The sequence below is a fragment of the Pinus tabuliformis genome, chromosome 1_1 (assembly GCF_031772625.1).
Source record: "Pinus tabuliformis cultivar Carrire ecotype Pingquan chromosome 1_1, CPIR1, whole genome shotgun sequence".
In the NCBI taxonomy this organism is placed as follows: Eukaryota; Viridiplantae; Streptophyta; class Pinopsida; order Pinales; family Pinaceae; genus Pinus; species Pinus tabuliformis.
In genome coordinates this window covers 140,013,636-140,157,814 of record NC_142297.1, presented here as the reverse complement: position 1 = coordinate 140,157,814, position 144,179 = coordinate 140,013,636, and the positions used below count along the sequence as shown (strand labels likewise).

The following is a 144,179-nucleotide window of genomic DNA, read 5'->3' as shown; positions in this document are numbered from 1 at the left end:
TCACACTTTGATCGGGTTGGGATGGAGTGCAAGACCCTGAGCTTTGTCTGACATGGCTCAGGCTACGTGGAGTTATGTATTATTCATGATTGTACAAATGTTTCTTCTATACAGATGGTTGAGACCATACCATGGGACTTTATATTTATGATGATCCTTCTATATCGGGTGGTTGCATCCATACCTTGGATCTTAGATTTACAGATGATCCTTCTCATTCGGATGGTTGCACCCATGCCGTGGATCTTTTTCATAGTCCTTACTATATGGATGGTTGTGTCCATACCGTGGATTGATTTTTTGATATCAGATATGTATATGTATATGTGTCCTTGATTTGTAGATCTCCTGATAGTGTTTGTTCTCCTCCTTGCAAAAGATTGTAAATCATCTCAATCATCACTCCCTGTTCTAACTTCATGCTTTAGGGGGCATCTATTACACATTATTTTGTCACACCTCCCAGACTTCCCTATGACATACCCCGAAGTTCCCGAAACATGACCATCATGTAGTGTACTCATTGAGATATGCAGCTCAAATCCTCCCTAAAACACTGATGAAAAATGCCTTGAGCTTCCCCTGAGGAAAAGGGCTCTAAAACCCTAATTTGAGGATCATCGCTCCCCTGACACTGAAAACCATGATGGTCACTAGTTGCATTATACTAGCCCCGCGATGCCAGTGCACTTTTGGCTTGGATACCAACGATGATCCCTAAAAGGCAATTTTCCAAAAGAGGACAAGAATCTTCGTGATCTAGAGGCTTCCAGAACGACGAGCTGGAGGTTGTTCAGCGTGGATGAGGTCGAGTTCTCTCAACTTGGCCCTTTGGTCTTATCCCTATGAGTTACCTCCTTGAGATGAGGGCCTTCTCCTATCTTTGGAGAGATCCTAACTCCCTTTCCCTGCCTATATATTCATCCTCTCCCATTCCCAAATGGTTGGTCTTTGGCTATTTGCACCCTTATGCTGAGATTGTGCCTACATGCTACTCATTTGGCTTGGAGAAGGAGTGCTTGGAAGGCTTGAGCTTGGACTTGGACATTCACTCAAGGATAGCTTATTAACATCAAGGCTTGGTTATATACTCCCTCCTTTATTCTATTAATATATACAACTGTTGGTTCACTTTCCATAAATGTTTGTATTGATGCATCATTTATCTTAATGCTCCTTGATCTGTTAAGTAGGTCACTTTCAATTGTGTTATGTGTACTTGTATGCTTTGTTGTGTCTTGATCTCTTGTATAGGCATTCAAACGCTATGAGCAGTAAGATCAAGCCCGTGGCGCAAGTGATTTGAAGTCTTCAACAAAGGAGGACGTTGTCGCATCCGAACGAGGTAGGCCATCTTCCTCTTCTCATATTTTGATTGTAACTTAGGAAAGTGCCTAGTTGATTGTCACGTAGGTTGCTAGTCCCACTCATTAGGCTAGAGGGATCGCCTTTGTCTGCAAAGAGGATTGCCTAGACAACAACAACACGGCATCAAAGGCACCTTACAAGATGATCACGCCAAAGCTAGTGGAATTGAAGTTGCAATAAAAGGAAATGCTTGACAAGGGATACATCAGGCCAAGTGTATCGCCTCGGGGTGCACCAGTGTTGATTATGAAGAAGAAGGATGGTACTCTCAAGTTATGTATTGATAATAGATAGTTGAACATGGTAATTGTAAAGAACAAATACCTATTGCCAAGGGTTGAGGACTTGTTTGACCAGTTGAAGGGAGCAATGTTGTTCTCGAAGATTGATTTGAGATCAGGATACCATCATGTATGCATCATAGAAGAGGATATTTATAAGACTAATTTTTGGACCAAGTATGGCCATTATGAGTTTGTTTTAGTTCCTTTTTGTTTGACTAATGCTCCAACTACTTTTATGTGCTTAATGAATAATGCGTTGTGTCCTTATCTGGACAAGTTCTTTATTGTATTCATAGATGATATATTGATATATCCTAAAAATGAGGAAGAGCATGTCGAACACTTAGCAACAATATTGAGATTGCTAAGAGAGCATCAGTTGTATGCTAAGCTTAGTAAATGCAGTTTCTTTCAGACAAAGGTAAATTACTTGGGACATGTGATTTCCAAGGAAGGCATAACAGTGGACCGGGAAAATATAAAAGCTATCATGGAATGGGAGGCTCCTAAGAATGTGGATGAGGTAAGGTCATTTATGGGGTTAACAGGTTATTACAGGAGGTTCATCAAGAACTTCTTACAGATTGCTTATCCTATTACATCATTGCAAAGGAAAGGTAAGAAATTTGAATGGACAGAAGAATGTGTAGCGAGTTTCAAGCAATTGAAGCATCCCTTGAAAAATGATCTAGTTCTAAAGATTGCATATCCAACTAAAGAGTTTGTGGTGTGTATAGATGCATGCAAAAGAGGACTTGGTGGAGTCATGATGCAAGAGGGACAAGTGATATGTTATGAATCAAGGAAATTGAATGAGCATGAGCAGAATTATGCTACACATGTTCTCGAGTTGGCAGTGATCATTCATGCATTGAAGATGTGGAGGCACTATATTATTGGCGGGAGGTTTGTATTGATGGGTGATCACAGTGGATTGAGATATTTGTTTGACCAACCAGATCTGAATGCCATACAATATAGATGGTTGACCACAATCATTGAGTTTGAATTTGAGATCAGGTATTGTTTAGTCAATTTAGTGTTTCTAAATTGATGTCATTAATTGTCAACCCGGGGCTCGTAAGCTGATGAAGTGAAGGTGTACTATATGTACTTAAGCAACCTCTTAGATCTTTTTGTCGTTTGGGGGTGTTGTTTGTGGTCAATTTATCTTCCTAAGATGGAATGGAGATTTTATAAACAGATGAGTGAGTGTGTGTGTAAGGTGATTTCTAAATACCTTCTAAACTTGCAAGGAAAAAGCTTGAAAGAAATAACTTGAAATGAAACTGAAAGCAAAGCAGGAAAAAACCACTTTCTAATAGCACTAGTCACTACTCATGCTGCTGCAAAAAGATAAGAAAAACTACTTTAAAGACCAGTTATAATGTTCAACTCTTCCTAACTCTCTGCTTTCAACATATGGAATTATGAGAAACACGATTAAGAAGTAGTGAGAGAGAAGTCTAAAAAGTAATCAAAAATAAGAAAAATCTACTTTAAAGACTTGTTATAATGTTCAGCTCTTCTTAACTCTCTGCTTTCAGCATATGGAATTATGTGAAGCACGATTAGGAAGTAGTTAGAGATTAGTCTAAAAAGTACTCAAAGCAAGCTGTAATTTATTAGTATTATGATCTCTAAAAGATGAACAACTTATGATAAAGAGACCATCAATATGTTAACATACAACTTTGAGAAACTAAACTAGAAATCAGCTATAAAAATAGAGTAAAGGCAGCAACTTATGAATATGACAACTGAAAATACTATTAGAGATAAAGAAAATACACAAGGACACACAATCCCGGGCTAACACCTGCAGAAAACAATATTGATCAGTTTAAAATAAATGCTGGAAATGAAATGACATGAAATCAAATGGTACACTATTATACAGGATGAAAAGAAATAAAAATTGCTGAAGGTAGGAAAATGAAATCAAACACTATGTACACGGGCTGTCATAGATGGGGGCCCTCCATCCACGCAACCAACTAAAAGATCAGCTACGAAAAGGTGAACAGAAACAGTCTTCTTTTTATAAAACCAGCATGTCAAAATACAGTGAAAAGTGCTGTAGAAACAGCCTTCTAAAACAGAGTTTTGATAACAAAATCAGTGCAGCAATTACAATGTTCAAAAAGTTAATCTATAAGCGTTGACACACGCTTTATTTATAAGCGCAGAGGCAAACTACCCTCTGCGTGAACTAAGCAACTACAGCCTAACTTATTAACTACGCAGCAACACGCAGTCTTAACTAATTAACTTGTGCAGCAACACGCAGGCAACTCCGTGCACTTTTGAGGGAAACGATCATCATGGGCAGTAAATCTATGTTTGGATCCTGTCTTTTGCTGTCCTTGTGGCGTGGAGGAAGTGTCAGCTACGGTTCCGTGTCCCAACTGCTCACGGCTCCCATGCCACCGTTTAGAACTTGACCGTTTGACTGAGGGAACACCTGCGTTGACCAAGGGCATACGTGACTGGTTTGGCTTAACCAATAGCATATGATCCATGTGTACATCCATCCCAACATGCCCATGTGGACCATTCCTTGAGAAGACACGTGGAGTATATCAAACAACAAAAAGGCTGCGGAATCTCTGAACAGCTGCGGAATTGCTGAACAGCTGCGGAAACTCTATTCATATGTCAAAAATCTAAACCAACAGTAAAACATAAGCAAAGTTAACCAATTATGCTTAAAGACATCAAATGTAATGATCTGGGTAGGTTTATGCGGAAAATAGAGCAAAAGAGAGGGATAAGTGAGGAAAAGCTGTAGGTAATGATGGATAATCAAGTGCAAGTTAGAGGCTCTACATACCCCCACTACGAGGGTGTTGCATGTCCTCATGCAACGAAAACATTGTTTAATCCACCTGCTGAGATGCCTCTGCTAAGACATCTAGTCTTCTCCTCTTCCTCTGTGTGGCCACATTGACTCTTGGTCTTTTCATCAAACATCTGAATTTTAAATTGATCAAAGCTCTGCTTAGCTTCCTGCATTTCTTCTTGAGCTTTTTGTTTTCCTTTTGCCAAAGGCCCATATGAAGCATGGTATTATCTTGGACCATCTTGTCCACATTGCTCTGTTCCTTCAGTTTTTCATTTTCTTGTTTGATGTGGCGATTTAGTACCTCTAGCTCAAATACTTCTTGCTTCAGTGATTGAACTTGCTGTTCAAGAGGTAGAACAGTGCTTGGACCAGCAGCAGCTTGTTCTAATGTCTCCAAGTAGTTATATACTCTCTGCTGGTCTGGGTCAATCTCTGGTGACCTCTTTGGACTAGGCTCATGCTCAAATTCAGGTTCATGTTCAAATTCAGGCTCATGTTCAAATTCAGGCTCATGCTCAAAAGGACTTTCCTCACGTGGAGGGCTAGTCTCAACCTGCTCAACATGTGGAGAGCTTTTCTCAAAGTCAAGTCTTGTAGCAACCTTTTTAGGTGTGCTCAAGTCAATAAAGAATGACTCTTTGTTCTTTGTGGCCCCCATTTTGCTTTGTAACCTGCTGCTCCTTCTCACGGTGGTGATGCTCTGTTTTTCTTTTTGTTGCTTCTGTTTTTGTTTTTGCATCTTCTTGGAAAGGGCAGCCTCATGAAGTTGGGCCAACCTATGTGCCAATGGCTGAGTGTCCTCTTCACTGGAATTTTCAGGAGTAAGGTAGGTTTCTTGGGCTATGGCTTTTCCTTTATCTTTCTTTTGTTTCTTCCTACTCTCCTTTTTCTTTTGAGCAGCTTCTTGTACAATTTCTTGCAGGGTTTCTGTAATGATTTCTTGGGCTGTTTGATCAATGTCTACAGCAGGCTCAGGGTCAATTTCTTTTTCAGAATGATGGGCAACATTTTCTTCTTCAACAAGGTCTTGGACAGTTTCTTCTTGGACAGCAGTTTCTGGGGTAACCTCTTCTCTTTTTCTTCTACTCTTTCGAGGCACAGAGGCTTCTCCTGCCTCTTCGAAGTGGTTTCTCACAAGAAATCTTTCCCAGGTATCCCTTTTGGCCTTTAACTGTTCTTCAACTAGTATTTTGACAAGCCCATGATTGTATAAATGTGGCTCAATGTTTCTTGGGTTTCTTTGGACTATTGAGCACATTTTTCTAAGGCTTGAGAGTAAAAAGTATGGAAGGTTAATGTCATGCTCTCCTAAGAAATGCATCATAATTTTGGCATGATAAACATATAGAACTCCAAACCTTCCCTCACATGTAAAGAATTTTTGTACTAGTAGAAGCAAAGCTGTCCATTCTTCTTTGACAAGATTAACAGGGATTCCTTTTGTAAAGATGCTAGTGTCCATACCTGGATTCTTCAGAATTTTCTTCCTTTGCTGGTCTTGTACTGATCGGTTTTTGAACCATCTCTCCCCAGTTTGTGGTAGTGAAGTGGCCTGTGCCAAACTGCTCTCGGTGACTGTGAATTTCAGATCTCCTATCTCCACTTGGTTGTCTTTCTCTTTGAAAGAACGTGCAAAAGTCTTTGTGACCTCTCTATGATAACCCTTGAATTTTTGAATGCACTGGAGCCAATTTGCCTTCTGCAAAGCGTCTTTGACTTGGGGATATCCTTCCAGAAATTTGGAGCCCTCTGGCTCTGCCCTCAGAAGTTTACCCATCAACTCTCTGGCTCTGTTTTACGGCTCTGTTTTAATACTCTTGAGGAAGGGTTATACGGTTTCAACAGTGGCTTTAACTCAACAGCTTTACGGCTTCAATAGTGGTTTCCACACAGTAGACTTATGGCTTCAACACAACAGCCGTAATACATTCACAACAGTGGTCAAAGTTTAGCAGAGGAGAGAAACGAAACAGAGTATGGTTACGATGACAGAGTGGTGAATAAGGCAGAGCAGTGGAAAGCAAGGAAAATGCGGAATTGAAACAACTGCGTGAATGAGATAATACATGCGTAGGAGGGTTATGAATGATGGGAAGAAACGGTTAAGTCCTTAGACTTCGGTCATGAGTGTACATTTGGCTGCGGAATCATAATGCAGAGAGCCGTAGTACAATTGTCTACGTCACTTAGGTATGAAAATTTTAATGGAAAGGCAGCCGTGTGTGGGCTTTTAAAATCGTGATGAATGGTGGCTGTTAAGGCTGAGAGATACGGGGATTTCGGTCGAGTAATGGAGAGGATTTGGCAATCATTACATTGAATGGCAAAAAACACAACCCGTAAACTATGCAAAATGTTATAACCATAGGTTTAGAAATTAGATCATACCTTAGGTGTCCGCGTTTTGATTCCTTTTGCTTATCTGACATTAACCTTTCATTGTTTGTTGCTGCTACATGACCTTTTCAATTTTTGCTGATGACCTTTGGACTGCAGATTCCTTCTTTAAACAGACTGTGTTTTTTTATGCAGGTGCAGAAAGTGTATTGGCTGCAGAATTGGGATATTGGCTGCGGAATTGCTCCTCAGCTGCAGAAACTGCAGTAATACCCTTCTGACTGCACAAAACAACTTTAGCTGTGTAAAAATAAATCTGACAATGACTTTATTGGTGGAATGGAATGTAATGGATGGATGAATGGAAAGAAATGAGGTGGAGTGAGAGTGGTTGGATGAATAAGATGGTGAATGAAGTGGATGAAATGGCGAAATGAGATGGAAGAGAGAGAGATTTTTTTTTTTGGAAAACATGAGGTGTCAGGTGACCCTGATTTTCACCTCAGGTTTTCTGCATAAGACTGCCAATCAGAGATTGGTTTTCAGGCTTATACATTTATTCTTTTTTTTTTCTTTTTTTTTTTTTTTTTTTTTTTTTTTTTTTCTTTTTTTTTTCAAAAACCAAAGATTAGGCTGATGGAGGAGAAGAATCCTTCTCCACCAACCTGATTGCAGAATCTTCTTTAAACAACTTGACAAATTCCTCTTTTGAGAGTGGCCTCTGGTAGACTTTCAATCTATGGCCATTCACAATAAGAGGTGTTTGAAGCTCATCAATGGTCTTCACTCGAACTGCTCCATTTTTAAAGACTTCATCAATCTCATATGGCCCAAGCCAATGAGTTTGAAATTTTCCTTTGAAGTCCTTAAATTTTGAATCAAACAATAGTGCCCAATCTCCTTTCTGAAACTTTCTTTCTTTGATGTGTCGATCATGCCATTTAGATCTTTGGTGCTGAACTAGATCGGTCCTTAGAATTGCATCTTGTCTTATTTCATCTAGCTCATTTAGCTGGTCCATTCTGTGTCTTTGGGCTTCCGTGAGGCTCATCCCCAATTGGACTGCCATCTTGAAGGTCTTGATTTGGAACTCAATGGGGAACAGGACTTCCTTCCCATAAACAAGTTCATAGGGAGAATGTCCTGTTGTGTTCCTCCATGTAGTTCTATAGGCCCATAAGGCTTCAGGAAGCCTTTCCGCCCAATCTCTTCTATGAAGATGAACAGTCTTAGTGATAATGCCTTCAAGAACTTTATTGGTAGATTCCACTTGGCCATTTGATTGCGGATGGTATGGAGTAGATGTTCTGTGCTTGATCTTATATTCCTCCATCAGCTTCTCCATCAATTTAGATGTAAATTGGCTTCCTTGATCTGTTACAATTTCTCTTGGGACACCAAAACGAGTAAAAATATCCTCAAAAAGAAATTGAACAACTGAATTTTCAGTGGCAGAAGGCAAAGCTTTTGCTTCTACCCACTTAGTAACATAATCAGTACAAACCAATATATACTTCTTTTGTTTTGATGGCGGATTAATAGGTCCAACGAAATCTAGAGCCCATTTCTCAAAGGGTTCGATGCATACCTGTGGCTGTAGTGGCATTTCATTTGAAGGAGTTGGTCTCCCAACTCTTTGGCAGCTGTCACACCTCCTAACATACTGCTTTGCATCTTTAAAGAGAGAAGGCCAATAATATCCTAGAGAAAGGATTTTATAGGCTGTCCTCTTGTCAGCAAAGTGTCCGCCGCAAGGTTCATCATGACATGCCTTAAGGATGTCAGGCATTTCATCTTCCCGAACACATCTTCTGATTATACAATCTGGCCCTGTTTTGAACAATTCATTAGAAATCCAAGAATAATGTGAACTCTCCTGAATGATTTTCCTTTTCTCATTAGGAAATAAGTGTAGAGGAAGCTTCCCTGTAACTAGATAATTAGCCATATCTGCATACCAAGGAGTCTTGGTGGTTACTGCAAACAAGTATTCATCTGGAAACTTATCTTCTACTGGAGAATCCTCATTAGTGTTTTGGATTCTAGACAAGAAATCAGCTACTGTGTTTTGTTTCCCAGGTCTATCTACAACAGTAATTTTGAATTCTTGTAAAAGTAAAAGCCATCTTGTAACTCTACCATTAGTAACAGGTTTGTTCATTAAATATCTTATGGCAGAGTGATCGGTATGGACAAAAGTTTCATAGCTGGTTATGTAGTGTCTAAATTTATTGATCGCATGTACCACAGCTAAGAACTCTTTTTCTGTAACAGTATAATTTAACTCAGTGGGAGTCAAATTCTTACTTGTGTAATAAATGGCATAAGGGATCAAATCTTTTTGTCCCAAAACAGCTCCTAGAGCTGTATCTGAAGCATCAGTAGAAATGTGGAAGGGGAGTTTCCAATTTGGACCCCTTAAGATGGGTGCTTCAGATATTCTAGTCTTTAAAGTTTCAAAAGCAGTCTGACACTCGGGATCCCATTTGAACTTATAGTCTTTGGTAAGCAATTTGAAAAGAGGAGATGCTATCTTGGTGAAGTTTTCAATAAATCTTCTGTAATATCCAGTAAACCCAAGAAAACTCCTAACATCTTTCTGACAATTTGGAACAGGTAATTTGGAGATGACTTCTACTTTGGATCTATCAACTTTAATTCCATCTCCTGAAATATGATGTCCTAAAACAATTCCTTCAGTAAACATCATAAAACACTTTTCATGACTTAATGAAAGATTTGTTTCCTTACATCTAATTAGTACCTTTTCCAAATTTTCTAATGCTTCTTCAAATGTATTACCATAAACTGTGAAATCATCCATGTAGACCTCTACACAATCATGAATTAGATCTGAAAAGATTCCTAATACAGCCCTTTGAAATGTAGCGGGTGCATTGCACAATCCAAAAGGAAGTACTCGGTAAGCAAAAGTTCCCCAAGGACAAGTAAATGTGGTTTTGTCTTGATCTTCAGGTGCTACCTGAATTTGATTGTAACCACTAAAACCATCCAAGAATGAGAAGAACTTTTTACCTGCTAAAGTATCTAATACTTGATCAATAAAGGGCAAGGGAAAGTGATCCTTTAAGATTGCTTTGTTTAATTCTCTGTAATCAATGCAAACTCTCCATTTACCATTCTTTTTGGGCACTATAACCAAGGGAGAAACCCATTGGCTATCTGAAATAGGGTAGATGAAGTTCACATTGAGTAACTTCTGGAGCTCTTCTTTCACTATCTCCCTAAGATTTGGATTCATCCTTCTTTGAGGTTGTCTGATTGGTCTACTGTTTTCCTCAATATAGATGTGATGAATACAAGTCTTAGGGTCAATACCTTTCATGTCGGTATACTCCCATGCAAAAGCAGTAGAATGTCTTTGCAAGACTTTGGTTAGCTCTTCTTGTTGAGATTTTTCCAAGTTTTTGTTAATGTTTAATGTTTTTCCTGGAAAGATTTCAATGGCGGAACTACCAAATTCTTCCATGGAGAAAAGAGACATTTGTCTAGATGATAGACACTCTATGTCAGAATCCAACTGAAAATGTGTACAGTCATATTCTGAAGATGGTTCAAAATTTTCTAATGTATTCAGAATTTGACTATCTTCACTAATCTCAGAAGTGGTAAAGACAGGTTGTATAGTATCTTCATCATCAACCCATTCATCTTCTCCTATTTCTGTTATTGCCTTTGCTGGAGGTTACAAGTTGAATTTCTTGGTGGAACTACCATCTGATATATACATGTCCCCAGACCTACAACTGATGAAAGCATCAGCTGTGGCCAGCCAAGGTCTTCCTAAAATAAGAGGATGTCCTCCTAGATTGTTCTTGGGAGTTAAAATCATAAAATCAACTGGATATTCCCAAGAATCTAGGGAGACTGGAATGTCTTCCAATACACCATCAAGTTTAATGATTGATCTATCTGCAAGCTGCAGTAAAGTAGGTGTAAAGAGAAGGTTAGGAAGCTTTAACTGATCCATGGTCTGTCTACTCATGATGTTGATCGCGGCTCCTAAGTCAATCAAAGTATTTGGGATTTCAACCCCATTAATATGAGTTTTGACAATAGGGCTACCGGGGTCCACATATTTTTGCATGGTAATCTTACCCATCATAATGTCTGCAATTTTTCCAACCAGATGTATCCTTCTGGTATCTCTGGTTCTTTTTCCTGTTTTCTTTAAACTCAACTCCTTTATTGTCTTTGCTAGAATGGGAATTTCCTTAATGGCTTGTAACAAGGGGATCTTGATACAGACATTCTTCAATTCATCTAGAAAATTATAGTCAGGAAACCAAATTTGCTTTTCCACTCCTTTGTCAATTTGTAATCTTTCAGGAAAAGGAGGTGTAGCTGAAGAGGTAGGTTGCTCAACTATGGGAGTTGTGGGGGTTGATTCTTTTTCTTTTTCTTTTTCTGTTTGAATGTTTGGGCGTTGAAGGGATACTTCAGAACCCTTATTAGCTCTAAGAGATTCTTCCTCAGAAATGCTTGGCTGTTGAACATTTATAGAAGGTTGATCTAGGACTCTACCTGATCTGAGTTGTACTTCGTTAAGAGGAACAATCATATAGGTAGGAAATGGTTGACCTTCCATCATGTAAGCATTTTGAGGGTTCCTATTATTGGGGTTTGGCAATGGCTGAGAGGGAAGTTGATTTGACTTCTGTTGAGATTGGAGCAAGAGTTGAGAATTTTGATTTTGTGGAGGAGGTTGTTGTTGTTGAGGGTATGGCAATGATAGTTGTTGACCTTGATTTGGAAGTTGTGGAGCTTGCTGATTCTGAAAAGATGGAGGATATTGATAGAATTGAGCAAATCTCCCATAAGGATTTTGCATGCTTTGCATCCATGATTGAAAAGGATTTTGTGGTTGAGGCCAAGGTTGTTGCCAAGGATTCCAATTTGGTTGGGGTTGAAAATTCATAGAGTTGTTAAACCCTTGATTCTGTTGCCCCTGCCAAGGTCTCCTTGCAACAAAACAGAGAGATTCAAGTGTGTTTGGATCTTCTTGAAAGACTGCTTTAAGTCCAGGGATTGAAGGACAATCCTTGGTCTCATGAGTTTCTGAGCAAATTACACATGTTTCCACAACTTGTGCCTCTAAGGGACATTCCCTTAAAGCATGTTTCTTCCTACATTTCGGGCAAAAGATGGCCAAAGCCTCGGTTTCTGCTTTCTGTTTATTGTGGATCTTAAGGGTGTCTAATTGTTCACTAAGACTCCCTAAGATATCAGTTTTAAATTCATCAAGCATATTGCCGATTTCAGCCCTACTCACTGATCCGGTTGCAGATTTATTTGCCCTAAGTAGAGAGGGATCTCTAGGCCCTTTTTGAGTTTTTGATTTGCCCCTTGAGAGATGGACACATAATTCTGCTATATCAGAAAGTGGAAGCTGAGATATATCTCCCTTCCCCATCATATTCAGAAGATTTATCCATTCATCTCTAATGGCTTTTAGTAAGAGGGCTTTCAAGGTCTCTTCATCCAAGTTACTCATTTTTGCTCTTTTCAAATTATATTGAAATCTTTCAATCAGATCCTCTAAGTTCTCATCTTCTCCTTGTACCATTTTAAATACCTCATCCTTATGATTGGTGGGCATACAGTAATCTAGGTACCTATCCAAAAATGTCTGTTTCATTTCATCCCAAGACCTAATGGACTGAGTGACTAACCCCATGAACCATTTCAAAGCTTGTCCTTTTAATGTGGAAGGGAACAATTTGAGTTTTTGAGTATCATCTAAATAGTCATAAGTTCTACATAAGACTTCAAACTCAAATAAGAATGTTTCAGGGTCCTCAGTTCTTGTCCCATGGAAATTTGGGAGGACAGATGGCGATATGTTTTTCATGGTAGCACGGGAATCCTCATTAACAATAGGAAACCCAAATGAGTTATCCCCATCTCTATTTCCTCCTCCAAGGGGACCTCTACCTCCTCCATTGTTGTTTCCTCCTCCTCCTCTACCTCTACCTCTACCAAATCCAGGTGCTTCTTCTTCTGCCATAGTAGTTTCCCCAGAGACTTCAGAGTCTTCAGGCTCTTCTACTAAGGGTGTATGAGAAGGATTTCCTCCTTCTTCTTCAGATGTTTCTACTTCTTCAATTATAATTTGCCTCTCTGGAGAAAGAAGGAAAGGATCTCTTTCTAACTCAGACTCGATGGAAGGTATGGGAGAGTCGACTCCTGCTTCTTGAATTCCAGGAACCCTAGGGCTAGGAGTATCAGTTGGAGATAAGGGAGGTGTCTCTTGTCTATCTCTTGAAGTAGATGGACTTGTGAAAATTGAACTTTTTGCTCTAGCTAAAAACCTTCCCCTAGAATCTCTAGCTCTATGCATGTCATTTTTTTTTTTATTTTTTTTTTCTTCAAGTCAAGTTAATAGTTCTTTTTCTGATCTTCCAGGTCACTCTAGGTGCAAGAAGAGAGCATACTCAAGAAACAACTAAATCAATAACTTTCTCTTTTCTGATCCTCCAGATCACTTTGAAGTGCAAGAGGAGAGCATACTTTGATAGGTTATCAACTTCTTTCCTTGAAATTTTATGTTTTTTTTTTTTTCTAAGAATATGGCTACTTAATTTCACTTCCCCGGCAACGGCGCCAAAATGTTTAGTCAATTTAGTGTTTCTAAATTGATGTCATTAATTGTCAACCCGGGGCTCGTAAGCTGATGAAGTGAAGGTGTACTATATGTACTTAAGCAACCTCTTAGATCTTTTTGTCGTTTGGGGGTGTTGTTTGTGGTCAATTTATCTTCCTAAGATGGAATGGAGATTTTATAAACAGATGAGTGAGTGTGTGTGTAAGGTGATTTCTAAATACCTTCTAAACTTGCAAGGAAAAAGCTTGAAAGAAATAACTTGAAATGAAACTGAAAGCAAAGCAGGAAAAAACCACTTTCTAATAGCACTAGTCACTACTCATGCTGCTCCAAAAAGATAAGAAAAACTACTTTAAAGACCAGTTATAATGTTCAACTCTTCCTAACTCTCTGCTTTCAACATATGGAATTATGAGAAACACGATTAAGAAGTAGTGAGAGAGAAGTCTAAAAAGTAATCAAAAATAAGAAAAATCTACTTTAAAGACTAGTTATAATGTTCAGCTCTTCCTAACTCTCTGCTTTCAGCATATGGAATTATGTGAAGCACGATTAGGAAGTAGTTAGAGATTAGTCTAAAAAGTACTCAAAGCAAGCTGTAATTTATTAGTATTCTGATCTCTAAAAGATGAACAACTTATGATAAAGAGACCATCAATATGTTAACATACAACTTTGAGAAACTAAACTAGAAATCAGCTATAAAAATAGAGTAAAGGCAGCAACTTATGAATATGACAACTGAAAATACTATTAGAGATAAAGCAAATACACAAGGACACACAATCCCGGGCTAACACCTGCAGAAAACAATACTGATCAGTTTAAAATAAATGTTGGAAATGAAATGACATGAAATCAAATGGTACACTATTATACAGGATGAAAAGAAATAAAAATTGCTGAAGGTAGGAAAATGAAATCAAACACTATGTACACGGGCTGTCATAGATGGGGGCCCTCCATCCACGCAACCAACTAAAAGATCAGCTATGAAAAGGTGAACAGAAACAGTCTTCTTTTTATAAAACCAGCATGTCAAAATACAGTGAAAAGTGCTGTAGAAACAGCCTTCTAAAACAGAGTTTTGATAACAAAATCAGTGCAGCAATTACAATGTTCAAAAAGTTAATCTATAAGCGTTGACACATGCTTTATTTATAAGCGCAGAGAAAAACTACCCTCTGCGTGAACTAAGCAACTACAGCCTAACTTATTAACTACGCAGCAACACGCAGTCTTAACTAATTAACTTGTGCAGCAACACGCAGGCAACTCCGTGCACTTTTGAGGGAAACGGTCATCATGGGCAGTAAATCTATGTTTGGATCCTGTCTTTTGCTGTCCTTGTGGCGTGGAGGAAGTGCCAGCTACGGTTCCGTGTCCCAACTGCTCACGGCTCCCATGCCACCGTTTAGAACTTGACCGTTTGACCGAGGGAACACCTGCGTTGACCAAGGGCATACGTGACTGGTTTGGCTTAACCAATAGCATACGATCCATGTGTACATCCATCCCAACATGCCCATGTGGACCATTCCTTGAGAAGACACGTGGAGTATATCAAACAACAAAAAGGCTGCGGAATCTCTGAACAGCTGCGGAATTGCTGAACAGCTGCGGAATTGCTGAACAGCTGCGGAAACTCTGTTCATATGTCAAAAATCTAAACCAACAGTAAAACATAAGCAAAGTTAACCAATTATGCTTAAAGACATCAAATGTAATGATCTGGGTAGGTTTATGCGGAAAATAGAGCAAAAGAGAGGGATAAGTGAGGAAAAGTTGTAGGTAATGATGGATAATCAAGTGCAAGTTAGAGGCTCTATAGGTACATTAAAGGGAAAGAGAACAGGGTTGCAGATACTCTTAACAGAAGAGTACATCTAAATCACGTTGCAATTATGAGTTCGCACAAGATAGATCTACATGATCTACCTTACAGGCAGGTCAACAGGATGACAGGTATAGGGAGCTTAGGCATAGGTTAAAGCAAGATATAAGTGATCAAGATGTGGACTATCATCTCATAATGGATGGTTTGGTCAGATTTAGGGATAGGATATATGTGCCGGAAAACAGTGAGCTCAAGAAGATTATATTGAGGGAATTTCATCCTAAGGCATATTCAAGTCACCCAGGATATCAAAAGATATTGAAAACGGTGAAAAAGTTATATTATTGGTTGAATTTGAAGAGGAAAGTGGCAAAGTTTGTGGCTAGATGCTTGGATTGTCAACAGGTAAAAGCATAGTGTAAGCATCCAGGTGGTTTACTACAGTCGATTCGGATTCCATAGTGGAAATGGGAGGTAATTCCCATGCATTTCATTATAGGTTTTCCGAGGACATCTAGACAACATGATTCTATTATGGTTGTGGTTGACAGGTTGACTAAGGTATTGCACTTCATTCCAATGAAGTCTACTTATTCAGCTAATGATGTAGCACAGGTCTACATTAGAGATGTAGTGAGGTTGCATGGAGTAGTGAAGAAGGTTATGTTAGACAGGGATGCTAAGTTCACCTCTCGATTTTGGAAGGAACTATTTGCAACTTTGGGGATAGAGTTGGCCTTCAACATAGCTTATCATCTACAGATAGATGAAGAGATAGAGTGTTGATTTGGGGTATCATCGGATATGACCTAGCCATTAAAATTGGTGGAGAGGCTGAATCACATGAGATATCCAAGACCCAGAAATGGTTTGGGCATATTCTACCCGGTTAAGGAGAAATTAAAATAATTAATATTTTTAATCGAGTTCCTAAGTCTAAACTTAGGAAAAATAAAATATTAATGGGTATTAATATAAAACTAGGTTAAAAGGTTCTAAATGACATGTATCAAGCCAAATCTAATCTTATCCATTGATTAGAGACGTAATCTTGGCCGTTGAAGGACGAATAGGAAAAGTATAAGAGGAGACTTGAGGGTCAGTTGGAGAACACACCAAAGTGATCAATCATTCGATTTTCTAGAATGGCATTTGCCAAGAGAAATCGAATCAGTGATCAGAGTTGAAACGAGGGGAAGTGAGTACGAGACAGAGATGAAGAGATAGTGTTAGAAGTTTAGTGCAGAGTCAGAGAGGCAGACGCTGAGACAAAGGGAGCCACGTAAAGGCAGAAGAGACTACGCAGAGGCCAGAAGGGCCTGCGTCATCCACGCAGAGGCTACAGGAATGACACAGAGGGCCATAGAGGCTGTGCAGAGCCTCAGAGGGCTGGCGCAGAGGGTTTTGGGCTGACGATGAGCTTCAGATTGTGTTGGAGAAGGTTTTGTGGGACAAAATTTCCGAATATTTGCTTCCAAATAGAGAGGTATTACTGTCGGATTATTTTCTCTATCGGGTGAGCTAGTTTGGCACCCAGTTGTACTTAGAAAGACTGCATAACAATATAACCCTTGGAATTGTTGCACCGGTTTTCCCAAGTTGGGTTTTTCCGAGGACGTTTGTCCAAAAATAACGGTGTCACTTGTGTGTTTGTCTATTTCTTTCAGTTATTGATCCGTAGATGATTGAGACTATATTGTATTTATTTCAATATTTATATGAGTGAATAACTTGTAAGTAATTAAACATGTAGGCGAAATAAACCAGAGAATACAAATAAAATTTTTAACGGGTAATACTTAGAAATTTGAACATGGTATCAGAGAGTTGTAGGTCACAGGAGAGCTAAAGGCACCAACTCAATCAGAGCATTTGCAGCAAAAACAATTGTCCCAAGTGACAGAAGTTGTTCCTACCAGAAAGCAGCAGAGAAGGTTTGACACAGAGGGATTAGGTCATCAGTTTGAGCCAAAGAAAGGCCAGCACAGAGGTTGAGGAGGGCAGAAGAGGCTCACGAAGAGCCACGCAGAGAGCAAGAGGGTTGACGCAGTTGAATAGTGGGGAAATTCATCCAGTGTCGAGATTGCGCAAATCCTAGAGGCTCAGTCCTTCAATTGCTGGGGAATAGGAAGCTGTGGGAAGATTAAGGGGAGTGAATATGGTGGGGTGTTGTTGTTGCTGAGACAAAACATAACCTAACGAGGAAAAACCAAGGTAGAGGGAGTCGCCACCTAGGCGGATTTCTAGCCAAGAAATTGAGATCAATGTTGCAGGTGCATATGAGATCGAAGAGGTGTGAATCGATGATTGGAAGGCGGATTTCCAGGAGGTAAATTGAGACTCAGAGGTAGTCTAGCAAAGAACTTCCATGAGGGAAGTAGCGCCTCAGAAGGAGTCAAATAGAGAACTTCCAGATGGAAATAGAGGCTCGGAGGAGTCGAAAAGAAGAGCAGAGAGATCGCCATGAATGGACTAAGGGATCAGGACAAGATGGATGTGGCGTCCAAATTTGTCATCTGGAAGGCCAAGATCTTGTCCATTCTAGATATATATCACATCAAGGCCTTCGCCTTGAGAATCGTGGCTATCCCAGTTGACCCAGCTGACAATGAAAAGTATGAGGAAGCGATGGCCAAGGCGAAATGCATAATCCTTGATGAGGTCAAGGATCATGTGGTCCAACATATTTCCGAGAAGGAGATGACAAAGGAAATGTGGGACACCTTGATGACAATGTACTAGCATACTTTCGTGCAAAGGAAGATGTTACTAGAGAATCAGTTGTGGTCATGCCAAATGCAGAAAGGGGAGCAGATAAATCACTTCCTTGGCAGGTTGAAAGAGATCCGAGACCAACTAACTTCCATAGGAGACATGTCGAATTAGGAGTTGATGGTGAGGACCAATCTAAACACAGTTTCCGAGGAGTGGGAGACATTCATCAAAAGTATTTTGGGCAGAGTGAATCTTCCATATTGGGAAGAATTGTGGGCGGCTCTTCTCTAAGAAGAGATCAAACGGCTGACCAAGACGGAAAGTAGCAATAAAGGAGTCTGGATTAAGAAAGAGGAGGAAGAGGATGCATCTTTGGCATCTGGGGGAAGCAAGAGAATAGGAAGAAAAAGGACCTCTCCAAGATAAAGTGCTTCAACTATGGGGAACTGGGGCATTATGTGAACCAATGTCTAAGGAAGAAGAATAAGGGAGAGGCGTCTGACTCCAAGGCAGCACCAGCAAAGGTGGAAAAGGAGGTATAGGAGGATGATGATTGTGCCATAAGTGCTCATGTACCTCTAGAGAAGAGGTGGGGAGACATCGAGTTGTAGTTAAGAAAACTACAGGCAATGAGGGGCAGGATCCTTGAGATACCCAAACTCTTGGATTATACCTAGCTATAGGAGCCCCAAGTGAGAGTAGCAGGATGGTGGATGTCGGTAGAAATGGATGCGGATGAAGCGGAAGAGAGTGTTAAAAGTGCAGAAGTCCCATGCAATGCAGAGAGGGTTGTAGCAGTGCGAGAGGCGTAGAGGAGGTTGCAGCAGTGCAGGATGGCACAGAGAGGTTTGCAATGTGTGAGAGGTACAAAGTTGTTGTAGCAGCATAGAGACAGTAAAGGGAGCACGAGATAGCGACAGAGAGAGCTTCAACATCGGGAATGTTTCTTGCCTGACAGGGATGTTAGTAGTTGGGTGGATCAGTTACTTACTTCTTAGTAATTGAGTTGCAGTGCAGTAGCAGTAAGAAGTAAGCAGTAGCATGATGCAGCATGATGAGAGGGGGTTGCAGTGCAGATGCAGTGTTGGGAGAAAGGACCAGCAACAGCACGGATGCAGAGGGAGCTGTCGTATGGATGTAGCAGTGGCAGTGGAAGAGCCACGAGAAATGGTACAAGATGCAGCAGTACAGAGGATGTTGGTGTAGGTTTTAATACCGTACAGAAATTACCTGCATACGAATTCTAAAACACATAAAATAAAAAATGCGAGAGCATAACACATAAAACACATATACACAGAGATTTTCCCCTGGATCCCAAAACCGAGACTACCAACTTGATTTTTCATTATGTTCCTTTCAATGTTATAATACATATTTATACATGCCGAAGCATCCAATACCATGGACTGAAAACCATCGTGTCCAAGAACATGTACGAAAATCATGCACAAAACCATAGGTTTGTCCGCCCAACCTAACATAGGTTCCAAAACCAAAATTTTCTGGGGCGCTGCCCTGAACCCCATAGAATGGGGTTACCTGCACCCCTCAAACCCCCTGTGACCCCCCCACTATGCAATCGGTGCAACGAAGGGGGGCTTTTCCCCCCCTCTAACCCCCCGGTTAACTATGTGGGCTAGTCGTGGAAAGAATATAACACAACCCAACAGTTGGGCGGGGAGCCCTAGCATCATCACATGTACTAGTGCCATATGATCAGAGTGATGCTCAATATGGAGTATTACTAGAGCACAATCCTCGCTAAGAGGGAGTGTTGATTTTGGGTAGCATTGTATGTGCTCTAGCCATGCAAATTGGTGGAGAGGCTAAAGCACATGAGATCTCCAAGACCCATAAATGGTTTGGGCAGATTCTACCGAGTTAAGGAGATATTCAAATAATTAATATTTTTAATGGAGTTCTTAAGTCTAAACTTTTAGGAAAAATAAAATATTAATGGGTATTAATATAGAACTGGGTTAGAAGGTTCTAAATGACATGGATCAAGCCAAATCTAATCTTAGTCGTTGATTAGAGATGTAATCTTGGCCATTGAAGGACCAACAAGAAAAGTATAAGAGGAGGCTTGAGGGTCAATTGGAGAACACACCAGAGTGATCAGTCATTCAATTCTTTAGAGCGGGGTTCGCTAAGAGAAATCGAATTAATGATCAGACTTGCGGCGAGGGGCAATGAGCATGAGACAGAGAGGCATAGATAGTGTCGGAAGTCCAGCGCAGAGGTAAAGAGGCAGACGCTGAGCCAGAGGGAGCCACGCAGCGGTAGAAGAGACTACCTAGAGGCTAGAAGGGCCTGCGTCATCCACGCAAAGGCTACAGGAATGACGCAGAGAGCCATAGAGGTTGCGCAGAGCCTCATCGGGCTGACATAGAGGCTAGGAGGGTTGACGTTGAGCTTCAAATTGTACTAGAGAGGGTTTTGTGGGGCAGACTTTCAGAATATCTTCTTCCGAATAGAGAGGTATTACTTTTGGATTATTTTCTCTATCGGGTGAGCCAGTTTGGCACCCAGTTGTACTCAGAAAGACTACATAATAATATAACCCTCAGAATTGTTGCACCGGTTTTCCCAAGTTGGGTTTTTCCGGGGATGTTTGTCCAAAAATAACAGTGTCACTTGTGTGTTTGTCTATTTATTTCAGTTGTTGATCTGTAGATGGTTGAGATTGTATTGTGTTTATTTCCCTATTTATATGAGTAAATAACTTGTAAGTAATTAAACAAGTAGGCGAAATAAACCAGAGAATACAGATAAAATTTCTAATGGGTAATACTTAGAAATTTGAACACAAAGAGGGTCAACAGGATTCTGGAGGACATGTTGAGAATGTATGTGATGCGTCAACAGCGAAAGTGGGAAGAATATCTTCCACTAGTTGAGTAAGATTACAATAATGGTTATCATGAGTCACTTAGGATAGTCCATTTGAGGCACCTATGGGCGGAGTTTTAATACTCCTATTAGTTGGAGTGATCCAATGAACAAGGTATTGATAAGACTAGACATGTTAGCAGAGATGGAATAAGAAATGTAAGTTATCAAGAAGAATATAAAGGTAGCACAGGACAGGCAAAAAAGTTATGCAGATGACCATAGAGCATTTAAGGAGTTTCAAGTTAGGGAACATGTGTTTTTGCACATCAATCCCAAGAAGATCTCTTTGAGGATTGGGTCATGTGCGAAGCTAGCACCTAGGTATTACAGGCCTTTCAAGATCCTTGAGAGGATTGGACCAGAGGCTTACAAACTTGCACTGCCTCTTATAGTGAAAGTCCATGATGTTTTCCATGTGTCATTACTTAAGAAGTATGTTAAAGATGTTAATCATGTGTTTGACTAGTCTATATTGCAGGCGAACCAGAAGGAGAATTCCAGTCGAAACCTCAGTGCATTTTGCAGATAAATATGCTCATGCTCTAGAACATAGAAATCGAACAGGTTAAAGCGAAGTGGAAGCACTTTGGGCCCGATGAAGCTACATGGGAGATGATTGATTAGATGCAAGCTATGTATCCTTCATTATTTGTCAGTTGGCGCAAAGCAATTTTGGTATATGTATATATGTATAAGGATGTAAATAATACCACAAGTTGTGTTATAAAGCTCCAATAAGCAATATGGTTGTCATGTTGGTTTGATTTTCAACATGTTTTTCATTGTCAATACTACAATGAGCTAAGTTATCAAGCTCCATGGGCATTATGTTTTTCTTTTCAGCAATCTTGTTGGTTGTAGGTGTCATTAAACACAGAGGACGATGTTCCCCTAAGGGGGAGGGGTTTGTAACAACCCTGGGTTAAAAATCCATGCAATAAAGTTAATAAAGGCAAAATAATAACCAAGATCATGGGACACATATTCCAATCTGAAAGTTGGGAAAAAACATAGTGATGGGTATCGCTTGTGATTAATAAGTGGCTATGGAAATTGACAAAGACAATGGAAAAGGCTTTGAAAATGTGTGAGGCATTAATTGGCATTTATTTATGAAAATAATGGAAAATAGGAGAAAATGAAAGTGAAAGGTCACAAGTTGCATGTGAAGGAAAATTAATCAAAAATGAAGAAAATAGAGGCCTCAATGACAAAAAGGCTTTTAAGGATCAATTCACATATTTTGCCAGTTTTAGCTTGGAGATCTCTCTTCTACTCTCTCTCTCTCTCATACTCTTGGACACTTCGAGTTTTCTTGGAGCACTCTTAGAGGAGTGTGGCTTACTTGGGATTTGGAGCAAGAAGGCAAAGGAAAAGCAGGAAAGCGAAAGAGGACAATGAGATTAGCAACTATAATGGGTTTTTCTTACAGGTACCGAGTTGCATGTATGATTTCCTTGTTAGTTTTGACATGCACGGCATATGCATGTGGTTATTTGGTTATGACCTGTCATTGGCTTGGAGGATTTCCTGGATTGACAGTGGTTTTGCCTAGCCTTGCCATTTCCTGGATAGCCATGGTGTTGTGAGTTTTATCTTTTGTTTTCTGGTTGGTGCTCATGTTCCTTATGGTTGTGGGTTAAGTTATTGGTTCTTGGAGCCTTGTTTGGAAAAACACTCTGGAAGCCCTATAAAGCTTGGGTTAAGCTACCAGTCCTGGAAGCCTTGGTTGGAAAATGCTCTGGAGCCCTTGATGGGTTGAGTTACGAGTCCTAGAAGCCTTGTTTAGACAAACGCTCTAGAGTTGACAACAGTTGTGGGTTGAGTTACTAGTCCTCGAAGCTGGGTTGGAATAAACGCTCTAGAGCCCTGGACAACTCGGATGGAGATTGATATGGTGATGGTTAGTGATATCCGACCGTGAGGTGGAATCACTAGTTGAGGGTTGAGGTGGTTTTGCCTCTAGAAGCCCTAGTTTGGATTTGATTCGTTTATTCGATGAGATCCCACATTCATGCTTGGCCTATGGCATGGGGTTGATTGGCTGAAAGAAAGATTTGGATAAGCCCAATCTATGGTCAAGCCATACATGGAAGTTCCTAACTTGGTTGGATTTGCATATGTTAATAAGAGCTCTTTTCCTCTTATGTTCTAAGTGTAAATGCACTTGTTATTATGTAGCTATGATGGTTGTTCTATTATTGTTGTTTATATACTTATATGATGGTTACAAGTATGGTTTTATGACAATCTTGAATTATAGCTCTCATCATGTTTTGGTTAGTAGATGAAATGTTAATGAATAAATGACCTAATAGATGATAATGCAACTAATGTCAGAGGGCATTAGACCTTCTTGATGAATCTTAGATAAGTATGAGCTCCCTATGTTCAGATGTGTTTTTATGACATGTACATTACATGTTCATGATGTGTTTGATGAAATGGCTATCATGGTTAGGGTAAGCCAGGTCAGGTCCTTATTCAAGTTTTGCATTAGAGGCCTTATCTTCTTGTTATTTATCATTTTTGAGAATTTCATCAAGTTTTGGGCAGAGGCCTAAGAGCTAGCCCTGAAAAAGTGGCTCGTAATTCGGGGTTGTTGGCGTAGAACTGTTTGAAAAAGAATACAGTCGCATGGAGGCTTTGTTGTGGGAGCGATTGGAGGGTTACAGTTGCATGGAGGGCTTGTCATGGGAGTGACTCGGGGTCTAGTTTAGTTAAAAAGCAAGTTAACTCAAGGTTTGGGTACCTAGAGTGGTTGGTTAGTCCCTGGGGGTCCTGTAGCTCCTGAAGAAGGTCAGTTGGTTTTGGTTTGTCGATACCACTTCCTTAACTGTACTTGGGGAGTTGAATCATATCATAGTAACTATTTGTCACATATTTACCCCAGTGGAATGGTTAGATTGGGTAAGTGTGGGAAGAGGGTGTTACATCATTAATCATTCAATCCACTAGTTTAAAATCCTTGCTTGCATTGTAAATAAAAGAAGGAATACATATAACATAAAGTAGAATTCAAGTGTACTTCATGTTTTTTAGATATCAAGTGCCTTCATTGATGTCCAAGGTGAATTTCCTTACTAGTCAACTTGGTTATACAAGTTAGCGCGTTATTTTTAGATAAACAAATTCTAGCAGAGTTAGTACAAAATACAAAATTCCAACTAACTATAATTAGAACTAGACCTAGAATTTTGCACTAACTCTACTAGAATTTGTTTATCTAAAATGATGCGCTAACTTGTATATATAGCCAAGAAATTAGTGCAAAAGAAGGGTTTATTGTTGAGTTATTGTTCCTCCAAGCTCTTGATTGACGACCACATAAAACATTGAATCAATTATGATTATTCCATCCCAAAGGGAGAATAAATAAAAATATTGTGTGGTAGTGTTCCCTGCCAAATTTGGTCATCTTAAACATACATAAATTCAACCAAAAAAAAAACATGTCGATACACAAATCTATATATAAGTAGTTCTATAAGATATTAGGGTTTCAACTGCCTTGAGGGTAGCCAACTTGAATAGCTAGAAAAACTTTGAAGTTACTTACAAAGGATGGTTTTTCCCATTAATATATTTGTTGAGAGCCTGCCTTGCAAGTGGAAGCATTGAAAGAAAGAAGAAAGAAATTATTTTAACGTCCACCAGGCTAAAGATAACCTATGGGACATATTGCTTCTTCATCTTCTTGATGTATTCGACCCTTTTTCTGTGAAGCTTCAAAATAAATGCTCCTAGCTTCTCGACAAACCCCTTGCTAAATAGATTATCCCAAGAGCTCGCTGCCAGCATATATGCATAAATTTCCATGTTGTCTTTGAAGGCCTCGCATTATAAAATGAAATGTTTTTTTTTTTCCACTTTTCCGGAAGAACAAAAAATGCATACTCTTTCCTCCCACACTTCCTTTGGCCTTTTCCAATGCCCTGTTTCACAACGAAGTTGATGAGAATTAGTCCTTAACTGAGCAATAAGACTTTTGGCTCTCCAAGAGATATTGGCCTCTATGTATGCTTTTGTTTGATGACTATGAGTGGGATTAAACACTTCAATATAGTATTGTTTCTTTCTTCCTAACTCCTTATCCCAAGTACGCTTGTGGAACTCTTCCATAACAAAAGCTTTTATCTCTTTGTTGTTTATGGGACACGCGTTCAATCAAATACCCCATTCACTAAACCATTTGTTATTTTGTTGCATCCAAGTTTTTTGCTCTTGCACAATCTATCATTAAAGACAACCTTAGGCCATCTACCCTAGGCCATATAAGATACATTTTAAAGTTTAGTAATAGTAGAGACCTTGCTAGTGTTCGACCCATAATTCTAGCCATATTTTTTGCTTCTCTTTGGATATGTAGAGTATACCAACAACAAAACCTTGGAACCTTCTCAAATAATAATCACGAGCTTATATGAAGAATTTTAGATATGAACTTGTAAAATAAAACTATCAATATATTCGAATAACTCTTGGAGATTGCAGTAAACCTAAGGATGGTGATCATTATGTATTCACTCGATTGATACTAGTAGATCCAAATATATATTTTCCTTTCAAGAATATCACAATACATAAATGACATCCCGACAGTGGCATTGTGTTAGAGAGGCTATATTTGAATTTGTGACGGGATTCATTTTTCTCTTAGTGTCATTGAGTGTTGTTTTGTTGTGTTACGTGGTTTGTGAGGAGAAAGTTAGTAGATGCCCATTTTTCCTTCTAAATCATAGTGCCACACCTATTTACTTAGCTTGCAATATGGGAGTTCACGCCTTCTCACATTTGGACATGTCATGAGCAACAATTTCCCATGGAATTTAGGTGAGGAATGGAATTATTTAATTTTAGTAGATAGAGCATCGAAAACAATGCCCTCTCTCACAAACTTTTGGTTTTTCATTATTAGTCCTTGCCTAAAGGCCATGGCACCATACAATTGTTGGGATGAGTTAGCCACTGACTTCAGATTAATACTTTCTTTGATTTTTATTTTTTTGTTTGCAATGTTAAATATAGGAGAATTTATATAGTATTTTTATTAGAAAATAAAAATAAACATCTATTTTTTAAAATATGATTAGCTCTTAATTTTCAACCTTTATTGTCACAATGACAACATGCAATTAACATTTTTTATGAATATTTATTGACACTCACAAATATTTATTATGTAATTAACAGTTACAAATATTTATTTCATCGCCAAATGAGTAACACCTAGGTCAAGAAATTCAACAAAACGTGTCAACCTATCTCCTCCCTTAAGGCACCCAAGTAAAATCATAATAAAATCATGTGTATGCATACACGTGATCCACAATTCTTGCAATTTGCATAAGTCTTGAAAGTCCTGTATTAAACATTGAAATAATAAAAATATGTACTTAAGCAAATATATGGGTATTTGGACCCATAAGATATGGATTTGAATTCTAATTTCAATTTGCTCTTCACTGGACTACCTCCATCAGTAATTACTGATATGAATGACCTGGCATGATCTTATTTCTTGGCAGGGGTGTTGGGGTCATTCTTTAGGAGACTAATTCCAAACAAGAGCCTCCATTTCATGTAATCTTCCTATGTCCATCACTAATTATCTAAGGTATTTTTTCAAACCATTTATTTGTATTAAGGCTATCAATGTGCTCTATAGCTTTTAAGACATATATTTGCACTAAGACAAGTAATGTGTTGTGTAGTTTAGATGGTAAATTATATAATAGACTAATTGTAGTTAGCATTCCATGTGGACGATATATTCCCTTTGAAGTTTTAAAAAAGAATTTGCTGGCATGGAACAAAGGAAAAATCTCCATAGGAAGATCTCTGACTGTTGGAAAACTTAGTTCCATCAAGATTAGAAATATTTCAATGGGTTTCTAAGAGCTTGGGCATAGGAGTTTGTTTGTAGAGGGCACATGCTTCTGGTGTTAATGGGTTGAACATCAAATGAACCGAGCAATTAGGACTTCAATGCACGTTCCCAAGAGTGGTCATGAAGCAATTATATATATGTATAAATATATATATATGCAAAAGAGGTGAAAGAAACAACTGAAATTCCTTTGGAATGCCATTTTGAAGAAGAAATAATGGAGTTGTTGTTCCACAAATACAAAGAAACAATTGGAAATAGATGGATCAAGCCCATGAAATATTAAGAGAATGGAGAAGACCTGATTATACTGTTGGAGCATAAGTGAAAAAGATAATAAATGGAGAGAAGCAATCTTCTGTCTAATGCATTTCATTTTTAATGGGTTTTAAAGGTAACTCTTCATTGTTGTATCTAGTGTGATCAATTTATGATTACAACCTATCCCTTTATAGTTTGAACTACTAGGGATAAGTTATATATAATTAAGGTTGTGTCTTAAAAATATACCTTTCATCTCCTTAAACATATGTTACAACTTGTTAAAATAAAAGATTCTTGTGAGATTTTTATGATGAGTACGACTATGTTAAAGCAAGTATGGTAGTCTTCCTTTCCCATCTTGCTAAGACAATTTAGATTCCCATGAGATTTTACAACGAGTATAATTAGATGTACACTTTAGGTTAGTTTTAGATATACTTACTTCAAAACAACCATTTGAACAATGACAACTTTAACATTCATCAAATATAACAATAATGGTATTTTGCATATTCGAGGACATAATGGCATCGAGTTGGATACGTATTTAATCTTGGGTTGCATTATCCATTGTAAGTAAACTAACTATAGTACATTCGCAAACTAAAATATAATCCCTAACCATGCCTTTTGCTTTCTTCTTATCTACATAAACTTTGGCCATTGGACGACCTATGAAAGTGATAGACAGTGGCCAACAGATAATCTCCTATGAGATTTCACCAAATAATCTCCAAAATGATATGCATCTGAGATCACAATGCCACTAACTTCGACATAGATCTTAATATACAATATATTTTTAAAGAGAGCTAGAAAGTCGACATGTATGTAAGGTGATAGTGACAATAACTTCGACTCATATATTGATAAATTATTAATTGGTAAATGTTACATGGATTTGGGAGGAAATAGGTCTTTTACTTTAAACAAAGTATATTAGGTGTTAGTTATAAGAGAAAAGTTAGTATACATACATGGTGTCCATGAAATTTTGATGTAAAACTCCAAAACACAACCCATATCATGGTTGTGTAAAAATATTGCATGTTGCCAATCATAGAAGAGGTCGAAACATTATATGATTAAGATTTATTCTTTGGTAATTTTACTACAATTTGTCTATAAAACAATTGTTGGAATTAACATTTTTGTTATTAGATTTGCATTTAAAATAAATATGGTGTCCTTGAAAATCCTTATCATTTACTTTTTTGGTAAGCTACGCATTTATATTATATTCCTATTAACCAAAAAAATATAGGTTCTTGTTTATTCCTATTAACTCCATAAGTCTTGTGCTACCAAGATTACTACTACCTTGCCTATGTATATATCTAGCCTAATTGGTAGGTTCCTTGCTCAATAAAAAACAAAAAAAACTTGAATCTAAACATGTTAGTCTAGGGGTGAGTCCACTTGAACAACATATGAATTGTTTGCATCTTCTTTAGAGTCTAGGAAGTCTAGGTTGTCAATATTTTAGCCCACAACGGCACCTCGTTATCTAATTTTTTTACTTACAAATGAAGAGCATCGACACATAATACAATTTCTTACTTAGCTTCACTTCTCTTCAAAAACACTTTTCCCATGATATTATTTATTTGCTAGGAAAATTCAACTATCTGGAGATACTTGTTGTAGTGACCCATGTTGATGTTGGTTTCAAGGACCCATCCTCCCACATTTTTTTCATTCCCTCGTCCTAGATGAATTGATTCTTCACCTTCGCTTTCATTTATGACATTAGTCTCATTCCTTGCTACTTGCGGGGTTTGTTCCCAACATATTGTTGCCACGTTTTATTGGGTCTGAGTTCATGAGTGACTCCTACTTCCATGACAACCTCAACAATTTTGACTAGCTCCAATATGAGGAATGGTAGGTGGCAGACACACATTGTGAGTGGAGAGGTGGTGTGAGCAGGGGGAAAGGAGCCAAGGAGGATTAAAAGAGTACAAAATTTTGTAGAGAAGGGTACAAAGTGAATGTTGGAAACCAACGAAGATAGTCAAGACTCTGGATGTCCTTGAGGGAAGAGGCCAAGAAGGTGGATTGAAGCTTCTGTAGGGGAGGGAGCAACACAAGGTTAACAAACAAACCAAATTTTCATTTAAATGGTTACAAAGTAAATTTAGGGAGCTTCCCAAGACAAACAACCATGTAGGGGAACATGAGGAAATAGACCAAGATGGCATGCTAACTCTCCCATACCAGAAAGAGAGAATCCATGAAGAAAACTAAAACATGAAAATTAACTAAAGAGGGCCTATAAAACCTACTTGCCCAAAATTGTGAGAGTGGTAGTTGGTGTGCTAAGGTAACATAATCCTTTATGCAAGCGGAGCCAACAACTTTATTGTGCACCATTATGGATGGGCATGGAAATTATCATGACGTGTTATTCAAAATAATCTAGAAGGAAACAACCAAATTAAAGGCATTCAACTTTCTACAATCCCCATTAAATTCAATTTGTTTTTTTACAGGAATGAGAAATATTTGTATTAACTTTGTGCCTGGACGTAGCAAAGTACACGAGGAAAATTTACAATCAACTCCCAATTGTTGGTTCTTCAAATAGATACATGAGAGAAGATTCAAAATTGACATCTGTGAAACTACTACAGACATACATACTATTGATCAAACTGTAACAATAAATTTTACAATATTTACCAAACAAAAATATAATTTTGTAGAAGGAGGGCAATACTTTGACGGAGGATCAAGAGACATGATATTTGAATGAGTTACAGAGGCACCGCTAGATTAGTAGTTTTGATCATCAGTGTTCCATTGAGTTTGAGACACTGCTAGTTGGTTTCTAATGGTTCCAACTTCGTCTTCCATACTGCTCACTTAAACTTTCAAATTTTGCAATTCCATTGTTAGGAAAAGGATGGTATCATATTGTTGTTGGATTGTGTGACAAAGGTGTAGAATATGGGATTTAATGTCAATCGGAGGATGCCAGCATCTAGGACAACTATTATCCCCTCAAAAAGGGACAAAGGGAGGATATATGTGATCCATAGAAAGCGACTTAAGATGCAAACCACAAACTAGCAAAGAAACTTAGTGCTAATTCAATGGACGAGAAGAAGATCCCCGGACTAAGGGTGATGTGGGAGGAGGGTTATGGAGATCAGGGTGCCAAAAACCCGATCGACACAGGGATAGGAAGGACCTCCCACAATAGAGAGATTGAGATAATGCACCAATTTTGTGTAAATAAAATGTCTAAATTGAAGAGAAGTACCTTTGAATTTTTGAAAGAGCCAGTATTTCCAAATGAATTTCACAAGGCCTCTCGTTAGCACTGCAACCGTGGCTCCAAGGGTGAAAAAATGAAGAAACACTAAGTAATGAAGGGTCTCTAAAATCAACACAAAGTTCAACTGTGTTGCCCTTAAGGGATAGAGAGTCATAAGAGATTGCAAGATGACCAACCGACTTCAAGTTCTCCACCAAATCAATTCCAGGAACTTCGACACTCAAACTCAAAACATATGCCCCCATTCCAATCTAGGAAAATTTCATCAATCCTAGGAAAGCGTCTAGTACACCCCTATTCTAGAGACTTGTTAACGATGTTGGACCCGTAAACATTCAGGGGATCTCCCCAGTTTGAAGTCCAAACTAGACCTCACATCGTTTGGAGTAGGAGTCCCATATGATACGATGGCCCGATTGCCATTATCTAAAAGATATGCCTTAGCACTTGCTTGTCAGCACATGAGAGTGGTATACTTAGTCTTCAAACAACGAGGTTCATTTGCCTAGTGAGTGCTTAGTGTAACTTGTGTCTAAGTTCTTTCACTGTAGAGGGAGAGGGTGAGAGTGAGTCTCAATGATCCAGGTCGATGTTGGTGGCCACCCACCTATCCCACTTAGACCCCCACAACTGTCTCTTTCAGTTTTTCAGTTTCCCTATTTGTAGCACAATTTAGTATTTTTAGCAGTTTTTCGGGTCCTGAACTTCCAGAGCCGTTTTGAGGCCCTAAACAACGTTTTTTGGGAAATCTGGGAGCAAGAAAGGTACATGGACCGATGTTGCTCTTCCCAAAGTTGTAGTTCTCAGATTGATCTTTCTAACAAGATATTGTGCGTTTCAAATGGAGATCGTATACCAAAGTTACAACCCCAGGAAGTTGATGTACCAATTTACCCAAATGGGGCCCACAATTTGGTGTTTCATCTTCTAGGGTTAGGCTTTTGGATGTTGAGGGTTTCCATTGTTTCTCAACAATAAATATGCCTTCGAGCCTCATTGTAACACAGTTCAGAGGCATGTAGCCGTCACATATCTTCTCAGAGATAAGCTACCATCGCCCTAGCTAGTTTATTTCCATTTCTATTTGTAAGCATATTTCAGTGTTTTACATTAATGAAATGAAGTATTATTTCCGCAACATCTCTGTATTCATGGTTATGTCTGTACTTTCTTGTGTTCCTGTTTAAATCCGGATCACTCAAGTTGAAAGGGAACAGTCCAAACTCAATTAGAAACACACAACACAATAGGATCTGTGCAGCTTCTGGCGGAGTAGTCCACATGGATGTGCCAGTCGCAAACACAAAGTGAACAGATAACACATACAACACCCAACGGAGTAGTCCACACGAGTGCAACGGTCGGTATAACAAGTTTACAAGAATGAATAATGTCCGGCAGAGTAATCCACACAGGCGAGAAACCAATAACAACTAATACAACACATTTCCAACAACATATGCACTAAAACAACTGAAATAGTTCAACTATCTTAATATAGGTTAAATCAACATGCATTACAAGCATCCAAAGAATAGCCTTACAAACGAATACAATACGTGTGTGAAAACATGTTGGCTTGTTAACAGGCTTTTGAGTTAAGCAAAAGTTCCAAGACACATTCGTACAACATACATCACTAGCCCCAGTAGTGCAGTGTTGGAGCCATTGCTCGCTCCTGAAAGAAAATATTACAGACTCTCAAGACTATGTGGAAGGAGCTAATGTGAAAAGTCTTTTGCATTTACAAATGAGGGGTATGTATAGCCAAGGGTGAAACTGGCCCTTGTGACTCTTCGACTTCCCTCATGGTTGTTCGACTTACATGACTATTCGACTCCATTTGTGGGTCTCTTGGACTTCCACATTACATTACATTGATTACACAAGTATGACCCAAATAGCGATGTGGCCGAGGTGACTCATGACCCAACTCGACGTGACACTGTTGGGATGCACATCCTAGTTGTGTTGTTCGTGTTGAGTTGTTGTGTTGCTAAGTGATGAGTGTGCTCGTGGTGTACCATAGCTTCACCTTTGCATGGAAAAGGTGTGGAGTCCTCAATGGTCTTGGTTTTCACTGCATGTGTCTCCTTCGCTTTCTACTTGGTATGATTCGTGTGTTCTTCCAACCGCGAGTGAGTCTTCTAGCATGCACTCCTTGTTCATCACATTTGTGGTCACACCATGTCTCATTTGTGTACATGTTTCTCCAATCACTCGTGATGAGATGGCATCAAATCTAGAAATCCCCTAGTCTACCATGTTGCATAGTATTTTGTTTCCAGGTGCAGGTGACCGGGAGAAAGGACAAGGCTATGAAACAACACAGAGTGCATGTCAGGCCGAGATGTGAGGCTCCGAGACACTGTCAGGAAAAACTGCGCATAGGTCAATAAGAGGCTAGTTTGAGAAATCCGGGACAACATGTGACATCTGCGGGATCTGGCTCAGCTGGGAGGTAGAATTGCACAGGAAGTCAGTGTGGGTAGCAAGAGGCACTAGCAGTAAAAATTGTGCAAATTTCCAAAGGAGGTCGGGATCGGGCTGCGAGAGCTTACTGATCACAAATGAGTAGATCTGGGAGGCAGTCAAGCAAGACATGTTTTCGTAGTTTCCAGGCTGAGCGGGGTGTCGAGCAACAGGTGGACTGTCCATGAAAAAAGTGCATTTTTCAGGAGCAATGGAGAGCATTTCAATAGGGGGACTGCCTAACAAAATTGCACAATTTCCAGGGATAGTGTAGTGACAGGTAGCGGGTGCCTGTCCCTCATGTCTGTGCAATTTCTTCAGTGTAGGCAGGCAGGCTAGACAGCTTCTGCGCAGTTTTGGATATGAGTGCAACCCCGGGTCAGTGCTCCAGTCAAATTCTCTAGTTTACCAGCGGGAGGCTTGATAGATAGGCTTGTAGAGCGCAGACTAAGATGGCTTCATGGGCAACTTCTGCATTGGTCTAGGTGACACTTAGACAAGCTGATTGCAGAATTGCACAGTGTAGACTGCTTAGAGGGCATCCTCAAGCTCTGCACAGTTATGGGCAACAATGCTTGGTCACTGAGAGTTAAGACTGTGCAGTGCAGCTCAGTGGAGGTCCGGCTAATGGAGGGTGGTTTGATCGACAGATCTTCAGAAAAATTGTCTCAAGTGTGTGAGCGAGTGAACTCGTGTATACATGACCTTGCAAACATGCACTCATCATGACTCGACGACAAGGCATCTCAAACCAACAAGACACATGCCTTAGTGTGACTGTCTAAAGGTTAAGAGCAACAAGTGCGACGCTTGAGATAAATCATTGAATGATCGTGACGACACTTGCGCAACATTGTTTACAACCTCGTGTGTGAGTGCAATAGATGTTTACATAGAGAACACAACTCAACACACAAAGACAAACCTTCAACATCACCAGAACAAGGTCGCAAGCATGAAATAACAATCAACACGTTGAAGACGACAGTTGGTCAAACAAGCGTAAAGGAGTCTAGACATGTAGAGGAAATACATGAAATTACTTTTTTGTGTTTGCACATGTGCATGTTACTGAAGACAAGATGATATGACAATGACAAGCAGTCCTGCAAACTCAAATAAGAGGTGTACTTCGAAAGGTGTTCTTTAATTACCATACTTAACCTCAAGATGATCATGCATCTAACGGAGTTTTCACGCGGTCATGGTCTTTTTCCATGACTTGGTTTCTTGGTCCTTCTCCTCAACTCCTTGGGAGTGGTCTCAGCATGTCACCTTGTCCTGTATTCACTGAGAGATAAATCAGTGCAGTTTCAGTGGGCAGTGACTACTACTAGGATGAGGCCATGGGAGGCCCATCTATGTAGTTTCTGCATGTAAGACAGATAGGGAAGCTTAGAAAACACTGCGCAATTTTGAGGCACATGACACTGTTGCGGGATGGTGTCCTGTGAGGACACCTTTACGCAATTTCTGAGTGCATTGTAGCCTGGGAAGCTGAGAGGCAATACAGTTTCTAGATGTAAGGCACTGTTGCAGGATGGGTTCCAGGAGGACACATCTGTGTAGTTTCAAGTTGCAAGGCAGACTGAGCACCTAAGGGAGAATATTGCGCAATTTCTGATGACAGTGGGTTCCGATTGAGGAAAGGACACTGGAGGAAACCACTGCCCAATTTTGGATGCCAAGGGAGGCTAGGGTCTGTGCACACTGTGCATTTCCAGCAAGAAAGGGAAAAATCTTGAGGGGTTCATAAGCAAAGTGCACAGTTCCAGGAAAATGGATGAGGCTAAGTTGCTTGGGAAATTGGCTAAGTGTGAGATTAGTGAAACATATGTAAACATTGATAAGAATCAACTATGATCACACATGAACACATAACGATACAATGTAGACCATCCAAAATGTATAAAACATACTATGCTTGATGAAACAACCTTCGTGAAAAGAGTGCATGAAGTGAGTGTGAAACATGTCTATGTGATGATGACAAACAACAATCCCTATGCCCAAAGATGACACATGCTGCATAAATATGAGAACATGAACAACTCTTAAGATCAAGGAGGGGAAACTTGAGATCATTAGCTTACCAACAAGTGACCAAGGACAATCGATCGCAGTATCCAAGGTAGGCTCCGAAATTTGCATGCGAGCCAAAATTTTGGAGAGTGGTTGTAGCCGCTAGAACAAGACTCCAGCTGCTCTCTGGAGCAATAATATAACTCCTTCACGCATTAACCAAACAAATTATTTCACACCAAATGAAATTAACCAGACTCTCATGCAAGTTGCAAGTTCGAGAGCCCTGGATGCTTTTCGCCATGCTACCTCTTTGCATTTTAAGATGAATTCATAGAGGTTAACATGTTGCAGTGATCTCATCCTAATTGAATTCGATTAAACACCACCAACTTGATGAATTTTGATGGCACAAGGGTAATCACTGATTGGTATAGTCTGAAAGTTGGAGGAGCCACATGCAGAGATTCAATGGACATGGCGGGTGCATGGCTAACATTCCTAACATTTTCTGCCTTGACCACAACGTCAAGAGATATACACATTATTTCCACCTTTAAAATCCCATCCTATAATAAACATAGGCTTTGAAAAGCTTTGATATGAAACACTGAATTAATGTCCCCGTAGATATTCTTTCAATGCCACTAATTAAGTTGGGATATAGAAACATGAGAGAGTACCTTATGGGAACATATTCCATCCTAACAAACCATTATTGACAAACTGACCAACCTCCATCCGATAGGCCATTTTATCCTACACATTTGCTTCCTTGTTTTGAATCCTTAGGACGTGTAAGAAGGACTTATGAGGAAAAGTTTCCAGTAAGTTGAGGTTTCTGCTGAAAAAAATACTTAGTTAATTGTTTTAGGGGTGATCTATTGTAAAGGTGTTAAATGGTAAGAAGGGAGTCTCCTCGATAGTTATCTTAGAGGGGTTCCTTTCTTTTGCTAGTTGAAGCCCATACATTTCTGGCATGTTGTTTGTCTTTATGTCGAGACGTCAAGAGTACCTAATTTCATGATTTCCTTTGGGATTTAAAAGTGTAACAACCTCCTCCCAAACTTACCCAAGTTAATCGATCCATTGGGGTAAATATGTGATGAAGAGTTACTATGATATGACTCAATCTCCCAAGTACAATTAAGGAACTAGAATCATTCAACCAAAACTTTACTGACCACCCTCTGGAACTACAGGGCCCCCAAGAGCTAACCGACCTCTCCAGGTGCCCAACCCTTGAGTTAAATTGAATTTTTAATGATTTGGACTCTGAGTCGCTCCCATGACAAGGCAAGCCAATGACTGTAACCCTCCAATTGCTCCCATGAGCCTGCTTCCCAGTGACTTTAGACTAAATTGCTCAGTTCTGTGCCAGTGAGCCCGAGATCTAAGCCACTTTTTAGGCTAGGATCCAGACCTTTGCCCAAAACTTAATGAAACTCTCATAAATGATAAATAACAAGGAGACAAGGCCTCTAATGCAAAACTTGAACAAGAACTTAACCTGACCCACCTTAACCATGACAAACATTTCGTCAAACATATTGTGAACATGTAATCTATAGGTCATAATTACATATCTGAACATAGGGATCTCATACTTATATGAGAATAGTCAAGAAGGTCTAATGACTTCTCTCAATATGATCTGAAAATGGGACACTAAAGGCTTCTTGTTAGCTTACAAGAACCTCTCCCACTTCCAAAGCTTAAATATTCCCAAGATCTAGTGATTAGCCAATTACGAATTAAAAAGTGCTTGAAAATAGGTGTATGCTTGTGTTTGGTTTTAAACTGTTTATGTGTTTTAAGTTTATTTGCTTGAACTGATATAAAACATATAATAGCAAATAAAGCAGCAGATACAATGCAATAACAAGCAATTTCACATAACAACAATATAATATGGAGTTCACCCAAAACTCTCGGGCTACGTCTCTTTGAGCTCTAGTCAACTCAACTAGGCTCTTTGGGATTATGGCTTAAATTCTTTTACAAGCTCCACGCTCAACTCCAGTGGTTTACACTGAACCTATGGGCTTAGAATGCCATCTTACCCCTCTGGTTGTCCTCACTCTGCAGATAGATCTAGGCTTCTCTAGACTTGACTCCTTCAATTAGCGCTTTGAGCGATCTTGCTCTAGCTTGCGCCAACTCCCTCAGAATCCTCTTAACCGTCTCTTGAATGCCTTCATCTATCTTCAACACGCTTTGGACACCAGCAACAGCTTGATCATTTCGACCCTTTGTTGTTTTGCAGCTTCACTACGGCTCCATGGCTCTTAGAAGTCTACTGTGAGCTCTCTGGCTCTGGCTCTGGCTCTTAGCTCTGGCTCTAGCTCTTGGCTCTGGCTCTGGTTCTTCGCTCTGGCTTTGGCTCTCTCTGAGCTTCTCTCGGCCTTTGCGTGCCTCTGTAGTTCACTTGACCTCCAAGCGACTCTCGACAACCTTCCAGCGACCTTTTTCAGTCCTCCAGCTCTCTCGGCAACCCTCAACTACCTTAAGCACTTATACTCTCTATAGTTTTTATCATGCATCGGTTACAGTCCTCCATCATTAAAGAACTCGACTGTTTCCTCACAAGAATCCGTTTACAAATGGAAAAGAACAGGCGGGCAGGAAAACCCAGTCGTTTTTCCTTCCTCTGGCCATGTCAGCCAAATAACGGAAATACACAGGAAATGCATGCAAAACACATCATGGGCCTTTAGCTCGGACTTCAAATATTATGGAATCAGCCCTATAAACCTATCAGGTCTGTCCAAATATCGCTTATCGCTATTGCATGGCATAATGGCCAAAAAAACCCAATACACGGATAATACACAGAAAATATGAAAATCTGGATTTCAAAACTTATGAAATCATGTCCATAATTCGAATTAGGTCCGCCTTTGTATTTGTGTATCACAAGTCGCAATCGCAATGTGCATTGGCCTTGGTATCATGGATTCGTCAACCATCGATTTCTATTGGCCCCATGGCTATATCGCAATCGGCATATCGCATATCGCTATCACAACGGCCCTGAGGGTCTTCCCTTTGCTCATGCTGATCCGCCAATCCGATCCTAACTGTTGATCAGCGACTGCTAATCCAACAACTGACACTTTGTTTCGGACGCGTAACTTGCGCGGGGATTAACCACCCAAAAAAGTGGTTTCCTCTCTCCTCCTCCATGCCACACGTCAGCCAATGTATGGATTCGGGCAGAGCCCGTCCAATACCGCTTACTACCTGAGGCCCGCTTGAAATACCGCTTACTGCCCCTTCCTTTTAGAACTCAAAAGGTTTGCCTATTTGGTTTATAAATCCGTCGGGTCCGCTGAAGGCCTTTGCGCCTGTTTTAAGTCCTTTCCCTTTGTTTATTGCGATGCGATAAAGAATTGCGATGTGATGGGTTCTAAGGGTTTTTATGTTAAAAAACACATTTTCCCTTAAGTCCCATTTATATAAGAATTTGCCTCCTTTTCAAAGGACAAAGGCAAACTTATTTTTGCGATAACTTCTTCATCCGAAGTCCATTTTAGCCCATTCAAGTTGCAGTAGATTCAAAATGAAAAGATCTACGCAATGGGGCTATTTCCAAGAGCATCCTTGGACTTTCATTTTCCTTTGTGAGGAACACTTTAGACTTAGAAGTCTATCTTAGATCCATTTTGGATCACACCTTCCCACTAAAAGAACTTTTGGTCTCCAAAAGACTGATATACTGATCTGAATAGTAAATGAGAGTACCTCACCCTCTTCTTTCAGCCTCCATACACTTGCCTTGCATAGTGCCTCTGAACCAAAGTCTCTGACCACTTTCCTTCCTTGATGTGCTAGTCCTCCTGGGAAGCGCTGTCTTCCTCCTTGATTTCATGCAGAACTCCTGCTGAGATGGTCACAAAAGGTAGTTTGAACTTCTCTTCCTTTATCATTGATCCAAGGTGGCTCAAACAAATGTGAAGTTACATCTGTTTCACAAAATTTTCATTTATACCTGTTTGAAAAACTGTCAATAACAACTGTTAACAACAACAGAAATACAGACAACAACTGGATGGATTAAACTCCTGCCTCAACAAAAGAAATAGCTTTTCACATCTTGTGAATACCTCCATGTCTTACATCTACATACAAATGATGGACTAGATAACAAGCCCACAAAACATGCCTTTAAAACAAATGACCCTTCAAGTCAAGTATGTAGAAAAAGACCTTTAGGACTCTTTTTCAAAAGATAACCACTTCATCATCATCTCCATCTTGGAGACCAAGTTAACTTCTCCCAATTCAAAATTGCATTACATGCATGTCAAAGAAATCAACCCTTAAAGTTAATCACACACACATGCTCAAAAACAAGGAAATCATCAACATCCCTGTGTTCATGCACATCAAGCTCATGCATGCATTCCATCTTTCAACTTTGGCTTAAGCACACTGTACTTTCGAAGTTGAAATGAAATATAATGTTGCAGCAACAAAGTGAGTCTCCTACACAAATTCTCCATTCACCTTCTTGGTAAAATCCTGCAACTTGCATTCCATTAACAAAGAAATGAAAATAGATGCATCAAATAGACGTGCAATCTTAATTGGATAAGAACTCTAACCATTTCTTACCAATCCATTTCAAAGGTGCTACCTTTGTCTGCACATCAACATCATCATCTGAATCATCTTGAAACACATCATCCATGGAAACTTCCTTTCCATTTCTGCCATCTTCTCTTTCCACCTTCTTCAGCTTTCGTGGAAACATTGTTGGATTCAGAGTCCAACACTTTTCAGCAAGATGCCCTTGCTTATGGCAGTAAGTGCAACACATGTGCATCCTCTTGACAGCATGATTTGCCTTGTCCAATGGACCTTTGGCTTCTTACTTCCTTTCCTTCAAAAGTTTCTTGCATGTGGCTATCCTCTTCCAACATCTAGAAACATGATGGTTATCCAAACCACAAAAGGAACATGCAATTTTTTTCCAATGCTTATATGGAAATTTACCATGCTGAACAAAATCAAAAGGATTATGATTAGAACTAGATTTATACCTTTCTCTTTCACCTTTATTGCCTTCATGAGGAGGTGAATTAAATGAAGAAGTGGCTCCCTTTGGAACACCATCAATTTATTCAAGGCTTTTAGAGTTTCCACAACTCTCTGGTTCAAGTGTGTGCTTTTGAACACCTGTATCCTACAAATGATGTTTCAAGCTATTGCATTCCTCCTAAATACAATCTTCACACTCTTGAGGTAGAAGACCTGAAATGGAACTCCTTCTTGGGACTATTTCAATTGTCTTCATGGCAGCTTTGGAACTTCCTCCATAAGACTGTCCATAGCCAAGACCCAAATACTTAAGCCTTTCCTCAACCATTATTGGCTCAACAATAGCTTGTGCGTGTTTACCCAATCCTTTTCCCTCATAGCCCATCTTGGACATTAACTTGGAACCTATGCCTCTGGTATGCTTTTCAAAAGAACCAAGACAAGCATTCTTAGAATAATTTAAAGACAAATAGGAATTGTTTACCTCTTCTTCAAGCTGATACTTGACTAAGGCTTCTTTGGCAACAAAGAGCTGTGACTCCAACTCATGCATCCTTTTCAGGTTCATATTTGCAATATGAAGTTGCCTCTCCATTTCCTGCAATTTGTTAGAAACCAACTGCTTCTCTTCCTCCACGGAATTCAACTGCTCTCTAAGTATGTTGCTCTTCCTTCCATCCTCATACATTTCTCTCACCATATCCATCATGGTGGACAAGTCTTGCTTCATGTCTTCATCAAAGACTCTTGTGAAGAAATAAGAATTTGAGGACCCACTTGTAGAAGTTGTCATCATGCCAATAAACAAAAGAACTTCAAACAAGATTAATAAAGAACTTATTTAGCAACCTTTTGCAACAAACCTATTGTGCTTCAAGGATTGCTTTGAGGTCCTTTGGGATAAGAAGAATGCCTTCAGCCCTTCTTCCTTCTTGTCTTTCCTAGACTGAGCTATCAATAGCTTTCCCTTCACCTTTGCAAACTCAAACAATAGTTAGTCTGCAAACAAGCATACATCAATCAGACAATCAATCCTTGACTGCCCAAACACCTTTCAACCAAGCAATCTTTGCTTGGTCAATCAAGCATTCTGATCTGATACCACTTGCTCTGGTATAACCAGCTTTGATATCACCTTCTTGAAGGTGGGGTTAACCAATCTTAGGCTCTGATACCACCTGATATGAAAATGGGGCTCTAAAGGCTTCTTGTCAGCTTACAAGAACCTCTCCCACTTCCAAAGCTTAAAGATTCCCAAGATCTAGTGATTAGCCAATTACGGAATTAAAAAGTGCTTGAAAATAGGCGTATGCTTGTGTTTGGTTTTAATTTTTTATGTGTTTTAAGTTTATTTGCTTGAACTGATATAAAACAAATAACAACAAATAAAGCAGCAGATACAATGCAATAACAAGCAATTACACATAACAACAATATAATATGGAGTTCACCCAAAACTCTTGGGCTACGTCTCTTTGAGCTCTAGTCAACTCAACTAGGCTCTCTGGGATTATGGCTTAAATTATTTTACAAGCTCCACGCTCAACTCCAGTGGTTTACACTGAACCTATGGGCTTAGAATGCCATCTTACCCCTCTCGCTGTCCTCACTTTGCAGAGAGATCTAGGCTTCTCTGGACTTGACTCCTTCAATCGCCGCTCTGAGCGATCTTGCTCTAGCTTGCACCAATTCCCTCATAATCCTCTTAACCATCTCTAGAATGCCTTCTTCTATCTTCAGAACACTCTGGACACCAACAACAGCTTGATCATTTCGACCCTTTGTTGTTCTGCAACTTCACTACAGCTCCATGGCTCTTAGAAGTTTGTTGTGAGCTCTCTAGCTCTGGCTCTGGCTCTGGCTCTTGCTCTTGGCTCTGGCTCTGGCTCTTGGCTTTGGCTCTTGTCTCTGGCTCTGGCTCTCTATGAGCTTCTTTCGGCCTCTGTGTGCCTCTGTAGTTCACTTGACCTCAAAGCGACTCTCGACAACCTTCCAGTGACCTTTTTCAGTTCTCCAGCTCTCTCGGCAACCTTCAGCTACCTTCAGCACTTGTGCTCTCTGTGTTTTTATCATGCATCGGTTACAATCCTCCATCATTGAAGAACCTGATTGTTTCTTCATAAGAATCCATTTACAAATGGAAAAGAACAAGCGGGCAGGAAAACCCGGTCGTTTTGCTTCCTCTGGCCGTGTCAGCGAAATAACGGAAATACACAGGAAACGCATGCAAAACACATCATGGGCCTTTAGCCCAGACTTCAAATATTATGGAATCATCCCTATAAACCTATCGAGTCCATCCAAATATCGCTTATCGCTATCGCATGGCATAATGGCCAAAAAAACCCAATACACGGATAATACACAGAAAATCCGAAAATCCGGATTTCAAAACTTATGAAATCGCGTCCATAATTCGTATCGAGTCTGCCTTTTTATCGGCATATCGCAAGTCGCAATCACAATGTGCATTGACCCTGGTATCAGGGGTTTGCCGATATCGCTGATCGCTATCGGCCTCGTCGCTATATCGCAATCGACATATCACATATTGTTATTGCAACGGGCCCAGGGGTCTTCCCTTTGGTCGTGCCGATTCGCCGATCAAATCCTAACCGTTGATCCGCGACCGCTAATCCAACGACTAACAGTCTGTTTCGGGTGCGTAACTTGCGCAGGGATTAACTGCTCGAAAAAAGCGGTTTCCTTTCTCCTTCGTCGTGCCACTCGTCAGCGAATGTATGGATTTAGGCGGAGCCCGTCCAATACCACTTACTGCCCCTTCCTTTCGGAACTCAAAAGGTTTGCCTATTTGGTTTATAAATCAGTCGGGTCCGCTGAAGGCCTTTGCGTCTGTTTTAAGTCCTTTCCCTTTGTTTATTGCGATGCGATAAAGAATTGCGATGCAATGGGTTATAAGGGTTTTTATGTTAAAAAACACATTTTCCCTTAAGTCCCATTTATATAAGAATTTGCCTCCTTTTCAAAGGACAAAGACAAACTTCTTTTTGCGATAACTTCTTCATCTGAAATCCATTTTATCCCATTCAAGTTGCAGTAGATTCAAAATGAAAACATATACGCAATGGGGCTATTTCCAAGAGCATCCTTGGACTTTCATTTTTCTCTGTGAGGAACACTTTAGACTTAGAAGTCTATCTTAGATCCATTTTGGATCACAATAGCAACATTATCATCTATTAGGCCATACATTCATTAACCATTCATTTACTAATCAAAACATGAAAAGGGCCATAACTAAAGTCTGCCACAAAACCATGCTTATAACCAACATATAACTAGAATAATAACAATGATAGAACGACCATCAAAGCCACATAATAACAAGTATAAATACTCATGAAATACAAGAGGAGAAGAGAGCTCTTATTAACATATGCAAAAGCCAACCAAGTCAGGGACTTCCACGTACCACCTGACCATAGATTGGGTTGAACCAAATATTTCGTTTCCAATCATAAATGTGGGAATCACAACAAAACAACTAGGGCTTCCTCAAGCTTTACTGCACATCCCACCATAACCATCAAGGGATTTATAGGCCTGAAAACCTCATCTATACAACCAGGCTTTAATGTGTGTCTCGCCATTATCGGGCAAGGGATTCCTAGGCCCAAACAAAGAAAACATTCACTACAAACTTTACCACAATCTCGCCATTACCGATCAAGGGATTACTAGGCTCAACAAGCTTGGATGCCTTCGGATTTCTTCACCAATACCTTGAGGAATTTTCCTGTCTCCACCCTCAGGCTTTATCGTGTGTCCCGCCATTACCGATCAAGGGATTCCCATGCCATCGGGAATTTTCTTGAGACCACGTCACCCAGTTCCAAAACCATTTGACAATCCAGCGGATCCAAATGAAAGAACCCCATCACACCATGGTTGTTATAAAATGGCAAGGCAAGGCTGAAACAACTATCACACCTAGAAAAACCCATGCCAATGACAACAGGAGAACCAAATACACAATGCATATACCATGCATTCCAAAACTAGCAAGGAAATCATACATGCAACTTGATAACTGCAAGTAATCTTGTTGTAGCCCCTTGATCCAACTCTTCCTTGCTTTATCTTTGCTTCCCTTTGTTTCCTTGTCCTTCCTTTGCCTTCCTTTATCCAATGCTAGAGTGCCCTAAGAATGCTCTAAGTTTGCAAGAGTATGAGAGACAGAATAGAGAGAGAGCTCCAAAACTGAACTAACAAAAGTTGTGAATTGATCCTAATAAGCCCTCTTATTAATGAGGCCTCTATTTTCTTCACTTTCCTCTAATTTTCCTTCAATTTTCTCCTCATATGTAACGTGTGACCTTTCACCTTCCTTCTCTTATTTCCATTATTTTCATAAATAAAAATGCCAAATAATGCATTTTTTCCTTTTCAAAGCCTTTGCCAATTTTCCGTTAGCCATAATAAACCAAATGAACACCCATTAAGATGTTTTTTCCCAACATTCAACTTGGAATACGTGTCCCATGACCTTGGTCTTATTTTGCTTTTATTAACTTTATTACATGAACTTTTAACCCCCAGTTGTTACAAACTCCTCCCCCTTAGGGGAACATCGTCATTATTGTTTTATGACACCTACAACCAGCAAGACTGCTAAAAAGTAAAACAAACTACCCATAGAGCTTTATAACTTAGCTCAATGTAGTATTTACAATTATTAACTTGTTGAAAAGCAAACCAAAATGACAAACATAACAACATGACACCTGTACCACAGCTTTATAACACAACTCATTGTGATATTTACAATAACAACCATACATACATATGTAAATATACCAAACTCATTTTCCTTCACTGACAAATAATGAAGGATACATAGTCTGCATCTGATCAACCATATCCCATGTAGCTTCATTAGGCCCAAAGCGCTTCCATTGCACTTTAACTTATTTGATTGCTCGATTTTGGAGCATGAGTTGTTTTTGTTGCAAAATGCACTAAGGATCCAACTAGAATTCTCCTTCTGGCTCCACTTGCAATACAGACCAATCAATAACATTATCAACATATTTTACATATCTCTTAAGCAATGAAACATGGAAAACATCACAAACTTTCACTGTCATAGGTAGTGCAATTTTCTAGGCCACTGGTCCAACCCTCTTAAGGATCTTGAAAGGCTCGTAATACCGAAGTTCCAACTTCACACATGACCCAATCCTCAAGGAGCTCTTCTCGGGCTTGATGCGCAATTACAAATGTTCCCTAACCTGAAATCCTTAAATGCCCTGTGTTGGTCTGCATAACTTTTCTAGCTATCCTGTGCTACCTTTAGATTTTGCTTAGTAACCTACATTTCCTATTCCATCTCTACCAACATGTCTGGTCCTATCAACACCCTATTCACTGGATCACTCTAACTGATGGGAGTATTACAACTCTATCTATAAAGTGCCTCAAACCGACTCATCCTTTGTGACTCCTGATATCCATTGTTATATGCAAACTCCACCAGTGGAAGATACTCTTCCCACTTCTGTTTTTTATGCATAACATACATTATCAACATGTCCTCCAAAATCCTATTGACCCTCTCTGTCTGTCCATTTGCCTGCGAATGATAAGTTGTATTGAATGTCAACTTTGTACCCAAACTTGTAAATAACTCTTTCCAAAACCTGGAAGTGAACTTAACATCTCCATCTGACACAATATTCTTTGGAACACTATGTAACCTCACTATATATCTGATGAAGATTTGTGCTACATCTCTAGCTGAATAAATAGACCTCACTGGAATGAAGTGTTCTACCTTTTTCAACCTGTCAACCACAACCATAATAGGATCATGTTGTCTAGATGTCCTCAACAAACCTGAATTAAATCCTTGGAATTTCCATTATGGAATCATAATCGACTATAGTAGACCACCTGGATGCTTGCACTCTGCTTTTACCTATTGACAATCCAAACATCTAGCCACAAACTCTGCCACTTCGTTCTTCATATTCGGCCAATAGTAGAACTTCTTCACCATTTCCAATGTCTTATGATATCCCAGATGACTTTAATACAATTTAACATGAAATTCCCTTAAGATAAGCTTATTGAGTTCACAGTTTTATGACACATAGATCTTATCCCTAAATTTGACCAAACCATCCGCTGTGAGATGATAGTCCACATCCTGATCACTTGTACCATGCTGCTATAACCTGTGCCTAAGCTCCCTATACCTATCATCCTATTGTCTTGCTTGTAAGATCCGATCATGTAAATTTGTCCCATAAGAACTCATAATTTCTATATGATTTACCTATACTCTTATGTTAAGAGCATCTGCAACCCTGTTCTCTTTTCCTTTAATGTACCTAATCTCGAAGTCAAACTCACTAATCGTGGCCAACCACCTAGCTTGCCTAACATTCATATTAGGTTGGTCAAAAAATTATCTCAACCCACTGTGGTCACTCATCAAAATGAACCTCCTGCTAAGAAGACAGTGCCTCCACATCTTCATTGCATGGATGATCACTGCCAACTCAAGATCACATGTCACATAGTTCTGCTCATGTTCATTTAATTTCCTTGATTCGTAAGATACCACTTGTCCCTCTTGCATCAAGACTCCACCAAGTCCTCTCTTGCAATCATTTGTACACACCACAAACGCTTTATCCGGATATACAATCTTGAGAATTGGAGGATTGGTCAACAACTGCTCAAAACTTGCTGCACATTACTCTGTCCACTCAATTTTCTTTCCTTTCCTCTGCAATGATGTAATAGGATAGAAAATATGTGAGAATTTCTTGATGAACCTCATGTAGTAACCTGCTAACCCCATGAATGATCTCACCCCATCGACATTCCTAGGAGTTGCCCATTCCATAATAACTCTTATCTTTTCCAGATCCACTGCTATGCCTTCCTTGGAAACAACATGTCCCATGTAATGCACCTATGTCTGAAAAAAACTGCATTTACTAAGCTTGGCATACAACTAATTCTCTCTTAGCAATTTCAACGTTGTTGCTAAGTGTTCGACATGCTCTTCCTCATTCTTAGAATATATCAATGTATCATCAATGAATACAATAACAAACTTGTCCAGATAAGGACACAACACACTATTTATCAAGCACATGAAAGTAGTTGGAGCATTAGCCAAACCAAAAGGAACTACAACAAACTCATAGTTCCCATACCTAGTCCGAAAAGCATTCTTGTAGATGTCCTCTTCTTTAATGTGTACATGATGATATCCTAATCTCAAATCAATCTTTGAGAACATTGTTGCTCCCTTCAACTGGTCAAACAAGTCATCAATCCTCGACAACAAATACTTATTCTTGATGGTTACCTTGTTCAAATGCCTGCAATCAATACACAACCTAAGAGTACCATCCTTCTTCTTCACAAACAACATTGGTGCACCCCACTGCGATACACTTGACCTTATGCATCCTTTGTTAAGAATTTCCTTCAACTGCAACTTCAATTCCACTAACTCTAAAGTGCTCATCCTGTATGGTGCCTTTGATGCTGGTGCTGCCCGTGGTACCAACTCAATAGAAAAGTCCACTTCTCGATGAGGCAGAAACTCTGAAATCTCTATTGGGAATACATCCTGAAACTGCTGCAAAACCATATACTTCTTGAAGACTTATGTATCCTCAACATCACTAGAAATATGTATTGTAAATAACACACACCCTTTATTACGACTGCGCTTTGCCTGCATAACTGTAACCATTCTAACTGATGTAACCTTCTTCTTACCCTGCAAGATTCTTTGTTCTCCATTGACATCCAAGCACTCAATGGCCTTGTCATAGCAATCTACTTTGCTCGTGTGAAGGTACAACCAATCCATACCCAGAAGAACACTGTATGACCCAATGGAAGCACATTCAAATGCGCTAACGTAGGCATACCATTCAACTCATATGCACAAGCTCTTACCCAATGATGAACTATTTTCTTAGTACTTGTAGCCAACTGCATTAACCAAGACTTTGCATGAACTTCTTTTATCAAACCACACTTATCCACTAGGTCAAGGCTAACATAACTATAATTATATCTAAGGTCAATCAAAATAGAAACAACTTGATCACAAAGCTTACCGTCCATCTCGATAATAGATGCTTGTTGATTTGCCTGCCTATTATCTAATGCTACATAGATATGAGGAATGCTCTGCCCAACATCCCCAACCATCTACGCTCCTTGTGCACTGTATGTCTGAGGTCTACCACCCTAATATGGTCAATCCTTCTTGAGATCCTCCTTGCCACATATCCAACATTGCAACTGTCTCTTACCCTCACTTTTATTCTGCTACCCTCCAAGTTGTGACCCATGTCCCTTTCCAACTACATTGAACTTTATGTAAGGAACAACATTCTCTTTCTCACCCGCATCTTGAGGTCTTGTTTGCTTTAGTAGCCATTTAACTTTAGTGTTATCTTTCCCTTTCTAATCTTGCTGAGATTATGTCTTATGCTTCGATTGCTCATAACAGTGATTCAACTTTCCAATTACTTCTTCAAGCGACCGAGGCTCATCATACTCAATCCGATCTTTAAATGCTAATGGTAATTCACTGACAAATCTTTGAACTCTGGCCTTCTCATCCTTAAGATACGATTATACCTCAACAACTCCAGAAAATTAGTCGTATACTCCTCATCTATCATCGATCCCATCTTTAGCTCATAAAACTCCTTAACTTTACTGTCATAGTAACTTTTGACAAGTACTTTTTCCTGAAAAGTCCCTTGAAATCATGCCAACTCAACTCCTTTGTCCTGATGTCTCTGATCCGCTTCACATCTTCCCACCATATGTCTGCTTTCCCTTTGAGGTTGGAAATAACTATTGTGGCCTTCATGTTTTTTGTGTAGCCGTGCAACTCAAAGAATTTCTTCATTCCAAGCAACCATGCCTCTACATCCTCCGACTTCTTCAGCTCTCGATCAAATGTAGGTGGCATGGCTTTCTTAAACTCATAAGAAAAATATTCCATGTCATTCCTTCTGTAAGAATGATAGCGATGATGACCATCGTACTTGTCCAAACCAAAACTAGAATAAATCCCATGTCCACTGCCTCTCTTATCAGGTGTATCCAAGAATCTGTCCTCCCTGATGGTATCATCCCTGTTTGACCTGTGCCCATCATGAGATCTGCTACCATAAGCTCCATTAGTCTTGTCCTCCTATCCATGACTGATCCTAAGTGGTCCCTGTCTCTGCAAATCTGACAAACTCTGAAGGATAACTGCATTGACCTCTACTTGTTTCTCATGTGCCCTCACCAGTGTCTCTTATGACTGAATGATTCTTATCTGCTTTACAACTTTTTATTTTTGCCTTCAAACTTCTCAAATTATCTGCTATGTGAGGGGAGTACTCATCATCATGTTGCTCATTTGATTTGTAGGGAGAGTCTCGTGAACTATAATCCACCATTTTTCTATTCATCTTTGATCCTATTCTTTTGACAAGTATACCGTGGCAGATAACCAAACATAAACATAACCAACATACTTTAGCACGGTCCCGGGGAGGACATCTCATCTGCAAGGTCAACCAGATTAGCACGATACATGTATAATCATAATCATAACAATATATCGACATCATCTCAATCATCATCCAATTACCATGCACGATGTCACAATTGTAACACCGATTCGACACGTGCTAGTCAGAGCCACTATAATGCATGCATGAAAACATATAGACACTGACATGCATTCATGACAAACACATCCCAACAACAACATCATCAACTTCTACATGACAACACAACTATAACAACGACTATCACCATGCATACATAACAAGCACATATACAACTTTCATGCATGCATGACAACCATATTCCACCCATCCAGTCCAAGTGTTGAACCATGCTCTGACAGCTCTTTGTAACACCCTCCTCCCACACTTACCCAAGTTAACCGGTCCACCATGGTAAATATATGATGAAACATTACTATGATATGACTCAACCTCCTACGTACAATTAAGGAAATGGAATCGTTCAACCAAAATTTTACTGACCACTGTGAGGAACTATGGGACCCACAGGAGCTAACCAACCCTCCAAGTGCCCAACCCCTGAGTTAACTTGACTTTTTAATGATCTGGATCCTCAATCACTCCTATGACAAGGCAAGTAAACAACTTTAACCCCTTTAGTCACTCCCACGAGCCTACTTCCCAACGACTATAGACTAAATTGCTCAGTTCTGTGCCAACGACCCCGAGATTTGAGCCACTTTTTCAGACTAGGATCCATATCTCTCCCTATACCTCAATGAAACTCTCAGAAATGACAAATAACAAAAAGACAAGACCTCTAATGCAAAAATTGAACCATGACTTAACCTGACCCATCCTAACTATGACAAACATTTCATCAAACATATCATGAACATGTAATCTACGGGTCATAATTACATATTTGAGCATAGGGATCTCATACTTAAATGAGAATTGTTAAGAAGGTCTAATGTCTTCTCTCAATAGTTGCATTATCATCTATTAGGTCATACATTCATTAACCATTCATTTACTAATCAAAACATGATGAGAGTCATAACTAATGTCTGTCATAAAACCCTGGTTATAACCAACATATAACCAAAATAATAACAATGATAGAACAACCATCAAAGCCACATAATAACAAGTATAAATACTCATGAAATACAAGAGGAAAAGAGAGTTCTTATTAACATATGCAAAAGTCAACCAAGTCAGGGAGTTCCACGTACCATCTGACCATAGATTGGGCCGAACCAAACCTTTATTTTAGCCAATCACCCCTGTGCCATATTCCAAGCATGAATGTGGGACTCACAACAAAACAACCAAAGCTTCTTCAGGCTTTACTGCACATCCCACCATTACAGGTTAAGGGATTTCTAGGCCCGAAACCCTCATCTATACAACCAAGCTTTAGTGTGTATCTTGTCATTACCAGTTAAGGGATTCCTAGGCCCAAACAAAGAAAACATATGCTACAGGATTTACTGCAATCCCACCAACCGATGAAGGGATTACTAGGCCTAAACAAGCTTGGATGCCTCCAGATTTCTTCACCAATACCTTGAGTAATTTTCCTGTCTCCACCCTCAGGATTTACCGTATATCCCGCCATTACCAGTCAAGGGATTCTTAAGCCCTTGGGAATTTTCCTGAGACCACCTCACTTGGTTCCAAAACCATCCGACAATCCAGCTCAACCAAATGAAAGGAACCCATCACACCATGACTATCCGGAAATGGTAAGACAATGCTGAAACCACCATCACACCTGGAAAAACCCATGCCAATGACAATAAAATAACCAAATACACACATGCATGTACCATGCATGCCAAAAATCTAGCAAGGAAATCATACATACAACTCGATACTTGCAAGTAATCCCGCTGTAGCCGCTTGATCCAACTCTTCTTTGCTTGATCTTTGCTTCCTCGTCCTTCCTTTGCCTTCCTTTCTCCAACAGTAGAGTGCTACAAGAATGCTTTAAGTGTGCAAGAGTATGAGAGAGAGAATAGGGAGAGAACTCCAAACCTGAACTAACAAAAGTTGCGAACTGATCCTCATAAGCCTTTTTATTAATGAAACCTCTATTTTCTTCAATTTCCTCTAATTTTCCTTCAATCTCCTCCTCATATGCAACCTGTGACCTTTCACCTTCCTTTTCTCATATTTTCTATTATTTTCATAAATAAAAATGCCAATTATGCCTCTTTGCCTTTTCAAAGCCTTTACCATTAGGATGTTTTGCCCAACATTCAGCTTGGAATATGTGTCCCATGCCTATTATTAACTTTATTACATGAACTTTTAACTCGGACCGTTACAAAAAGAATCCCTCCACCTCTTGCTATTCAGTTGAATTCAAAATATATTGTATGTAAAATGAAATGTAATTTGACACCACCTATAGCTTTAAATAATGTGCTCCTTATTATTATAAGGATTTGAGGTCATAAACATATAAAACTAGCTAAATAACACCCCATCACAGAATAAAAATCCATGTTACATTACAATGGTAAAATATCAATAATTAAAAATTAAAAATTTAATAATTCATAACTAAATATTAAATAAAAATATGAAAATTCCGCGTCATAACATATTTGAACTTGGCTCAATTAATAATTATATTTACCACAAAATCATATATGTATGTATAAATCACAGTGACACACATTTACCATCACACAAAATTATTTTTTTCCTCTAACCATGCAGACAGCAATGGACAAATCCCCGTCCACACTTATTTTTAAAATAAAGTAACTCTTCACGAAACCATTTACGCCTCAGCTCACCCGCGCTGTACAAATACCTTGCTCACACCATCTACTTTTGTATAAATACAAGGAAAATAACATGAAATTTTGTACATATCTATTTTTATTTGCTTGGGTGGCCTTTGAACCAACGAAAGCCAAACATTCCCTCACTGCTTAGTGGTGGAAAACTTCAACCGGGTGAGCTCTCCCACCGACTCCACTGTATTTCGCTAGTCCAACTGTCGTTGGATTCCTTAACCACGGTTAACAGTGGTAAGGAATTTTTTCATTTTCCGGGGAGAAGAGCAAAACGAGCAGCCATGTTCTGCATTTGCATGTGCGCTTCCATTTCGCTCTATCGCGGCTTTGTCCAGCGAGGATACTTATGATATCTCCAAAGCCCCAGAGGCAAATCAAAGATATTGACACTGATCAGGTCAGGGTTTTGATCCCGCCGCGTCCTGTGAAACAGAGGACCAAAACAATACAGGTAATCGGATCGACTTCATCGAATTAAGCGCCCGGGGACTTCGAAAACGAGATCCGACCTTTAAGATGGCTATTTTTTGATACACAGGATGAATGCACCATGTTATTCGATTTACAGCGAAGAAAAATAATTGCAATTTTCTCAGTCTCTGAAAAATTCGGGGTTAGCGAACATGGAAGTGGATTCGAACGCAGGAGCAGAAGTCGTTCAGGAAGAGGCAGCCGTTCCGGCTCCTCCTGGGCCTCCCGTACAAGCGGCGAACCTCCCCCCGCCGGTCGGACCTAGGGCTGCCCCGTCATACCGGGTAGTTAATTCGATTATAGAGAACAAAGATGACGGACCGGGCCCTAGGTGTGGTCACACTTTGACGGCTGTTGCCTCGGTCGGCTCAGAAGGAACACCGGGCTATATTGGCCCTAGGTTGATTTTGTTCGGCGGTGCGACTGCGCTTGAAGGAAATTCAGCTGCTGCTGCTCCTCCGCCTTCATCTGGTGGAAGTGCAGGGATCAGTACGCTTTTTCCTTGCTTTTCTCTTTCTCTATGTCTGGCTTTTTGCTTAATATTTGAAATTCGCTTTTCCGTGTTTAATTGTTGCAGTTTTCCCTGAAATTCCGCACAAGTAATCAAAGCTTCGTTCATGTTAGAAGTATTGCATTGATTCGCATTTCTGCATTTTTTAAAATATTTCTTTTTTAGATTTTCCCAGAAGTAATTAAAGCTTTGTTGATGTTAGAAGTGTTGTATTGATTTGCATTTCTGCGTTTTATTGTTTCAGTTTTCTTTAAATTTACGCAGAAGTAATTAAAGTTTTGTCGATGTTAGAAATGTTACATTGATTTTCATTACTGCGTTTTTTTGTTTCTGTTTTGTTAAATTTTTGCATAAGCAATTAAATCTTTGTCAGACGTTAGAAATGTTGCATTAATTTGCATTTCTACGTTTAATTCTTTCATTTATCTTTAAATTTCCGCTGTAGTAATTAAGCTTTGTCAATGTTATAGAAAGTGCTGCATTGATTTCGATTTGTTTATTTTACTGTTTTAGTTTACTTTAAATTTTCGCTTAAGTGATTAAAGTTGTGCCTCGGTTCTATGTTAGAAATGGCGCATTCATTATGTCATGCCATCCTGAACTGTGTTTTTTCAGCAACCAATTGGGAAACTAAAGGTTTTGTGTTTTGTATGGAGATCTATGATTGATAGCTTCAAAATCACTTGAACTGTTTTCTCCTGGAAAAAAAATCGGAATTTTATTCAATACGAAAAGAGATTGCATTCTGTAGATGCTTGGTGCATTGCATAAGAGATCGTAAGAGAGCATACATGTCTAAACATCCCTATACTGCCCTTATAGATTTACCATACAAAAGGGTCTATGGATATGCTCAGACTTTACCCTATACAGATCAACGGGCAGATCCACCACATTAGCTAGGAAAAATACATCAGCAACTGTCCAAAAATTTCCAAAATATTGACCCCCAGTTGGATCACTGATAGGACAAAAGAGCCAGAGTTACGTACTACCCAGACCTTTGGCAAGTTCTGCCATCTCCAAGAGCCGATAAATGAATCAAGACAGAACTAATAATTGTCCTTGTAAAGACCAGATATTGCAGCTCAAACAAAAAATAGAAATGATGTGATCCTGCAGAATGTGTCTTTGATTTCCTCCAAGAGCACAGCTCAGCAGCCAATTGAGAGCCTCTGTTGAGAGTTTGTCAGCATCAGTGTCGAGCTCTCTGGAAACATGAACAAATTAGATTTGATAAAAAACAGATGGATTCCTCACTTCCTTAAAGACAAGGCTTAGAAACAGGTTAGATAATCTATTATTCCCAGTCATTCAATTGATTAGCACCCAAAAATCCCCCAAAACCTGAACTTGGGATACACCTTTTTAAGCAGCCAGGTTAAAAAAAGAATTCAAGGCAAGGAGTTCAACGTAATTGTTAGAGCTTCCTCCTAAAGCAGCTTTAAAATGAATGAAGTGGTTCTCACTTAAATAGAAAATGCTACCTGCCTCGCAGAAAGGGGGGGTGGTTTGACTGGCACCTTCCAAGTGTTGAATGGTGTTGTCATTGATGTCAACATCAGTTATTGAACGCTCTTAATATTTGTCTGGATTACATCAGTTGGAAGCTCCAAAGGATGAAGCCCTTGAAAACCCTAGAAGCCCTGCACTTGTTTGAATTTTTGAGGACGAAATTCAGTTGGATTGCTCCTAAGATCACCATCAGTTGGATGCTCCTCGTTGATCTGATTCCAGTGGTATATGGCATGCCACGAGAGCCCTCACGGGTTGAGAGATATGATTGTTTGAAGATGAAGCACCCACCCTGTGGTGAAAAGCCCCAACAATGGATGATGTGGCAGTCTATCATTGGCCAAACATCTTCTCAAAAATTAAATTAAGGTGTATTATGGCACAAGGGTGTTTCTGGAAGGTTTGAAAGCCTATTTTGAAATTAAAAGCACACGAGGGTTTTTGTCTATATCCCAAAAGGCAGACAGCCTCATCTATTGGCTCCAATTTTAAAATTCAAATCTTTAAAATAAGGTTTTTCCTCCTAAGTCAGTTGCCCTAATTTGTGTCCTCTATAAACTAAAAAAATGCACCATATCTCACCTTCTTAGTATGAATTGAACACATCTAATTAAGTTCCTGCTCTGAAATTTTTGGCCTTGTGGAGTATTGCTAGATCAGACAAGAAGCCTTGTTTGGAAGTTTTTGACTGCAATTTTCTTAATGGATCCAGCCTCTCTTAGGGCATGGTTCTGTGCACTTTGGCCCTGAGGAACAAGAAGTTTTGGTTGGGTTTATGACTATGATTTCTGGGCATAAGGGTTACGTTTGTCAGATTTTTGCAGGTGAAATCACACTATGATGAAGAATTAACTTTGGTCATATCCAGTAAAAATATTACCAGTGCGCAGTTCTTTATGGTCTACTTGGCCTCCTTTTGAAAGACGTCTGAATTTTTCTAAGGCTGGTTTGTGTAGGAGGTTCGACTCTCAAGAATCTCATATTCTCGGCCCTTCAAACAATCTGAAGCACAGAACGATGATCTAAATGAACTAGTCTTGTGATAAATTTGCGGCCTGGTTAGGTTATCTCTGCAGATTGCAACTGAAGACATCCTCATAATGAGGTAAAGGTCTATTGATTATTAGCTGAGCAGGGAATGATAAGCTATAAACAAAGAACCAAAAGTAGACCTTATCATTATATCTTGAGATAGTCGCTTAAAGGAGACTTTGAAGCAGCCGCTGTGTGTATTGTTTGCAAATTTCATTATGCATTCCATGATTCGGCCTTGGTTCAGAGTAAGAAGAAATATTGAGAGCGTTCTCCATACATTTACCTGCGGCCTTTTATTCTAGAACACATCTATTGACAATACATTTCGAGCTACCTTGTATCACATAGAGACTCATTTTGATTGCAGACCTGTGTAGTATTCTCTGTATAAAAATTGGCATTTACTGTGACATTTCGGTGCTAATACTTGCAGCCTCACCTAGACTTCATCTGCGGCCTCTTTGATTCATCGCAGTGGCTGAAGTATTTAAGACCAGATGTGTTGAAGTCAATTTGTTTGATGTCCTAATCAAGTTTGCTGGCATCTGAAGTGAAGAATTGAAATACTATTAGCCCTCCATCTCTGAGATTCGTTGAAATACTTACTGTGGCTCAAATCTGAAGGGTATGCTCAGAGATCCTATTCTAGACTATTGCAGTAGGCACTGTAAGAAGATATCTACAGGCAGAGACATCAACATATTATTGGCAGCAGACAGAAGGCATCTAATCATCCAGACTTGTCTACAAAGCAACATTTGTTTAACAGTATGGTTGTTCACCTTGATGCAGATCTAAAGGAAATTTTGTGAAGATTGAAGCAGCAGGCTTGTGATATAGTCTGGTGGCATCTTGAATCCCGACAAGGAGACCTATGCACTAGTCCGTTTGAAATACAACTGAAATATTGTTGGCCATGTATGACTAAGTGTAGCATGTGTAGATGTTTGTAATACCATGAGGATAGATCTATGTAGATACATGTGAGCTAAGGCATGATTGGTCTAGACTCTAGCCTTTGCAATGAGAAGGATTTGATGAATGTATTGTTGCTGATGAGCAGTGATACATTGATGATCAGAGTAAGGTTGACTGCTAGGTATTGAAGGAACATAAATTTTTGTCATATATGCAACAGTTGATGTCTATTACCATAAGCCCTCTATATGCTATATCATATATCGCAGTTCATGCCGTGTGCTTCGCTGAGGAAGGTACCAACTTAAATGTAAATGATGCATCTGAGAATTGGCATGGCGCTGAGTAGACAGTGTGCTAATGCTTTGGGCAGATTCTTGACCATAGCCAGAAGCCTGTTTTGCTTGACCTGAGTACCATCAATTTAAGAATATATTGTTGTAAATACACTCATGCTGATAGGTTGTAACATATCACAGAATATTGATGATTCGTATATTATTGTTAGAAGGACTAGGGTTTGTATGCTGCTGTTGGAAACACTGTTGATCTGTATACCACAGGAGGCATTGAGCAGATTTGCTGCCATCAGGGTTTTGCAGAGAGACATCATGATTCTGTGATAGATAGCATTCGTTGATTTAGATGATGCTAAGTATTGACACTATTAATGCATTTTGGCAAGCTAGGGTTTGTGTTTAGTTGCAATCAATGGTATATATTGAGGATTATCTTTCAGGTTGACTTGCAGAAGGAAAGACTTGAGCAGAGACTTCACGATGAGTTGAGCCAAGCATAATACTTCGATGATATGCATTGCAGAGACGAGCAATGGAGCAACTAGGGATTTGTCATGTTGATGAGCAGAAAGAGATGATGCAGCTATTGATGTTTTATTATGACAAAGAACTTGGTAGGGTTTGATGTGCAGACTGAGGAGAGGAAGATTTGATTGACGGAGATTGTTTTGCAGTTTCCTTTATATTGATATCGAGCACAGGTGGATCCAGTGTGAAAATTGTGAAACATGGCCCGCCGGTTGATTAGGGTGGCAATGTGGTGCTAAGGTAGGTTGGAGCTTGCACAGGGCATTGGAGCGGCCTTCCAGTTGCAGCTGGTAAATAGGGTGTTGGAGCACTATTTTAAAATTCGGCCGAGTCAGATCCGACTCGGCCGAGTTGATCTGAGCCACTAAAAAATTTTATGACCCGACCGAAATACCAGTTAGGGAGGCCTAGTCATGACTGACTCGACTGAGTTATTGCATGACGACCGTTTTCGCATCTACTCGGCCGAGTCATTAAATCCGGCCAGTTACCCAAAAAAAAAACGATTTTTCTCATTTTTTTTAACCTATAAACATTTAGCTTATTGTTGGGGACTCCAAGGTGTTTTCTAAATTGGTTAAGTGCTATTTGGGGTCCATTCCCCTCTCCCAAACCCTATTTAACCCACTCAAATGCTCTCATTTTCTCACAACCATCTCATGCATTTGAGTGAGAACTTCAGTGAGAGTTAGTGAGCAGTTCTTGAGTTTGTTTTTGGAGCAGCAGTGAGGAGTCTTGGGCAAGCATTGTAGCTGGAGTGAGGAGCTTCTTGGGCAGCCATTTGGAGCAGCATTGAGGAGTTGATTCTTGGAGCAAGCTTGAGGCGACAGTTTGTGCCCGGAGGTATTTTTTTCACTTCTACAAATCTGTTTTTGCTTATTAAATTTTAGGTGCATATCTAGAAAGCCCAGAGAGTGTTTTTTGTGAAAGAAATGAACATTAAATCAATGTTTTTTTTTTAGATTGTTTGCTTTCATTTCCTAGTCAAAAAATGGCACCTAGAGCGAGAGATCCTACTTGGGCATATGTTGAAATGGTTGATAGTGAAATGCATTGCAAATTTTGCCAAAGGAAAATTAAGGAAGGCCTTGGGGGCATTAATGGGTTGAGACAACACTTGGCGGGGATTAGAGGCCAAATTACTCCATGTACCTCACCAGAAATTGGGGAGATTAGGAAGCAATTGTTAGCCAGCGTTGAGAAGTTTAAAGAAGATAAGGCTAGGCAAAGAGAGTTAGAGGCTGAAATTGGGAGGAAGAGGGAGATACAAAAAATGATGGCTACCAACCCCATTATGATTTTGAGGGTTCTTCCTCTATCCCTCATACTGATGCATCCAACCCTTTCCGATATGTTCCTCCCTCTTTTGGTTTTGTTCAAGATAAGGGAAAGGGTAGAATGAAAAAGGGTGATATGACTATCAAAAGTTATTTCACTCCCTCCTCTCCATTAGATGCACATGGTCCTAAGCTAGTAAAAGTCAAATGCATCCCACTTTAGATGACCATTGGAAGAAAGAATTGAGGGAGACTGCTTGTGAGTACATAGCTAGATGGTGGTATGACGCTGATATCCCCTTCAATGCTTCCCGTTCACCATATTATGAGCCTATGTTTGATGCCATACATGCTGCTGGAAAAGGCTTCAAAGGCGCTACTATGCATGAGCTAAGGGGGTATCGTTTGCAGAAAGAAATTGACTCCATTAATGAGTATTTGAAAGATTTCAAGGACTCATGGGCAAGAACAGGATGTACCATCATGTCAGATGGATGGATTGATCAAAGAAATCGTACCATCATAAACTTTTTTGTCTTCTGCCCACGGGGAACCATGTTTTTAAAATCAGTTGATGCATCTGATAAGGTAAAAGATGGGCAATTGTTGTTTCAGCTATTGAATCAGGTTGTTGAGGAGGTGCGGGTGGCTAATGTTGTTCAAGTCATCACAGATAATGCCTCTAACTATGTTCTTGGTTAATTTTGTGCCAGTCAAATTCTCTGTATCGGATAGCCAATAAGGCATCCAAATATTGTATTAAGAAACTACTGCATAATAATACAAGCCCTCAGCTGCTGCACCGGTTTTTCCACATTGGGTTTTTTCGTGGACATTTGTCCAAAAACAACGGTGTCAATTGTGTGTGTGGTTATTTCTTCTTGCTCAGTTCTTGTTTCCACATATAATTTAATTAGTGAAGGCCGTAGTCGTATTTACTTCGATATTTACAATGTAACACAGTAAATAACTTGCATGAATTAACAAGCAGGAGAAGTAATATCAGTTTGCTGCAGTAGGGATTTGGGTCTCCAAATTTTCACATGTAATACTCCTGCAAACACAACGATTAGCGCCAAAAAGTAATTTGGATGACAAATTGAGCAAATGGCTAGGGTTTAGAGGCCCTTTAGGGTGACGACTAGGGCTAGAATCCCTAGAAACCCTTGTAGGGAGGTCCAAAAGTGGCGTTGAGGTTGACAACTAGACCTCAAAGGGTTTGGAAGATGAAACAAATGATTTTGAGCCCATGAAACCCATCTTTAATGGATAATAAGCTTGCAAAACCAAGATTAGTCCATGAGATGGCAAAAATATGATGGGAAATTATTGCAAACCCTTGCCAAAAATTGTTGTAGGCCTGCAAAACAAAATGTTAGCCTCGAATTCACTTGTGAAAATTGGATTTGAGGCCTTCTAGGGTTGCGACCTAGGCATAGATGCCTATTTAGGCTTTCAACCTTCTTGGGTAGGCTAAATAGAGGCCACGACTAGGGCTTTTTGCACTCCAATCCCTGCGGCTAGGCCAAAAATGGCATCTAGCCCTTGTGGCTAGGAATCTAGCCTCAAAAGACTGAAAAATGCCCAAAAAATGACCTCAAACTTGAGGATCCACCTGCAAAACAACTTTAGAAATCAATTGCTGAAGAAAAACCCCAGTTGCAACAATAGGAAAACCCTCTAGGGCTAGCGGCTTCCTCAAGGAATCTAGATGTTGCCAAAATATCACTTGGGTTTTGCAGATCTTGGTCTCCATACCCTAGATCAAACCTTATAGGTTGAACAACCTATTTCTTTGGGTTGGATGACTCCTCTTTGTTAGGATACTTCGACACATAGGAAATAGTTAAGTATAACTTGGTCTAGTGTAGAGTTAGGTAAAGTGTGTTTCTTTACTATGTACTTTTGTAACTTACAATCGATGGTCACGATATGTTCTAGACATGAAGTGATCTGACGGTTCCTTCTCTCCTCAGTATTACCGACACTTGATCCGTGGCTTAACACCCGATTGGTCCATGATCTCTATTTAAAGAGCATGGAGGGTCATTTGTACAAGAGAGTAACTTATGTTTATTTCTTTTATTAATAAATTGCCTGAAGTGGCCGTGTTGGCTTAGGCCGTTGACTGTTTCCCTCTTTGAGGGTTTTAACCATGTCAAGAATACTGGTGTATTGATCTATGATCTGTTTGTGAGCGGTGTCCTTTGGTGTTTTGTTTGAGGAATTTACCTTGTAAATTCCTACATGGTATTAGAGCTATTTGAGGGCTGCATCCGTTGGTGATCCAAATCTGAAGCCGGTACAACTGCATCTGACTGTCGTTTCCTAGATCTACTGTTTTTGATTGCATTCTGGTAGCCCTCGCTACGCCATTTTTAAGATATGGAGGTATACAAACTTTATTTGCAATTCTAGCTATTCATCTCTTTGTTTATTTCGATTTATTTAGCTCTCTGTTTTTTATTACCGGATCTATACCTTTAATTTCTGCATATGCTCTTTGCCCTGCGACTCTGTGTGATCTGGGCAAATAAGAAATAGAAAAGAAGAATTTTCTCATGCGTATGCTCTTTTTCGCGGCACCTTAGTGTGATCTCGGAAAATTAGAAACATTAAGGAAAATATTTAGTTTTCGGCTAAAGCTAACTTCAAGCTGTAAGGTTTGTTTTTTTTGTATGCTCGTGTTGGGTTTTGTGGTTTTTGTTTTGTAGGCAAAAAAGAGCCTTTTCAAGTAAGCACGCACCCAAAGCTTCAGTGACTAAAAAAACCCCTTCCTCTTTTCCAAAAATTACTAACCTTTTAAACTAGCTCACTTGGTCCAAAGTTACATTACGAGAATAGAGGTCTTGAGTTCAAGTCTTTCTTTTTGTTGAGTTACGTTTTCAAAAGGCACATGTAACATATGTTTTAAAGTTACTTCATGTAAAAATGTTCTCACCCATTATAAAAAGTGAATCACTTATAATTCTAAAGTCTCTTTATCTTTTATTTAAGTTACAATTTAGTGGGTAGCTCATAAAGTACCATTGTAAAAGTGACTTTCACTTATTTATAAAAGTGAGTCACATAATTTTTTTGTTTTGTTTTTCTATAAGTGAGCTAATTAGATTAAGTTTGGAAAGGGGGGGGATTTTTTTAAATATAACATTATCATTCATTTCTGCACATTCACGCACTTCGTCAGCTTCTTCAACAACTTTTCTTCAAAAAGCCTTCACTTCTTCATTTAGAAGCCCTTTTTTTGAATCAGCCTAATTTTTCGAGATCTTTCCATTGGAACACTTAGTTTCAACATCTATAGCTTCAGTTTCTGTTAAAATGGAAAAAGTTTCAACATCTACAGCTTCAGTTTCTGTTAAAATGGAAAGTCCATGCCAAGTTATTCTTGACAGTACCAACTACTTCCAATGGTGGTCCTACATTGTGGATTTACTTAAAAATAAAGGTCTTTATAGAATAGCCTTAGGCCAAGAAACCAAACTTCAAGATGAAGATAAGGCAGCCAAATGGGAAAATAGCAAGATCAAGCACGTGGGTTGACAAGGATGTTTATTTCTCCATACCTTAGATTCCATATCGCAGAACTTGATACTCCTAATGAAACAATGAAACAACTCACTAAAGTTTTTGGAATTAAAAATGAAATTAGAGCCCATCAACTCGAAAATGAGTTGCTTACATTGGATCCCAATAATTTTTCTTCCATTGAAGATTTTTTGTCCAAGTTCAAGACCTTTAGACTTCTCTTGGAGGGTGTTAAGGATAAGAAAGAAGATGGTAGCCTTATCTATTCCATTCTTACTAAATTGGGACCAACCTACTCTATGTTTGTTTCCACCTTCCATTCTACTAGAGAAGCCTTTATTTCTCAAGGACAAGACTACAAGTCCCTCTTTTTTGATGCCTTTTGTGATTCTTTAATAAGAGAATAAGAAAAACTCTTATATCTTGGTCTTCTTAATCTTATAAACTCTTCTAAGAAAGCCTTAGCCGCCTAGCAGCAACCAAATTCAAAGAATCCTAAGAAGCAGTATCGTAAAAGAATGGTCCTAAACCAAGCAAGGGTCCTAATCAATTTCAGTCTCAAAAGAAAAATTATTTCGACAAAATGATGAGGCAAATAAAAACAATGGGAAGAAGACTGATAGGCATTGTTGCTTCTGTAATCAAGATGGCCACTTAGAATCCAAATGCTTTAAGAAGATGAAAGCCTTGGAAGCAATAATGAAGAAGCATAACATCCATTTGGAGCACTCTTCAACTTCAACTTCATCTTCAGGAATAGCACTTTCTGCATGTAGTTGTCAAGCATCTCGGTCTGGTTATGCACTAAATGTATCTTCTTCTTCTCATTCTCATGAGTGGCTCATTGATTTTGGAGCTTCTTATCACATGGCCAAAAACAAAGCCATGTTTTCTTCTTTAAATGATTTTAACACCAAAAATATATATGTTGGTGATGATAGATCTCTTAGTGTTGTAGGGATTGGAACTGTTCATCTAGACAATGGTCAATTTAATGATGTATTATGTGTTCCAACCTTATCCTGCAACCTTCTATCTATATATCAGATAACTCATTCAGGGGAAGGTAAAATCGTTAAATTTTCACCTCACGATGTTGTAATTAAGGACCTAAGAGATCCTAGACAGATTTTAGCTATTGGCATTGCTGATGATTCTACAAGGTTGTATAAGTTTAATGATGAAGTGAGCGATTTGGTCACTTAAACTATCGCTCCCTTCAGAATCTATGTAAAGAAAATATGGTGACAGGTCTTCCATTGGTATCTTGCAGAGATGGTGTTTGTTCCGGATGTGTACTCTGAAAACATCATCGGGATAGTTTTGAAAAATGTGCCTCTTGGCACGCCTTAGCCCCTTCACAGCTTGTGCATAGTGATTTATGTGGTCCACTTCTAGTTGTTTCATTCTCTGGCTACAAGTATTTCTTAACTTTTATTGATGATTTCTCTAGACGCACTTGGGTATACTTCTTAAAACTCAAGAGTGAAGTATTTAACATGTTCTTGGCCTTTAAGGCCTTTGTTGAAAACAATCTGGACATCAAATTTTTAAGCTAAGATCTGATAATGGTAGAGAATATTTTAACAACAAATTCATCAACTTTTTCATTGAGAATGGAATTCAAATGCAACATACTATTCCATATACTCCACAACAAAATGGTGTAGCTGAAAGGAAGAATTGCACCTTAGAGGAAATGGCTAATTGTATGCTTCAATCTAAAGGACTTAGTCTTAATTTTTGGGCAGAAGCAATTAACTGTGCAAATAACATAGTAAATCGCACTCCTATTAAGGTTTTAAAGAATATCACCCTAGAAGAAGCATGGAGCTCAATTAAACCAGATGTAAGTCACTTTCGTGTTTTTGGAAGTGAAGCATGGGCCCATATTCCAGATGAGAAACATAAAGCTTTAGAACCTAAGAGTGAAAAATGTATTTTTGTTGGATATTTTGAAGATGTCAAAGGATATAGACTTATTCCACTTAAGTCCAAAAATGTTATCATTAGAAGAGATGTAAAGTCTGCTAAAAATATATCGGCCTATGAGCCTAGTTCGGCGGATGTGCCACCTCTCTCTATCCCTTCTACTTCTGAAAATATTTCTTCTTTAGATGATGACAACGAGGATGACAATCCTCCCCCACCTTCTCAGGATCCTCCTTCAGCTCCTCAGCTTCCAAAATGGGTCCGTGCTACTCAGGATGCCCCTCGGGCTTGGTATGCCAAAATGGATAGCTTTCTTTTAGAAACTAGCTTTTCTAGGTGTCATTATGACAATACTGTCTACACCAAGAAAGTGGGCAAGTCTCTTATCATTCTTGTTCTTTATGTTGATGATCTTATCCTTACTGGTAGTGAGACACTTGTATTATTTTCTTGGTCTTCAAGTCTTGCAATCCAAGGAAGGTATTTCCCTTTCCTAGTCCAAGTATGCCTGTGATCTTCTACGCCATTTTTACATGGAAGATTGTAAGCTAGCCCCTTCTCCCTTTCAGCCTGGAGCCAAACTTTCAGTCACTTGTACTTGCCTTGAAGTTGATGCTACCTTATATCGTCAACTTAGGAAAACTTTTGTATCTAACCCATACTCGTCCTGAGCTTTCCTTTGCTGTTGGCCTTATTGCTCGATTTATGCAAAACCCACATTAAAGTCATTGGAAAGCAGCTAAAAGAATACTTCGTTATGTTCGAGGTACAGTTCACTTTGGGATTCATTACAGTGCAGAAGCATCTCCTCTATTGGTTGGTTTCAGTGATTTCGATTGGGCTGGTGACCCTGATGATTGGAAGTCTACTGTAGGTTATGTGCTCACTCGAACCACCTATTACATGGGCTTGCAAAAAACAAAGTGCCATTTCTCTTTCTTCAGCAGAAGCAGAGTATCGTGGTGCCGCAGAAGCTAGTAAGGAAGCCCTGTGGCTTCGTCTGATATTGTCTGAGTTTGGCTTTAAGCAGCAACATCCGACTACACTTTGGTGTGATAATCAAAGTGCCATTCAACTATGCAAAGATTCAATCCAACATCAACGCAACAAACACATTGAACAACACATGCACTTCATCAGAAAGCTCATTCATGACCATGTTCTTGAAGTGCAATATTGTTCAACAGATGATCAAGTTGCAGACATCTTTACAAAGGCTCTCATAGAGGCGAAGTTTACTAAACTTCGATTTATGGTTGGAGTTCAGGAAGTTGTCACTAAGGGGGGATAGGCTCTAATGCCTCCTTCCTTCTCCTATTGTGTCATATTTGTACATGCTTCAATCCTATCCCAAGTTGTTCTTAAGGGGGGATGTTAGGATATTTCGACACATAGGAAATAGTTAAGTATAACTTGGTCTAGTGTAGAGTTAGGTAAAGTGTGTTTCTTTACTATGTACTTTTGTAACTTACAATCCGACAGTCACGATATGTTCTAGACATGAGCTTAGATAAGCTTAGGGTTTAAACAAAATGGAATCACCTTGAATTCCATGTACTTGGGTCATACCTAAGGGCTAAACATCTAAAGGTCTCTACACACAAGATAGATTATTAGTCCAAGAGGGCCTGATTCACACAAGAAGTCTAGAGACCTAGAGATACTTGCTATATTCAATGTGCTTACTCCAACCTAGTACCTAAAGCAAGATCCCTGTGTTAATAGATAATTCAACAACTGGCCATGGAACAATAGTCTTCAGTTAAACAATTAGAACATTAAACATAATTCAACACATACCATGAATCATCAAGCGAGAAAACACCTTGAATTGAAACCCCAAAGCAGTACCTAAAGCAAGATGCTGTGTTAATAGATAATTCAACAACTGGCCATGGAACAATAGTCTTCAGTTAAACATTTAGGACATTAAACATAATTCAACACATACCATGAATTATCAAGCGAGAAAACACCTTGAATTGAAACCCCAAAGTCTTTATTAATGCAAAAATTCCAGCAAAGCTTAGCTTAGTACAAAAGATTTTCAACACAGTTGAAGTTACAATGAGGAGCTTGAAAGCTTCCTTATATAGAAAAAATGAGAGGATCAAACCCCTCCAAGTGGAAAATAATGGCTAGGTCCTTGATCCATGGCTTGATCCTCATCAAAACAATTTGATTTGTTGATCTTCTTGAAAAAATTTGATCACCTTAGATGATGGAGAAAAATTCTTTGTTCCTAGTCAAAATTTGAATTTTATTCCTTGATCCATGGTTAGAGGATCAAACCCCTCCAAGTGGAAAATAATGGCTAGTTCCTTGATCCATGGCTTGATCCTCGTCAAAACAATTTTATTTGTTGATCTTCTTGAAAAAATTTGATCACTTTAGATGACGGAGAAAAATTATTTGATCTGTCAAAATTTGAATTTTATTCCTTGATTTTGAGGAAAAATTCAAATTCCACGTTAAACTCCCTTTTTCTTAGTCCAAAAAATAATATTTTGAACTTTTACCCCCAAAACACCTTCTTTGACTCAATCACCATGGTCCAAAGGGTCAATTTCTCTTAAAATTTTGATTTTTCCCTTGATTGATAACACCATGTTTTTTTTTGACCCACGAATTTTGGATAATTTTCTACTTGGAGAAAATTTAATTTCTCTCAAATTAATTAATTTTCTAGCTAATTATTTTATTTTTATTTTTGCCAAAAAAAATTAATTAAAAGACTCTAGAGGGGAATTACACATTTTCCACCCTCAAAGTGTGTCTAAAAAATATTTGGTAATTGTGTTTTAATTATGAAGAACCATTCACCAAAAATATTTCCGAAACACATTTTTTACACCAAGATTTTACAATATTCAACCCTTAGAAGGGGAAATTTATAATAGACACAAACCCCTTAAGACTCATCCAAATTCTGCGACTCAAGACACATGCTCTAGTATGATAAAATACATCGATTCGATAACACCATGACTCACCTAAGACCTTGTCAATTCCACCCTAGCTTTGGGGTATATCTGGGAGAAGTCTCTGTTAATTATCCGTGTTTACAAACGTAGATTATATGGGGAGGTTAAAAAACTCCCTAGAGGGAAACCTTTTGAGAAGAATCACAGGCTCACCTAGGTGTTGTTACATGGCTTAATAGTTATACTAGAATCAATTTTACAATACAATAGCAAAATTTGGGATTACATTGACAAATTAGAAGCTTCATGATGATAATGACTTCGAAATTTTTTATCTTTTGCTTTGTACTTTGCTTCTTAGAATTGTTGACATGTGTGGTCAACAGGGGCGTCCTTCAGGTTGGATCCTGTAAACTAGGGGGTGGAGCCTCCTTCAGTTGGAGTTGAGAATCTTGATGTAAATCTTTTGAAGATAAATATTAAGAAGCATTTGGTGGTTTTTCTCCCAGAAGGGTTTCCACCTAAAAATTTGTTGTCTACTGTTTTGATGTTTGTGCATCGTTGAATGGTGTTGTTTACTGATGTACTATTAATGTTAATATCAATACAATGTTCTTTGATGTTAAAAAATGAAGAGAAACACTGGTTCACCCCCCTCTCAATATTTCCAACACTAAGTACCACCAAACCCTCGACTTGTGTACAAGAGGTTGAGAGAGTTGCCTCAAAGAGTAGGTTTAGGAGCAAATTAGAAACTGAAGAAAATTTTCTTAGCTTGAATAGTAGATTGGAAAGGAGGAATAAATCTGACCTCAAAGATACTCACATTGTGAGCCAACCATACCCCATGAAATAATCAAAGGAAGAGCTTTAATTTCTTTTAATTTGATCCTTTATTTCTAATGCTTGAAACACTTAGCCACAGTCTCCCCTCCCCAACTATCTGTCACATCTTGTCCATTTCTGCCCAAACCTCCGTTGATGGACATAGGATTAGTATGTGGCTACTATTCTCCTCCTCTCTTTTACATAGAGAGCACCTTATTGGACCATGCATATCCTTTTGTATAACAACCCAAGTGAGGGATTATTCATATAGCAAGTTGCATAAATATCCTTGATTTTAGAGGTGATTTGATCTTCGAAAGTGGCTTCCACCATCACTATGGAGCCTCAGGGCTGTCAGAAGTATACATGGCTTTGTATCCTATTCTTGCAATATAATGCCTAAGATAGAATTCTTGGACCGTACAAGATCATCAATTACCTCTTTGTTATGAACATGACACATATTAAGCTTAATGTGAAGGCCTCCCACTATTCCTTTTTATTTTCCTCTGAACCAAAAAATCTTCCTATATCCAATGTCGACTTCAGATTGGAGATGCTTCTTGATAGGTTGCTTGAGCTAGATTAAAAATACTAAGCCTTTGAAGGGAGGTTCTTAGATAGCTTATAATCATTTCCACTACCAACACAATGGTGTGCTCAAATCCTAACTTCTCTCCGTTTCCTACCTTGTAGGATAGGCAATCGCCAATCACAAGGAAGACATTGACCATAGATTTCCATATGGTAGAAACATTGCAAATGGGTTGGGCTCCTTATTCAGTCCTTGGTAGAATGAGGATTTATGTATTTTTGGATTAGGGATTGAATCTAAAACTCGTCCCCTTTGATAAACCTCTAGACACTCTTGGCAACTAAAGCCTTCCTAAAAAGGAAATTGTTTTGAAGGTTCTATCCCCACAACTCCTTAGACTTTGTAATGGCTTGCCATTGAACCAATGGAATACCCTCTTCCTCTTTATTCCTAGATCAAAGAAATATGAAACTTATCTTCTTGATTTTGTCCAAGGCCCCATTAGGAATATGGGCTAGAGAATGCTATTACATTGGAATAACTTCCTAACACTGACTTTACTAGTATCTACCTTCCAGCTATAGACAACCACTTATTACCCCACAAATCAATCTTTGTTTCACTTTTACTATGAGCCATCTCCAATCATTGATTCCATAATCTTTGGGCTTAATGAAAAATCTAAGTACTTGAAACCCACTTGCAATTTAGATGGTTCATGAGGAAAGAGCTGAAGGATTTTTCTAACAAGATTTTCATCCACTCATTAAACACATAGAAGATTCTTGCAAGTTTACTTTTGTATTGGTAGCTAAGAAACTAGATTTGTCCAAACCCCCTCTTATGTCTCGAATTCCACAAATCGGACATGATTTGCTGGGACACGTGTCCTAAGAGTGTGTCCGACGTGTCCTGGATCATGGGATTCAACGGACACACAAATCCTGAGAACGTGCCCAGTGTGTCTCGATTTTGGGACACGTGTTCCCTTAAAAAGCGTGCTACGCGGCCAATAAATCTCGATTTGGGCTTGTTTGGCACTCATTCTTGAGTGTGTCTTCTACTACGAGTGTGTGGGAGCTTCTAGCAAAGGGCTTGGAAGCATTTTGGAGGTGATTAAATCAACATTGCCAATATCTGGGGATTTTTCTAACAAGAATTTCATCCACCTCATTAAACACATAGAAGATTCTTGCAAGTTTACTTTTGTATTGGTGGCTAAGAAACCAGATTCATCCAAACCCCTCTCATGTCTCAAATCCCACAAATCGGACATGATTTTCTAGGACACGTGTCTTAAGAGCATGTCTGACGTGTCTTGGATCGTGGGATTCAACGGACACGGAAATCCTGAGAATGTGCCTAGTGTGTCTTGATTTTGGGACACGTGTCCCCTTAAAAAGCGTCGTGCTGCGCGGCCAATAAAGCTTGATTTGGGCTCATGTCACTCATTCTTGAGTGTGTCTTCTGTTGTGAGTGTGTGGGAGCTTCTAGCAAAGGGTTTGGGAGCATTTTGGAGGTGATTAAATCAACATGGCCAATATATGGGGTTAGTATTGTTTCTGATGGATGCATAAATCCAGCACGCCACCCACTCATCAACTTCATAGTGTCTTCCTTGAATGGACCAGTTTTCTTGAAATCAGTGGATGCACTTGGACAATTTAAGGATGCACAATACATTGGTGAGTTGTTCATTAAAGTTATTGAAGATGTAGGTGTTGATTCTTGTGTGCAAATCATTATAGATAATGCATTTGTTTGCAAGGCTGCTGGCATGATTGAGGAAGCTAAATATCCACAAGTATTTTGGACACCTTGCATTGTCCATTCCTTGAATTTAGCTCTTAAATCTATTGCTTCTGATGTGCCTTGGATTGGAAGTATTATTGAGGATGCACGACATATCCACAACTTTGTACAAAACAATGTTGTGAACATCTCAATAACATCGCGATTTTATCTCAAAATCATGATTTTTTGGCCTAGCCGATGTTTGCTGAATTTTATCAATATTTTGATTGAGCCGAGAGGCTCATTCTACAACCCAGTATGAGGGGATGTGTAAGTATGTCTGTTGGTTCATTCCCCTTTAAAATAAAATTTAAAATTATGTTCTAAATTGAAAAATAATGTCCTTTATAAAAAAAAATGAATATGCTCTAAAATAATTAGAAGTAGAAAAATGTGCGAGTAAGATGTTTAAATCTTATACTTTTTAAAATATTTAAATAAACTATTTGAAGATTTATGTTGACTAATTTATGTCCATATGAACTTCTTATATAAAATATTTTAATGTTGTATAAAAAGATATTCAATGTGGGTTATCATAAAATATTTTAATACAAATTAATATTAACATATACTTAAAAATATATTAATAATAAAAAAACCAATTTAATTTGCGTGATAAAATGTCTCGATGTACATGTTGTGTAAAATATTTTAATGTCAATTACGTATATTAAGTTTTATGGTTAAAACATTTATTTGATCCTATATATACTCTATTTAGCATTCAAAAATACAATTTAAATAATGAAAAATAACACATTGTATTTTTCACTCTAAAGAAGTTTGCACGTGAAGAAATTTGATCCCTCTCGGCTCATGTTAGATCTGTACTTAAGATGGATCTATGCTGGTGGTATCTTGATTTTGCCATTGTTTGCCGACATCTTTTTGATTTTTACGATTTTTTGGTTTTTCGAACCCTTGTTGATTTTATCCCGATGCCGATGTTCGCAACATTGGTACAAAATCATACAAATGCCCTCACAATCTACAAGGAGTACACCAATCTATCATTGTTGAAGATTGTAGATACGGTTTGCCTCTTCATTCATCATGGTAAAGAGGTTGAGGGAGGTTAAGACCACTCTTGAGGCCATTCTTATTTCAGAGTTTTGGTCATTTTGGAGAAACACAGGTCAAGCAACTTCAAAAAGAGTGAAGGACACAATGTTAGATGTTGCTTGGTGGGAAAGGCAAGATCTCACTATTAAGATCATGGACCCTATCATTGCTTTGCTATGATTTGCAGATACAGACCAACCCATCCTCGAAGAGGTTTATGAGGGATGGGATTCCATGATTGAGTCCGTGAGGACCATTATTTTATAGAGCGAGTGCCCTGAGTATGAGACATCATCAAAGACCTTCTTCACCACCATACATGATATTCTTGTCAGTAGATGGGACAAGAATTGCACACCTTTGCATCCCACTCATTGAACCCAAAATGCTACAACCATGAGTGGCTGAATGGTGGACCTCCTGTCAATTCCCTCCTCACATAGATGGTGAAATTTCACTAGGGAGGAAGGATACATTGGGGTGGATTTTTTAGGATAGAGCATCCCTTGATGAGGCGGAGGATGCTTTTGCAGAGTTTTCCACTGGCATTGGGCGATTTGCAGGCTATGATGTGATTAGAGACAGGGGGGCTGAGAAGCCCTATGGTGGGCAACTCATGGGGCAACAAGCCCTCTTCTACAGTAGTTAGCCATGAGGCTCCTCTCTCATGTGACTTCATCCTCCTGTTGTGAGAGGAATTAGAGCACATATGGGAATTTGTATAGTGTCAAGAAGAGCAGGCTTGAGCAGTCCATGGCAGAGACAATGGTGTATGTGCATACCGACCTTCGTCTTATTTACAGGTAGAGGGATGAGTGGTTGAAGGGAAAGACAAAGATGTGGGATGTCTTTCCTGATGATATGAGTTCGGACAACAATGTTGAGTTTGCATTGGCCAACTTGGATCTTAATGAGCCAGTCATCAAGGGTCATCCTCCACACCAACAGAGAGTGACCAATTTTGATACCTTTCATAGAGCCAACTCTTTTTGCTTCTAGGATAGCCATGTTGAGTCCTTTTACTATGATTAAAAATAGCAAGGAAGCCAAATGGCACCTCTGTATAAACCCTCTAGTAGGTCTAAAAAAACTAGAGGTTGAGCCATTGATGAGAGTTATAGAGGAATTGGGGTCAAGCAACTCATTGCCTAATTAACTGGTTGAACACTAAAGGCAATATGAATTAACATGAGTGTCAAATAAAGCTAGTTGGCCCAATCATAGGCTTTTGTAACATCCAACTTCAGTACCATAGTTGGGAGCTTTTTTGTTTTAATTGAGGGAAGCCCCTTTTGGGCCACCATGTTCACATCACGAATTTGCCTACCATTGAAGAAGCCAAACTGTTCAAGGGATATAGCTTAAGACATAAAGCTCTTGGTCCTTAAAACAATGAAATTTGCGATGATCTTGTATATAGAATTACATAAAGAAATGGGATTGAAGACATTGAAAGAGTTTGGTTTGTCTTTCTTTGGAATCAAGGTGAGGAAAGTAGTGTCCAAGGCACTCAATACTTTCTTTGTGCTTCTTGACTCCTCAACAACCCTAAAAAAATCCAGTGTTGCACACATCGCGATAAAATCGCGATAAAATCGTAAAATCGCGAATTTTGCCGATTCAAAGCGCGATTTTTATCGAAAAAATCGCCCCTAGCGAATCGAATCGCGATTTTTTAATCAAATCAAAAATCCTCAGCGAATCGTTTGGCACAATATTCTTTCAATTTCAATTTGTGCCAAACGATCCCGCTTTCCGATTTTTCCCGATTTTAACGAGCTTTTTTGCGCCGATTAAATCCCGATCGCGATGTGTGCAACACTGAAAAAATCCCCTTCCAATAGCTCAAAAAATCCTAGCAAGAATTCTATTTTCTACCCAAGAGCCCTAGTTTTTGGTCCATCTAGAAACCATGGAGAACCTTTGGTAGTTCTTCCTTGGATATTTCCTCCATCAATATTGCATTAACTTTGATTTGTAAATGTTAGGCCCATGGCTTGTTCATTTGGTCAACACAAATGCGTTGAATTGTAATATCTTTGCAATCTTCAACAAGGTGACTTTAGGCTTCTTATGTTTTATTTAGATTTGGTTTCCAATACTTGGCTGCTGTATTTGTTATCAAGACTGATTAAATACAAACTCAATTTATTAGATATGCAATCCTAACACTCTACTCCAAGCACTTGTCAATTATTGAGAGCCTAGATTGATTGCCCATGATGGCCCATGATGGCCTCTGGGTGTTTTTGCAAGAGGATGAGAGCATAAATTAAAGTTGAAGTGGAACTCAAGGTAAAGTTGAAATGGAACCCAAGGTAAAACACCCCTATCATTTGAGGCTGAAGGATTGTAGATCAAACCATGAGTTTGAGTATTCTGATGATGTCGTTGTCAAAAATATCTAGAACTCCTCTCGATCCCCAACTTGGTTGGACTTTAGACATTAGGTGGAGTGTCGTGGAACAATGCCTAATGCACATGTGATCGTCACCATGAGTTGTAGATGTTAGGCATTTATCACTCTCAGTGGTTGTTATTGACTGGATGAAGGTAATCCAAGTTCTTGCCATTGGGGGATGTTGAAGCATAGAGTGACTAAAGGTGAAGGTGAAGTTGTGATTATACTCCCCTTGTGATTGGAGGAAAACACCTTTGATGGGTGGTATCTAAAGAAGACAAAAATAAATCCCTCGAATCCTTGAAATGATCATCTGTCTACCATATTTCTTATAATAAGCAAAGGACCAAAAGAGGAAGTATTCTTAGCATCCTCTCTCGTATTCAATGTTGGGGCTCATCGATTTCTAGCGTCTTTCTTTCACTTGCACCCATTTTCTTGAAAAAAAGATTCATTTGATTATCAATGGTATTAATATGTACAAAATAGCCAAAAGAAAAGAGAGCCTAACTAGCCTCCACGAGTAGAGTAGCATATATATATATATATATGAATGAACAATGAAATGGACACTGTGGGGAACACATTGGGCAATTTCCTCCATTTCGAGGATGTTAGACAAGGTAAATCGATTGGTTCTAGTTTTGGCAACCTAACCTAGAGGGGAAATTGAGTGATGCCCATAATATCCAAGGAAGATAGCTAGCTCGGGGACTTGACCCCATGATCTCTTACTTGTAATTCATAGCACTCAACCACTTGAGTTAATCTACTAGGCTAGAAGAAATATAACATCATAACAATAAACATTAAACATTTAACCACAACAATTGGGTCTAGAGTTGGGTCCCATATAGTTAGAGGTAGGGTAGCCTCTATGGTCTATATAACATTTTGTTTCTCTAGAGTTGCCTTGTGTCTGGGCCTCTTTGAAATTGCAAGAGCAAAGGGTGGGAAGTCTTTGCCCATGTTTTGGGGTTGGTTAGTAGAGATGTTGTGAACATGCTCATGGTGCTTTTGAACTAGTTTGCTATTATTGTGCTTAGGCTTACCTGTTGAGAGCCTATAAATTAGGATGAGAAATTTGTATCTACAGATTTGCAAGAAAAGCTTGCACATATGCAAGTGTTACTATTGTAAATGCAACATTTGTTTTTTTCATGAAATACACATCTTGGTGAAACTTGTTTGGCGATTCCCTTCATTTTGAGGATGGTATCTAGGGTAGACTATACCTTGTAGAAACTTGAGGCTTTGTCAATATATGGATCAAGGCCATTATATTAGTATACTCTTTCACAACTCAACATGTTACTTGTGGGAGAATCTGGGTGTGGAGGGTAACACTCCTTCACACAAATTTTTTATAACAGTTAAATTTTATAAATGGATAGGTGCCTGAATCCCAAGGGTTAGAGTGTTAGAAGAGTATTTGCACAAATCAATGTTAAATTTGAGTTGTACAACTTTGGAATGACTAGAACAAGTAAACTAATATATCTAGAATAATAGATTGGCTGCCAAATGTATTTCACCTTTACATTTAGAGTTGTAAACACAATTTCTTAAGATTCAAGCTATATATGCAAAGAAACCAGATCCTTCTCAGCAACTTTGCCTTCATATAGAACCATGATACAATCAGAGATTCTCCATAGAAGTGACTTCCATTCTCTCACCAAGGATGCACTCATGTACTCTCTTGCATAACAAAATAATAAAAGCATAAGAAGAACCAAAAATATTGACCAATCTCTCATAATGAAACCGTCCATCTCATATAGATGAGAATGGGAATTTACAATTGATAATTGCCCTAAATATATTGATTAATGCGGGGAAAGAGGCCAAGTTAACTTCAATTTGAATGTGGGAAGTTGGAACATATTGAGAATAGCCTCCAAGGCTAGGCGCATGATGATATATTGCACAGGGAATGAAAACATGTGAAAATATGTAGTAAAACTCCTCCAAAGTGGGATTCACTCTCCTATTAATAATATGCTACATGAATGCCAAAAATATGCCTCAAGGAGTGTGCCCTCATCTTGCCCAAAATAAATACATGAATTTGTGGAATGAATTGGATTTAAGAGCCTCAAAATATCTCTCCTTTCCCAAAATAAGTGAGAATTGAAGATAAAACATATAATGCATCCTTAGCAACACTTCCAATTATGTGCCTCTTTCATTGATTAGCACTTGCATGTGATAGAAAGTCAACTCAACTTATATGCAACTACAACACACTTCTTGTTGAGACAAGTGTGGATAAGATAAAGCTCGAGATAATTGCATGCATCCTCATCATCAAGTGTGCCCTCCTTCCAAGGAATAGATCCAAAATAGTGTTAGAAGTCTCCTTCTGGCAAGCACTCTTGTCCTTGGTGATAAGAGGATAGAATAAGATTCTTAGGACTGCACACCTCTTTATCTAAAATGCAATCTTTCTTGAGATAAGTATAGATAAAGGAATAGATTAAGGGTTAAAATCAACAGGAATTATATCTTCTTCGTGAGTGTGCCCTCTCTCAAGTATAAAAGATTCTCTACAAATTACAAAACCACCCAATATAACATGTACAAAATCTCATGGTTACACAAAGGGTGCATCACCCTTGGTTATTGTTTATAAGCCTTGTCATTATTGTAAACATCCTAGAAGATCCCTCAAGTGGAGTGATCGCTTCTTGAGCTAAAAGGAGTATGTATATGGTTCCAATTCCAACAAACTAAAATCCATTACTGTAAACTCAACTAAATTGTGTCAAATTGGAATGAAGTTCATTGAATTACCAAAGGACCCTGAAAGTCACCATTCTTCTATGCCATGTCATCTACTAACAATAACAGTGAACTCTAAAAATATAGGAACTAAAGAAAATTGAAGTTCATACTATAATTGAAATCTCAAAACTACCATTAATAGTGCACATGCATACTTGTCAAAAACAATACCTGGTAAAAATGGTAGAATTTCCAATTGAGCTTGCAATATAAAACACTGCCCACGAGACCAACTACTATAAATGGCATATTTAAAATAGGCATTGCTAAAAAATAACATCACCTTGCATGTCATAGAAAATAAGGCCATGAAACTCATGTTCCTCTGTAGAGAAAGAATATGTTTTTTGTTTTTCAGTGGCCCTAGAACTTCACTTGCTAAATATTATCTTCAATGTTAGTGAGAGTAGTCCTTGTTATTGCAAAATCTAGCAGGTCTAGTGCAAAGCCTCACTAGGCAACCTAGGTCTTATGGCAACAAAGAGACCAGTCACCATTGTGATTTTTAGTGGCTTCTCTCAAATTGTTTAGTGGTGGATGTTGTCCCCACAAGTGGGACTAACCTAAATGAATCACTAACAAGATATTGAACAAGCAAGGGCTCAAGTATGATATAAGGTCTAATGATTGGAGAGTGAAGAAATTTCAACCCCTACTCCGGTTATTAGTTTTCCTTATCATTCCATGCATTTAGTTTTAAATCCAAACATGATAAAATTTTTAAAATTGGGAAATGACAATATTTTCTGAAAACACAAATTTAAAGGTTTCACAATTGCTGAAATTGCAGAAATAAAACATAGTAAAATTATGACAACCACACATAGAAAATAACACAGTGATTTTTGGTCACTGTGACCCTAGAAAATTTATAAACCCCCTACAACTCTTGGGGAAAACCAGTTTGCTAGCTCTTCTTTATTTCTGAAAATGCTTTTACAGAGACACTGAAATACCAATAAAAATTCCAACAACCACAAATTACAACTTATCTCGATTTCTGTGCTTGAATTCCACCTCGAAAATCGTGCCAACCAATAAAAAGCCAAAACAGAAATTTTCTAGCAATAAAAAGCATTAAATGTTGTATGGCTTGCCTCGAAAACCATGCCCGAAATCTGCGCTATGGGTTGTACAGACCGTATGGATTTCAACAATACGATTGCCTCGTGCCCAAATATGCCTCGAAATTTGTGTAATTGCTGCAGTCCCTCTACCTCGATTTTTATGCCTTTCTCTTGCTGTACAATTTTGCTTTGGGATGCGTGCGAATAAATGCTGCTGCCCAAATTCGCTGAAATATCTTCTTGCTGCTCTCCTTTACTTCCTCACTGCTCATAAATTTTCTCCTTGTTCTCTCTTCTCTTTCTCTCAAAATGCCCCTGAAAGAATGAAATGATCTTTTTCTCTTCTCTTCTCCTTTTACTCTCTAAATGACCTTTTCGGTTACCCTAAGATCTAATGGCTGAGATTCATTTAGATCTAGGGATGAAAATAAATGTGCATTTAATTCTCACTTTCTATTTTTTAACTCACCCATTTAAATAAAGAGCCACTTAGCCTTTTATTTCCGTAGTCATTTTTTCACTTTCTAATTCTTGATTGACTTTAATAAAGTCACCTTTAAATTAGAATGTAACTTTACCACTTATAAAGTCACTTTTAAATTAAATTGACTTTACCACTTATAAAGTCACTTCAGGAGAAAAGTACAAATAAATTGGACACTTTTCCCTAGGCCAAATATCAAGGCCTTAGGGAACCACTTGTCCTCTGGTACCCAAATTTTAACACTCCCTCTTACCGAGGAAAGTGTTCCTCACCACTCCCATCTTGTCTCTGAAGTAGACATGCTTGCCCCGTGGTAAGGCTTTGGTGAAAATGTTCGCTACCTGCTCATTTGTGGAAATGTACTCAAGCTTGATAGCTCCCTTTTGAACGCAATCTCTAATGAAGTGATACTTGATCTCAATATCCTTTGACCTGTCATGAAAAACTGGATTCTTCGTGAGTTTTATGCAACTCTGATTATCACAGTAAATTACTGAAGGTTTCAATGCCTGACCAAATAGATCGAACAACATCTTGCGAGGCCATATGGCCTCACAACTAGCCAAACTAGCAGCAATATACTCTGCCTCAATTGAGCTTAATGCGGTTGACTATTGTTTCCGGCTGATCCACAACACAACTACCGAACCCAACCCAAAACAACACCCGTAAGTACTCTTCCTATTTGAAGCACAACCTGCCCAATCTGAATTCGTGTACCCTGCCAGTTTCACTCCATCACCCTGTCTATAATCTAGACCAAAATCCACATTCCCTTGCAAGTAACGAAGAATGTGTTTTGCAGCCACCCAATGCACTCTCCTAGGCTCACACATGAACTGACTCATAGTGTTAATTGCAAAACATATATCTGGTCGAGTGTTGACCAAATACATCAATTTACCAATCAACTGTCTGTATAGAGTAGGATCCACCAACTCAGAATCAGAAGTGTGAAACTTCTTCCAGTTAGTGATCATAGGTGTAGACATAGGTTTGCAGTCCTCCGTGTGAAATCTACTAAGAATATCCACAATGTACTTCCCTTGTCCCAGGAAGAAATGCCCCTCCTGCCACACCTCCAATCCCAGAAAATAATGCATCAAGCCGATATCCTAAATCACAAACTCTGAAGCAAGATCTCTCTTGCAGCCCTCAATGAGTCTCTCTGCACCAGTGATGATCAAGTCATCAACATACAACACCAGAATGAGAGGCTTCTCACCCACCACAATGAAGTATAGGTTCGGGTTAGCCTCACTCTTTGTGAAACCCAACTGCTGCAAGTATGTATCAATCCTCGAGTACCAAGCTCTAGGAGCTTGCTTCAGGCCATAGAGTGCATTTTTCAATTTGCATACATGGGACTCCTTCCCATGCACCTCAAAGCCCTGCGACTGCTCAATATAAACCTCCTCCTGAATGAAGCCATTGAGAAATGCGGTCTTCACATCCATTTGGTGGGTCTTCCAAGCCGTCTTTGTTGCAATCGATATAATGGAGCGAATAGATGTATACCAAGCTACAGGAGCGAAGGTCTCCTCATAGACAACTCCCTCTACCTGTGAGAACCCTCTCGCCACAAATCGAGCCTTGAACTTCTCGATGTTGCCATCTGCAACATGGTTTATCTTGTAGAGCCATCTGGAAGTAGCAACTGATTTACCTTCAGGCCTTGACACTACCTCCCAAACATCGTTCTTCATAATAGAAGAATACTCCTCCATCGTGGCCTCTCTCTAGACCTGCTAGCTGGTTGCCTCCTCATAACTAGAAGGCTGAGAGTCAATAATGCTTGTTACCAATGCCATGTAACTACAGAACTGCTCAGGTGATTTACTCTCTCTAACTTGTCTCTTTGGCCCAACAACTGATGTGGCCTTGCACAAGGTATATTGAAGCCACTTGGGCTTCCTCTTCCCTGAGCATACTTCTCCCACCAGAGTGAAAGAATCCTCATCATCATCAGAAGCCTGAACCCCTGAAGGCCTGTCAACTGAACTCATGCTTGAATTTGTGCCTGTAGATGCTGAAGTACCGTGCGAACTGTCCATTAGTGGACTACTCTATGAACTGCTTTGTTGATTGCCCTGCATGCTGCCTGAAGAACCACCCACCTGACTCTGAGAGCCACTGCTCACTAATGGACCTGACACTGTAATCGATGTACCTCCTGATCCCCGACCACTAGATCTCTGTGACTGACTTAGCTGCTCCCAAGGGTCTGGTGACTCTGGATACTCTAACTCCTATGACCTCATGAAAGTTCTCTCCTCCTCGAACTTCACATCCCCCCCTGACAACCACTTTCCTCTGCGCAGGAATATAAATCCGATAAGCTTTCGAGGTCTCACTATAACCACAAATATGCCCTTGTTTGTAGTGGGCTCTAGCTTGGTCTTGTTCTCCTTGAGGACATAGGAATATGTAAGGCACCCAAAGATACGAAAGTGCCCAACATCAGACTTCTTCCCAGGAAAAGCCTCCTCCGGAGTCACATTCCCCAAGGCATGATGTGGACTCCTGCTCTGCAAGTACACAACAGTGTTGCAAGCCTCTGCCCACAAAAATAAAGGTAGCCCCTGATCATGAAGCATGGCTTTGGCAGTCCCTACAATGGATCTGTTCCTCCTCTCCGCAACCCCATTCTGCTGGGTATTGTAAGGAACTGTGAACTCCCTCCTAATGCCTGCCTCAGCACAAAAATCAATAAACTCACCAAGGGTATACTCCCATCCATTGTTCAACCTGAGGACCTTGATCTTTCTACCTGTCTCGGTCTCCACAAGATCTTAGAACTCTTGAAACTGCTTGAAGACCTCACTCTTGGTCTTCAAGAAATAAATCCAGGTCTTCCTGGTGTGGTCATTAATGTATAAAACACTGTATTCATAGCCACTCAAGGATACGTGAGACATCCGACCACTCACATCGGTATGAATCAAGTCAAGGATCCCGGTCGCTTTGCTGTCATTGCTGGGAAAAGGGGATCTGGCAAATTTCCCCATAGCACATCCTCTGCATACATCAAGGTGATCATAACTGAAATCTGGCTCCCGCACTATACTCAAGGCCCTATGATACATGTGCCCCATCATGCGGTGCCAAATCTCACACAACTCTGAACTGCTAGATTTGCTGTTGGTCTTGTCTCAGGCGCTGCTACTCAATGCCATCAGCGGCTGGAATGAGAACTTGTACACCTTGGCATGGCGCACACCAATCACTCTAGCTGAAGAAGCAGGAGTTCCCCTAGGATATATAAGCACCTGCCCCTTGCTAAACAACACATCATACCCTTTGTCCTCAAGTGTTGAGACAAATATCAGGTTATTCTTCATTCCAGGCACATATAGAACATTTGACACTTTCAAGGGAGGTTTGGGCCCCCTATCAAATGTAAATGTCCCCACACCGACTACTCTAACAATGTTGTCATCACCAAGTACTACCTCCATTTTAGTTTCATCCCCTGAAAGCTCTGAGAAGTACTCACCGACTCCTGTCATGTGGAGGGAAGCACCATTGTCAACATACCAAATGCTAGAAGATGCTCTGCTAGTAGCGGGAAGTGCACACTCCCTCTGAACCTGTATGGCAAGTGATCCTGCACTAGTGGATTCACAAGCTATGAACCCAAACTCCCGATCAAAGCTCTTCTATCTCTGCAGAAGTTGCCACGGGTTTGTCTTTCCCTTTCTTGTTCTTTTTCTCCGGACACACAACAGCATAGTGTCCCAACTTTTGACAATTCCAACATTTGACTTTGGAATAGTCCTTCTCCTTGTTCTATTGCTTGCCTTTACCTTTGCCTTTGCCTCCACTGTTGGAAGCTTGCTTCTTTGCTCCACCCTTCTTGCCTCTTGCTAACAGTGCCACATTGTCATCCTCCTCCACCTGTTTGGCTGCCCCAAGATGGTTCTTTCTGATCTCATTTTGAATGTAATCATCCCACAACCTCTCCTAGTCGGGAAGGTTTTCTCGTGCAACAATTCCACCCACAAAATTCTCCCAAGTCTTGGGAAGACCATTCAAAGCAATCCTCACCAACTCAGTGGGTGCAATGATCTCACCTACCACTGCCAACTCATCTCTCACTGAAGTGATCTTTGTGAGGTATGCTGTAGCATTGTCAGCCTTAGCCATTTTAATGGCCTTCGGTTTCTCCTTCAGGACCATTTTTCTGTTTTCATTTGAGCTCTGGTAAAGACTGGTCAACGCTGTCCACATCTCATGTGCATAAGTCTTTCCTCTCACATGAGGAGTGACATGATCTTTGATTCCTTCCAGAATCAATCTTTTTGCCTTAGCATTCTTTTTGTTAAACTTTGCCAACTGTACAGGGTCAGCAGGTACTACTACTGGGTTCTGTGTGGTATTTACCATAATGCCCCAGACTTCTGCTTCCTCAAAGATGCTCTGGATTCTCTCCTTCCATGCACTGTAGTTGTTCTGCCCATCCAACCTGTCTTCAACTCTCAAACCCAAAGACATGTTTCACTGTCCTACCAAACTGAATTTTCAAGTCTGTGGTAAAGGTTTCTGTTTTCTGTGTAAAAATCAGCTTGCTCTAATTTTTACTTTGCTGTCCCAAACTGCGCTTTTCAGCCAACCAAGCTCTGATACCATGAAAAAATTTCAACCCCTACTCCGGTTATCAGTTTTCCTTATCACTCCATGCATTTAGTTTTAAATCCAAGCATGATAAAAATTCTAAAGTATGGAAATGATAATATTTTCTGAAAACACAAATCTAGAGATTTCACAATTGCTGAAATTGTAGAAATAAAACACAGTAAAATTATGGAAACCACACACAAAATAAAACTGATTTTTGGTCACTGTGACTTTGGAAAAACCCCCTACAACTCTTGGGGAAAACCAGTTTGAAAGATCTTTTTTATTTTTGAAAATGCTTTTACAGAGAAATTGAAATACACAGTAAAAATTCCAGCAACCACAAATTACAACTTATCTCGATTTCCGTGCTTGAATTCCACCTCGAAAATCGTGCCAATCAGCGAACAACCAAAACAGAGATTTTCCAGCAATAAAAAGCATTAAATGTTGTACAACTTGCCTCAAAAATCGTGCTTAGAATCTACTGTATGGTTTGTATGGACTATAAGGATTTCAGCAATACGTTTGCCTTGAAATTTGTGCTCTTGCTGCTGTCCCTCTTCCTTGATTTTTGTGCCTTTCTCTTGCTTTACGGGTTTGCCTTGGGATGCATGCCAATAAATGCTGCTGCCCATATTTGCTGAAATATCTTCTTGCTGCTCTTCTTCATTTCCTCACTACTTATAAATTTTTCTCTTTGCTCTCTCTTCTCTTTCTCTCAAAATGCTCATGAAAAAATGAAATGATATTTTTCTCCTCTTCTCCTTTTACTTTCTAAATGACCTTTTGGGTAACCCTAAGATCTAATGGCTGAGATTCATTTAGATCTAGGGATGAGAATTAATGTGCCTTTAATTCTCACTTTCTATTTTTTAACTCACCCACTTAAATAAAGACCCACTTAGCCTTTTATTTCCATAGTCACTTTTTTCACTTCTAATTCTTCATTGACTTTAATAAAGTCACTTTTAAATTAGAATGTAACTTTATCACTTATAAAATCACTTTTAAATTAGAATGTAACTTTACCACTTATATAGTCACTTTTAAATTAAATTAGCGTTACCACACGATAAAGTCACCTTTAAATTAGAATGTGACTTTATCACTTATAAAGTCACTTTTAAATTAGAATGTAACTTTACCACATAAAGTCATTTGTCCTCTGGTACCCAATATATTAACAGAGAGAAAGGTCTAATGAAGTTATATAGATGAAAATTCATACGACCAATAATTATCTAGAGGTCAGCCGTAATTCTTGGGTGAAAACATGCAATTAATGTTAGATTTTTCCTTTCTATATTTATTAAATGCAATCCCTATCAATAGGAAAATAACAATAGACATAAATTTCCTATAAAATGCAGATTTAAGCTAACCCTAAGCCTAGTTACAATGCATAAAGAGGAGAAAGGGGAAATGAAGATGATCATCACCTAGTCTAGTATCTTCTCTCAATTGGACAATGGAGTTAATAGTGGTGAGGTCCAAGATAGAAGGACTTGCATGAAGAAGGTAGAAGACTAAAAATCCTCTCCTAGAAACCCAAATGACTTTCATTAAGTGGGGATTAAAGATCAAAGGATGTATATACCAAGTTCCCTTGATGGATTCCTGAAAGATAAATATTGAATAACATATAGAAACAAGATTTCATGAAAGATTTTGCATTTTTTAATATGGCACAATAGAAACCCTAATTTCAGAAATTTGCATACAAAATAGGAAATTCAACAGTAAACTTATTGACTGCCTGCTCTTGTAATCATTACTACTGAGTAATGAGCCTAATCTTCTCAACGAAATCCTATTTCTAATTCAAATTGCCAACAATTTCCTTTTTGTTATGTTGATAACTAGGAGTCTCTTTTGTCTTCTAATTTTTTTATCACCATTGTGAACTTCATTTTCTTTATAATGAGGTTGAGAACTTGGTCGCATTATATGAGGTCTGATCTAATAGTAATCTGTAGGTGAGAATTGTGTTGTCTCCATCTGCTAATTATTTTGCAAACCCTGGTTTGGAAAACAATTTGATTGGGATCCTAATTTAATGTGGGTTAGAGCCATTCATTATGATGCTCTTTGTCACCTGAAAACTTTGAAGTCTTGTATGTTATTTTTTTACAAGCCATTCGAAAACATATTTTTAGAATTGTCTGCATTCAAACTAAAATTAGAAGACTTCCGAGCCTTTCCCTCTGGGAGTCCACCCGATCTCACCAAGACTAGTTCGGAGGTGCTGCTACATACATCAGGCCACACATTCTTAGAACATCAGAGAGATCAGCTCCAGACAGCTCCACTGTAAAGCACCACATGCCGGTCAGACTACCTTCAGATCCAGATGGGCAACCTCAGATCCATTTGGAGTTTCCTTCTTTTGACCTCAGATGCTAGGAGGTTTCCTCGCTGGTACATTCTCCCGAGGATCATACAGTTGGGCTCTCCTAGGGTTCTAGGCGACTCTGACAGCAAGCCAGTGCCCACTTTATCCCCCACACCCTCAGCCATCAGACTTAGGAGAGTTACTTAGTGTTTTGTATCACCATCTCTTTCAGGTTTTTATACACATGTTCTGATGCTATTTTTGTGTAGGTTTCTTTCTTTGTATTATTTTCAGCATTTTCTAGGAGATGCACGTGCACTCCCACATTGTACTCATTCTAGTTGCACCCTTCAGTCTCATAATTCATTGACATACTTTTGTGGTCACTTGTCGAACATTAATAACATTATTTTATGTTATCTTATGATTCATCTGCAATACCTTGAGATAAATCATAGTGCACAACATGTGTAAATTCTAATCCAATGTGGGTCCAAGACATGATTCATTATGATGTTTTATGCCACCTCAAATTTTTGCATTCTTTTATGTTATCTTTTTACAATCTATTCATATTTTTTAAATTATCGATATTCAAACTAAAACTAAAAGATTTTTGATTCATCTGCAATTTCTTGAGATAATTCATAGTACATGCCATGTTTTTTGAATCAAGATGTGAGATTCATCTTTTTGTTTAATGAGTTTTGTGTGAGAATTCAATGTCTATCAATGGGCCATGTTTGATTTGTGTCTTGTTGAGGTGTAGGGTTAGCAGGAGCAACCGCGGATGTGCACTGTTATGATGTCTTAGCAAACAAGTGGACAAGGTAAGACTGAATAGACTATTGCCTAGGCCTAGTTTGACTACTTGATATACTTTCAGTCTATCAAATATGTAACTATTATAAGAGTGTGGTGCAAAAACTTGCAGCTTTGGGTGGAATTATGTATTTTAGTAGAGTTTCTAGAAAATACTCATGGAAATCAATAAGTAAAATTTCTCTCTTCATACATACTTGCTTTTAAACAATAGGTGGTAATTAAGAAATTATTGACTCTAGTTCTCAGTTCAAAATGTTATGCTTTTCCTACACAGACCAACAATTTGTTTATACCTAAATAGTAAATACTGTTCAGTATCTACTGAATAACTGATTTCAGGCATTTTCTCTTTTCTTCCCTTACAGATCACTGAATTGTAAAAGCCTAACTACTGATTAGTAATTATCAAGTGAATGACTTTAATGAGCTTTTTATTCTTTTCTTATATGGACCTTCAAGCTCTTATAATTTAGGATTTGAGCTTAATCACCAGAATTGATGTCCCATGCTCATTTTAATCTATCTGCCATTGTAAATGTGCCCATCTGATAAACAATCAAATTGTTAGTCCTAGACTCTTAAGTCAGTTTCTGGGTTTATTCAATGCAATTAACACTCCATAGTCTGTTTAATTTTTCTGTATTTACGAAGTTTCCAATATAATAGGAGGGACTATGGAGCGTAAACAGCCGCAATTATCATTATAATATGTTTCTTTTAATCTTTCTTGGAAATTTCAGGCTTGCATGGTGATCAGCGGCCTATCTATGAACTTTTAAACTATTAATATTCAGTGTATGCAAGAAATTATGATACGTGTATCCTTGAGTGAGTTGTGGGTTTTCGGTATTCTGCATTTGTCAATAATTCTTTTCAATTGGTATTATTTCAGTTTTTCATTATTCTACATCTGTCAGTATGGATTCTGTTTTGTAGAACTACATCAGGTTCTACAAAATTCAAACTCAACTTTGTGTGCATTTAATTTCATTTTTAAGATTTTCAAGGCTCCTCCTGGGACCTATACCTGTAAACTTGTTGGAATAATTAAAAAGTTGGATGCTTCTACTCTTGCATTTGGACATTGAAAATCTGTTGTGGAGCTAGCACATACTTGTAGTAGGATGCAGTGTAAGTCTCTAAATGGAAACAGGAGAGGCTTCATATTACAGAACACATTTTAGAAGAACGCTGATTGAAGTACATAAAGCATGAGAATGTAACATAGAAGGAGCCGATTATTGAGTCATAGCCGATGATCCAATATGTTGGGTAACTCTTAGTTCCAACACGTAATGTTATTCAAATGCTTCCAGATCATTGTTGGACTCTTCGAAAAATTCAACTATTGACCGTTTAAATTCTTTTTTTTGTTAAAATTCAGTGTTAGAGAGAAATTCTTCGGCGAAAATCACATAGAATACCATTTGTCGACGCGTTTCGAACCAACCAGTGTGGTTCATCGTCAGGACAAGTTGAAGAAACAGATCCAGCTTAGCATGTTATATAGACCGAGCAGAGCCTCCAACGGCTAGTTTGACCAACCGTTAATATTGACTAATGGACCGGGATCAAAATAATAGTTTATTAATAAATATTTAAAAATTAAAGGTCAATTATTTTTAAAAGGAAATTAGTTGCAACAAACCGCTTCTATGAATAAATTAAGAGTTAAATGTGAATAAAAATAACTAAATGAATAAAATAATAATAACAAATTAAATACAAAAAACACAAAATAAAAATAATAATAAAAAAAAAAAAAAAAATTCAGTGTTATCAGATTTATATTCCATATGTCTATATTAAAACCAAGCTTAGAAGAAAAAGGTTAGCACTCACAGATTTGTATCCTCAATATTCCAGAGATGTGGTAGCAGGTCCATGGAACTTAAATTGTGGGATAGGGTGGTGGGAATTTTATTTTTTGTTTTATATTATTTATTTTTATTTTTAATTAATATAATTTAGAATCATCAGATTGATGTTCCTTATGTTTAAAATTAAAACCAATCTTAGAGGGAAAAAAGCTAAAACAAACAGATTTGTCTTCTCAATATTCCAGAGATGTGGTAGTGCATCCATGGAACTTAAATACTAGAATATGAGGACTGGAATACCAATTTCTCTCTGCACGAGTTAATTGTTTTGACCATATGTCTTGATTTTACACATGTCCAGTTCTCTCATTAATAATACTGATTTCAGGCTCCATCCTTTGGGGGAACCACCATCACCCCGTGCTGCACATGCTGCAACTGCTGTTGGTAGCATGGTTGTGATCCAGGTGTGCTTTCAAATCTCTTTTATCTGTGTTATGTTTGTTCACAGGAAGTGTGGGTTTTGCTTGATCCTAAACTAGTCTCTCTCTTTTTGTTGATGACATCATTTGCAGGGTGGTATTGGTCCTGCAGGGCTTTCATCAGAAGATCTGCATGTCCTTGACCTAACTCAACAAAGAGCACGGTGGCATAGGTAATAATTTTAGATTGAAACCTATAACTGAAATTTGTAGAGAAGAACATTCTAGTATATTGTTGGAATTCTATACTATGCTGTTTGAAAACTTGATGCCTTGGCAGGGTAGTTGTGCATGGACCTGGTCCTGGATCTCGCTATGGTCACGTCATGGCTCTTGTAGGGCAAAGATTTTTGCTAGCAATTGGTGGAAATGATGGTAAGATTTTATATCCTGACACTGTTCAATGCTATTGGTGCCTGCATATTGTTATATACTTTTGTTCGGCAGGACGGCTCTTTGAATTTTTATATACTTTGTTTCAGGGAAGCGACCATTGATAGATGTTTGGGCTCTGGATACAGCAGCCAAGCCTTATGAGTGGCGAAAAGTGGAGCCAGAAGGGGATGGCCCACCTCCTTGCATGTAAGACTTAAAATACTATATAGTACCTTGTATCAGCTGTCCTTTGTTTTCTAGGTCATAATCTGTTGTCCTTTGTTTTTGGCATCATTTATCAATGTTACGTGCTAAGAGATTTTTTAGAAAATCGAACTATAATGTGTCATGGTTTTTGCTTTATAGAAACTTGTCATGATCCTGTTTACCAAATTTGATAATGATGGGGATAATCAATTATCATTTTGTAATCCAGAGATTGGTAATTTAGATTAGTATTTGTAGTTTGCCAGGTTATATATTATTGCCTACACAAACTACTGTCAGTAGTATCTTGTGAAAGTTCTTCATTGTCTTACTTCTCAACTTATGCCTGTTGTTCAAAGAAGGAAATTTGCGTTGTATTTGTGTTCATAATAGCTTATCCCATCTTGAGCTTCAGAAAGGGGACATGTATCTGGCTTTGCTTGAATGACATTTTGTATGAACTGAAGGCAGCCATGGCATGAATATGCTGTTATTTCAACATTCTTAATTTCTTATTGCATCTGTATGATTTAATAGGTGATTCTGATCAGTGGAAAAAGCATAATGATGCCTTGTTCTTATATTATTGCATACTGCTAAAGTTGAGCAAATCTACTCCATTATACACACTTGTGTGAACTGAGTTATAATATTGCATGATTTATAACTCTAAATGAGATTTGATTCTGATTCTAATGATGCTTGCTTTATGCACCTTACAAGGTTTATATATGCAGCTTCTCTTAATTCGTATCACATCTGAATTCGAAAATGCTCCCATCAACAAGCTGAGATTAAAAAACGTACATTACAATTTTTACATAAAGGGCCTTTGGGTTGTGTGATATGCCCTTTTGAGCTAGTCTTTGGCTTAAAAGCAACCTCCCAAATATCAAACTAGGAAGAACAAAGGCCTCATTGGGCTTTGCAAATGGCTTCCACATGCTAAGAAGACAGAAGAGTTGTGTCTTTTATTTACGTTGCAGTTTCCACAGTTTGTTAATTTGGCCATCCAAAGTATGTTTTGAGACAACCATTAATACCATAAACAAACTTATATTTTTCAAAGGCACTGGGTTTATTCCATCTCCAATCCTAACACCAAGTAGTTGGTGTTCATGCTCCAATTTTCTTCTTGAATGCTCAATTTTATAAACTTTTTGATGTTATATTTATGTTTCATGAACATGATTTAAGATTATAAATAAGAACACGTCTTTAGAAATATATATTTAATGTTTAATCATTGTATTTAAGGAGAGTATTAAATTTTATTATATATATTTTTTCATTTTCAAATTTTGTAATCTCGAAATTAATGCTGAATTCTACCCTTAAAATTTTCACTGTTGAACTTCTGTTGAACTTCAAGGACGTTGAACTTGAACACAAACATGAACCGGGTGACTTAGATGCTAGCAATGGTCTGACAATTCAAAAGCCACCATTCTTGAAATTGCTAGCTTTTTCATCAATTCTCAATGGTTGAGGGCGGTGTGGCATCCATGCAGATACTAAGATGATTAACATGTGTTGATGAAGTGATTTGCCATTAGGCATCATTCTATTTGTAGTTTGCTTTAATATGGTTGCTTTTGCTAACTTTGATCTTTAGCCATAATAATCTAGTTTTGATGTAGTATTCTTTGGCACAACCTAAAATGGATTAGAACACTTATGATATCCCATGACTATTGCAAGTCACATCACAATTAAAGATGGCATTTGGGTTCTATGATATGTCCATTTGAGCCAGTCTTTGGTCCAAAGCCATGCATCCATGTATGGAAGACCAAGAGAAAAAGGCTTCCTCGAGTTGCCCAGATGGTTCCCATATTCTAGGAAAATGGAAAAGATCAATATTTATTGATTTTTAAAAATCACACAATACTTTGTCCAAAATGTCAAAGATTGTTTATCTTGGAAGAATATCAAGGTAACACCTAGACGCAAATTAAAATATTAAAAGAAGAAATTGCAAAACTTCAACAGAAAATAATGAAGAAATTTGGCGTCTAAGGGACCATAATAAAAATTACTTGAGAAGGTCAAGAAGTCCAAAGATACCAGAAAAAAATTAGAGGAAGAAAATGAATGTCTCGAGAAGAAATTCAACAGGAGTCTATTAGAAAAGGAAGAAGAAAATTTGCATTTAAAAACCCTGAACCAAAGGTTAATAGAACAAATCAAAAGTATAAAAGATAAAGAGAAGGATATTTAGGACAAAGTCAATGATTGAGAAAATGATGAACTTTCTTGTCTAAGGAATCATAATCAAAACCTTCTAACGCAAATAAAGAAGCTTAAAAGTGACAAGAAGTTGCTAAATGACAAGTTAAAACAACTTACTCAAAAAGAAGTATTGAAGTCTCCAATTGTAACAGTCCAAGTTGAAGTTAAGGGAATGAATACCAATCTAGTCAATATCACAACTCAAGAAGTGGATAAACCTATTGAAATGAAGATGTACTCAAAAGTTGCAGTTCAAGCACCAGAGATTTCTAGTGAAGATTCTATAACCAACTCAACAACATCAATACCTAAAGTAAATCTGGAAATTGCCACACACATGTTAAAGGAAGGTCAAACAAGAACTCCTTATCTACATCCGAATCACAAGAATAGACACCTCAATCAATCTACCAATCTATATCACTCAGAACATAAACAACAGATTTATGTTTCAAAGAATACTGAAGTTTGCAAAATCCAGCCCTATGGTAACAATTCATTACAAAATTCCAGTGATTTGAAGATTCCACATAAAGTTAATCTAGGATGGTTTGATCCATTCTCAGTTCGACAATTTTGTTTATCACTTAGAGCATCATATCGTCTTGTACCAATGAAGATGAAAGTTTAGAGACAAGAAGGTATTTGAAACGGTAAAAGAGATATAGCCCGTTCATCAATAAGCTTTGAGGACAAACTTTTTCAAGAGGAACACAATGTTATGAATAAAAATATATATAAAATAATACAAATAATGTAAAACAATAATAATAAGAATGATAAATTAGTAACTAGTTAATGAAAATGTATGTCTCTAAGGAAATAACCGTTGGTGAAGAGGTACCTGCCTAGGGTATATAAGCAGACCCTCACCCTCATTGTAATCATCTCATCAATTCTTATATAATATTCAATATACACTTACTTGTCCTGCAATGGATGTGTTTGTCTTCAAAGTATTTTGAAGCTTACTCCACTGCATATACGAATCTTGTTCGTTACATAGCCACATGGATATTGAATGTCGAGTTGCATACTTTGGGTTGTAGTTTTAATGTGAAGGTTACACATAAACTAGGGCATTCAAAATTATCCATACTTTGTTCAAAAAGATTTCTTGAGCTGCTTAATCTTTGTTGAATGCTACATAAATGAATTCCTGGTTAAACCTTAAGTAGGATTCCACCTTTTAGCCTTGCAGTCCTTGTTAAATTGCAATAAATAGGGGTCTCCTTGACGGTCACTAATAAAATCATCCTCTAGGAGGGCTTTTGAAGGATGAGATCATTCATCTAGCTCTCAGTTGCATTTGTGGCTATGAGTGATGTTAGTCATCTCGGGCCTCTTATGGGCAGGCTCAAAAGGGGACTTAGTAGTAGGCTTTTTAGAAATGATGGCTCGTTGCATGAAATAGAGGAGTTTCTTTAGCTGGGCAACTTCTTGTCGTTTTTGTTGCTACCATTGTCATTGCTCTAGTCCTCTTTTTGCTTGTTTCAAACACCCCTGACCCCTTATGTGCTAGAAAGGCTTGAAAACAACGACCCCTAATTCTACATCGGATAGAAGGTTATTGACAATTAATTGCAGATCAACTGTGGAGAGACCATTACAACTTACTTTCTTTGTCTCGACTTCAAACACAAATAATTTTTCTTGGGAGATACACATCAGTGACCATCATATCTGGAGACAAGTAGTGATTACTATAGACAATTCATAGCAAACATAAGCACTCAAGTTGAGACCCCAAGCACACAAATCCATAAGAAACACATGAAACCGAGACTTGTCTTGGATTCTTGGTAGGTTCCATAGTGAACTGGCCAGTTTGGTACCCTAATTGGTCATTTAGCATTGAATTAGCTAAACCCATATGTTCGATTCCTGTTCTAAATTAGTTTGAACTTTCAATATGGAAAAAATAGTGAAAAAAGGAAAATTAAGTAAAATAAAGAAAAAATAGCTGTGTGAATTGGGAATCTGGTTCTTCCAATGTAACCCTTGCAAGCATAAAACTGGGCTTGAGCTAGATTGGTGGTTTTCTCTATGGGAATTGGCTAGTTTGTTATGCAAATTGGCCATTTAGTACCAAGCCAATCAAACTTGCAGATTTTGTTGATTCGATTTCTAAACCAATCTAAATCTCCATAGGAATGACCCACTAAGATCCATAGATTGAGGAATACATCCACAAAAGAAGACCCATAGAGGCTTTGTACTCCACATGCATAGGTATGTACTTTTACAGCACTATAAGCCTTCTCTTTGTGAAATCACACATAGGGTAAGGGGAGCTTGAATCCTCTCCACATATTTTTAGAATGATCAAAACATAACAACATATAGCACCACGATGCACAAGAACTCCATAGAGTGGAATGCATTAGAATCATGAACCATTGGAACTTGGAACACACTGAAGAAGAAGTTGACTCACTATTCCTAGGGAGAAATTGAGAGTCGGGATCAATAGATTGCGTTATGTTCACAATGAACATCACTATGCTACAGGAGCTCAAATGACAGAGACCCCGGGGCAACCATTCTTATGAGTCAACCATTATTCATTTTTTGTGAGACAACTATGTTATTCAACCTCTTCCAAATAGGACTTGTTACTATTTTATTAAAAAACTGCGTGAACCAGAATTGGAACGAGTCTATTCTTCTAGTGCAACCTTCCCAAGCATGAAACCGAGACTTGTCTTGGATTCTTGGTAGGTTCCATAGTGAACTGGCCAGTTTGGTACCCTAATTGGTCATTTAGCATTGAATTAGCTAAACCCATATGTTCGATTCCTGTTCTAAACTAGTTTGAACTTTCAATATGGAAAAAATAGTGAAAAAAGGAGAATTAAGTAAAGTAAAGAAAAAATAACCGTGTGAATTGGGAATCTGGTTCTTCCAATGTAACCCTTGCAAGCATAAAACTGGGCTTGAGCTAGATTGGTGGTTTTCTCTATGGGAAATTGGCTAGTTTGTTATGCAAATTGGCCATTTAGTACCAAGCCAATCAAACTTGCAGGTTTTGTTGATTCCACTTCTAAACCAATCCAAATCTACAATACGGAAAAAAGCGAAAAATGAAAAATTGAGGGAAATAAACATAAACCTCCCCTCCCATCCACATGTGCTATATAGTAATATGTATGAGCAAATTTGTCATTTGATGTATACTGAGATTGATATTATTTTGCAATTTTCTCTGGCTTTTTAGTGCATTGGCTGGTTCTGGTTCTGGTTCTGAGTTTCAAAGCATTGCTTGTTTTGCTATCATGCAAATGTTTATTGTTTGGTTTGTGGCAATTATGGTTAAGGGATTGATCTAAGTGTTCTTTTCATTTTGAACACGAGGATGTGGAAGCTTATTCTAGCCTTTTCCTAAGGTTTTGCTTGAAACTTCATCTATAATGAAGTATTTTTGATGGGGCTTTATAATGAATTGTTTAAGAAAGGATTATTAAATTGTAAATACTTGTTTATATTTTCAAAAGCTATGACAGCTTGTTATGAAGTAATATGATAACTTTCATTAATGAAAGTTTTATTGACATTCCTTGCAATGTTTGCATGCTTCTAATGGTAGAAGTAAATGATTGATCAGGTATGCAACTGCAAGTGCACGTTCTGATGGTTTGCTCTTACTCTGTGGAGGGAGGGATGCAAGCAGTGCGGTATGTATTCTAAAAATAACAATGCTATGGAAACTAAAGCAAATGCAGACTTTACGACATTTCAACAGTTACAAGTTTTCTATATTTATGTTTAGTCTGATACATTGTACATATGATGTTGTAATTTTGCTACATTTTGAAAACCCACAGTTGAAAAGTCAGTTATCATGTTTATTCCTAAATTCAAACGGACCTTATATAATCTTCATGTAGAGAGTATTGTCACTATGTAACTGGTACTTTACAATGAGGACAACTTGTGAAGTTTTGAATTCTATCATATCTTTAGATAAAATTGCCAGGTTTGAGAGAAATTTATCTTTTCCTATCCACGGGAAGTACACCACATGAAAATAGATGTGTTTTTTGTATAATGTCTATTTATGATAATGTTGGATGATAAATTTATTTTCTTCCTAAACTTGGTCTATGCATGGTTAGATGTGTCTGTGTGCTGTCTTTTTGCTTATGCTTTTACTAGGGAGTCTTAAGGTATTCAAAGAAATGTGGTATATGGTTGGTTTAACTTTCCTACTATTGTATGTATAGTTGGATGATTTTTTGCATCATTTTTGCTTATAGTTTAGGTTTTCAAACAAAATTGTGGTCAAATTCTTTGAGATTTATGCTTATCAATAAAGGCGAAAATATTTGTTGTTAACCCCAAATTAGTCACTTGATTTACTTTGTGTTCTAGTTTATGTTGGTCTTTGTTGACTTGTACATGTGACCTATGGGATATATATTGTGACTATGATGTAACTACGCTATTACTCTAAGTTGGTACAATTTAATTACTAGGGTCATTATTATAAATATGGTTTTAGGAATCTATTTTTGAAAGTCATTTAGCTAGAGGTCCATTGTGTATATGGATCTCTATGCAGATCAAGAGGCATAAACACAGTGAGCAGTTATGAGATAACACACCAATGTGCAATTTATAATAATATATTGAATAATAAATGAACGATGATTTACAGTAACATTCATTAGGGTAAATATACATAGACAGCTCAAGGTTAAAGGTTATACTGAAGGGTTATATCCCTTAGTGGTTTATTATATTTAAGTAATCTTTGTTATACATGCTTTATGTATGTTGCATTTCCTTCGCCTTCAAGGATGCTTTGTCCTCAAAGCACTGGTAAGTAAGGATGTTGTTATTGAAAGGTTTCATCCCCCCAAGAGGCATATTATTTTTGTAAGTTATTCCATTTGATAAGGTATTTTGCGCACCATTCATGATTGTAGTGATTTATCTTGAGTAGTCAAAATACCTTCATGTTTTGGTAAGGGTGTTTGTTCTTCACGAAGGATAGGTAGTTTTGTTTGCACTTGTTGATTGTGTCCTATTTTGTTCTTGAGATAGGAGATGTGAGAGATGTTACAAATTCAACTTTTTTCTAGTAGATTTAGGGAATAAGCTACTTGATTAAATTTTTTGTTGATTTGGTATGGACCACAAAATTTTGGGGTTAGTTTGTTCTTTTGTTTTAGGGATAGTTGTTATATGGTTGAAGTTTTACAAAGACCCAATCACCTTTTTTGAACCCTCTTTCCAATTTATGCCTATCTTCCCTTAGACTTTGTAATAAATTGGGAAACAAAAGATGAGTAACTCCTGTCTCACCTTTCAAAGATGGGACAATTGACAGATCTTATTTGATTGGTTGAGTTGGTGTTCTGCCTCCACTCGAAATCTATGTGAACCCACTTTGACATTGTTCAAGGGGTTATGAAGAGCATGTTCATTGACAACATGTGTATGAAGGTTAAACGAGTCCTTTGCTTGGGCATCCACATTTGTCTTACATCACACTTTTTATTCCAATAAAAGCTTGTCCAAACATTTGTTTTCAAATACGGGAAACATCATCTATTTTCATGATTTAAACTTCTAACCATTAAATTGTTTCTTTTTGTGTAATTTTTTTTCTTTTCGCTCGACTGTATACGAACTAAACTAGTCATTGCACTGAGAGGCATTCTCGAGACCAATATGGTAGAGATGTTGTAATGTAATGTCTAGTTTAACATTTTGACTTGGTTAAATTACATAAAAATAAAAATAAAATAAAATAATAAACATAAAATTAATAATTATACTCTGTCAACATAAACATAAAAATGAAAAAAAACATAATGATAAAATTAATAACTATATTTATAATTATAATTATAAATAATAATTAAACCAACTTAGATCCATCTTAACCTCGGATCTACCAAGCATCAGGAGTGATAAATCTCTAGAGATGCAAACCTCTTTTAAGGTGAAAAGAGATTTGATCCCTCTTGGCGCTTGGTAGATCTGGAGTTTAGATGGATCTAGGCTGGCTTTTAGGACTTTAAATATACACTAAAGAAATCTGATTTTATCGCTAGAACTCAATAATTGAAAACCCTACTACCATCTTGAATAGAAACACACTCCACAAACATTAACTATAGCCCCATTGTACAAACATTTAACAAACATTCAACCCTAGTAAATTTGTATAGTCACTCAAACAAAATCTTGATTTGACATGTTAAGCTTTTTCTATCTTCCATTATTGCTCTTTTCAAATGGGAGATTTTAGGGAATAGATTGAGGAACCTATGCAATCTAGTGTTTTAAAAATTGGCTTGGTCCAAATTGTTTGATTGGATGGGGCAAGGGGTCGAACTGGCCACCAACCTAGATCGATTGATAGGTTTGGTACGAAACCAGTAGAAATCGGTCTCAATGGGCCGACCCTGTCTTGAACCAATCACGTCGGGAAGACCTAACCTGCAAACCCTAAACAAAAGACAACTCCTAAACTTTAAACAGAAAACCTAGCCCCTAAATCCTAAACAAAAAACCTAACTCCCTAACCCTAAATCTTGAACAAAAACCCCAACTCCTAAATCCAAGCAGTGCAGGCAATCAATGGTGATTGTTAAATTCTTAAAGTAAAAGGATAAAAAGGAAAGATAAAGGAATAACATTACCATTAAATATTTCAAGATGTTTGAGAGTGTCAACTGTTGAAGAAAAATGTAAGTAGGTTCGGTCTTCATAATGACATGATCTTTGTTAATGACGTAACAAATTATTTTTTGTATATCTTGCTTAATGGGTTTTATGAGCAAGAAGTGTAATTAGGTCAAAGACTTATTCTTGATGTCTTTAAGGTTTGATTTATTTGTCAAAGAGTCATGTCATGTAATGAAAGCTCTTCATGAAACTATGTAAATGTAGACAAGTCCTCAAAGTTGTGTAACAACCCTCCAAGACCAAGATCAATACCTCAAAAGCAAGCCCACCGAAGTCTACAAGCAAAACAACAAAGAAATCTTAATGTCGGCTCGAAAAATGAATTAAATGCATAAATGGAAGTCATGTCGGCTCAAGGAAATGACATGTCGGTTCATGGGATCACGCCGACTCAAATATGTGGCGCAAACCACTATAAATACCCATCTAGGGTCAGCGCATAAAGAACAAGAAGAAATTCGCGTTGTTGCTCTTTTTTTTGGTGATTAAAGGAGCAGGGATCCGCACAAATGGAGAGATAAATCTAGGGTTCAACTGCTACCTCGGATGGGTATAAGGAGCAAAAGAACCCAGAAAAATCTACTCTCAACATACCTGTGATTTGAAGGTGAAGTTCTCAGATAGATAGGGAAGAGAAGAATACGACACAGTATTGACATGTCATCTGGGCTAGATATATTTATGTGATGACAATCTCGACATCTTTGTCTTGGCACATGTAATCTTGGTATACGAATTTGTTTGGATATATCACAATAGCATAGCTAATGATCTCGACATACCCTAAGCAGATCCTATCGTGGTGATATACTTGGCTATAGTATTGGTGAAATTAAAGACACAGTCACAGTAATCTCGGTGCACAGTATCCATCACAGTGTCGACATCCATGTGAATGAGTCTGTCCTCACTGTATTAATAAGATCACGTTGAGTGTTGTCTCAGTCTCCTATATATATTACAGTCTCGGCATAACACTGATGATAAAATAGGTTTTCGGTGATGATCAAGAGATTCTCGGCATACCTGGATAAAGGAGACATACAGTCTCAATAGTTATCACAATATTCGGATCTAGTATGATGCAGTCTTGGTATGCTACAAGGAGCAGTAATAACCATAGTCTCGACACAATGATGATAACGAGGATTGTGATCTCATAATGCTATACATCATCTCAATCTATAGTAAGGTGCAAACACAAGTTATGATCTTGTATTTGAAGATCATGTTCTCAATGAAAGTATAGAGATTACATCGGTGGTAATCTCTAGAGCAGTCATGGTGCAGTAATAATGCAGAAGAAGTAAGGGTCTCAATAATGCAACAGTAAAGCAATGATGAAGGTCTCAGCAGTGATGAAGATTAGGATTGATGTCTTGGTCTTGGAGAGGCAGATTGTGTCAAGGGTCATGGTCTTGGCATTTGTCAATGGAATCTATATAAGAAGAATTTTGCGTGGGTTTTCCTCTCCAAGAGGGAGAGGTTTTGGCCCTGGTAGAAAGCCAAACGTTTGTGTTCTTGTCTCTTTTGTTTTTGATAGCAGTTTGATGAAGTAAAAACATAGACTAATAATGAATGAAACATCAACCTAAGATAAATTGTAAAAATTCTTCACAAATTGTTATCATGTATTGAAGAATCATTTTAATTTTTGAAAGCCCTAGATTCTTCAACGTCAACCTTATTGTATTTCATATGGAGAAAGTAGAATTTCATATCCCGCTCAAAATTCAATAGGCTTAACAGTTTTTAGGGTTTAGGATTGGTAAGGTTGCAACATTTTCATTGATTTCTATCATGGATGAGGGTATGGGATTGACATTTAATCAACGACACCAAGCCCTTTATGTACCTTGATGTTGGTGGTATTGATTGTTGAACTCCTCTAATGTTGGTGGTATTATTTGTTGAACTTCTCTACTATGGCCTTAACAAAAATGTACCCTTCACCCAAACGAAAATCATTGGTTAGGCATGTTAATCCTTATCTACTATATTATATGGTTGAGTATAATGTTCCCGGGAAATTAATTGCGTAAGGGATGAAATAACTTATCAATCCCCGTCAGCGATAGTCCTCAATAAAGGGGAAAAAACCCCAAAATATCTTAGGCTGGGCAAGTTTGGGGCAACTTAGCAAAGAAACCCAAAATTGGGGCTTGGAGTAAAGTTTACTCATTCATTTAAGAAGAAGAGACCCCTTTAGGAAATCTATAAATAAAAGAGGGATGAATTCATTTTGATCATCATTGTGGAACAATTTGTCTCTTATTTACTTGAGCCTAAGGTTCTGAGGGTTTTAATACCCCTTTTTTCTTGTCAATTTAGGTGGTGAAAGCTTCCACCCCAGTTGACATATTTCTATCTTTCTTCACTCTGTTCCAGTGCCACTTGGGAGCGGGGAGCGGGAGCGACATTTTCAGAAGCTCCCGGTTTGGGAGTGAATCCCGGAGCGCATATATATATATTTTAATATTTTGATACATATATGTCAACAAAAACATGTAGAATGATGAATTAGATATAAAAAACATAGATTGAAACATGTATCAACAATCATCCTCTATATATTACATGTATTGGACATTGTACTGGGTGCCATTTTGATATAATAGATATATTCATGAGCATACTTTGATCATATGTTGTCTTCCTTCTATATTCTAATGCTTTGAGTTTGGAAACATGAATGAAAATCTTTAAAAATATATTTTCAAAAAAAATTAAAATTTAATGTAGTTTTTACAATGACTGAGTAAATCAACTAGGCCGAGTCGATACTGAGTTGGAGTTGACCCTCGACCGAGTTTTAAAACTATGATCCATACAAGGTACTTGGACATTCTCAAACTGAAGAATTTTCATAAGAGTCAAATTGATAAGCCATCTCATAAGCTACTTTCTTAGCTTATGCCAGAGCATCTCATCATACCAACCAACATTGTCACATAACAAGGTCTTGACTAACAACTCTACCCCTCCATAAGATCAGAGCACAATGTTGGCGAGAACAATGACCAATAGACACCATCATCAATGTCTCTCAAGGCATATACCCCACCCAATTGTTCACAGGGTATGCCCTTTTAGAACAATTCCTATCTTGGATTGACACATACTCAATGGATTTCCTCTTTGACTACTCTTACCTATTGGATGCCCTACCACATCCTGAAAGAGTATTAGAATCAACTTTGGATGCTTACCCAATCCTCCATTCTTTCCTCACAATATGAAGACAAGAATGATGTGTCTATCTCTCCCTCTCAACTAGGGAAGATATACTTATTCCTATAAAAGGAATATTCCCAAACTCCCTCTTAGTTAGGGACTTGTTATCAACAAATACTATCTATTCTTTCGTGGAGATCATGGTACTATTAGCTGCTCGTAGGGCTCCTCCTTTTGATGTCATGAATTTCATCTTCATCATGGAGCCTTCATCTTCTAGATTTTTCTTTGTAGGGCATCGACCATCCATCACTTTCCTTCAACAATCATAGGGTTGCCCCAATAGTCATGTCATCTATCTTTGCATAGGAAAGTGATCCACATCTAGCTTTTCTTCACATAGCTACCTCTTTCCAAGTCATGTTTCTTTCAGGATCTTCCATCCATTCCCAGGTGTTAGTTGTAGGTGACAACTACAACTCTCTTTTGGTAGCCTTGTTTCAGTCCAACTAGATGTTCAAAAAAAAAATGAACATCAAATCAAAGTTACCTTTTATGATGGCCTTTCATCATTGCTTGCAACATCAACATCCTACACATTCATAAACACATCTCTAAGGCATCCAATGTCAAGGGTCTCCTTCCTTTACAAACTTCATCAGAGTCTTCATACTTTCTCTATGGAGTTGTCATAACCAATTATTCTAGTCATAGGATGTTGATCACTTATCTTATGAGACTATAGTTGCATCTTTCACGAATTCTTTTTCCTTTTTTCATATATTATTCCCTAAGAACTTATATACATAGTTTCTCTATCTTTGTCAACCACCTCATATTCCATATGAGGACATATTATGTTGATTTCATCAGAACTTATATACATAGTTTCTCTATCTTTGTCAACCACCTCATATTCCATATGAGGACATATTATGTTGATTTCATCTTGTAAATATGTGATTTAGTTCAAGACATATGCCTTCATGCATCTTATCAAGGGAAGAGATCCTTTTTCTTCGATCATGCTCATGAGATAGAGCATTCACCCATGCTATTTGCAACTATATGATGACATGACTTAATCTATCAAATATATACATACCTCTTTTCTCCCTTTGGTCATCTAGACTTCGTTCGACAACTTCCTTTCTTTGCTTGAAAGTACTTCAATGGTCTTGGCTTACTGCACTCCTTTGTCATCATACCATCATCTTTCTAAACCGTAGATCCCACACAAGGTGTAATGATCAACGAGACACTTGATTCTTCCAGGTTGAGGTGAACCTTCTAATGAACATTCCAACGAAGGATCTTGATTATCCTCGTTCTGCAAATGCTCCTTTCTAATGATGATGTATGATGAATTCTTTCTATCTTCTAATATGCTAGATGAATTTCTTCATATATACTACTCATGCTTTCAATGAGGTTACCAATAGCTACTTCCTTTTTATGAGGACTGCTACAACGATGTAGACTTCTATTTCAACGATTCTTTCAATCTTCTATAATGATGTCATGAGCTCTTATCAACTTCAATTGTAGTCTTACTAGATGCCATCTTTTAATATGGTGCATCCTGTCATACTTACTATGATTCTCATATTGACTGCAATCTCTAATCATAATAGAGGTCTTTTCACCTCCTACCTCTCTTTGCTATGGACCTGAGAGACCTTAATAGTGAAGATCTATCTCTTCCTTCTCATCAGGTTCTTATACTTCTTCGGTGATATGGGCTTCAATTCTTCTTTTATTTTCTTGTTGTCCTTGAGTTTAGGGCAATCTCTCTTGAAATGCCCATATTCCTGACATCCACAACATGGGATCTTTGACATGTCGATCTCCTTCTTTTTCTGTGGACCAAACTTTCCAAACCTTCCTTTTCTCCTTGCCATGACACCAAATGCTTGAACTTGCTCATTTGATCCCAAATCACTTTTTGCCTTCAACCTTGTTTCCTCAATCTTAAACAATGACCAAAGTTCGCTGAATGGAGTGGTTTCCTTCTTCCCATAGATACTTGATACAAAGTTGCTCCATTCATCAGCTAGTGCATTGAGCACAACAGTGGTCATCTCTTTGTCAGACATTATTTCCCTCAACTCTTGTAGTTGGTCTCTTGTGACACCCTCATAAGATATGAGGCTATCCTTTTTTCCTTTGATACCTTCATCTTGTATATCTCGGTTCTCAAAGATATCACTTCTCCTGCAATGCTTACAGACAATAATCCTACCATCTTGTCATAGATGTCTTTAGAATTCTCCAATTTTGCTACATAGTGGATGAGAGAATCCTTGATTGATTCTATAAGGATTCACTGAGCCCTTATCTCCCCCTTCATGTACTTTGATAGAGCTTGAGCTTCTTCTTTTGGTGGTTCAGTGATTGAACCCTTAACATGTCCAATGACTTCATTTTCTATTAGGATCAGATCTGTCCTCTTCTTCCATTCAAGGAAATTTGATGACCCAACCATTTTATTGCTCTCCTTGCAAAATGAAGTGATTTTGACAATAGATTCAATCATAGATATAAGGATACTTGTCAAGTGAATATGCTTCTTGATGATGATAACTTCAACTTGATTCCTTCCTTGATTTTGATGATAGTTGATGATGATAACTTCCTTGAAGATGACAATGCTTTTTCTTCTAGAGATATCTTTCAAATATACTTGAGATGTAATCCTTGATTTAATGAGAGGGAGACTACCTTGATGTATTTGATGATGATGGCAACGCCTCTTCTAACTTTCTTGGATGATAATGTAGAGTGTGGAGACTTCCCAAGGTGCTTCAAATGTAGAGTCCTTTGATTGAGTGGAGGTAGGATCCTTCTTGAATGTAGAGTGTTTGAGGTCGTTTTCTTGTTGCCATGATCCTTGTGATGTGATAAATGGTCCTCCTTGTTGTTGCTCGGCCCTAAAGTATCCACAATTTGTCACTTGCTTCTTTGTAGAAATGTACTGCAATCTCATAACACCCCTATAGACTCTATCTTTGTTGAAGTTGTATCTAATCTCAATATGCTTGGACCAATCATGAATCACAAGATTCTCAAAGATCTTATTGCAACTTTGGTTATCACAGTGTATCACCATGGGCTCCACAGATCAAATAATCTTGCAAGTATCTTTCGAAGCCACACTACCTCACAACTCACCATACTCGCTGCCATGTACTCTACATCTGCTAAACTGAGTGCCACTGACTGCTACTTCTTGTTGAACCATGAGATCATGGCTAATACCAAGTTGAAACAACATCCAGATGTGGACATTCTGTCCACCACACTCCCTTCCCTATTAGTCTGTGTACCCTTGTAGTTGCACTCCTCTAGCTCTGGCATATCTTAGTCCAAAGTCTACTTGCCCACTTAGGTATCTCAGCATATGCTTTGCTACCACCCAATGAAGTTGTCTCAATTCCACCATGAACTAGTTGAGTGTATTCATAGCAAAACATATATCCGATTTGGAGTTGACCGAATACATCAAGGAACCTATCAATTGCCTATATAGGGTGGGATCCACTAGTTCACCTTCAAAAGCACTCAACTTCTTTAGTTTGGTGATCATAGGTGTAGACATAGGCCTGCAATCCTCCATCTTGAATCTCTTCAAGATCTCCATTGCATATTTTCCCTACCCAAGGAAAATCTCTCCTAGTTGTTGCCACACCTCCAATCCCAAAAAGTAATGTATCAAGCCGATGTCCTTCATGTCTGAATTTCGAAGCAAGATCCTCCTTGGAGATCCCTATGAGCTTCTTCGATCTTGTTAGGTAGTGATCATCCACATACAATACCAAAATAAACGATTCCCCCTCAACAAGTACAAAGTACAAATTGGGATTTGCCTCACTCTTGGTGACTCCAAGCCAAGGAGATATCCATCGATCCTGGCATACCATGCGTGTGGAGCTTGCTTCAGCTTTTAAAGGGATTTCTTCAACCTACATACCATAGTATTCAAAACTGACTAGTTCGAACCATAAACTGGCCAAACCAACCAATTCATTAGGTGAAGGTGGCTAGTAGAAATAACTGGTTTTTATATGTACGGGCTAGGGTTTTGGCATTAACCAACCATACACTGATTGATTTATGAGGGAACCGATTGGTTCCATCATAAACTGGTTGGCTCATTACTAGCATGGCCGCAGACCCCACTTGAGTTGTTTTTTTGGATTTTTTACTATATTATAAGGTTGAGGAGATGAACCCTTCATTCAAACCAAAATCATTGGTTAGGAATGTTAAAATTTTTCAGTTTCTACCATATTATAAGGTTGGGTTTGAAAGTGGTGTCATGGTTTAGCAGGAAACAAAGATTAGTGGCACTGAGTTCCATGGAGGCTGAGTACATTGCAGCTAGTTAGGCCAGTTGTGAAGCTATCTGGCTTTGCAAGTTGTTGTATGGATTATTTGGTTAGAGGCTGAGATCACTACGATTTACTATGATAATCAGTTGTATTAAAATCATGAAGAATCTAGTATTTCATGACAGGTCAAAGCATAGTAAGATCAAGTACCACTTCATCCGGGATTGTGTTCAGAGAGGAGCAGTGAAGCTTGAGTACATATCCATTGAGGAACAGGTTGTAGACATTCTCACCAAGTCGTTACCAAGGGGAAAGGATGCGTACTTCAGAGATAAGATGGGAGTGGTGAGAGGGAGTGTTGAGAAAAACGGTACCAAGGAGGTGTTTCCTAGTGCTTTTTGCCTTTGGCCTAGGAAAACACATGAGACACCTTTTTAGCGTGACTTTATGTGGTTATTAAAGTCATGTGACTTTTTTGTCATTTTATGAGGTACAAAAGTACATAGTACTTTATTATATTAAAGTACTATGTTTTTAAAGTGGCTTTATAGAAAAAGGTACAAGGTAGAAAAAGACATTAAAGTGACTAGGGAGGCTCATTCATGAAGGGGGAGACATAAAGATGGGGTCAATGGGAGATTAGATCTCCACCCTTGATCGAGGAGGGCTGAGATCTAATCTCAGCACTTGATCTTAGGGATAGGGCTTCTCACTCGAGACTAAAAAGGAGGAAAAAGGCAAGTAGAGCATTCATTCTTCATGTGCAAGAGTTGGAGAAGAGGAAGTGAAGAGAGAAGGAGAAGAGGCTGAGATAGCCATTTGCAAAGGAGAGAATGTACAGCAGGAACATAGACTGTACAGCAGTAAGCTTAGGAGACCATATAGCAGCTCTAATCCCAAAGCAGAGATTGCTGGCACAAAAATCGAGTATCAGCGCGGTCTTTGTCGGGGTTATGGCTGCATTAAATGTGGTTTGACAAGCCCACATTTTGAGGAGAAAAATCGGGTATGAGTCTTGAAATTCGCACCAGAGAAAGAACTGTCATTGGCATGCAGAGCGAGGTAAATCAGTCTGTGTGACAGCGTGATTTTCGGGGTCATTTATTTCTTTGAAGTGGCATGTTTTTCAAGGGAGCTGGACACAGTTTTCTGGTGACTGTCTGAGCGCAAATTCTGAGTCAGAGGTTTGACAGTGGCACAGGTTTCAAGGACATTGGTACAAATTTCTAGAGAACTGGCACCAGTTTCAAGGGAGAGATAAGTACTCTTGAAGTGTATTTAATGCTGTAAATTCTCTGAGATTAAAAGCAAATAAAATCCTCCTTCAAACTGGTTTCCCCCTTGGGGGTTTTTCCAGGGTCTGAGATTGACCAAAAATAAGTGTCATATCACCTGAAAGTGAAAGTGAAAGAGTAGTGGTAGCCTAGCAGTGTTTTTTTTTGAATTTGTATTCATGTTTAAATATGCAATGAACTATGGGGTTGGGCATTTAACTTGTATGCAAAAGAAACTGAAACCGAAAGGGGCTACAGGACACATTGAATTTTTCTACATACATCTGTTAATGCAAATTCTACTATCTCTATGATAGCACCGAGAGACACATACCACCAGTTTTTATTGAAATTATGTATTTACATAAAAGCATAATAATGTATATACAATTACATAAGAATGCAACAACATATACATTTTAGTATATATAAAAACATACATGATTAAAGTAAGAACATATATAATTATGTAAATGGGCATATATGTTATTCATACCTATAAAAAATCACACGTAAAACTGCATATCTCTCTCTGTATGTATTCAATTAAAATACATTTATTTTATAAAATCAGTCCACCCACAAGAACCGTAGAAGGTCGAGTAGTGAGATTTCTGGACAAAAAAACCATAATTAAATAAATTATATATGAATGTAATAATGTAATATGTATAACTGCATGTAAAGAATTGCAAAGGGATATCTACAAATAAGGCCACATATAAAGACTTGCCTAGTGATTTCTGCCAATGAATCTTCTGAGAAAACCTAGTGCCATTCTCTTTCTTCAGTGGCACAAGTCTCATACTTGTTGAAGTATGCAAAATTGAAGTATAAGATCCTAGAATAACTCTCATTTTCGTTTATGAAAAATTATAACATTTTTTAGATTTCTTATAACTATTTGTGACCTTAAGCCATAAGCACATTTTATTACCATGACAAGTACTGCTGATACATTTGTTTTCACTCACTATGGCTTTTTCTTTGGTATCTGTAGCCTTTGGCTAGTGCATATGGATTGGCAAAGCACAGAGATGGACGTTGGGAATGGGCAATTGCACCTGGTGTATCTCCATCTCCTAGATATCAGCATGCTGCGGTAAGTTTGTTATGATTTAATAGCCGTTTCATCTTCTATTAGTAAAACTGCCCCGACTTTAAACAAATTTGTTTCCATGGATCTTATTTAGTGTTTTGTCAGGTTTTTGTTAATGCAAGGCTCCATGTTTCTGGTGGAGCTCTTGGAGGTGGTCGAATGGTAGAGGATGCTTCAAGTGTTGCAGGTATCCTTAATTGGACCGCACCTGTAATTGCTGATGTGTCCTTGTCTAGTCCATTTTGCCTGTACAAGTGTCATAACTTTTTTATGCACTTTTCATTATAAACCCTTGGAAATAAAAGATATTTGCACTGCTTGTTTTTAGTTCTGGATACTGCAGCTGGAGTCTGGTGCGACAGGAAGTCAGTGATTACTAGTCCTCGGACAGGAAGATACAGTGTAGATGCTGCTGGTGGGGAAGCATCGCTCGAACTCACAAGGCGCTGTCGTCATGCTGCTGCAGCTATGGGTGATCTAGTTTTCATATATGGTGGCTTGCGAGAAGGTATGTTTGTTCCATTTGTAAATCCATAGGGAATACTTTTTAAACAACATTTGCAATTTTGTATATGAAATCTGAAAATTTTGATGATCAACTGGTTTATTATTTTTAAGCTTTTCTTATTCCCTGTTTTCTTTCTTTAACATGCTAATATGCTGGATATTTTAACTGTACATGATACTTTGTTTTTTTTAGATATTTATTGATTTTGCTATGTATAGTATGGGAGAAGCAATATGTAGAGCTGGGGGTTTTCCATCCATTTGTTAAGAAAACGTTTCAGCTTAATAGTGATGTTAGATGCTACTTGTGGTTTATGTAAAGAGTTCTTATATCAGCACTGACTCATCGATAGATTACATTGTAAATTATATACATTTGTTGGTTTGGGATTTATATATACTAGACTATGAGTTGTCCAGAATAAAATTTTCTGTACAGGTTACAAAGTTGTATTACACACCAGTCATTCTTGAGATTCAGTAATCATCAATGGTTCCTTGTCCTCTCCCCCCCCTCTCTCTATATATATATAAGAAACTAAATTGCTATCTTAATTTAAGTTTTAATATTTAGGATTATCTGAGTTATTTCATGTGAAATGCGGACAGTGTATTTTTGTATGAGTTCTTTATAACTAGCAGAAATAATTTTTTATGTATTGCTGGTGCAAGCCTTAAATCATCTCAGCATTTGGCCTAAGTTTTTATTTTCTCATATGGTCTGCAGTTACTTTTCTTGGTTAAAGTAACAAGTTTTCTTTGACATCAGATCATAACCGAAAAATATTTAGTTCACTGGCTGCTGGTGTAGAGATTTCGGAAATATGTTCAATAGTTCACAAGTTTATCATAGAAGTTTCAGCCATAGGGATGAGCTGAAGTGTTCAAGAATACACCAGCAAACATCTCAAATCTGTCCACCACTAATCGAGGCATGTTTGAATAGATTAACTCTGTGAAACACTTCAACACTAGATCACTGCAACAGCCCTTATAGCATAATCTAATAAAGTGTGGAGAGCTGAAAATGACATTCATTAACAGGGGAAATATAATTCAGCATATTTCAGATCTAAAGTTTCATCTAAGCCATGCCAAATCACTCAACATTTCTGCCTTGCTATCCCAATAAATCAGCACATCAAAACAGCCATGGAAGTGTTCAAGACACATGAAAACCAGCTCTGGAAATACACGGACATCAATGAGATTCGTGGATGAAGGAAAAATGGCATTTATGATTACAAGGAATTTGAAGAAAAGAAAGTGCCATAAATATCCCAGGAGTTCCACAAAATTCACTGTAAATAATGAAGTTATAGAAATTTATGACATTCTGCCCTCAAACATAACACGTAAAAAAGGAAAGGACAGCCATATCCAATTAGGTATTCAAGGAAGCGCAACCATGAGCTAGTAGTTCTTGTTTGTGATTATCGTGATCTCTAGGCAGTTTTGCTGGTGCTTTGTGTGTTGTGTACCTACACATAACATATCCTGTACTTGAGTTATTTGGTTTGTAAGATTGTAAATTACTTGTTTAGTTAATCGAGAGTTCTTAGTTACTCGTATCAATTTGCCATCACTAAGTTACTGGTGATGTGCTAGTTACATCCATTAATGACTTCATCACTGTGCTAATGGAGAGGTGTTAGTATGGGAGTTGAATTAAAAGGTGGCTCTCTTATCACATGAATCATTTCTATTATCAAAACAATCTAATATTTATACTCATTTGAGTACCTGTTATATGGATAAATCTTCCTCCATCTTTTTCCCACCAGGTGACGCCAACCCTTTCTTTTCTTGATTGTTGATTAATGTTGAAGTAGCCCATTTATGGGCAATGGAATGCTTCAAATTGGTATCAGAGCAAGTCATTTCGCTTTTGTTGCGCTTCCAAAAAATTGGGGAAAAACATGCAAAGATAGAGAAATCAGGGCCACGACACTCAAATCGATTTCTGAAACTTTTTGAGCATATTCATCTGAAACAAATAGCAGACATAATATATATTTAACATTGTGGGTTCAATGAAAAACCCTACTCAAATTGGAGGTCAGACAACATATATATTTAACATTAAAAATGTACTTTAAGGGCATGTTTACTACATCCTTGGTTATGTTTTCAGGTTTCTAGCAGGTTATCAGAAGTATTTCTTTTGTTGGACTCTACAATTGAAAAGTTTATCTTCTTAGATGTTATGGGCTTAATTTCAATCTATAAAGAAAAAATTATGAGTATTTAAATCAATGTTGCGAAAATCGTTATCGCCGATTAAATCGGCGAGGGGAACAAATTGGGAAAAAACAGTAAAAATCAGGAAAAATATCGTAAAATACAAAAATATTCATTTTTTTTCAAATTTTTTTAATATCTAAAGCATCTACAACATAAAATAGATACATTGAAACATAAATATGATAAAAGAACTAATATATAAGATGGGTAATATCATTTCTAGCGCTACATCACACATAACAGTGAATCATGTTCTGAATAGTAAGTTTTAAACCCTGAGTCCCAACTCAACCTCAAAATATCAACAAAAAAAATAATAATGTATCTCATATCATGAGTCATAATGTCATATTCAATGAAATGAACCAAATAACTAAAGTCTAATACTATTGATTTCCTTTGCCCCTCTTGCGATAAAATGCAATAACTTTCCCTTTCCCTCTAGATGTGGATGCCGATGGAGTTGGTAGTGGACTCTGCTGTGCTCTAGAACTTGAAGAAGTAGGAGCTAGAGGAGGTAGACCACGTCCTCTACTGGTGGCAGGGGTAGCCCAGGTAGGTGGTGTCACCTCCTCCTCCTCCTCCCCCTCTACGCCTTCCACTACCTCCTGCTCTAACCAATCATTGGAAGACTCCATGAGAGGCCTCTCGGCCTCAACCCTCCATGCAACAGTGGTGTCAATCCCATCCAATGAGATGGCCTCCATATTAGGTATTCTCTCAAGTTGCCTCACCCACAATTGAAGATTGTAGTAGACGTAGACCATGTCATTAAGTCGCTGGGACTCCAACCTGTACAAAGATCATAAAATAATAATTATAAAAAAATATTGTTTAATGAATTAAAAAAATTAATTGGAAATTTGCAATATTGTAAGTTTTAAGTTTAACCTGTTGCGCTTCTTATTGTGTATTTTTTCAAATACACTCCAGTTGCGCTCGCATTCTGAGGAGCTACATGTTTGGTTGACGATTCGAATGACAAACTTTTGCAAATGGGGTACCTTGGCACTATAGATTCTCCACCATGCCTCTGTAACAAAATTACAAAGAAAATTTTAAATAAACATAAGAAAAAAATGAAATTTGAAAGTTGAAGCAAGGTATGGAGTTATGAACTTGAAGAGACAATGGAATTTGAAACAAACTAAAAAATACCTGGAATTTTAGTCGTCCTATCAATGACAACTATCTCAAAGCCAAATGTGCTACTTGCCATCCTGTATATCTCCATTTTTTTTGGAGATTTCTGCATGTTCTGCTGGAGATCGCATCGTCCTCTTAACACAGGTTAAGAATCCATCCATGATTTCAGCATTAAATACGAACCCACATGGGTAAGAAAATGCGGGGTTCAAGTAGATCCCTGCAACATGAATGAGACGATGGAGTGTGTTGTTCCATCGTTCATCAATCACTTCCCATAGGAGGAGTTGTTTCTGAAACTCCTCGTTTCCCTTATCATCATAGTAGGCCCGAATGGATTCTTTGGCCTTTACCAAAGGTTCAGTAACGGTCTATGTTGCAGGAAACGTGGTATAGAGGTCCGTTTCCGTACGAAAACGGGTACGAAACGCGGAAACGCGTTTGGTAAGGCCGTGAAATGCGTTTCTGGCCGTACTGCCACGTTTCTCGAAATGGAAACGTGGCCAGTACGGCTGGAAACGCGTTTCAAGGTCGTACGACCAATGTTTCCTTATTGTTATCGCGATAATATCACGATTTTCGCAACACTGATTTAAATTTGGTGAAGTATGGCGAGGGAGTTGAATTGTTGTGGCAAAAATTCAATGAGCAAGAGAAGAAGATAAGGGACCAATTAATATGGATCATCATAATAAGGGGATTTTATGGGAAGAGATGAGCATCAAAAGGATGTGCATCTTCTACGAGATTTTCAGAAAGAATATTATTAAGTTGCTTAAGCATTATGACATGTTGACCATGCACATGTCAATAGTTCCAAGAAGCAGAGTACCTGTCAGAAGGATTAAAATTTTCAGAATCATTATCACAATGAAGCTTCTAGTTTGTCATTGTAATCCCAGTTTCTGCTATTTTTATTATAAAAATGATTCTAGTATGACTATTAAGCCATGTAACAACACCTAGGTAAGCCTATTATTCTTCTCAAAGGGTTTCATTCTATGGAGTTTTTAACCTCCCCTAATTATTTGTGTTTGTAAACATGACTAATTGTCCGAGTTTTTCTCCCAAATATACCCCAAAGCTAGGCTGAAACTCACTGGTAAGGTATTAGGTGAATCCTAGTGTTATTGAGTCGATGTATTTTATCATACTAGATCACGTGTCACAAAATTTGGTTGTGTTTAAAGAGAATGTGTTTGTGTAAAATTCCCCTACCAAGGGTTGATTATTGTAATAGCTTGATGTGAAAGTGTTGTCTAGGTATATTTTTGGTGAATAAGAAAAAGAAAATTATAAAACAATACCTTTATAAAAATATAAAAAAGAACAATATTCATTAAAGTTTAAATATTGTGGTACAAGAAGTGAAGAAGTGAAGTTTGACAAAGATAATAATGAAGAAAATAATAAAAAGGTTACCACAAAACCCTAAGGTCAAGCAATGGAGTTTAATTTGAAAATGAACGAAGAATCTAAGGATTCCACATATAATTCTACGTTTTGGACCAAATGCCCTTTTTGTCAAATAAAAGATGAATATTTATTGGTTTTTAAAAATCGCACAATACCTTGTCCAAAATGTCAAAGATTGTTTACTTTGGAAGAATATTAAGGTAACAACCAAACACAAATTAAAAGATTAAAAGAAGAAATCGCAAAATTTCAATAAAAGAAAGAAGCATCAGAGAAGAAATATAAAGATCTCGAAGATCGGTTTCATGAAAAATCAATAGAAAGCAACGAAAAAATTTGGCATCCAAGGGACCACAATGAGAAATTTCTTTCACAGATAAAAATGTCCAAGATCAAGAAACAAAGACTAAAACAAGAAAATGAAAGTGCTGATAAGGAACTAAAGGAGAATCTATCAGAAAAACAAAAAGAAAATTTGTGCCTAAAAACCCTTAATAAAAAATTATTAGAGCAAAGACAAAATTTAAAAGATAAAGAGAAAGATATTAAGGATAGAGTCAACGATTTTGAAAATGGCAAACTTTCATGTCTAAGGAATCATAACCAAGCCTTACTTACGCAAATATAGAAGCTTAAAAGTGACAAGAAATCACTAACTGAAAAGTTAGAACAACTTAAAGAAGTATTATCAAAGTCTCCAGTCGTTTCAGTCCAAGTTGAAGATAAAGAAACAAATACAAAGGATAAACCTACTGAAGTGAAGACACATGCAGAAGTGGCAGCTCAAACGATGGACGTTACAAATGATAATTCAGTAGCCAACTCAACAACAACAACCCTTGAAGGAAATCAAGAAACAACCACTAACATGATAAGGGAAAGTCCAACCAGAAGAATTATTTATCGACATCCTAATCACAAGAGTAGACTTTCCAATCAATCTACGTACCGGTATCACCCAGAACATAAACGACAAATTTATGTTCCCAAGAATACTAAAGTTTGCAGAATCCAGTCCTGCGATAACTATTCATCACAAATTTCCATAGATCAGAAGATTCCACAGGAGATTAATCTAAGATGTTCGGATCCGTTATCAGTACGACAATTTTGTCTATCACTCAGAGCATCATATCATCTTGTATCAATGAAGATGAAAGTTCGGAGACGAGAAGATATTTTCTGTAAGCTTTGAGGACAAAGCTTCTTGAAAAGAGAGGCAATGTTATGAATATAATTCATATAAAAATAATAAATATAAATATAATAATAATTAATTAACTAATGGTTATTTAGTTAGTCATGAAGAGGCATGTCTTAGAGACATGCCCATTCATGAAAGGGCACCTGCCTAGGGTATATAAGTAGGCCCTTGTCTCATTTGTAATCATCTCATATCTTACATCAATTCAATATACATTATTCAATATACAGTTACATGTCTTACAATGGACTATTACGTCTTTGAAGTATTTTAAAGATTTCTGTTGTGTATACGACTTTTGGTCGTTACAATGTATCTGCTATCTGTTCTTTTGTGGGTATGTATTCCATCTTCACTATTTTCTCAACCACCTGTTCTATGAGGAATGATATGTTTAGTCTTTGAGTGAAGCACTGGATTTTTCAAAATACGTATTGCACTTGTATTATCGCACTTAATAGATATAGGTTCACTGAAATTTACCTTCATATATTGTAGAGTCTATTTCATCCACAACACTTGTGTGCAACAAGCAACAACTGCTATGTATTCAACTTCTGTTATACATAGAGATACCGATGATTGTTTTTTGTTTAACCATGCAACCGATGATTCTTTGAAATGGAATGCACCACCATTCATACTTTTCCTGTCATCCACACAACTAGCCCAGTCTGCATCTGTGTATGATCTCAATGTAAAGTTCTTCCCTTTTGGGTACCATAGTCCATAGTCTGTAGTCCCTTTTGGAGTATTTGAATATCCTTTTTGTTGCTAGTAGATGACTTCGTTTAGGCGCTAATTGATATCTTGCCACTAATCCGATTGCCAACATTATATCTGGTCTAGATGCTGTTAGCTATAGCAAACTCCCTATCATAGATATGTAAAGCTTCTGATCAACATCAAGCGATTCAGCATCTGCACATAACTTGCATCCAATTTCCATAGGGGTTGAGACAGGTTTATAGTCTTCCATTTGGAACTTTTAAAACATATATATATTAGGTATTTCTCTTGAGAAATGAATATGCCTCCTGACTTTTGTAGGATTTGCAGCCCTAGGTAAAAGATAAGTTCTCGAATCACTGACATCTCAAACTCAAACTTCATCTCTTCAACAAATCATTTTCCTAGATGATTTTTATTGCTTCCAAACATAATATCTTCCACACACAACCACAATTAGTAATTCATCTCCATTAACCTTTATGTACAGATTACTATCAACTTCTCCTCTCTTGAAACCCTGTTTTTGAAGATACTTGTCTAGTCTAGAGTACCATGCTCATGGTGCTTTTTTATGACTTTACAGTGTTTTATTTAACCTGCAAACATAGGATTATTTGATAATAAAAATCCCTCAGGTTGTTCCATATAGACTTCTTCTTCAAGTTCTCCGTTCAGGAAAGAAGAGTTCACATCCATTTGGTAAACTTTGAAATCATTAGAACAGGCAAAGGCCAAAAACATCCTAATTGCCTCCAATCTTGCCATTGGTGCAAAAGTTTGTTCGTAGTCAAGACCTTCTACTAGTGAATCACCCTTGCATACTAGTCTGGCTTTGTTTTTAACAATTTGTTGTTCATTCATCATTTTTTTTGAATACCCATTTTGTACCTATCACATTCATAGCTGGTCTTAGTGTCAGTTCCCAAGTCTTGTTCTTTTCAATTTGATCTAACTCCTCGTTCATAACATCTATCCAGTTTTTGTCGTTACTTGTTTCATCAAAGTTCTTTGGTTCAATCTGTGACAACATAGTAATAGGAGTCTGGTTTGTTTTCTCTATAGGTTGCCTCCTTGTTTGAACTCCTTCACTTTTATCTCCAATAATTTGACTATTAGGGTGATTCTTTTGTGTATGTTTTCATTTTTTCTGAATTTTCATCATGTACTTCATTTTCTTCACTGTCATGGTGATGATCTAGAGGATTGATAAAACCTGTCCCCTTGTTCTTATCAAGTAGCTCTTCATCAAACTTTACATCTATACAATCCACAATCTTATGTAGTCATTTATTATAGCCCCCGTATCCCTTACTTTTTGACAAATACTCCAAAGTATTCCTTCCTCTGATCGAGCATCAAACTTTCTTAACTCTTCATCATTATTTCTGATATAGCATATAATTTTGAACACTTTAAAATGTTTGATTGAAGCTAGCTTACCGTGCCACAATTTATATGGTGTCTTGTCACAATTTGGTTTGAGATGTGCCTGATTGAGAATATGCACTGCTGTGTGTATTGCTTTTTCCCAATAGGTTTGAGGAATGTTTCTCTCTTGCATCATGGCTCTGGCCATTTGTTGAACAAATTTGCTCTGTCTCTTTGCAATTCCATTCTGCTGTGGTGTGTCTGCAATAGTATACTGTCTTTTTATGCCAAGTTCATTACAAAAGTCTCCAAACTCATCTGAAGTAAATTCATCTCCTTTGTCTAACCTTACACACTTTATCTTGCACTATGTTTGCTTGTCTTCGAGTGCTTTGAATATTTTGAACTTCTCAAATGGTTTTGATTTATTTCTAAGGAACGCTATCCATGTCAATCTAGAATAGTCATCAATTACTAACATAAAATATTTTTCTCCTCTTGGTGCTTTTGTTCTGGAAGGACCACACAAATCCATATGTACTAATTGCAAAGGCTTACTACTTGACAACTTATCCTTGACCTTGAATGAAGTTCGAGTCTGTTTTCCCATTTGACATGACTTGCAAGTAGGGTTTTGAGGTTTCTTTATCTTTGGTAGATCTCTAACTGCTCTCTTCTTACTAAGCCTGATGATGTGATCAAAATTGAGATGCCCCAATCTCCTATGCCATAGCCAAGACTCATCTTGTTTGCTGATGTAGCATTCTTTATTATTTTCCTTCAAAATATATACATTATTCTCTGTTTGAACTCTTTGGCCAAAACATTCCTAGTAGTTGTTGACATGATTTCACAATCCTGAGCTGTGAAGAGAACATCACAACCTCTATCACACATCTAACTTACACAAATTATGTTTCAAACCATCTACAAACAATACATTCTGAGCCTTTTCTATTCCATTCTTTAGATTGACTGTACCTTTTCCTCTAATTCTTCCCGCGTCATCATTTCTCAATGTGACATTTCTGATTTTATTTTCATGTAGGGATACAAACTTGATTTTAGGTCATGTCATATGTCTAGAGTCGCCACTGTCCACATATCATTTACTGTTTTGATCTTGAGCATACAAAACTAGGCCACACTTATCAATTGACAATAGAAACTACCTTTTTGCCATCTATTGGATTTTGAATTCCATTTCCATGTTCCATTGATCTGTAGTATACTTCAAGATGTAGTAGAGCCACAAAATTCTTAACACCACATTGGTGTCCAACACATCTACCACAAAGAAGTCATCAGTCACAGTGTAATTCCCCATGGTTAGCTGCAGCTTGGGGATATATCTAGTGCAGTCCATCTGATGGCCGCCAAGCCATCGAGCTGCTCCATAGGAATCCCTCCCTGTTCAACCATGGCTGCATCTATGAAATTGTGGGAAGCCCCACCATCGATCAATACCGTCACGTTATGTCTTTCCAGAACCCCTTTGACTCTGAAAGTATGATAGCTGTGGAATCCCAACATGGATGCAATAATAGGGGCTTCCCTCTGCATGTGAAGTCTCATCCCCCAACTGTCTGATGTATCTGTACCTGTTCTTGTATCATCACAGTCACTCTTAGAGTACACCTCAATATAGTGGGCCTTGCCCACCTTGTCCTTTCGTGCACGCCTGTGCCCTGGTGCCCAAGGGTGCCCAAGGATCTTGACAATTGAAACAAAGCTTCTTTCGCAGCTCCTTTCGGGTCTCATTACCCATATTTGGTTTCCTAGTGCCCTCTCTCTGAAAAGGTTTGACTTATTTGCTCTTATGTGGAAAGGAATGTTTATGAGGGAATCTGCTGTTAGGAACAACATCTTGCATGTCCCTGTCTCTGTTAATTGCCGTACGAAGAGTGGTCGGTTCAAAACCTTTGACCCAACCATGTAGAGGTTCAGACAACCTCTCCACAAATAGCATCACCAATCTAGACTCGAGATATTTGTGACCATAATTCTCTGAAACTCTGCAATGTAAGCCTCTGGGCTCAATGTTTGCCGGAGCTGGGCGAGCTCCCTAAAATACAACCTCTGATCCTCCCCGTCAAACCGTTCCTTGAGCCTCTGAGTGAACTCAATGTATGAGGTGATGTTGTTGTGAGCCATTGTCACCAACCCATGGTACCACCACTCATGTGTGTCGCCATCCAAGTGTAATGTTGCCAACTTAATGCCCTACTCCTTTGTCATTTGATGAAACTGGAAATATGTATCCAGCTTCGGAACCTATGACCGAGATGAGCATTTAGATGACCCATCAAAGCAAGGGATGGTCACCTTCCCCAATGTCTTTTCACAGCTTGTGACTCTGCCTCAAAGCCTTCTGAATTGTCTTAGGCTTTCCTTTTAATTGGAGGTGGCAGAAGTCAGTGAAACTCATAATGGCTTGGAACTCACGTACCAATGCTCTATACTCAAATAATCTTCATAAGGAATTCCCTGACTTGTCTGCTCTTTTTGGTCTTTTGCTTCCTCATGTATGAACTGAGGCATGTTGAGTCTAGGAGCTCTGCCGTGCAGGCATGAATGGATCTGCAGGGAAGGATGGGTATGACTGACCTCAGCACTATTAGAGCCCTCTCCATTAACTGGTTCCTTCTCAGTGGAAGCCCCCTTGTTTGCTATCTTGCTCGTCAAATCCACCATGTCCTTTTGGCCCTTAGCCAAATCATTCAGAGCATTGAGCAAGCTGTTAAATGCTTGAGTCTCCTTATCCCCCATGTCTGACTTTTCTCTTTCAAGCGTCCCTTCTATTCCTTCCACTTACTAGGGGTTTCTTCTTTATCTATTTCAGGACTCTCCTCTTCCTCTCGAATAGGAGTTGGTTTTATAGTGTCTTTTGTAAGTGACGTAAAGATGATCTTCTGAACTCATTAACTGTGAATCTGCCCCCAAAACCTCACAGCGGTCCAAGAACATGCTCTGATACCACTGTAATATTCCCACTAGGAAAATATTCCAAAATGGCTATTAACTTTTTTGAGATTTAGTGAATCTTTTTAGTGAGAAATTTCGTCAAACATATTGTGGACACACTGCTGTAGGTGTAAATTTGATTGCTTGTCTTGACTATTTAAAATGCAATAGCACAAACATGGAAACCCAGCTTTTAACCAGTAATAAGTTTATTGTATTGTGCTCAGAAATATTCCTCAAATGCTGATATGACAATAAATAATGAGAAATCTAAAATAAACAAACTAATAGTTGACTTGCCAGATGTTTTACACAGTGAACAATAAGACAATAGAACCTTGTCTGTCCTCTTCAGCAAGAAATCACTTGTGTATCAGACCTCCTCAACCATGAAAGCGGTGATGTAGTTCTGTTTCATTCCAAAAAATCAGCAATACATCTTCCAGAGACTCTTTTCTGTTAGATGTACTAACCAACCAGCTGCTCGTACCATTACATTACTGTAGACTAAACTTGGTGGTCTGGACACTAGTATATGCGCACAGGATAAGTTGATTCAGCACCTACATAGCAAAGAGTCACCCATGAATTTTCTGGGTCTGTCATTAACTTCCGGCACTGATAATATATGCAGCTCAGCCAAAAAATCACCTTGAACTCAACCCTCTAGCTGCTGAACTTGTCCCATAAGGTACTGGAAGGGTTTTGATCTTTTTCAGTGACAAATCTTCCCTTTGTTGAACAGAGTGCCACCAGAAGAGAGAAGTACAAACTCGACCTGTGAGATGAGAGATTATTTGACCCTCTTGTTGACTGAATCTTCAAACCAAATGTCCTCAGAAAACCAACTCGTCCAGCTAACAGTGAATAAACTCGTTTTATTTATGCATGAAACTCTGCCTCTTTAATCAAGAAACTCTACCCCTAAATAAATGGCTGTGTATGTGGTTTTTCTTCAATAGGAAAATTGACCCTTGACCTTCGCTTGGACCTCCACCTGTGAGAAGATGCATGGAAACACGAAATCAAAAGATAAATCAACTGATAACACCTCTTTATCTCAATATCTTCTGCAAATCATCTTTGGCTTTGAATTCCAATGGTGAAATCTGAGTGATTCCACTCTCAAGACCAACTAGGGTGTTTAATTTCAACATTGAAGCTAGCAATCACTGTTAGGGTTTCCAAAAACCCTAAGCTTCTCCCCAAACTTTTGAAGATTTTTTTTTCTCCAAAATGCAAGCGATAGAATGATGAGAGACTCTTCAATTTTCTTTTTTTATAATTGAGTGGCCATTTTTGTCACCATTTTACCCTTTTAATTTTTTATTAGGTCACTTTAGGAGACTTACTTTATAAACTCAAAGTGACTTTTCATTAGCTTGGGATATGTTCTCCTTTTCACCCTTTAGGCAATTCTAAAGTTCTCTCAGCGAATCATGTTCCCCGATTAAAATTTTTCTTTGCCTTAGCCTACTGGAACTTATTAGGCTAGCAGAACCCATCGTATTCCTTCTAAGTGGTCGAGGACATTACACTTATTGATCATTTAGAGGACTAATTGTCTCCCTAGATTCTGCTACAAGGACTGAACTGCATATTGTAATGCAACTATTCTCTAGCATTCTGTGAACTTCTCTCGGTGAGCTATCATTTTAATGTTTGTATGTTCCTTACCTTAACATTTGCTATTTTCAGCATAGGCTATATGTTTTGTTCCCTTTGGTGATGTAATTCTATGAAAACCAATTTCTAGATGCTGGAGGGAAGTTGTCTCTTACATTGCAATAGAGGAGAAATTATAGGCTTTGGTTGATGAAAGAAGTTTTCAGTCATTTTTTGGTTGGAGGGAGTAGTTTGTATCCATGTGCTTATTTTTTCAAAGAACATGAAACAGATTTTTGGTCTTAGTAGTATGTAAAACGTAAGCCACTTCGAACAAATATCACAATCTCATTATGCTGATGATGCCAATTGTTTTTTTTCTTTTAGTTTATTTCCATATATCATATATAGTTATTTACATTGTAGAATTTGTGTCTGTTCTAAGATCTGGTCATAATTATTTGCAGGTGTTTTGCTGGATGACCTGCTTGTAGCAGAAGATTCAGCAGCCCCAGAAACATTCAGTTCATACCCAGGAACAATTCCAGGTAGATCTGGTTATATGGACGGACAAGCTAGATCTGCATCCTCGGGTGATATCTCTGATGGTGCTGTTGTAATGGGAATCCCTGTTGTGCCTTTTGTCAATGGCCATGCATCTATCGATATATCTACGGAAAATGCGTTCTTCCAAAGACAAAGGTTAGATGCATTTAAACCCTCTTTATGCTTGAGTATGGAGAGAAAATTCAATATCTGAATGCTTCTAGATGCCCCAACAATTTCTTCTAACAGAACCCTTTATAATAGACTGGTGTATTAATAATCTGAATGTCGCTTTCTGTTGTTTATGCATGGTTGATTAATTTTTTTTGGTAAATGTTTTCAAGTGGCTTCATATTAATGAGTGATCTTTGAAAGATCATTGACAGCAAGGTAACTAAAGCCTTTACATTACAGGAGCTTGGCTAGAGGTGAGGAGACTCTGGTTGAAGCTTCTGCTGCAGAAGCAGAAGCTATAAGTAAAACATTGGCAAAAGCACGGGAGAGTAATGCAGAGGCAGAGCAATCACCTGATCAAGATGGGGGAGCAGAGTCAGTGCACAGTGGGGATGAACTGTTTAACCCTGGGAAGTCACCTGGTGCTGTTATACCAAATGACCCTTTGCTGACTGGTGTTCGACTTCATCATAGAGCTGTAAGAAGACATTTGTCATAAAACAATGACCTACTTACATGCCAAGTGATTCCAGGAAGTTCACAAGTTCATTGCATGCACTATTTGCCTTGATCCTATTCCTTGATGCTGTTAATAATGCCCCCTGTTGTTTGTAGATCCCATCACAGTTAGAAATTTATCATATTTATTATTTGTGTCTATTTTGATGATGAGTGCTATTTCCATATGTATTAATCATGTATGTCTGTTAGTAAATTGAATTTAGTTTAATATTTCTTGTTGGTAAACCTTTGTAGGTAGTTGTAGCTGCAGAAACCGGGGGAGCCTTAGGTGGCCTTGTCAGACAACTTTCTATTGATCAGTTTGAAAATGAAGGCAGGCGAGTGAGCTATGGGACTCCTGAGAGTGCTGTTGCTGCCAGAAAATTATTGGACAGGCAGATGTCAATCAATAGCATACCCAAAAAGGTAGTTTTGCATGCCATAATTTTTTGACATACAATGAATATTTTTCTTTACAGTAAAGTAATAAATGATTTGTTTTTCCTGCATGACAATGAAATAAATTATTTTATGCAGGTATTAGCATATTTATTAAAGCCACGTGGCTGGAAACCTCCTGTGCGCAGGCAATTTATTTTAGATTGCAGTGAAATAGCAGAGCTCTGTGAGAGTGCAGAACGGATTTTTGCTCGAGAACCTAGTGTTTTGCAAATTAAGGCTCCTGTTAAGATCTTCGGGGATTTACATGGTCAATTCGGAGATCTCATGCGCTTGTTTGATGAGTATGGTGCCCCTTCAACTGCAGGAGATATCTCGTAAGTCTAATTATCTGTTTTAAGCAGTTCACATTTTCATTGCTTACATCATTCTGCTTTTTATTTAAAATTGCAATCTTGTTAAGTATTGCAGAACAACATATTGGTGGCATGACTAATTTTATATGCACTGATTTTCAACACATAAGAGTGTTTTTTGACTGGAATGTTCTTAAGTGCATTTCACAAGGTTGTCGGTAGCCTGATTATAAGTTTCTAGGGCTACATAATTCCAAATACTTCATGTTAATGCAACTGGTTGTAGTTGCTGAAAGTTCATAAACTAAACTTAATTCTTCAGGTGGATCCAACAACTCTGTCAATTAAAGAGTAGCTTTATTTTTTCTGTGTCCTAATAAGGCAACCTTCTGGCAGCGTTCTTTTCTGTTGAACATGACAGAAGCTGTTGAATCTTCAATGTGTTGTGACTACATGTTCTTTCAGTCCTGGAGATCTACAATCTATTTTTTTCCTTAATATTTTTTCTAATTCATTTAGTTGCTGGATGCTGGATTCTGTAACTACAGACAATAGTATTGATTCATTAAATATTATAATTGTGCAGATGGTTGTCCATTTGTTCTGAATCTTTCTGTTTATTGCTCTCAGATACATCGATTATCTTTTCCTGGGAGATTATGTGGACAGAGGACAGCATAGTCTGGAAACAATTGCTCTTTTGCTTGCTCTCAAGGTAATGTATAAAACTGGAGTATAAGTCGTTGGTTTTTCCCTCATCTAAACTGCACTGTGTAGTTCCATTTCTCTTTCTATCTTCATTTTAGGTGTCATCATTATAGACCTGTGGTCAGAGGCCCATTGTTTAAAGTTTGAAGAAGGATACTTCAATGCATGCTTATTCCTTTCATTGCAGGTGGAACATCCATATAATGTACATTTGATTCGTGGAAACCATGAAGCTGCTGACATCAATGCATTATTTGGCTTTCGGATTGAGTGTATTGAACGCCTGGTAAACCTTGCCGTATTTTTTTTCTTTCCAAAATCTCATATTTCTGGTTGTATTGAGTTTACTGAGTATGCTTATGAATAATATTGCTATAATGGTGAGCAGGGTGAGAAGGAAGGAATATGGGTGTGGCAGCGTATCAATCAGTTATTCAATTGGCTGCCACTAGCTGCTTTGATAGAGAAGAAAATTATCTGTATGCATGGTGGGATTGGCAGGTCAATCAACCATGTTGAGCAGATTGAAAATTTGCAACGTCCTATCACTATGGAAACTGGATCTGTTGTTCTCATGGATCTGCTATGGTAATTTGCTTAATCTATATGCTGAATTGGTGACATGTAAATGCGATATCAAGTCAATTCTTAGGTTTGGACTTTAGAGACTGATGTGATATATACTTGCAGGTCTGATCCAACGGAAAACGACAGTGTTGAAGGTTTGCGGCCAAATGCTAGAGGCCCTGGCCTAGTGACTTTTGGAGTATGTTTCCATCTTGAAGCTTGTATATGGGCTATAATTTGATATATTTAAATGAACCAGTTCTTGCCAATTTTATCGAATCAATGTCTTTTCTAATGTAATGTGAAAACATGGAGATATTTATTTTATTGGTATGAAATAATAAGAATTAGTGTAATTTTAGTTGCTGCAAGACAATGCAGGTACCAATACTATATAGGTTATATGGCAAGGTTGGGTGTGCTGGTACCAATGGTTTATGAAAGTTGAAACACAAATATGGCTTCCTTTATTGTTAGACATAGGTTATTGCTGTGGGCTTATCCCTGGGTTTGCTTGTTCTCAGCAGACAGCTAGGTACATTTTCATCCAAATATGTTTTTCTGAATCACCAAGTTCCTTCTCATGCACGTATATCATGGAATCATGAGCATTCCATGTTGCAAAGCCACAAGGGTTCAAGGCTCTTTAAGCACAAGATAGACAAATGTCAAGCATGTGCCAATTGCATTTTCTGTTGTCACCCATTTTTGCTATCAAGTTGATGAACCACCATAAGACATATCAGTAGAGATTTGTTCTAGCCACATATAAGCACATTCTCCTTATACAGTAAGTGTATGCATGACAAATGGCAAAAAAAAGAGTGTACAGCAAGTCATCTCTTTATCCTTGAAGCAAACTGCCAAGGTTCCAGTTATAGCTCATAAGAGTAGGTTTTGACATGCAATTACAACATACAGAGTGTTTTATTAATGTTGATATTCACTCGATTCATATCAAAATCACATGAGTTTGTGCAATCTAGCTGGAGCAAACAAAGTTCATTCTTCAAGTTAAATACTGAAAAGACTTGGAATATGTAGATCTCCATTTAGGATACAAATATATATTAAAATGTATGAGAATGAATGATGATACAATTGAGAGTGAGGGCCCTGTATATATAGCCAGGTAAGTACCCTTTATGAACGATCATGTCTCCATAAACATGCCACTTTGTATAACTAATTATTACTTATTTACATATTATTATGTTTATTATTTATTATCTATATTTATTACTTTTACATAATTATATTCATAACATTACCACTTCTTCAAAAAACTTTGTCCTTAAAGCTTGTTGATGAAAGGGCTTGATCTTTTTTTCTGCTACGAATGTCTTCTCGTCTCGGGACAATCATCTTTGTCGATACAAGTTGATATGATCCTCTAAGTGACAAACAAAATTGCCGCATTGAGAAGGGATCACATTGTTTTAAAAAACCACTGAGCTGGCTCGGATTCGGTCGAGTTGACCGAGCCATACCCCTGGCCGGTCTGGCTTTGCAGAAAAACTGGTCTAGTGGCCGGTTTGTTATCAAAATGGCTGATCCAGTCACCGACTCAACCGGTTTAGTAACAAATTGGTTGGCTCGGCCTAGTGTGAGTTAAACCCGCCGAACCGACTAGTGACGCCCAAAGACACCCAACGAAATGTTTTGGAGGGAAAAATGGACCCCAAACATAATTCTAATTTGGTTTTAGGTTTTATTTAATGCCATCTACCTCTCCCAAGCCTATAAAAGCTACCTAACCCCCTCACATTTCCTCACAACTATCTCATTGCATTGTGTGAGAATTTGTGAGGAGTTTGTGAAGAGTTGTGGAATTTGGTTTTGGAGCAACAGTGAGGAGTCTTGGGCAATCATTGGAGCAACAATGAGGAGCTTCTTGGGTAGCCACTGGAGCAGCATTGAAGAGTTGGTATGTTGGAGCAACAATGAGGAGCTTCTTGGGTAGCCACTGGAGCAGCATTGAGGAGTTGGTATGTTGGAGCAACATTGAGGAGGCAGTTCGTGCCTAGAGGTATTTTTGTTTTTCACTTCTATCTAATTTTGCTTGTTTTATTTTGTGCAAATCTGGAAATTGAAAAGAGTAATTTTTGTAAAAGAAATGAACATTGAAGCATTTTTTGTTTTGTTTCCATTTTCATTTCCAAGTCCAAATATAAGAAAATGGCTCCTAGAATGAAAGACGTTGCTTGGGCATACGCTGAAATTATTGATAATCAAATGCACTGCAAATTGTCATAGAAAAATTAAGGGGGGGTGGAGGGGCATTCATACGCTGGAACAACACTTGGATGTTGTTAGAAGCCAAATTATTCCATGTGAAGCATCATCAGCACAAATTGGGGAGATTGGGAAGGAGTTGCTAGATAAATTTCAAAAGTTTTGATTATGGGGGCTCTTCATCTATCCATTGCACTAATGCATCCAACCCCTTTCGCTATGTTCCTCCCTCTTTGGAGTCTATTCAAGAAAAAGGGTCAGGGTAAAATGAAAAAGAAGGGTGATATCAAAAGTTATTTCACACCCTCCTCTCCCTCTGATTGTGCACTTGGTCCTCAAGCTAATAGAGGTCAAGTGCAACCCACTTTAGATGACCATTGGAAGAAAGAATTGAGAGAGACTACCTGTGATTACATAGCTAGATCGTGGTATGATGCTAATATCTCCTTCAATGTTTTTCGTTCACCATATTACGAACCTATGTTTGATGCCATATTTGCTGCTGGAAAGGGCTTCAAAGGCCCTACTATGCATGAGTTAAGGGGATCTCTTTTGCAAAAAGAAGTTTCCTCCATTGATGAATATTTGAAAGATTTCGAAAGCTCATGGGAAAAGACAAGATGTACCATCATGGCAGATAGATGCACTGATCAAAGGAACCATACCATCATAAACTTTCTTATCTTGTGCCCACAGGGAACCATGTTTCTAAAATTAGTTGATGCATTTGATAGGGTGAAAGATGCACAATTGTTGTTTCAACTTTTGGATGAGGTTGTTGAAGAGGTGGGGGTGGCTAATGTTGTTCAAATCATCACAGATAATGCTTCTAACTATGTTTTTGTTGGTAAAATGTTAGAAGAAAAACACAACCATCTCTTGGAGACCGTGTGTTGCACATTGCATAGACCTCATGCTTGAGGATATTGGCAAAATAGATTGGATCAAGAACACTGTAGAGCATGCCAAAAGCATAACAAAATATATCTACAATCACTCATGGATATTGAGCTTGACGAGGAAACATGCAAGGGGCAGGGATATTATTAAGCTTGCCATCACTAGATTTGCAACTCATTTTTTGACATTGCAATCTATGCTTTCCCAACATAGAAACTTGCAAAGGGTGTTTTCCAGTGATGAATGGAATGAATGTCAATGGACTCGCAAACAAGATGGCAAAGATGTGAGAAATAAAGTTAATGAAGAAATATTTTAGAAAAGGTAGCAGAGATTGTGAAGGTTGCTGAGCCATTGATTAAGGTGTTGCGGTTGGTGGATAGGGAAAGATTGGCTATGGGCTTTATTTATGAGGCTATGAATTAAGCAAAGGAGAAAATAAAAGCAGTATACAAGGATAGAGTGGCTAAATGTGGGCCCATTTGGGAAATCATTGGTAAAAGATGGAACAATCAACTCCATCGCCCTTTACATGCAACTGGGTTTTTCCTGAAACCAAGTTATCATTATAAAGCTTTGGAGGCAGAAGCTTTGACTGGGGAGGTTAGAGATGGATTAATTGACTGCATTGATCGCATGGTCCCTAAGGAGAGTGATCAGCTAGAGATACACCGATAGATCACTTGTTTCAACAGAGCCACAGGTACCTTTGGAAAGAACCTAGCATGGATTACAAGGGAAGCGAATGAGCCAGGTAAACAAAAATTTCAATTTTCAAATTCTTATTTTGTTAAATTGTTTATAATTTGAAAGTTAGATATAATTTGTTGATATAACTCATTACACAAGTATGTTTTTTGCAACACAATGGTGGGAGGATTTTGGTATCCATTGTCCTCAATTGCAGAAGTTTGCAATCCGTATTTTGAGTCAAACTTGCAGTGCTATTGGGTGTGAGTGCAATTGGTCTGTCTTTGAGAGGATTCACACGAAGAAGAGAAACCGTTTGGAACAAAAATGGTTAAATGATCTAGTCTATGTCCAATACAACCTCTGACTAAGACACAACCAATTGTTGAACAAAAGACCTGATACAGATCCCATTGTGTTGGAAGATATTGATCCAACATTAGATTGGGTAGTGGAGAGTTATCCAATAGAGTTTGATTATGATGAGGATATTGGTCTTGATTTGGATTTATAGATGGAGGCATTAGTTGAACATAAGTTCAGTTGAATGTAGATCTACTTGTACCAGGAACACCCCAAGTCTTCCAGTTGTAGGCACTTCCTCTACTCAGCCACGACGGAAGCGCATATCTCGTCTATCTCAGCATGCAGTTGCTGCGCCTGCTAGTGCTACTACTTCTACAGTTGGAGATGGTGATGAGGAGGAGGAGCCATGGGTTCCCTTGTCTGACTTTGATTCAGAGTCTGAGCCAGATGATGTTGGCTTCTCTAGTAGTACCCAACAAGTAGTACTGGTGACTAATGATGTTTTACAATTTACTTTTGTTGTAGAGGCCATTTAGAGCTTCTTTGGCTATGTGTTTTGTTTTGATCTTATATCATGTATGTATTGGACAATACACTGGGTGCCATTTTGATATAATGGATATATTCATGAGCCTAATTTGATCACATGTTATCTTCTCTCTATATTCTAATGCTTTGTGTTTGGAAACATGAATGGAAATCTTTAAAATTATGTTTTTTCTTAAAAAAATAAATATTTAATTTATTTTTTACAACCATTGAGTCATTGAAATCAAACCGTTTGAGTTGATACCGAGTTAGAGTCAAAGTTGGAGCCGACCCTTGGCCGGTTCTGAATCCGAGTCGGAGTTTTAAAACATTAATATAATCCTTTTTTTTCAATTATTGACTTCTTTTTTCATTCCTTTTAATATTTTTTTCTATATATATATATGTATATTTGTTTTTTTTCCTAATATTTTCTTTAACCTTTTTTTTTAATATTCGTTTTTCTCTCTTTTTTTTTTTTTTAATAATTTAATAATTTTTGTTTTTTTATGGCCAAAGGCCAACTGGCGAATTGGAAACCCTCCAAAATCTTCTAGCGAAACGCTTCAATGACAATGAAGTTGACGAATTTCGATGGCCAAAGACCTGGATCGGAGAACGGGCTCTGTGCAGCGGTGAAGCGACCAAAGGATTGAATTGCTCTGATACCGAATGGAACAAACAAAGTTCGTTCTTCAAGTTAAATACTCCATAAGACTTGGAATATGTAGATGTCCATTTAGGATACAAAAATATATATTGAAATGTATGAGAATGAATGATGATACAATTGAGAGTGAGAGTCCTGTATATATAGTCAGGTAAGCACCCTTTATGAACGGTTATGCATCCATAAACATGCCTCTTTGTATGACTAATTATTACTTATTTACATATTATTATGTTTATTATTTATTATCTATATTTAGTACTTTTACATAATTATATTCACAATACTAGCGCCTCAATAATAGGATGTATTTTTATCCAGATCTTTTGCAAGAGGTAGATGGGGGTTTTATCCCTTGTTATGCTTTTGCTAGGCTAGTTTTGGAATCAGATGTGAACAGTCAGGAAAATATAGACTAACAGCCATAACATTTATGTAAAGTCAATCATCCACCATCCAAAACATATATCTGGGTATCATTAATCTATGATGGTAGGCATTTTTATGCATGTGCTGACCTAAAATGAGACTTTTAATGAAAAACATGGATAGCGTTTGGTAATATGCAATAATGCGACTCAGTATAATTCAGTGTTGGAAAAATCAGAGTTGGAAAAAAACTGATGTGGGCCAACAACTCTACAAATATGGCAAAAAAGGGCCAAAATCAGACTATAGAATCTAGATATAAACTAACAATGACAGAAGATTTAAAGATGGCAAATACAGATCAATTTTTTCCCTCGAAACGCACTGGAAGTTTCTTCTCTCGTAAAATTGCAAGCTGCTCACACTGCAAAACAAATCCTGAACTTCTCTCTTAAAGGCGTTTTCAAAATTGTTGAGCTGGCAAATATTTGAATAAGTCATGATTTTGACAATCTAATCGGTTGATGCAAAAAATCACCATCTATCTGGTTTTTGGACTAATTGGTGATTTTTTCCAGAATGGTTTTCTTAAAACTATATTTTCTATTAGGTGTATGTGTTGGTACTAGGTTCTGTTTCAGGTCCAGTGTTGACATTTGTTGTTTCTCGATTTGTGAAATTGAGGTTTTAGCAAATTTTATGTTTGAATCTTGAAAATGATCAGATATGTGATATTAGTAAAACAAGTAATATAAAACGACCTTATTCATCATAGAATGCAATAAAATTATAAATTACTGGATAACAGTCATGATTCGTTTATTAAGATTAAGATTCCTTTTCTCGTCGAGCATACCACATGTACCCCTTTTTCTCTTTAATAGTTTTTATCTTGTATTGATTGTTAATTTTGAGTGAGGTTATGCTCTGTTCGTTTTATTTCTTTTTTGTTCTTTTTATTTCTTTTCTGTTATTGATGGATCATTTTCCGCTGTTCTTGATGGATCATTTTCCGCCGATGGATCAAGATCAGCATGGTTTATTTATTTAATACAGTGGGAAAAACCTATCATAATTCAGCTGTCAAGCCAGCAGCAGGGACAGCCACCACTGGCTGCTATCCGTGAATGCAGGCTGTCTCACAACTGTTATTCAAGGAAAACCACACCACCTGGAATGATCTGCTGGTGGTCTGTAAGGGGGCAGGCTTTTACTCCTGCTAGATGCCTCTAGGTCTTGGGCTGTTAACCTGTTTCCTTACGTCCAAGGAAGACAAGCCCTTAGCCAAGCAGAAGCAGTTTTAGGGCATACTCAAGGCCCATCAAAATGGTTACTTATTGTATTAAGATAAAGGGTATTACTCTAAACCATAATATGTAAAATTGGAGAAATAGGAATTTTATTATATCCAAAAGAAAAATCAAAGTATATCTTAAAGTTCAAAAGGATTTCAAATTAAATTTAACCAGATTAAAATCATATTAATGTGATTAACCCTATTAACTTGACTGTTACATTTATTGGGTGTTTCCATTTCGATCATGTGTGAGCTGCGACCAACCAAAAATTAGGACGTCACATTGATCAGTCAATGTCTTCCTAAACGACATAATATAAATGTTTTTTTACAACAATTATTTGCTTCGATATGATACTTGATTCTTGGTTCAGATGATAAAAGCATTCTGCCTACTGTGGAATCAAACACTTGACTTTGTCAGTAAACATTTATAAATTGTTTCTATATTTGTTTTTATTTCATCCCTGAATTATCATCAATTAATCATCAATCGGTCCTGATTTATCCAGTGATAATGGTGTACTAGCAGCTACTCCGGATGGTTGTGTGGGTAATGAATCTACTAACAGAAGAACATGAACTTTGCCTTCTTTGGAAATTTGGTAACATAGCATTATTCATATTCTTCCCACCAGTAAGGAATTGTAGTTTTCGAAGCGAGGGAAATTTCATATGTTTTAATGACCGGTTAGTGAAGAAACTGACTCCAGAGTATATATGTTTGTAAAATGCCGTTTTTTCAGAACTTCTCCTGCCTATACTGTTTTCTGTCATCAGATGCAGATTGTAGCTAAAAGATGTGTGAGGAACCATCATAATACTGGATGCTCTTGGAATCACAAAGTCATTCCTTATGAAATTCAGTTACTGATTTTGTTTGCTATGCACAAAAAAGCTTTGAAAATGTCTAGTCACAAAAATGCTCCAGGTAGACTTCTTCTAGAGAACAGGCCCTGCACATCTTCTACAATATATAATCTGAACTTACAGAAGTTTTGATAAAATGTGATCCTAATTGAAAAATGGAAAATTATTATTTAAAACTTTCAAATCTGTGGTAGTGCAATATTTCATCCCTGAAATGTCATGGGAAGTTGAGAAGCCGTGTAGTTTGGCTTGGCTAAGCTATAAGATTCACGAGTCTTGTTGAGCCTTAGCTACGGTAAGTACTGGCCTAAGTTTTGCCCCATGAAACTCACCACTCGCCAGATTTGTGGGAAGCTCACCATACTCTCTGGACTCGCCATGTGTCAGGTCATACTTGTGAGTCCAACTTGGAGGCCCTTGTGACCATTATATGGGCATTTTGACTTGTGAAATGCTGATTGGAGTGGGGAAAATATATTGGAAATGGAGTGACTGGCAGGGAAGTTGGAGTGTTAAACCTTAAAACACAAACGTAAATACATAAACTCTCAGCCCTCAGATAAGTTACCAGTCATGCTGCAGAGGTTGTTAGACAATATTCAGCTCTGTTTCTTTGGGGTCACCCCACTGAAGTAACAGTTAGGTTTATCTGGTTAATTTGGGTTAATAGCTGTAATTGGGCAAAAATTTTCAGCTAAACTGTTAAGCTCTTTATGAAACTATCAGTTATGTCTTTGATATATCTTATTAGTAATTGTTGAACTTGGTACCATTTGTGGATTTGATCTTGGATATCTTTCAGTTCAGTGTTTTGTCAAAAAAATGTAGTGTCAAATGTTGCATTATTGTATTTTTTGTGACGATCTTATGAATTTGTGCATAGATTCTGGTTTTATAACTTATATGGATTGGGAAGGTCATTAGTTAAATTTTTTTGTGCACAAAATTTACTATATTTTGAGCTTTTCTGGTATTTGCCTAGTCATTGCTGAGTCTAGACTCTTTCTGGAGTTTTTCCCTAGTCGTCAGTCTTGCTGAGTCCCAGGCCAGCTGAGTCCGAGTCAGAGTGTGACGACTTTGGAGCAAACAAGGCATGTTAACTATGCAATTTCATACAAGAGAAACCCCAACATTAGTTTAGTGTTTTCTGAATTCAGCAAATTGTTTCCTGTCTACTCTGGCAAAATACTTATGGCCAGGTGTTTCAATTTCTTTAAAATGCCGTTTAGGAAATACTTCTCGATAGAAAAGAAAACGCAAGCATTAATCTTATTGGAATTGATTCCAAATGTGTCATTTAATAAGAGCCTGAGAAATGTCAAGAAAAATGGATCTTCCAGTATTTCACTATTTGTTTCATAAAGCTAATAGGATTCTTCCTCTGTTAAGGACTTGGATGTTCCTTTTAGAGTATGCATCGTCTAGGCATTTTCTGTGAAACTAAGATAATTCTAGTAGTTAAGGCTATTGGGTTCTTGTGTTGCAGCCAGATCGAGTGATGGAATTCTGCAAAAACAATGATTTGCAGCTTATTATACGAGCACACGAGTGTGTCATGGATGGCTTTGAACGTTTTGCTCAAGGCCATTTAATCACTCTCTTCTCAGCCACTAATTATTGTGGTATGTTCATTCTTTCTTGAAATGAAAATGTGATACGATTGGCTCAGGCGTGGCAAACAATAATATATATGTTTCTACAGGAACTGCCAACAATGCAGGTGCAATCTTAGTACTAGGTAGGGACCTTGTGGTGGTTCCAAAGCTGATCCATCCTCTTCCTCCGGCAATAGCATCAGCAGAGGCATCTCCTGAAGGTCATATGGAGGACACATGGATGCAGGTAGTTTTTCCTAATGGCCTTGATACCCTACCGATTTTCAGTTGTCTGTGTTGAAAGTTCTGATCGCTTTAATGTGGCTGTATTATTTTTTCCGGCTTTTGTTAATGCTTACCTTTGCTTTGGAATCAGGAGCTCAATGTTCAAAGACCACCAACACCAACAAGAGGTCGCCCGCAGGGTTCAAATGATCGAGGTTCTCTTGCATGGATTTGATGGCCAGATTTTTCTCTGCTTAGATCAGCCTTCGACTCCAGACTCCAGTTCATGATACTTGGTGGTGTTACAGTTCTGCATTATGCATTGTAAACTATATAGCAGTTTTGTCTGCACAAAGGTCAGATATTTTCTTTCATCATTTGTTGCTTACCTGCACAACTTTCTGTTATTCCAATTCTCTTTTCCTGGGAAGGTCCACAAGAAATTATTGACATTGTTGTGCCAACGCCTTTCATGGCATGCATAACTTCAAAGATGTGAATTCAATGCCAGAAGAGTATTATTGTAAAATGGTAAGGCTGCCAGCTTTGAAGGCTCGAATCAAACAAATCATAATTTGGCCTTGGAATGGAGTTTTATGTGATCTTTTGGAGGCAGATGCAACTTGAAGCGTCTGAAATTTGCAGCTACAACATCCAGGGTTCAGTGAAGAGTGGCAGCTGCAGAGAGCTGATTTCTATGGTGTACTTGTTACTTTATGGCTTCATCAAAGCAGTTGACAATGGGAGGTCTTTTGTTTGTGAATGTTGCATTAAGCTAATTTAGCTGGTCAATATTTTTCAATTTGTAGATTATTAAATATTATTCATAGGTTGGCAGGCTTTACCGAGTTGTCATTTGGCCTTGCCGTGTATCATAGTTAGAGCACATTCATGTGCCTGTCTAGAATTTTGCTGTTGTAGTACATAGACCTTACCTCAGAACACTATTGAGATATCAATCTATTAATTTTTAAGCATTTGCAGCGACTTAAGCTGTAAGTTCAAGGGTAAGCAGTTTCATTTATCATCTGAAATATGGTTTTGTAAATTTACCAGCTACTTGGGCTCTGGTGCCCTGGGATTATTTTTTACGGAGTCCTTTCGTCCAAAATCATTGAATCCTCTTTATTTTAGGGATTATCGTAGAGATTTACGATTCTGCGATTATTTTGGCACCGCTAAGTACGGGCGTACAATAAAAGGTTTCTCTTGGCCACTTAGTTGCCTTTATCAAATAAGAGAGTGACAGCCAGCCAGATTAAGTGACTTACAGTTTTTTTGGGCATTCTAGCTGGATTTAGAAACCGTAGAAATGTTTTGGCTGTCGTCGTAGCTAATTATCAAATTTTCGATATCTTTATTATCATCATGCCATTGCTATGTTAGAAACTAATCCTTGTATGGAGTTCATGGTGTTCATATCTATCTGTATTGTATTGTTTCTTATGCATGTTTGCGATTCCAAATGCGATTGCTGCTCATATTTCTGGTTCTCAGACCTGCCATTGTTTCTAAAGATGTGCAGAAAATAGTACAGTTCCTATAACGTCAGTCATACCATGCTTGAATATGCTGTCAGCCATGTTAAAGAAATGCGAAATGAAACGAGAAATCAGATCAGAATGGAAACGAAAATTCTCAGCTTTTCGCAAAAAGAAACATTTTGAGGGTGTTTTAATACATGCAAGAATAATTAAGTTGTTAAACATCTCTATATTATTCATCCTAGTATCGTTATTCCAAATGCCCTTGCAACTATATTTCCGGTTCTCATTGTTTCTCAAGATGTGGTACAGTTAGTCACACCATATTATGCTGTCAGCGATGTTACGAGAAATGCGGAACAAAATTAGAAGCATGTTCAGAAAGGGAAAAAGTTTAGCAATAATAAACATTTTAAGGTGTTTTCAATACACATATCCAAGAAGTTGTTTTTTTTTTTTTTTTTTGGGTGAGATGTGATTGTGGATGCAATTCTGTCTAAATATATTTCATGGTATGGTTCATATGAAATTAGTCACACCGAACTTGAATTTCCTGCCAGCCATGTTACGGAAAACCAGGAATGCAAAACGAAATAAGGATAACTCAGAATGGGAGACACATTACCAGGTTTCGCAACAAGAAATATTTAAGGGCATTTTTAATACATAAGTAATTATTTTTTACCTATTGAAGGTAAAACAAACCTTACATGAGCTTAATATATATAATATAGTTTTTGAACAAATCATTTAATTTTTAAAACTAAAGAGGGAGCATATTCAATGCCCTAACCAACAGTGAGTGATCCTCAATAGCATCGTTCATACTAACAACAGGATGTTTATAACAACAGAAATATCCAGATGTTCAATATTCAACTTATAAATTGTAAATCTTGTAACAAATGAACTAATACTTTACCATCTCATCCCCCCTCTTAGGGTGAATGACATTACTTTGACCATTATCAGTGGTATTATGATTCTGGCCTCAAAGCATATCCTTTGCATTTGTGTGCAAAATCTACCACGATAAAAGCATTGTCATCATCACTTTTAGTATTATATCCTTTGCATTTGTGTGCAAAATCTACCATGATAAAAGCATTGTCATCATCACTTTTAGTATTATTATAATCCATCATCGTCATGCATCCACTTTGATCTCTTTCTAAGCGGGTCAATTTAATGGTTCATTTTTATTTGGAAAGAAAAAACAATATTAAGAGGTGAAATGAATAATTAAATTAATAAAGGTTATAAAGAGAATTCAGGGTATATCAATGACCCATGTTATTGACCAAGGTATTTCAACTACCCATAATATTTGAAGATGATAAGTTATAAAAAGAAGAAGATGAGAGTTCATTTGTAGTATGAATGAGTATTGAATTTTTGATAATTGTTTAAGGGCTTAAGTAGCTTACGGTGTGAAAGAGAAGCTATTGATATATTTCTTGGTTTTGGTGTTGAGATATACACCTTAGCTGGTGGTGGTTGGTTTCGATGGGTGTAAAACCACCCTAGCTGATCATTTGCCTTTGCATGAAAGATTGAATTGATTATTCAAAGAGGCTGAATTTCCAGACTCAAGAGAAGGCTAAATTGACCAATCTGGAAGGCTGAGTTGGTTTATTTAGAGGGTTCGGTGGAGTTGAGTTGCAAAATTAAGGGGTCTAGGAGCCAAGGATTTCCACAAAATTCACCTAACAGGTTTTCTCACAAAATATGGATGTAATCTTCTTAGTATTAAATAAATGAAATTAGTTGAGGTTTGCTTTATTTTCTCTCCAATATTATGGGTTGCAATTTGCTTTTGCATGAGAGGCCAAATTGACTATTCAAGGAGGTCGAATTTCTAGACTCAAGAATGCTAAATTGACCAATCTAGGAGGCCGAGTTGGTTTATTTAGAAGGTTCAGTGGAGTTGAGTTGCAAAAATAAGGGTGTTAGGAGCCAAGGATTAATAGCTAATTCACCTACCAGGATTTCTTGCAAATTATTGATGTATATCTCTTAGTATTAAATAAATGAAATTAGTTGGGATTTGCATTATTTTCTCTCCAATTTTGTGAGTTGCAATTGCAAGATTTATTAAAGCACCAACAAACACCAACCAAAATTGGATTGCAATGGCCAGATTTATTTAAGCATTGATAATTTTCATTGCATAAATTTATATTGTTTTCGGTAAACTTTCATGCTATACTCCGTTGCAAAAAAATTCTAGAAAATCTAATCAATTAAATAAAAATGAATACTACAATGGTATCATAGTTAGTTTTCCTATCAGTTATTTGAAAAATGCTTCCAAATCAGCAAGGGGATTTTTTTCACAGAGATATTTAAAAAAATTGAAGATTGTAATGAAAAATGTGATGATTATGACAAAAAATGTGAAGATTGTAACATAAAATTACTTGAAGATTATAACATGAAATTTGAAGATTATAACAGAAAACAACTTGAAGATTATAACAGAAAAATTCAAGAATATAACAAAAATTTCACAAGAATGGTAGATTGGATCGAAGCATGGGCATTATCAATGGTGGTGAAAGGAAAAAGAAATTGCAAATTTGAAGCAACAATTAAAAACCAACAAGCATAGATTGAAGTGAGCCCAAATGTAAATAACGATTCAGGTAACAATATGGAAGAATAATCTGTCAAAAGTGAGATGCCTTGTGATGGATTAGAGGTTTGTGGCTACACATGACAACATAACAGTGGTTGGAACACTATTTCAGACTTTTTATAAGTACCATTAAAGGGAAATGATGCTGGAGAGAGGTATTCATCATTCTAAGCAACAAAGTATTAATCCATGTGGTAGATGCAAAAGAGACAACTTTTGTTGCTTCAATGGATGAAGGTAAAAGTCGTGGTCAACCTACCAAGGAGAAATTTGATAGGCTGCACTTGTTGAGTAGGAATATGGGCAGGAAGCAACAAAAGTGGCCTAGTTTTTTCAACCAAAAATAAGTCAACATTGACAATGGTTGATGATTGTAATCAAAAGCCTTCTAACCCATTTCCTAACAATACAACTATAGTTTTTGATTGAGGCAAGGATAAACTTCTGAAGAAGCATAATTCTATAAAGGAAAAGTCCATATATGACAAAGATAATTGATTGGGAACCAATTCTCTTAGTAGGCTTAAACATCAAGTTCATTACATGTAATATGGAAACTTGGGCTAGTCAGTTGTAGTTGTTTAGACTTATTACAAAGATAGTAGGGTTACAATTGGCCAAGCGAAGGGGTCGCCTGAAATATTTAGGAAGGGAAATTGTATTTTGACTCATGTTGTTCAACATATGCTTGTTAAATGTTGGATTGACATTTGGAAAAAATTACATCAACTAATCAATGTAGAGACTGTGAACATAAATATAACTTCCCAAATATTTCCAAACAATTGCTATTTCAGTGGTATGGGCCATGTAGATTGGTATTATAGTTTTCTTATAATTGAGGCTTGACAAATTGCTAGGAAAGTTTTATGCAAGATGCCCAAGTATCAACAAATCTGAAGGCTTAGAGTTTCCGATAGTTTTGGAGACTTGGGATTTCTTGGGCAAGTTATTCATTTTCAGTGGTCTTGCCCGATGGGTTGAAGCCTTGATGGGGCCCCTGAGCCTTGAGCCTTGAGCCTTCCTTGATCTTCGATCCATCCTTGAGCCTTGAGCACAAGTCGAAAAGGTGCTTCGCCGAGGTAAATGTCTGTTCCTATCTCTACTTGAGATAGGGCTTATCACCGAGCTATCAATTAGGAGGGAATGAGTCAGAGCAGGGTGTATTACCACCGCAGGGAGTTCTTTGATGATAGTTACTTCCGTGAAAGTGCTCCGTTGAAACTTCAACAAGGAGGTGCCCAAATAGTTGATGGATTAAAGAATCGAAAAATGGCAGCAAGAAAAAAAATCGAAAGATGGCCAAACGCAATAAGGAACGATCACACGGATTTGAGGTTAGTGATCCAGGGTACAACCTTGCCTCAACAGACTGGTGCCACTAGCACTTGCTAACACACATGTGGCCCTGAGGGGACTGACTTGAATCCCAGTCCATCCATCCTTGATGATTGGGGTGTCCCTGGTTAGGGAGCCGATGCAGCCTTGCCTCAAGTTATTGGTGCCACTAGCGCTTGATAACACACATGTGGACCTAAGGGGATTGACATGACTCGCAGCTCCATTGCTTGGTTTGTCCCAGGTTAGGGAGCCGAGGCAGCGTTGCCTCAAGTTATTGGGGCCACTCACTTCAGGTTGGTGGTCTTGAGGGGACTGACAAGACTCCCAGCGCATCCTTGATTGGGGTGTCCCAGGTTAGGGCGTCGCGCTGTCGTGCCTCTCATATGTGGTACCACACTCGACATGTGGACCAAAGGGGACAACCTTGAACCCAAGCCAACATGGCTTGTCTCGAATTAGGGAGCAAGGCCACATTGCATCATCGGTGTGGGTGCCACCACATGGAAAAGATCACAGGTGGGCTTGATGGTGCGACCTGCCCCTAGCCCAATCGGGGGGATGGAGTGTCTCTCAACAGGGTTCTTACTAGGGTGTCACCACTTTCATACCCTCAGTCCCGAGGTTAGGGAGCAAGGCTGCCTTGCCTGAGAAATAATGGGGCCACCGTTGAAGGGTGGTCCCTCAGGGGACAACTCCTTGTGGGACGGGGTGTTCCCTGAAACTAAGGTTCTTACTAAGGTTTAACACTTTTCTATACCCTAAAGGGTAGACCTGAGGAACTTGCCACTTCGAAGTTGACCTTCTTGTTTTCACCACCATAATTATAGGCGATGCCATGTCAGCACCTATAATTCATGAAAAAAGGGCTAACCACGTGATTATGATGAAGAATACTCTAGAAGAGTCTATATTGTAACTCTGGTTAAGAGTTGAGGTAGTCAAACCTAACCACTAGTAGGCTATCAGGCTGTGTTATAATCGAGTCACTAGGAGAAAATGGGGTTCCATTCTTTCGAGTGCATTTGTTCCATAACTGAGCAAAAATAGCCAAGAGGGATAGGAGATAGAGCACACAAAGCGGATTTTTTTACTATAGTAGCCCACGGGCCAGAAGTCATACTTCTCTGTACTCAACCATATTTCCATTAAGAGAGAGGGCATAGCAACCTCACCTTCATGCTAGGTTTTTCTCTTGAAAGGGTTTTTCAGGGCATATTGTGTGCCAAATGTGTTTGTAAGTTTTATTTCACTGTTTTATACTTTCTACATAATTTTAATTCACATGCATACACTATTAACAATAATCTACAAATCTTTAAATCTAAAGAGAAATAATATTGTAGTAATGTAGATTTTGTATTTTTAAGCACAATTTCATTAGATATGTTGGGACATAATGCCCAATGGAATATCCACAACAATTTATAGATCATATTGGTATCATAGCGGGGCTATTTGAGTATATTGTGGATATTTGCATGAGATCTTGATCGATTGGGCCAAAAGTCGTAAAACCCTAATCATGACCCACAAATCTATGAATAACCCTCGTGATCCTTCAGAAGAGAGGTTTTTGCGGCTAAAACAACAAGTTGCAGATATAAATAATAATGTTAATCTCCTCATGATGACCTTGTGAACTAAGCTTGGGATATTCAACGAAGATGGGGGTTCTAAAGCAGACGACAAATCAAAGGACAAATCAGATGGAAAATTAGGGTATCAAAAAGAAACATAGAACCAGTCAAAGAAAGGACTCGAAAATGACCAACCCAATTCGACTACCATGAATCATTCATAGTCCTTGTTAAAAATGGAAGCGAAGGTCGATATCAAGACACACCATGACGATATCAACAATATGGAGCTAAATCATTGGTTGCAACAATTTGAAGTGTATTTTAGTGTCCATTAAATTGTGAAAGAGCATCAAATTTCATTTGCGCAACTGAAATTAGAGGCGATGCCCTGACATGGTGGGAAAGCCACTCTAAGACCTTTAGGTTGGAGGGAGAACCTTAGTGACTAAGTGGGAGGACTTCCAAACCCTCATAAAGTCATAGTTTTACCCTATTGTGTACGAAGATGACTATTGGATTTGGTGGCACTACTTCAGGCAAAAGTAGGGGCAAAGCGTTCAGAGTACACCACAAAGTTTAGAAAGATGGCCATAATGTTGGGTATCTCCCCAAGTGTTTAGGAGTACACCACAAAGTTTAGAAAGATGGTCACAATGTTGGGTATCTCCCCAAATAAATCCATGTACTCAAATGTTTGGGGGGTCTGCACCGCCACGTATGGGAGAAAATGATGTTGTTCAAGGTTAGATCGGTGGACGAGGCTTGTGTATAGACACAATACTTGGAAAACATAGGCTCGAAGAAAGGGAAATCAAGTGGGTCACAAGGAAAGGAGAAACAAACCACTTTTAAGGAGGGGAAGAAGAAGAAGGGGGGAAAAGATAAAATTACGACAACCACGATACATCAGTGCAAAGTTCTCAACAACCACTGCAACCATGCAACATTGATGACCATATAGAGAAGCGTTGGAAGTTGCATCCAAAGCTTAATCTTAAGAACAAAAAGAAAAACAATAAGAAGAAGAATCTCATGGCCACTGATTCAACCAACCAATTTGAAAATAGATCGGACGTGGATGAGAAGATCATTTGTACTTCAGTGCAGGAGGTGAATCATAGTAGCCTTTAGCAACAGGAAGAAAAATAAATGAACAAACTCTTCCAAATAAATATATAGGTCAAGAAGACCACTATTGATGCCCTATTTGACTGAAGATCATAAACAAATCTTATTGCAGTATAGTTGGTCAAGAAGTTGGAGTTGGAAGTTTGTGATCATCCAAGCCCATATCCATTGGTATGGGTAACTAAGGATGTGGAGTTGAAGGTAACAAAAAAATGCAAAATTAGATTTTCCATCAGTGTTGGTTTTATTGATGAAGTAGAACTAGATGTGGTTTAGATTGATGTATGTGGAGTCGTGCTTGGGAGTCCCTACATGTACAAGCGAGATGAAATATTCATGAGGAGAGACAACTAGTATCAGCTCATTAAGGATGGAAAATCTTTCATCATCAATGTGCACAAGAGAATCTAAAAAAACATTGTCGGTAAGTTTGAACCAAGCCAAGAAATTGATCAGTTCCAACAAGAAGTATGTTTTATTGTTTTTAAGAGAAAATTAATTTGTGTAAGAGTCAGTAAGAGGCAATACATCATTGAAGGGGTGTACTAAGAAATAGAAACAACAATTGGAACAAGTGCTACAAGCATAAAGGCATGTGTTCCGGGAGCCTAAAGGGTTACCGCCTAAGAGGGAAGTACAATATGAGATCCAACTATTGTCAGACTCCCCATTGTCAAACATTAGGATGTATAGACAGTTTGTTATAGAAGAAAGTAGGGTGAAAAAGCGATTGTAACAATTACTGGAACAAGGTGTCATTCGATCGAGTTCATCGCCATGTGGGTCACCCATTATCATTGTGCAAAAGAAGGATGGGACTTGGCAAATGTGTATAGATTACAGGGCATTGAACAAGATCACACTTAAGAACAGGTACCCCCTGCCCATGATATATGCTCTATTAGATCAGTTATAGTAATAAAAATACTTCACCAAGCTAGACTTAAAGCTTGGATATCACCAGGTTCGAGGCAAAGAAGAAGATACCTGGAAGAATGCCTTAAAAACTAGGCAAGGCTTGTATGAGTGGTTAGTCATTCCATTTATCCTATGTAATGCACCAACTATGTTTATGAGATTAATGAATGATGTACTACACCCTTTTATAGATTCATTTGTTATTGTCTATTTGGATGATATAATGGTATATAATACTACTTGGGAGGAACAATCTGACATATGATGTAGGTGCTAGAGCCATTGAAGAAGCACCAACTACTAGAGAATCTCAAGAAGTGTGAGTGTTTATGAGTCTTTGATGTATCTCGGTTATGTGATAGGTGGATGAGAACTAAAGATAGATCCTGCCAAGATAGAGGCCATCATGAAATGACCGATGCAAACTAATGTTTTTGAGGTTAGGAGTTTTAATGGGGCAACACAATACCTGAGGAAATTCATAGCCTCGTTCTCAACAATAGCAACACCATATAGAAATTCTATGTAGATTCAAAGCTTCTCTTGTAATTTACTAAAACATAAAACTTGAATCTACTCTACTCATATTAGAAAATCTATTCACGATCGAGAAAGGAAATCATAAACATGCAACATGAATAAACACACAAACATGGAGAATTATCTAGGGGAAAACAACTGCTCAAAACCCCTTCCTATATGTATTACATTAATAAAAAAGTAGAGAAGAAATAGAATGCTTTCTCAAGCATGAGCAACCTCTAGTCTATCTCACTACTTCAAAATCCGAATCTGGTCAATAATTAACCCATTTCCTGCCTTTCCAAGTCCCTATTTCCTTGCACCGTTCAATAAGGAATTAGCCCCTATTAATTAGGGAAATTGCTCATTGGGAATTGCGTAATTCCTATAGTCCCTTCTCTGTCTGCATGCACCACATGTACAATTTGGAAATGCCTACAAATGATAGTACACCAAGGAAAATTTTAAGGATGGAAGTTTATCCTAAAGTTTAGAAACCTTGGCGAATCTTACTAGTCCATAACATGCAAATTGTAAAATGTTTGGCAATAGTTTTATAAAAGATTTATAATGGTTTTATATTAGTCTATATAAAATTTTGGCGATTTTTAAAGTAAAATAATTTTATATTATAAAATGTGGACGAATCATTTAAAAAAAAATGGAAATTGGCGAACTTGTTTTTGGAAAAAACATGGAAAATTAGCCCCTAAAATTTTCCTTGTACACTGCCCTTGAACTCCAATCTCAACTTGGTAAGTCGAGTTTCTTGCATGAATCGATTATCTTGGGTTGGTTGATGAGTTAAGTGGTTGATCATTGAGGTACATAACCCACTACTAGACCCT

At 38.1% G+C, this 144,179-nt stretch overlaps 1 protein-coding gene across 1 annotated transcript; it reads left to right on the top strand.

The window, feature by feature from the left end:
* The first annotated feature begins 52,339 nt into the window (after positions 1-52,339).
* LOC149212026 (serine/threonine-protein phosphatase BSL3-like) lies at positions 52,340-134,403 on the top strand. The gene is made up of 21 exons (XM_089391648.1): positions 52,340-53,189; positions 85,850-85,910; positions 88,114-88,192; positions 88,301-88,380; positions 88,488-88,582; positions 88,690-88,789; positions 94,626-94,695; positions 107,500-107,601; positions 107,704-107,785; positions 107,927-108,106; positions 121,252-121,486; positions 121,745-121,982; positions 122,261-122,431; positions 122,543-122,781; positions 123,391-123,475; positions 123,656-123,754; positions 123,857-124,056; positions 124,159-124,234; positions 133,387-133,522; positions 133,603-133,742; positions 133,872-134,403. Exons 1-21 carry the CDS (start codon positions 52,853-52,855, stop codon positions 133,953-133,955), a joined length of 2,889 nt encoding a protein of 962 aa, XP_089247774.1. The 5' UTR covers positions 52,340-52,852; the 3' UTR covers positions 133,956-134,403.
* Positions 134,404-144,179: the final 9,776 nt, after the last annotated feature.

Bases quoted from the DNA above. Each gene is read 5' to 3' on its own strand.
- LOC149212026 (XM_089391648.1), top strand. From the start codon at position 52,853: ATGGAAGTGGATTCGAACGCAGGAGCAGAAGTCGTTCAGGAAGAGGCA. The intron at 88,193-88,300 runs GTGTGCTTTCAA...CATCATTTGCAG, and splicing joins GTAGCATGGTTGTGATCCAG to GGTGGTATTGGTCCTGCAGG. The intron at 88,583-88,689 runs GTAAGATTTTAT...ACTTTGTTTCAG, and splicing joins AGCAATTGGTGGAAATGATG to GGAAGCGACCATTGATAGAT.